Consider the following 144,179-nt stretch of genomic DNA (forward strand, 5'->3'; position numbering starts at 1 on the left):
ACGCCTTGCAACCGTGTGGCCGATCTCGCGGCTTTTTTTTCTTTATATACCATTCTAATTACTATATGTATAATTAGAAATGTCCCTTTTTGCCTTTGTACACCGCGGATGGGGAAAAATAACGCGTGGTCTCGCTTTGTACTTTAATAAGTAGTAGACAATAGAATCATTGGTGTTTCGTTTTAGAGAACTCTAGAAATAACCGTCCGACTGCTCGAGCGTCCTCTGGCGACGCGGACGCTTCGATGCACCGGACGCGTGCTGGTCCAGAGCATCGGTCGCAATTATCAACCCCTTGACGCTCGTTTTTCCTTCTGGAAAATTCCCGCGGAATTCCCCTCCGAAACATTTCAAATCATCGTTTCCTAGCAACCGTTGTTCAACGTCTTAAATTAGGCTACGGCGGTCTCAAGGAAACAGAGAACTGCTTTGACAACCATTAACCGGGGGAAGACTAGTCGATTCAATATTTGTGTTTCAAATTGTATTTTCTGACAGTTTCCTCATCGTTTTAATTATTCGACCGAAGACTCCGTGGAATCTAATTCTATTATAATATTTAGTAATAGTATAGACTGGATTATATTTTAATTCTGTGTACGCGCATTTATCGTCGAGAAACCACCCGGTTAACGGATTCGAATAAATCGAATTCGAGCATTTCGAGCAACAACTACGCGATAATTAGATTGTGGTGTTCAGAGTTGTCTTGAAATTATTGGAATATTTCGCTTTAAAAATACGCTTAACCTTCGATCTACGAGTGACGCGCATCAAGCGCAAGGGGTTGAACCTATACACTATGTAGTATTCGAGAAGGTGAGTTCCGACCCTCTCGAAATTCTATTCCAAGAGGAAACGCGATGTCCTCGATAATCGCGGTTTCGCGGAACGCGTATAATATATTTTATTGTTTTTATTCCTTAATAGAATTCAGTTATATTCAAATAATAAATAAGAAACTAAATTGAACAAAAGAAAATAAGAAATCCTTTCTCGTGTAATGCATTCATCGTGGGATTCTGCACTCATCTAAGAATTCTACTCGGAACGAATTGCATTCGCCTTGGAATATCTGACAACGTGAAACTATCGTGACCATTTGCACGAACACACATTCCTCCCGATATAATATATACCTCTATGCTCGTAGAAAACTTCTCTATTTATTTATGTAAACATCTTGAACACTCATTGTCATTTCGATGGAACTTACTTGCCGTCGTTTCTAGTGAGTTTCCATTAAATACGCTTTTTTTTCTTCTCGATTTAACGAGTGTTTCTTTCTGTCATACCTATGACATAACAACTATGCTCTCTCTCACACACACACATGCACACATACACACATTCTCTCTGTGTTTTCCTGCCACAATCAAATCTAAGAAGTGGAACTTAGAACCTGTCGTAAAATACCGTTTTCATCTACTATACATTAAAAAGAAAAATAAACGCATTTAACCCTTTATAGCTGTACATGGAATTAGACCTCTCTGATAAACTATGTATATAATAATTTTATTCTAACAACATGGGGCTATATTAAATCTGCTCAGAAATAGAAACAGATTCGTCTATAATATAAAAATATTTAGCTGTAAAGGGTTAGAAACATTTGGATAAACATCTCGTTCCTACCGTGACGCTACGAACTATGTTAAATGTTAAAATTATTTTATAGTTCCGTGTTCAAGAATCGTTTATTCGTATTGAGTAACGTCGCGACAAGAGCTGACGGTTTGGCTCCATACTCTGTGGTTCGTTCTGTTACATATACAAATGTATAATTAATTGTCGGGTTGGATGCGTAATCCAAAAATAATACAGAGACATACGGCTGATTGATACATACGGCTAACGAACAAAACAAGAGCCTACCGAGGGGGTAAGTGTGTGTTGAATTCCATTCCAGTGGGTTCTGTTAATGTGAGGTGGACGGCATTGGATTAAACTGATTCGACATGCTGCAGCAATAACACGGTGCCAAAATGTTTGCGTTCCTTGATTGGAAATACATAGAAATTAGTTCAGCACGAAATACAATGGCAATTTAGATTTATATACATTTTGACGCCGATGACACCCTTTCAGAGCCATTGGCAAGTCAAATTTCTTAATTAATATCACGTAACAAAACACTAACACTTTCAACGTTTTCTCTGAACATCAATACAGTATACTACTATTCATAATTATTATATTTGAATATAAAGTAATACGTAAAAATTATCTTTCATATTCAATTTCATACGAAAACGGTAAATATGTTGTAGATTTAAAAATATTCGACGTTTTAAATAAACAATCATACGACAAAATCTCGATAAGCATACCTTAGTTGTCGTTGTAATTTCCGACCAACTAGCCCTTTTCGCCCATGTTTACTGCACTGTTTTTCAGGTTCACACACTAATTGCTAAGGTTGTGAACTGCTACTACTACTGGTATTCTCTCCTTGGCTCATAGAATCCAGCGAAATATCCCCTTTGCTGTCAGTGCTACGACTAAAATTACTATAAATAATTAATATCATGTATTTATGATTAATATCATTAATATCATGTGCAGTCTTCCAACTCGTACGTAATTCGAGTGAAATGATGTACATGTTTAGTAATTTGATACACAAAAGTATTAGAAGTATTACTGTTCAGCTATGGTAGAGGAGAATATGTCAAAAAATGTAATGCGACTTACTCTCTGTGAATAACAGTTGCAGTACTTCGAAAAGATTCGTCCGTTCTTTCTGGAACAGTACGTGCACTGGTTCGATCATTCCAATATGTAGAACTTTTGCTTTTTGATGTGACTTCAGAGGCTTGGGTATCTGCTCGTTTATTTTTTTCAGGCGGAACTTCGTTACTGCTCGATCCTTCAGTTTCATCGATAGGTAGACACGTCTCTACCATTGCTTCCAAGCAATTAACGAATAACTTAGCGCTCTTAGCTGTGCAATTAGACTGAAAAACATATGTTATTTAAGATTAAGAACAATATAAAAAAGATCGAAATTTTATATCTCAATATATCTTACAATAATATTTACTTACATTTGTATATGGACCTGCAAATCTCCACAATCCGCCAAATCCACAGCTTTGTAAATAATGTAACTGCTGCTGACTTGTATCTTCGCAAGCAATCATGTTCTGTATAATTGCTCGTACAGAGTTTAGTATGCCTTGATCATGACTGGTGGATAACACACTGTTGATTTTTGCATCGAGCAGATTATGACTATAAAAAATGCATGACTATCAAAATAATATAAACAATTGTTTATATTCTTTCAATTATATTAATGGGTCTAGTTGCTGGCTAGATGTGCAAATACATTAGTGTTTAATACACGTTGTAAACAAAACTTTTGAAATATAAAAACTTACATCACTGGAAATACCTTTGGGAACACTACAGACGCTTCTGCAAGATATTCATAAAGTATCCGTTGCTCGTTTTCATCGGTCGAATTCTTTACTAAGGTTACCAAAACAGTTAAAACTAAAGTTTGAGTTGAGAAGTCTGTCAGTACTTCTGGATCGAGCAGCACATTGTTTTCATTACTGACACTTACTCTGGCACTTCGATTCTGTATAAATTAAAAAACCTTTAGTATGCAATAAATCATGCGTAGAATAATTACCACTCAAATTAAAGAAAGCAGTAAATATCGATATTTTAAATATATAACAATAAAATATTTGTTTTCTAAACAAAAAAACAAAGATTTTAAATGTTTATAAGAATATAAGAGTATACATAAAATACCTTCGATTCCGCTTCTTCGGTGGATTTTGTTTCCTTAGCAGACGGTACAGAAAAGGATCGCTGCGTTTTGAATAAAATCCGTCCAGTCTTGTTAATGATGCACACATTGTCATTTTCGGACAGATTGATGGAGTATGACACATACATGTGACAAGTTGCATTGTGTTTTACATGATCCAGGCACAGACAAGGTAGAGCATAGAGACCGAAAGAGTGAACAGAGGCACATACAAAAACACAATACAACAAACAATATCAATCAATGTAAAAATGAATTTTGCTTTCTAAAATATCTATTTCATTGGAAGTTAATAATTCAGTGTACAATATGAAAGAGTATCTCAATAAAGTGCAAATACAGAAAATCTGATTGATGTAATCATATCTGAATGACAAAAATAAAACGGAAATAGCTGTTAACATTTTACGAGTTATAACTTATCACATAAATGTTTATTAAAAATAATAGAATAGCATGGGCATAGCCAGGGAGGAGGGGGCACTTGCTTCCACCCCTTGGACGGAAAAAAGTGCTTTTCCCCCATCATACAAGAAAAAAATTGGATTTTGCCCCCCCCCCCTAAAGTTACAAAATTTTTGCGCAATATTTAATATTGCAGTATAATTTGAAACACGACCAACAGCTTCTATTAAAAAATCGCATACATTTTCATATCTTCAACGATTTATGACTTTAAAAATCAAATAAAGTACGTCTGGCTACATACAGCCTTCTTCACTGTGGCAGTCGATGTGTTAATATTTTTGCACCCCCCACCCCACACGACTGATAACCTGGCTCCGCCCATGTAGAATAGAACTTTTTTTATTGTGAAATTCAATATACTGATATTCAAGCAACATAATATGTACCTGATGCGTTGAATACTGTTTTTGTTGCCTAGCCTGAGTGAGTGCAGACTGATCCAGTAAATCCCATGATTTTTGACGACGATTTGTCGGATTGCTAGAGGTTGCACACGATGCATCCTACACAACAACGAACAATTTATAAAAACCACCTATATGACGTTTAGATGTTAAATACTAAAAGTACAATACTCATCCAGAATTTCAAACTATGGCTTTATTAACATTTACCTTTAAATATTTTTAAATTTGTCTCAAATTTGTCAAATGTATTATACTAAGTATTCAGTTGAATGTATTTCACTGGAAAAAATGATAAAACCTACTCACTGTATTATGAGAAAGCAAATTATCAAGACAGTCTGTACTATCGGATTCTGCATTTTTTCCAACCGAGTGTCTAATGTGACATCGACTTCTTACTTCTTCAGATACGGACACTAATGCTGATTGCATACAATTACATCAATTATTACTTTCAATATAGAAGCAACGAGATTTAACAGAAAATAGAGAAGTACATAAATCCTTACCAGCCAAATAAGCTACGCTTTCAGGTGTTACTTCAAATTTGTCCCTTCTGAATGGTTTGGCTACAATACCCAATAACATAGTTAGTACTCTGGCTGTTCTTGTTACAGTAGTTGGTGTAGGATGTCTATATCCTTTCAGAAGATGTCCAACTAACGCGAAATGGAAATTAGATTTAAATGACAGTCCTACAGCTTGATCCAGCTGTTTGAAATGCCATTCTAAAGGTTCACGAGTAGACATCATAACGTGTTCCAGTCTCTAAATAAAAAAGTAGTACAAGAATTAAAAAGTTTTAATAGTAACGAAGTACACTGAATACAATTAGAGCGTAAAGAAATATATAAATATTCACCTTGTCATCGAAATTTCCTTGAGATTCTAAAGTATGTAAATTTTGTTCAAGAAGTGCTAAACCACATGCGTACAAAGATGCTTCATCCAACTGAAGAACTGACGTTGCGACCCAAAATAAATACCGATGTATTGGAGATTCCTATCAAAAGTATTAAAATTATTAATTAAAATTCCGTTTAGCAGTTCCGTATGACTAATGTAATGAAAGTGTAACAAAATCAACTCACCGGTCTAAGTAACGGTTGTAACCGAGTGAGGCACATGATGATTGCTTCAAGCAATGTAATATCATTAAAACTTTCTAACGCCTTCACGAGTATCCTTAGTAACTGTTTCATATCTTGATCGATTATACTTTTACTGATGCATCCGAATACAATCAGAGCTCTTGGCTGAAGGGCTGGATTAAAACAGAACGCGAAATTTCTAGCCAAAGAGGTCCAAGTTTTCAACCAATCGCACTGTGGAATGTCTCGCATACAAGCCTCCATAATTTCAAGGAGAGCATCCGTAATAATTTCTAAACTGGTCAACGAGAGTCTCTCTTTATCGTGCGTACCCGCAACACTACGCTCGTTGCTTATCCATTTCTCGTTCGAATGTCGGTAACTAGATCTGAATGCTGTACCCGCAGCAGACTTCACTTTACTAATACCGAACAGTAAATAAAACTTTGGCAGCGAAAACTCATCCAAGCTCATGCGTAGTATCCTGTAAGTGTCCTCTGAAAACGAGGGTGAGCTACAGGTGCAAAGCGAGTGAATGCTATTGATAACCAGACCATGAGTGGAAGCTCGCATACTCAAACTTCCAGAGCAGACGAGAAACGTTACTGTGTGAAACAAATAGGGCAGATGTTTTCCTACATCCAGACAGTTGTTGAAAGACAACATTAATAAATATCTTGCTAGAATAGCGATATCATCCCATCTCGTGTGTTGCTCTAACAACGGAGTCGGAGATGTACAGGTTTTATCTACAACTCGACAGAGTCTCCCTATTACTTTCGTCGCCACTAACTGAACATTTCCAGAGGCCAGAGCAACAGCTGTATCAGCCATTATTTCTACCGTTGGGGAACCAAGTCCGAAACTAACACTACGCTGAATGAAATTATCCAGAACTGTGTCTATTAAGTCGGGCAATCTTCCAATTGTGCTCCATATTTTGGCTTGTATACTTGGATACATTTCCACTTCCTCGATGGTTAACGTAATTAATTTCTCTAAAATCTTCGTAACTTGTCTCTGACGCTTTCCCCCTCCATCGTTCGGCTTATAAAATCGCACAAGGTTATTCAACCATGGCGTCATATATTCTAAACACAGATGTTTCAATTCAATGCTCGACAACCGGAATCCTTGTATACATTCTTCCAGAAATTCCAGCGTGAGGTGTGGATCCTTGGCAGCTAATGTTTCGCTTAAGTGTTTGATGAATATCGTATTATTCGACGGTATACAAAGTCCAGATGTTTCCAATAATTGTCCTTCTATTTTTAAGTCAAACGTCGCGGTTAGAGCGCATAACTGATTGTATGCTGCTGTTCTTAAATTCGGGTCCGAGCTGCCGAGATTTAATAAAGCCATGTTCAATAACGTTCCAGGTACATGTTTAGGTCGTATCTTCGGGTGAACAGACACAGACTCCGGCTGTGACAGTACCCATCGGTTTCTTATATGAATTATAGCCTGAACGATACTATCACGGTCGTTGTGAATAAAGGACAATGGACAGGTGTCATTTGAAATGGTTAATGTGAATTGATTGTCGTCTAGTAAACAAACTTTTTCAATTTCAGACGCATAATAAACATCATTCAAGAGAACGGAATGCGACAGTACTTTGCATCGTTCCGCCGAAGTAATTTGTATAGCAGTTGGTCCAACTTTTACGGATACCTTGGTTTCCTTATGGGAAAGTTTCAAAGCGCTGCTGAAAACCTTCAAATCTTCGTCGAGAGAGAGTGTGGTGCCAGGAAGTTTTTGTTGGTCAATGTCGATCACATCATTCAAACGACCCGGTCCATCGAGAAAGATGACTTTTTTGTTGTTCTTCAATGGTGCCAAGATCCTGTCGTGATGCTTTATGTATTCCCTTACCCAACTGTTGCAATTGTAAATATATGCGGCGTGAATCTTTTCGTACGTGACCTCGGGCAACACGCACAGCCATTTTTGTAGGAATTCTGTTCTGAACCGATTGTCCGAACATGTGTGGGTAAAGTCGACAACCAATTCGAACGGAGCGTGACAAAATGGTTTTAGGGTGAGAATAACGTGATATATCAGCAAATCGCCGTCCGTGTCGCCAATTCTACAGAGGTGAAGAATTAAAATTAAAAACTTAAGCCTAGTGTTAAGAAATGTTAAAAGTTGAAATACGCACTTATAACGTCTTGCAATATAATAAAACACAGGATATCCTTGTTTGCTAGTCCCAGCTTGGTAAAAGATATTTAAATTCTTGATGCTCTTAAATTCTTCTTTCTCATGCATATTGTGCTTCACCATAATTTCCTCGAAATTAGTCGAAGACATATCGATGCTTGACCACCGAGCGTAAGACGAGGAAAACAATAAACTGTTTAAACGGAATCAATGTGTTTTACACATTCGTGTATACTCAACGATAATTTGTAATAATTTCAAGTGCCTTTTAACGTGATCACTTACTGCGAATCTATTGGTTTGTGTTCAGGAGGGCCGAGGTACGCCAGCAACGTAGCCATTTTATCGAAAGGTCTTCTGCCCACCGCTTTATCGTCGCGACTGCTGCTAAGATAGTCGCCGATTCTTTCTTGATGATTCCAAAGCAATCTGTGCAACGCTAAAACATTCGCGTCCGATACAAACGACATCGGATGACTAGCTTGATCTACCGTTTCACAATCCGACGCTATCTGTATGAAAAATCTTCTATTGAAGTATTTTAGACATTAGCATGAGACCTCTTTTAACTTGAGGAGGTACAGGTTGATTCACGATACCCATCTCTTGAGGCGACACGATTGCTGGATTTATGAAACGCAAAAATATTACAGTTCCGACAGCTCCAATATTATTTTGGGGGCATTGCGGGAATCTCTTGCTCAGTACTTGATACAGACAATGGCACATCGACCGCAACTGTGGTGGAAACCTACGAATATTATTACCGATATTATACTGATTTGATAACTACTATTGTTTGATTAACATATTTTACTGTGTATAAAAAATGACGAATATAATTTTGTTTTAACAACATACCGATCAGCTGAAGATACTATAGCATCGAACACTTTCTGCGTTAATGCTATAAGATTCCGTCCATTTTGTTCTATATCTTCGTTAGTGTCTATTCTGGCACTATCAACTTCAAAGCCAGTTGTCGGATCATCTAATAATGGTGTGATTAAAGGCTCTAATAAATTTTGCAAGTAACTCGCGCCATAAATTTTAAAACAGAACGCCATAATTTTGCTCCCAAGACTGTTTCCTCGAAATAACGTTTGCATACAATCGGAAACTTCGACCTCGCGATAAAACATATTCCATAAAAGTGGCGATAGTAAGTGTTTCGCGTCGAACAGTGTCACAAAGACTCGAGCCAGTTCATCCATTTGATTCGTTGTTACAACATTAGCTAAAGCCATTGCAATTGGCAATTCTCCTTTGTCACTAATCATCGTAACAAGTTGAACCAACTGTTCGAATCTATCGGCTAATACTGTTTCTGCTAACGTATCGAATTCTGTTCCTTGCTGCAGAATTTTAGTGAGAACCTCCATAAATGCTGCTCTTGTTTGCAAGTCAGGATTATAGCCCAAACCTATAATTATTTAAATGTAAAAACGAAGGACGAAAAATCGAAGGATTTAAAAGTTTAAGTAACGAATGAATTCTTTAAATTACATACGTGAAATCACAATTTCACTTACTTAACGAATGCATCAGACCACTATCAATGTTTGCGCTAAGGAGGTTGCTCATTGCCTGTATGGTAGCGTTCCGTAAAGTAGACAATTTGCCGCTGGTTAAACGTGGTTGCTGAGATACAAGCTCCTTTTCTTCCGCAGCAGCCTCATTGCAGTCGTTTAACAAGTTCATGAACAGAGTAAAATACTTTAAAAATAATTGAGATTTTGCTTCCATTAAATCACCACGATCAGATTCTTCCGGTTGTAGAGGAAGACCACGTAGTAACGCTCCAACCGCTTCCATACACGCTTGATCTAAATCCCTGGAAAGTAAAAAAGAAAAACATATAAGAACTATCGAAACACATTGTACAACTGGATAAAAACTATGATCTATAATATCTAACAATTCAAACCTAATTTAGAAAAATCATTTACCGTGTATAAACAGTTAAGTCACCACTAGTTGACGGAGTAATCTGATGAGTAGCTCCCATTACCCAATCAGTTAAATATTCCACAAGTTTATTTCTAAATTTCATTTCTTGCCGAAATGCTAAATCATCTCGTCTTTTCATCATCGCTTCGACAAGTTGGCATAACTTTGTCTTAATATGTACAGAATGTATAGTAGTCATGTCCAAATGTCTCACGTATCTGACGATTGCCAACATCATTCCCTCTATACTGGTCATACCGAGATATTCAGACGGCTGTTCTGTCTTCGAATCCAATATATTTTTCATGATAAATATTATGTGTTCAATAAACTGAGTATTAACATCCATTACCACAACTTGTCCTTCCTGATTAAAGAATTTCTCGACGATGCTTTTAATCTGATCAAAAAGTATTGGATAGAGCGCAGGACTCATTTCATGGCCAACCAATTCTTTAACGTGTTTCTGAATTTGATTTCCGAACTTTTCATTGTTACATATTAGCAAACGCAATAAATGGAAAACAAACTGCGTACAATATTGTACTTCTTGGCTTGGATTTGATAAACAATGCTCCTGTTTTGTAGAATTTTTCTTTGATTCGGGATTAGGAGGCATGCCTAATAATGGTCTGTTCGTAGAGCGTTTTTGTAAACATACTCCTCCTAAAGCACAGAGAAATCCCGTCATGTTCGCCCACTCATTGATTTGTTCCTCTAACTCGTGTTCTGAATTTTGATGCGATGCTCTACGCTTTCCTGTGCTTCGATGAAACTCCATTTGACCGTCTTCTATTTTAGACTTCGGATAATTCACCAACTGCCGAGATGTTACTTCCCAATTTCTAAACGTTTCTTCCCAAGCCTAAATGTACAGAAACGTATTTTAAATATACGGTTTTTCTTTACTGATAAATATTACATAATTAAGATAATAATAAAAACATAAAATATATATTATTAGGTATACACACCGGTTGTACGCCATTTACACAGTGCTTTATCTTCCTCAGTAAGGCCATAATTCTTTTTTGTAAAGCAGCACGCTCTAAAAAATTATTCAGTTTATTATTTTTCATTGTTTATAAAAATAATGTAATAAATCTAATAAAACGAATGCAGTGATAATTCTACAATATATGCATTTTTTTAGCGACACTTACCATGATTATAATCGTGATAACATATCTTACTTTCCCCGCTGGCTGTTATGGTAACAAAGTCTTTAATACTCTACCACAGCCGCATAAGGATTATACTAATCAAAATACGAAGTGAATTCAAAAATTCATAAATGAATGTTTGAATTCAAGTGCAAATATTTACACTAGAAACCCGGTCCGAAATTCATTTAGAAAAGAAATATCGAATCTTCGTCTGTTCATATTATATTTCAAAACATTCATAAATGTATAATCTTTGAAATATAGTTTATAAATGTAGTCAAAAATTGTAAGAGTTTAGAAAATGTTATCAGGTAAAATTAATATTTAATCCCTATCAATTTAATTTGCGTTTTTCGAGCGGAATTCCTATTTTTTACTTTAAAAAGTAAAATTAAATAAAAAATCGATATATTAAGAATATAAACTTACCAGTAATTAACACAGTAGAAGCTTGTGCCAATTCAAGATATAAATGATAGTTATGGAGTAAACAAGTTACGGCTACATCATCACTGCCGCAACGTATTTCGGCTTCTTCACATAGCAATGCGAAACAAGACATCGATACCAAAACTGCTTCCATATTTATACTCCACAAGTACATGAAAAATACAACCTGAAAATTCGGATGTAATAAATATACTGCGATGGAAAATAAATTTAAATGTATTCAAATCAAAACAAACCTCCATCTTAATATGTGCCTGCTTACAAATAGCAATCTGGCTACCCACATTTGCGTAATCCTTATGTTGTGCTAGAAAAGCGTTTCTACAGATCAATATTTCTCTAAGCCATTTCAGTATACAGGTATAATTAACAATTTGATGCTGTATCAATTTTTGAGAAATCGAGAAGAGAACTTGTGAACTAACATCCCAAAATGTATTGATTGGAGCTTCTGGATTCCATGCTTTTATTTTATCTGGATGATGTAATACTAATAATGCTTCCATTGCTTCATATGCTATATCTGGCATTGTTGGTTGATGAACTAAGGAAACTAAACCATTAATCAATTCTAATGTAGAGCTCTGTATTTCATGACCAGCTTTTCCTTGATTCTGAAAGAAGAATAAAATGTATATCATACTTCATTTCATGAGTTGCGCCTGAAACGTTTATATACAACACACTTACATGCAGCAATAGCATAGGGTCAGCATGAATCAGTTTCACCATCCATAAGAGTAAATTTCTATAACTGGATATTTCTTCTCCGCGATCCCTATACTTGCTCTGTTCTTTTCCTTTGAGCGTTAAACTTTGAATCATTCGCAATGGTGTGTGTGATATGTAGTTCTGTGTGACTTTATTTAAAACATCGGTGAACATATTCCTAAGTTCTGTACTACGCGAATACAGAAGATCTATTTGAGGCCACCACGACAGTCTTGGTTGAGTTATAATTCTGAAACGAGTGATACATTAAAGTAGCAAATAGAAATTTCATTATATTACAATAAGTTTTTTTTCTTACTTGTATAATGAGCTAACTAAGACAAATTGGTATGTCGATGGAAAATTCAGGTTCAAGCAGACTTTAAGTACTTCGTTGTTGTGAGGTTTAATGCGAAAACAGCTAACAAAACAGTCTATCATTAGGTCGATGTCTTGGGCAACGTAGCTTTGACCACGAGAGAAAAGCTTTCCTGGATTAAAAAGTAGCGCCATCAAATCATTCATTATGTGTTTAACAAGTGTAAAGATGACGTTGTTTGAATCATGGGTATTTATGTACGTTGATGCTTTACAAAGTTTAATACAGGTCACTGCTGCAGCTTCTACTAGCTGTCTGCTAGAGCTGCCATGCATTCCTAGGCCTCGTTTCACACTATCAATGAATTGCTTTTTCTTTGAATGTTTTGGTGAACATGGAACACAAGAATCAGCATTAACTATTTCCTCCAAAACTTTTGGTGAAAGTATCAGAAGCATAATTTGTAAAGGCCAAACAGCTGCAGCTCTTCCTTTTTTATTGTCTACGAATGTATCAAGAATGTCAAATAATTCTTCGCATGCTTTTCCAAGATTCTCATTAGGCTTTTTTTGAAGATCAGCAAATTCATGTGGATAAGTGTCCATCCAATTCCAAATTGCTTTCTCCAAAGAATTCATAAGAACTATGTGCGCTGATTTCTTGAGCTGCTTAAACTTTTGTATAGTCTCTACAATAATAACAAATATAATATGAACAAATTGGTTTTATGTACTATTCTTGTTGAAACCCATAACTATAGGACTTAAAACATAAAATATCCACACTAAATATTCCATAAAAATTACAGACTTACCATTCAAAAGTTTTGTTAGTCTAGAAACATCCACATTAATATGCTGAATTAATTCGATATCACTATAGTCAGCATTTTCATCACCACATTTTGCTAGTTCCTGAAGTCTGTATGATATTCTGTTAAACACAGCAATGAAAAAGTTTAAGCTCAAGGCAAACAATACTTTGCTTGCCAAATTTTTTAAATGAGTATTTTGGGGACTATCATTTGGTACATCTGCAAATAGTATTAAATTACTTACATTTTTAATATTATAATAGTAAAGGACTACATTATTTATATTTCAAGTACCAATACCTATAAATTGGCATATTTCTCTAAGCAGAAACTTTACATTCATAGCCTCGTCAAATTTAGCTGTGTCTTTTGGTTGATTTGCAAGACACTTTTCCAAAGTGTCCAGAACAATGATGATGGATTCATAGCAATGCCGATCTTGGTCTGTACTATGAAATATACGTTGACCCCCAACACAGGGTACCATTTCAGTAACATTTTGGAGTATCTTAGTGAGACTGGATATTACAAGAGAGAAACGGTTGCGAGAAATTTCTATCAAGCACTTTTTGTTTCTTTCTTCGTTCAAACGGGTGTCTGTAGTTTGAGGGCCACTGTGACACGGCAACTAAGTATAAGAGAAAATTATTAAATCAACGTTGATTACGAATTTTTAAATACATATGCAAATATGGTGTATAATATATACTGTATGTAATTAAACTTGATTATATCATTAATTAAATCAATATTTGAAATATTTCCTGCAATAGCTTGATTTAATTATATGGGATACTTTACATAGAAGTATTAACATTTATTTTTACACCCTTTTTTTATTTTAATAACATTTGTATAAATTAATATATGTTAATTTTTTATAGTTTACAAAAACTACATATATTCTTCAAATATACAAGCATAAAAAAAGATACAGAATAAGAAAGTAGATATATAAAGAAAGAAGTTTGGTAATAAAATGTATCAAACATAAATATTAAACAAACAATTGTTTTTTTAAAAACATGTTTTTATTTTCAAATTTTCGAGTATTTACATTTACACCGTTTTAATTTATACCTTTATCGATATAAAAGAAATAGGTATGAACTTTGTATTTAGAAAAGTTACATTTCATTTTCAATTGTTGTGTACTAAAGTTAACAATTTCTTAAAAAATTAATAGTATTTACAATAAAACTTTAGCAACTCTAGTCGTGTCCAATATTTATGGAATACATCTATGCACGTTGTATTTGTATGTATGTATGTATATTAACCGATCGAAGGGAGGCATCGTCGCAATGGCATATATTATATTATTATATTATATGTCTATGACACAAAATTCGAAAGTGACGTGTGTGTTCATGCAATTGTATGTGACAGCATTTAAACACACTAAAGTGTATCATAGATTCGAATTCCTCGATAAGTTGTGCATGAAACGAATGCAATCTTCATTCACCTATTTATGAAACGGCAGAAACAGCGTGTGTGAATATAGAAAGGTTACGGAAAAAGGAATAAAACGAGAGGGTATTCCAATAATTCATTCTTTAATTTCTTATTGGAAAACTTCTCATTGTTGTGTAATGAAAAGTTCGTAAAAATTTTACATTAGTAAAAATATTTAAATTATTCAATTTGTACTGTTACTGTAAAAAGTTCAACAATTAGTATAGAATATAGCTTCGTTAAAAATTGATTAAGTTGGAATTAACTATACACAATGGCATTGAGTAAATTTAATTATTACGAATTACGAAAGAATTTAATTGTAAATTCCGAGGCTTGTATTTTCATTCTAATCGATTCATTTCAGAATTCCTAAATATTCTATAAGTACAAAATGTTTTGTTTTGTTGCATGTTACGTTAATAGTACAGTCATATACATTATTTAATATAAAGATAAATTTCGCAAAAAATTGTTTAAATAATACTTGGATTTTTGGAACACCTTGTATACACCTTAACTGAATAGCTGGCAGGGTGGAGAGGAAGGGCAGAAGGGGCGAAGGTCAAACCGTGGTCTGCAAGCCGTGTAGAGGGAGGAGACGGCGAGAAAGCATCTTCCCATGAATGAACGAATCAATCAACGAACAAACGAATGACGGTACATACATTCATGAAGCTAGCGATACCACCTATTAATGACTGCACTAGCAAACAGGAAGATAATACATTGTCAACGTTTTAATAGCATTCTGACATGAAATTCATGACAAAAAGAAAAAACGACCGCGACTCAATTATTATGTTCCTGAATTCTACACGTATTGTTACCAATAATTCAAACTCATAACAATGCTTTCACTGTTTCCTATGCATATTTTTCTTCATTGACGGGTGTTGGAAAACAAATACAACCTCAACAAAAACATAAAAGCATTCAATAAAAATACTGGAACTAATGTAACATAAGAGTTTCAGTGCTAAATTCTGTCAAACAACTGTTGTCACGGTTTGATCAAAGTATTCGATCTCTGCAAAATGAACCCCGGTGTATATCATGCAAAACACACACGATTAAATTAAAGCCGGAAATTGTCACATAACTGAACATTAAAAAAAAGTTGAGTGTTGTCAGTCACAAATTCAACCTGTACACAAGTATCCTGTCACGTTTTCTTTAAACTACTCACTGTTCACCAATGTTCACTTATTAATATGACTATGTTCAACACTTGTCCCATACGCCCTGTGCACGAGCAATGTCAGTTGCATGAAACTGGATTTTTACAAAAATTTATCTAATCGGTCAAAATGACCGTTGTCGCCGGCCTTTCCGAGTAGTGTAGGGAGAGTAGTCCTAGTCTCTGAAGTACCATTTTTTTCAATGCAATACGCAATAAACGCGAACGAAAGCGAAATGGAGAAACGTAGTAAAAGGGGAAGCATGGTGGGAAGGATAAGTAGATGAAACAATGTGGAAAGAGAGAAAAGAAAATGAATCAAGAGAGCGTAGAGTGATAGAGGAAGAGAAATAGAGGAAGAGAGCGAGAAAGAGCGAGAGAAAGCACCGGAAGAGGGTAGGAAAGAAAGAGAGGGGACGGCCACGAAGAGGGAAGGCGGATAGAACGGGAAAAGAAAGCTAAACAGATTTGTAGATCGAGTCACAGTTGAGGTGTACCTGTTCCTCGAAACATGTGATCAGCAAATTCGCCCATTCTTCCGGCTTTTGCGTGCCCATCGCCGTCCGAGGTTCAGTGACGAGCCGTCATCACGTACGACGATTCACCAATTCGCTACGAGCATTCGACATCGGTACGTCGCCATTTACGAACGTCGACTGCCAGCCGAGAGAGCGCCGCAACGGCTCGCTCTTTCTCTCCCGTTGGGGAGGGGCGCCGTGACAGAGCCCTCAAGAATTACAGCGGGGTCTGGGACGAAGATCCTCGCAGATGGAACCGATACTGACCGAAGCTACCCGATATTCACCTTTGACTAACCAATCACGTCACGGTGTTTAGGGATGCGTGAAAAAATTCAAATGTCGTCGTGAGCTGTAAAAGGAATGGACTGTTTTCGTTGTTAAATGCAATCAAGAAAATTTCATGAAGAAAAAGTGCCAACTACTTGTCAAACATTTTGCAGTTTAAATGCAAGGTAAAAGGCAATTGTGTATGATAATTAATCGACAGATAGTGATACAAATTCCTATTTTCAAGAGTTCGTTTTACAAAAACCACAACCTATGAAAAATTTCTCCTCACATTTTTAGCGTATTATTTAAATTATGTTCTTTTGTTAAAGTAATTAATTACACATGAATTTAATCCTATTTACGAAACACTCCAATGCAGAGAATTCTAATTGTAAATATGTGGATAATTGAATCATTTTTTTCTCTACATACCTGTTATTGAATGCATAAGGATGTTTATTTACATATTACTGTTTTAAAGAAGTAATAGAAAAGCATAATATGTAGTAAATCACAGAATTTATTGCATATTAAAATACAGAGGTTGATCATATTAAATAAACTAACTTCTGTATACAGTAAAGTGTATAATTAATAATATCAGTTTTTTTAAAACTACCTTTACGCTATTTCTATACAATAATATTATTACATAAAACATTACTGTTTCTTAAACATTCCTTCATCAATATACAAATATATTTAATAGTTTGATGCATCAATACATACTTGTTTAGCTGAAATAATATAAAAGTATGCTTTGTTTAAGTTAGTGCTGGTTATCATATCAAATGTAGATTCATAAGTCAGGTACAGATCTCATTTAGATGTACATATTTTCTAAATTCTTTTAGCTTTGTTACAAATATAGAACATTACGAGAATATTAAAAAAGACCAACTAATTTCACTTTCTAAATACATTTTGGAATCAGTGTTTTTAAAAATGATTTAAAAGTATTAAAAAACAAACTCATAAGTATTAATATTCTAGTATGTACACATTAAAATTAACAACAGTCATTTCTCTAATTAAAAGACACTTAATGTATAACTGCTTTTGTCCTTTCATATAGAAAACATAGAATTTTAACAATTAACCCTAACCCTGTGTTTGTATATCTTTTCGTATAATTATACAAATAGTTTTGACAAGTACCATAAGAAAAATGAATTTTCCTTTGCTACATTTTATACATAATAGTTCAAATTATTAAAAGCAATTGTTTCTCAGTTTTTCATTGATTTATTATGGGGACAAGAATGTATAAACGAAGTTTTTAAATAAAAATCGTATCTTGAATTGCAGTTTTCTTTATTTCCATTAAAGCAATTTTAAATGGAAACATTTATACAATTGTACTACAATATTTTGATCAGTTCTAGCAGGTTGTATAGTAAATTTATGGCAATATTTAAAAACTAAGAGAAGTTTCTCCTTGATACTGTCAAAAATGACATAAAATCATTTTCAATTAGCGAAACAATATGTCGTCGGAAAACATAGATACTATGCTGTGTTTACAGATTACTGTAAACTATTATAATCACAATATTTGAATGTACATACATGTTTATAATTAAGATAATATAATATAAGACGGTTTTACAGTCACAATCCTCTTACGATTGTTAATTTAAAATAAAATTATAATAAATAATTTACATATTTTTAAAATAATATTTTAGAAATACACAATTTAAAAATAAGTTAAAAACTAATATTTTTTCAGCACCAAGCTAAAAGTTAGCGTTGTTGGCAATCCTTTGAAATACGTCCTTTATATATAAGTTTATCACATGCTTTATATATAAATTATTTGTTCAATTCCTATTAACAAAGACAGAATAAATATTAATCAACAGTGCACACCTGACAATTTCTAAATTGAATTGATAAACATAAATAGTATTCTTATTTGATTAAATTTGTATAAATACAGAGGAAGGCACTTATTAGTCGACCGACTACTATTACGTCGAATGATTTTTAAGCATCAGATCTTCTTCCAAGACAGATATTACGGAGTTTAAAACATCAGTATCTCGCTGTCTGTGTTTCTCAATGCAACGAAGACTTTTTGGATCTAAATCCGAAATTCCAATGTCACAAAGAAAACTGAGTCCATTTGAAAGTTTTATTACACCTTCATTCGAAGCAGGCGCTACATCCCTGTATAGAAACAATTCATTAATATATACAGAACAGTTAATAGTTAATTACGAAACAATTATATCGTTACATCAATAGTTAAAAATTGTTAATGTTGTTTAATTGCTAAACGGTTACAAAAATGTCTATTCCAATACATACAAGAAATTGACTATTATTATAAAATATACGTTTCGCTCATGAAATTCTGATGTATTTAGATCGTATTTTAAACTTTCTTGCCATCACTACTACATAATAATAGTGTAAGATGTATAGATAATCCATTCAAATGTGAACTTCAGTTATTCATCGAACTTATTGAAATAAAATTTTAGTAAATGTACATCTACAGTCAGTAGTTTCAGAAATTTTTTGCATGATTTCTTATTAAATTGGATACAAGTTTTATTACATTACTGAAACATGAACCATCATAACTTTCATTCAAAGTCATATTTAATGAATTTCTTCTTAATATGTATGTCTTTAATGAAACAAAAATATGCAAGAAGCGAAGCTTCATTTATCTACTAAACGAAGGGTACATTAGATATTTTATAGTACGCGTACAATTGTTAGTGACTGTTCTTAGATATTTATATAAAATATTGCTCATTCGCAAGCTGTTGTGTATATAAACGTCATATTTTCTTACAGACTAACAAACTGAGAAACAATGCATACTCTGAAGCTATTTATTTTCAGACGTATATTTAAAAAAATCCTGTGTTTTTTTCAATAAGCTTCATTTATTCTGAATATTGTAACCTATAAATTAGTTTACCTAATAACCTTTTTTATCGATTTTTAGGGCAATATATATCCTTTTGTCACTCACGTATTTAGTTCACGAAATGCTATGAGTATTGAACAATCCCTGGCACACGAAAACAGAAGATAATTCTGTAAGCATAATATATCTTCAGAGCTTATACAACAATTCGCTTCTGCTTCAGTGCAATATCCGTTGCCTTCGTTCTGTGGTACATCAGATTTACCATACAATAGATCATTATCTCCTAAGTACGTAGGAAGTAAATTTGATTTTCCGGGAACAAGTACACTTTTAATACGGTCGTTGTTGGTAGTTCCTTGAAATTCCGAATTAACATTTCTATGTTCAGTATAACTGTGTCTGTTCGTGGTTCTATTCGGAGTGTGGGTGCCTGTAATACAGGTTCTCCAAGGAGTATCCTTTAACGTTTTCGCACTTTCTGTGATACTTTTCTGTAAAAAGAAAACAGACACAACATAAGAATTAGGATTAGGTAGAGATTCACTTAAAGTATAACAATTTGTCATTCATAATATGTCTATGAAAAAATAATTTTAACGATCTCCAAATATATAATTATTATAATACAAATTTCTATTATTATAACAATCTAATTTATAGAGATTATAATTTAGAAAAATTGAAATAATTAATTTATAGATACAGGATTATAGCAATTTATGAAAAGTGAACAATTTAATAATCTATCCAGGGTTTTATTAATTTTTCAATAAAACAGAAACCTGATTAAATTTCATTGAAGTTTTTATAGTACAATTTTGACTTTTACACAGTTGTGTATGAAACAAATACGTAAAATTCAAAGTCTAATAACGTGATTTATTTACACATATAATAAATAACTCTTTACGGGTAAAAATTTACTCACTGTAGATTTATAGGAGAATTTTCGATGACCCCAAAACGTCTGTGCTTTAATCAAGTTGTTATATACTATATCGTCTTTTAATAACAACCGAAACGTTGAATATATGTTATAAACGTACTCTGTAGTAATAAAGGGCAGCTTTTGCACATGAAGGATCCGCTCTAACACAGAATTATTTGGTAAAGTTTCCCCCTGTAAATTGCATGCCTGGAAAATTATTGGAGAAAGTTTTAACATATGCCTGAAACATTTCAACAACCATTTTTCAACACAATACACAGAGAAATATTCATTGGCTCACAATTAATATTAGTTTCATAATCGTTTAAAATACAAACGACCATAAAGATTTATTTCAGTTCATCAAAAATTGTCGTTCTCAAACATTTCCGCATTTACCACTAAAATTAATCTTCGTAATTTTCATAAAATCCGTAAAAACGCGGATACAATCATTTTTCTTTATTAGCCGATAGGCAACGTATTCAAAAGTATTTTAATTTATTTATAATGTAGTGACACGATTTATTATTAATATTTACCTCACCAGAGAAGTACAGAAGTTTTTTTGCTTTTGCAACAACGTCTGGGTTAATGTACGATATTGGCTCAAAGTCGCGTCGAGCAGGTTCGCTTATTTCGTATGCAGCAGACGGCTTGAATCCTTCTTGAGAAAACGGACACAAAAGAGCGCCGTAGATTAAATCATAAAATTCGTCGGTGTATTCTTCGCTGGTACTCGACGGAGAATTACGAAACCATTCCGCCAAAACACGTTCGAGATCGCTCGAAGACGATTCCTGATTGTAAACAATTACACCGTTCCTGAAAATTTTCAGATTGTTTTGCGGGGATGCCAGGAGTCCTTTTAACGCCGATTTCATTCGTTCCTCCACCCCCGAAAAGAGATCGAACGGACAGTAACTACTTCGGGATGTAATCACCTTCTTCTTCAGCTGAAATTACGGAAAATTATAAATTGTTTATATTAAAATTAATATAATAAAACAATACGGGCGCATATAATAGTTATGCAAAATTTGTTTCGACGCGTATAATTTGTTTTTACTAAAATATACAGCTTAATACGATTACACAAACTCTGGAAGTGTCTTTGATGCTAATTCCAAGATGGCGGCAAGCGCGGCGGTCAATACCATCGGCTTTACGAGTCAAAAACCGCGTAATACTGTTGCATCTCAAACCACAAAATGTTAAACAATTATTTCTTAATTGTTTATTCGTATTATTACCTTGTAATATTGCATCAAACAGTACGAACACTTTTGAAGTTTTCGATCGTCGTCCCTTGAATATCCTTGTTTTGGTTTAATCTCAACGGAAAAGATTTCCTTGCCTCGGAATAACCGCGGATCGTGTTTCGTTCGAAGGAAAGTGTAATCCGGAAATTTCGTGGCGTAGGTCTCTGTAATGTTCTTGTCGCGTCGTTTCTCTGAAAACAGAAACAGTTGGATAGATAGAACATCGAACAAGAATTATTTCTCCATAATACAATGCAGATACAATACAGATCAAAATTTTGATATAAAAATTCACCATTATTCCTTTACATTGAAATCAAATTAGTAATGAAAAATTAATCATTAAATCTTTGACCAGCCAAAATTTGGTGTACTTTCTAACAGGATCAATGTAGTAATCGTTCGTTTTTTTATGGAATTATTCCCGAATTAGAAATTAGCTACTTTGCCCATTAATCCTCAACACAGACAGCAGTCAACTGAACTAAAACTTTATGTTCACGTATTTTTCAAACAAAGTTAATCTACTGGGACTGATATTGACAATTAATAGCCTGACAAACTATTAACAATCAACATCCGGGAAACGATATACATAAACATTCGTGTAAATCTTCAGAACATTGTGTAAACACTGTAAACAAACCATACTGTTTCAATTTATGCACATCCAACCAGTCACCCGTTTATTATTTAAGAACCCACCATTATTTAAAGCGGGGATGACTGCATCACCAGTTAAAGTCAACAGTAAGCATACGTTATCGCAAACTGACGGAGAGCAGATTAAAGTGACATTTACTTCTTGAACGACTTGATATTCCAAGTGTTATAATTTATAAGTTTGACAGTGTCAGTCACTAGAAGCCTTCGCGGTAGTTGACAGAATTAGTAGGCAGCTTTCATTGCGTTTACAGCATATGCAAAGTGTATTTGTCCGACCTTATAAAAAAAGATGACTCATCCGACTATCGCCGATATGAAAAACTAGCTCCTCGTTTATTTTCCCTCATGAGTAGACTTTAATCAACCCCTTGCACTCAACCGACACTTCGTAATAATGCGTTCGGTATGATATTATACAAGAACCCCTTGAAAAGGGTAACGATTAGACTGTGCATTTCACGCATTTATACAAGGGGTGTTTCCAAAGTTCTGGGAATTGCATCCGACTGAATAGAGGCAGGGATAATACATTTCCCTGGCCAAAACATTAAGGCCATCCATAATTTTTCAAATGTTTCGCGGTAATCGTAGAATTAAAAGGGCAGAACGTATTTTAATAATAATTTGTATTAACTACTAAAATTGAAAGTAAGAAAAAATTACTAAATAGGATGTATATGTTTTTAAGGCGTGCATCTGATGGTGATACAAAAAATCCTGTGAAAGTCCTTTTTATGGTTTTTTCAAAGTTATCGTATTTTTTACACACTAACATGTATTTTTTATAACGCGATGTGGTAATCGGCGTCAAGATGAGTTCAACGACCTGTACATCATGACCTTGAAGCGACCTTGAAGGCGAAGAAATCAGCTGTGAAGAATGCAGAAGTAAATAAACGTAATAAAAAGCAAAAATCATTTTATCACCATCAGATGCACACCTTAAAGCCATGTACATCCTATTTAATAATAACTGATCGTCTAAAATTCAATATGGTGAAAAGTTTCAGAGAGTTTATTCGGGTTTTCCTTTTATTTCTACTTAACAAAGCAAATCAATTTTTCTTCACGTTCAGTTTCGTAAAATTAATCTACAAAGTTGTATATTTGCATAAACATCCGCAGTCTAGCGATGATACACGGAAAAGTGAAGAAAAGTTGTGCGATATATTTCTTCGTGGTATACATAATAAATCCCCAATCGATTCAATCAATCATTCAATGGTAGTGTATGAAAAAAAGAGGTGGATCCTCACCCTATGGGTTAATTAGGTGTTAAAACTTTAACGTACACATCGTCGTGTGCGTCTACCTGGGCTGATGTTTACGCATTCTTCGTTCTCGTGCTTGAAAATAAACGTTCGCGGCGGTGGTTCTTGGTCGCGAAAATACCCTGGCTGCCGTGACGCGATCGTTCCCTAAAAATAGGCGGGTCTGGAATACAGCCCTGGAGAACGCATGGAGATGGATAGTGTATGAAAAAGGGACACGCGAGCGCAACAAGTGTAGTCGGCGTCTCCTTTGAACCGTTTTAAATCCTTTTTCTCTGTTGTCACTCACTTGAAAAAGAAGTTTATTTATTTATTTATTTTTTGGTCAAATTTAGTGCAAAATGTAAGGTATGACGGGTACGAACTAAATCCAGAATATTAGCTGCCAATACTTTAGAGTTGTCGCGAAAACTTACTTTACCTATGATAACGTATACGAGGTGTGATAATAAAGTTTCGAGAATAATTCATTCAAAAATTTAATTTTGATAACAGGATCATAACTCTTCTTGCAAAGAGGTTTATAACTCTGAATGGTCAGTGAATGCGAAACAAAGTGTTGCTTGAGCAAAACAGGCGGTGAAAATATCACAGGGTGCATGCTTGGTTGATTCGAGGGTTTTCAGGAAAAATGCTGATTATCCTTCCTTCCAACTTTCTTTCTTGTGTATGATGTAAAGACAATTTTATTTATTAATACATAGTCACCTCTTCAAATTCGTTACCAATCAAATTTTCTGTTAACCCATCTTCTAATAATCGAATTTTCCGGTAATTAATGTTCTGATAATCGAATTTTCTGTTAATCAATGTTCTGACAATCGAATTTTCTGTTAATCCATCTTCTAATAATCGATTATTCCGGTAATTAATGTTCTGATAATTGAACTTTTCGTTAATCAATGTTCTGACAATCGATGTTTCACTGTGTAACACATTGTGCAGGTACATCAGCTCATGTTTTTTTATTCTTCTTAACAGTGTACATTAAACCAACAAAAATCTAATCAATGTTTTAATACTCCATAATTAGTATACCATACAGTATAGAAAAGATTTCGCTCTGCGAATGTTCCCTCAGAATTAACCAGGGTTACCTCTAACTTGGAAGCTCTAAGCATCTCAGACCTATACATACTTCCTATCGTTTGTCTTCCATATAATAACGACTTCCGTTAATTGTTTCGTGATCCACACAAATTCAAATGCAACAGAATTATGAATATCAATTGTACGCCTGTGAACGGGCAAGAATTAACAATATCTTATACATAGTTTTGAATATTATATGCTTCATTTCTTACAATATTAATTAAGTAATAGAAACCATAAAAGAATACTAAAAATTAATGGAAACGTGAAAACCACGAATAATTTATGGTTTTAATTGTTATTCTAATACAATCTGAAGAAAGCTGAACCATTGTGCATGTAATACTAACTATTCTGCAAATTAAAAAACATATACCTTCGAATAATTCTACTACCACTTTGTAGATACTACTCGTATTTTGTCAGTAGATTTCAATGAAGACTGTATCTATCGTAGAAGGGTCGTCGACTGTAATTATTGTGAGTGGTATATGTCTTTGAAAGAAAACAATTTTTAAAATTTAACGATGAATAGCATCATCATTTTATGGAAAAATGCTGTTTTAATTTCAGTTCGGGAAATTTTGGAACAGACCGTGCACGAGGTGCAGAATTGAATTAACGTTGATTCCCACGAAAGTGTCTTTATGATTTCGGTAATTGTGAAGCAAGAATTCTGAAATTCACCATTTTGATGGATTTGGTAGTTCTAGTGGTCGTATAATTCTAGGTCTAATGTATAATATACAGTTTCTAATAAAGTCCAGCAAATGTATTTTTGCGATTTCTGTAATCGTAAAGTAACAATTCTGGAATCAGCCATTTTAACGGATTCGGTAGCTGTATTGTTACAATTCTGCGCCATAAACTTCTGGAATCTATCGTTCATATTTTATCAGTAAATTTTTACTATTTGTTTTTCTCAGTTTAAAGTTAACAAGAATTTTCAACATTACAGATCAAAAGTACATATATAACTGTAAAACAAAAGTAGGAAACTGAATGTACACCAGTCAAAGCCTGATATACTTCATATTACCAAAACAATATTTGTACAGTATGCCCATAATTGGCTTAGCAAGCAGGAAAGTGGTGATTCTGCGTAAAAATACAGTGATTCCTCGATGAATGCGACACGAACAATGGCGTTATTTCCACCACTGGGAAGAGGGGTTCCCTTCTGGAACCAATCAAAACAGAGTAAACAGAAGCTAGGCAGAGTGAAAAAAAAACAAATTTATGAGGGACTGAAAACCTTTCCGCCTTTCCACAAATGCTCTGAAGCGAACCCGAGGTCGTTGCACTCATCCAGACATTACTGTACTTTCGAAATTATTCAGTATATAATTTTGACCGACTACATAGTTTCCCTTTTTTTCAACATACAGTCTATACCTAATTAATTTTAAAAAAATGTTTAATAACCTTTTGTAAAAATCGATTTTCTCGAAAACGAAGCTTTCTATAAAAAAATGTTATTTTTCATTTTCGAATTGGATTACTCATGGAAAATCTTACCCTTCTCGATAGTACTACATTTCGCGGGACACCCTGTATATACAATCGTGCGATCGAAATAACAGAATATAAGCATTATTGCGAGCTTGGTTCGAATCAAAAAGGTAAATGATATTCTACGCAAACAACCACGACACGTCGAGTGGATTATACTCTAGCCTTTGACTCCATGTACCGCTCGGAGAATTGCGACAGCACGAGTTTCTGTAATTTCCAACACACGGGTTACGAAGAAACAATACAAATTACAAACGCCGGACCCGTGATCCTAGTTAAAAGGTCACGAGTCATGAGAAACGAGACTGGTCACGAAACTGCTTCCTCCCCTTCGAATATAAATCTTACGGAATGCACGACATTAACAGTTACAATCTTAAACTGGCCGTGAAATTCATCTATTAAACGTTAATTAATCCGAACAGAGAAGAACGTGTACGAACATCCATTAGTAATTCTTAATTGCATCGTTCCAGAACGCCCTGCTGTATTAAATTGTATTTTGAAAAAAAAGAAAAATAAAATAAACGATGTAAGGGTAAATGTCTCAATTACTGCCAGCGTTCCTAATACTGCCACTCTATTTATTTTACTTAATAAGAGCGTAACTTATAAAGAATTGTGTACGAAAAATTTTATTATTAAATTGGGATTCTGATTTACATGAAAGCAAAGAAATACATGTATTTGTATGTATCTGTTATTGGAAAATTGATTTTCCAAAATGCAAGTGTAATTTCAACGTTAAAAATGCGGATTACATACGTAAGTACGAAGTGATAGTGAAATCATACTAAAGGAACAGCCGTAATTTTACTGATCAACCTATATCCATTGTACAAAATTAATTGTTGAAGTATATAAAAATTACTTGAACTTATAACGTGACAGTTACAGTCGCAGATTTTAATTAATTATTAATTAATTCTTCATACTGAATGCATGAAATTATTGTTTTTAATGAAAGAGATGTTAAATAATATGTTCCAATCTGAGGCGATTTTTAGGTTAAACAACACGTCAAATGATTAAATGAAGTTACGCTACCATCTTAAGGTGGTAGTACATAATTGGGGCATCTACTCTATTCGATCAAAATGTATTCTGAATGACATATTTCGAAAGTGTCTTCACGCAGAATCGTCACTTTCGCGCTTGTTAAGCCGCAGTTATGGGACACGCTGTAATAATATTCTTTATGTATGGACTGCTATAAATATTCTTTTGGTAATATCAAGTATATCAGGCATTGAACTGTGTACATTCAGTTTCCTACTTCTGGTTTACAGTTACTTTTCATTTGTAATATTAAAAGTTCTTCTTAACTTGAACCTGAGAAAAACAATTGTAAAAATATACTGACGAAATATTAACGTTAAGTTTCAGGAGTTTATCACCGTTGATGATTCGTAAATATGAGTTGTTACTGCCGACTTATCTGATTGTTTTCGTTGATTGTTATTTATTTTAACATTGTTAAATTATATTTTATATAATCTATATATTTTATAAAATTGTAGATGTAAAAGCATTGCCATGTGTCACTAAACACATAACAATATATTTTGTAATAAAGAAGGTATTGTTATAAGTGTATTTTCAATTACATTCTCGATCGAAATTCAAATCAGTGGTAATTTCGAAGTGTTCATAATAATTTGATCACCCACTATAACTTAACGTGGCTTCCGCGTTTGGTATAGTATCTAGCTGGGGTTCCATACGGCCCTGTATACTTTTCATCAATTTTATCAATGTAATTTGAATTAATAATATTTTAAACTACTTCCAAACACTTCAATGGAACAAAAATTCACAAATGAGTGGAAAAACAAACATTTTTTCCTTATTGTAAAAAACATACACTTTCTTTTTTAATTTTTACGAAAAAAATTCAAAAATTTGTCGAACTAACCAAAGGAAAACAAGGGACGTTGCCGTTCATAGCAGACCTGCGTAGAAGATTACTACCAAATGTATTGAAACCTACACAAGTTGGCACACTTTGATCTTACTTTTCAGTTTTATTTGATCTTTCACATATCTTTATTTCCGTGCCACCATAATCTCCGTAAAAAAATCTATAACCACCTAATTTTTGATAAAAATATAATTTTTGCAGCCAAATAAGAAATGATTAATCTTTCACTATCAACTACAGTTCCATAAGGCTCGTGTTCAAAAGAAATGTTTATAACGTTCCTGTTTTCAATTATTTTATCGTTGACTTTGCGATTTTTTGGTATCAATCGAAAGTTTGAAGCTTTTACGTTAAAGTTGAAGCTTTACGTTACATTGAAAAGTTGAAGCTTTACGTTACATTAACCTTTATCTTTGTTAGTAACTTTTTCTTATGTATTCAGTTTCTGTTATTTACATATTTGAAGTTGGCGCTAGTGTAGAAGCAAGCAGCTCGGTTTTTGCATCAACACGTTAGATGGCAATTGCTTTTACGTATGTTCCGTCAAATTTCCAACTAAATTTATAGTTATTAAAACTTTGCGGAAGCGCCACTTTAACTGGAAACCTCGGATCTTGAAACTCGCATGATGTACCACGAGAAACCTGCCTCGACGAGGCTGCACGTCGCGGCTGACAGGAAGAAATTAGAACGATATGAGAAACCGTTCACGGCGAATGGAAACCGTTCGTGTTACGAAGAAAACACGTTATACAGGAAGCCCGAATAGGCTCCCCTTAATGAGGGCCCGGTAGACTTCATCTGGACTTCGTTTGTCAATAGTTCGCCCGTTCTGGCCGCGGAAAAGGGTTTCAAAGCAACCAATTACCGGGACGTAGAGCGCATTGTAACGACAGGCGATCGTTGCAACGACCTCGCGACAAATCATTCCCGTAAAACCTTTTTCGATCCGGCCTGATTTCCATGTCCTTATGGTCGATGGTTTCTTGCAAGGTTAAAACGTCGGCTATACAGTCAGTCAGTCGAGAGAATATTTTGGACGAATATTACAAGGACATGAGAAAGTGTAAACAATAGGTGTGCGTATTGATATAATGGACAATGGACTGTAATTTAAATATTTCTGTAAAATGAAATCACTGGGTTCATTCTTTTTAATTGTATATGGAGGCCTCAGAAGCCAATTAGTGTAATTCACAAAGTTAACAGAGATAATTGTTTAGAAAATGGACTGTAAAAAGTAATATATGCTATTAACAAATAAAAAGTTATTCATATGTATAGAATACATACATATGAAACTGATTGTGTATAAAAGAAACAATGAATGTGTATTTACACGGCATAAATCATTTTTAATGAAAGAGTGACTTACACTGATTGACTTCTGAACTGTCCATATATTGGTACATTTCTATAACACATGTGTGAAGAACGGTGCAACTGTGTAAACCGTACAAATTTGTTGGGCCTATGTAACTGTATTAACCCTTTCTGTAGTTGTAGTTTGTAGTAAAGAATGTATATATTTATTACCTACAGAATGATAACACACGTATATAAAAGTAATTAAATAAATAAATGAAATAAGCAACTGAAGGAATAACATAATAAACATAAAATAAAGACTGTGATGGATTAACATAACATACATAAAGATATTGAAAATTATTAATTAAATTCTTAATACAAAGAATAGTGGCGAAAGCATTTCATTAAAAAGAAAATGGGGATGTTTGGATCGACTCAAATGTCCCGCACACTTCTGACCCATACTTCCCGTATCCGAACGTTCATAGTAATGCGCCTGTGATACCCGAACCACGTGTTTTAGATTACAGTTTGTAATCTATAATTGTTGCTGAGACATAAGGTCGTCCATTAAAATGTTTACCAGCACGAGATATCTTATATGAATTTATAGCAGCTATTTATTTTGATTACCACTTTGCATTACACTTACCATGAAAATGCACTTATAATTGCACAAGACTAAATTCGCACTGTAACAAACTTCTAGCTTAGGTTAAGAATACTCATACCACTGCAACAACGAACAATTGACACGCGAATGAGGTATGCGTAACAAGGATGGAAATATACTAACTGACCCAGACGTAACGCAAACCAAAACCTACCCACTCTCTTCTAAAGATCGCATCCACGACCCCACAAAGAAATTCCGTATTGAAAGGGTCAGCACAAAAGTCGATGCAAGGAGAAAGTTGCCCCTTATTTTACCGATGATATATACCAGAGCACCTCTGGCCAGGCAATTAATTCCACGTTGGTAAGAGGATAGAGTCCGTGTGGAAAAAGGGTATTTAAGTAACGGGTTACCCTTACCTTAGGGTCATACCACGCGAAATCGCACAAATTTGGATATGTTGCAGTCTTTAGCGATAATATGTATAAAAGCGTCTCGAAGGATTTTTGCAAATTTTAAAAATTGTTGATTTTACAGCTGTTTGAAATTTACGGTCAACTTTTTTTCAACAAATCATAACTATTGAACTAACAAACTGATCAAAATGTGCTTGGTGGGATATTGGGTTTGTGGTTAACACTGGGTGGTTTTGTGGTGGGATGTTGTGGATCATTATGCACACTAAAACCCCGGTAGCACATGACATCTTGAAGACGCCCATTTTACAGCTGTTTTAAGTCTAAGACGTCTTTACGCCGTCTTCAAGGCGTCATTGGGCATCATGTACTATCTGGAAAGTTGGCTTATCATTGGCTTAAATAAAATTTAGCTACGTGATCAATTATAATTTTTATTCAGATATCTTTGAAAGTGTACTTAAGGATCATTTTGTAATGTATGTGTATAAAATACATATCATAATAATCATTTTATACCTACTGATAGTAAATACGACGAACATTAAAAAGCATTTCAGTTATTATATTTTATTTAAATAAAAATAACTTTGACGCGTTGTTTTTCTTTCATACTGACGGGGCATTGTTGTAACTAAAACAAAAAACAATAATATAGCATATGCGTAAAATAATTCCTGGGATCATTTTATCCTACTAGAGAGGGATCATATGACCCCAAACACCCAATTCACATTCAGTGCTTGAATATAACATCAACTCGTTACATGCGGTAACGAAACATTAATTAACTTATTATTGAATTGTGGTTAAATCCGCACAAGCAGCAGCTGTCACATTAAATCGTTTATGACAAAAGTTACACAACATTGAAAAAGACCTTATCTTAGCTAAATTGCAGTAATTTTAAATTTTTCTTGTGGACAAGACACAGAACACTGATATTAACATGGCACTTCGAGCAACAACTAGTGACGTGCGGGGAGAACTATTGTAGAACGACATTACGATATAGCACAACTAATAACCACAGGATAGCCAGGAATCATTTTATCCCGAGGGATCGTTTTAGACACCTTTCCCCTAGATATTGTCGGCAAAATGTAGTGTCAGTGAAATTTGGTGTCAATGATTGTCGGTGAGGTACGGGTGACCCTTCAGCAACTCCCATCTCGCGCGAACGAGTGTGTGTGATTCAATAGGTCGTGCACATCACAGAGCTTTCCTCGAAGGAAAGCTAGCTCGACGGATGTTGCCTTCGGGTCGTGGCCTTTTCGTAGGAGTGACTGATCGTGCGCGGCTGCTGTGTGTCTGTCTTCCTCATCTCCGTGGAACGTGTGAACCTCTCTCCGCGAAGGCACACCGGGGGACAAGTGGTATACGAGGCTCTGGTTTTAACGTCTTCTACACGAGAGTGTCTGTTGCCGCGAGGATGTCGTCATCATTTCAAGAGCCGCGCGCGCGTAGCTGCAGTCACGGGGTGTGGGGGTCGACAATGAATGGCCGCCATCCGCGATATATGTATACCCTCATTGTTACGTCCTGGTCTTTTTTTTTTTAACGGGGGGAAAACCTTGAAGAAGGTGCACCGTCTCTACTGGGTGTGAAGACGGCCAATGCGGGGTTCCACTCGATAAAAACTTCCCAGTGACCCTCTCGGGCGTGAGGGCTGCGTCCGAAGGTAACCCCGAAAATAGAAAAACGTAACGTGGGGTGAAGTGTGACCACCACTAGTAGGTACTTTCGTACTAGACTTTGTACTTTTTTAAAATTCTTACAAGGGAAGGCACGGAAGTGTCCCTCTCCGATTTTGATGAAACTTCGTATGCTTGTTAAGCGGTTAAAAATAAGGGATACGTATTTTTTTTTGTCGACTGAGACGCGACTTTAAGGGGTAAAACCATCCCTCGAAGTTTCGATCCGAAATTTTTTTGTTATAAACAAAATATATTTTGGACAATTTGTTAGCACCATATTATTCTACATAAAAAACTGCACACCTCGTCCATTACAAGTTTTCATGTATCTCCTCTGGTTTTCGAGATAGTACTTTCGGGTCGAAACTTTGAGGGCTGGTTTTACCCCTTAAAGTCGCGTTTCAGCCGATAAAAAAAAATACGTATCCCTTATTTTTGACTGCCTAACTTGTTAGTGTTCTAGGACACGAGTATATGTATAGAATAACATAAGAGTTAGACATATGAATTTAATATTTTTCTCTCTACCCCCTCTCCGAAATATCACATTCAGTGAAATAAACGTGATTTATCTTTTTCCTCCCTAATCCTATGCTCACGGAATCCGAGTGGCATTAGTCTATGACAATACGATATTATGTATACGTGCTTAATTTGGCGAATACAGTGAACGCGGATATGCAATCATATCCGCGAGCAGTGACATCGATCTGTTGTGTTTCTTAGCTAGGCTAGGGTCTTCTTGTACGCCGCGTTTATTATTAGTAATATAATTCAGAAATAATGTGCATTGAAAGTATATTTGTAAACGTATATTAATTTAACGCGAAATAACCATCTTTGATATTTTGGAGCTGTAAGTTCATCGTTTAAACAATTGATATTTTTTTATTATTCGAGAAGGTGGTACTATATTACTGAGTAAAGCAAAGAATGCCGTAAGTTGACGGTAATTGGTAGAATAATTTCAATGTAATGGTTTCGATATTGTCATTCGGATACAGTCGTCTGGTATCGTTTATGAAAATGAGTAGTAAGATTTTGTAAAGTAATACTTGTAATTATACTAGTTATTACTTTAGTATCACTAGTTATTACTTTGATATCGCTAGTTATTACGTTGGTATCTACTAATTACTATCAAGTTACTGGATTCTTTGTTTAACTCAGTAACATAGTACCATGTTCTCGAATGATAACAAAATATCGATTGTTTAAACGATGAACTTTTAGCCCCAAAATATCAAAGATGACTATTTCGTGTTAAATTAATATACGTTTATAAATATACTTTCAATGCACATTATTTCTGAATTATATTACTAATAATAAACGCGGCGTACAAGAAGACCCTAGCCTAGCTAAGAAACAACAAATCGATGTCACTACTCGCGGATATGATTGCATATCCGTATTCACTGTGCTCGCCAAATTAAACACGTATATATATTCTTTGCTAGATAAACACTTCAACAACAAAATCTTTTATTTAAATCACCCTGTATATCGTTTTTTATAGGACAACTTTTGCAAAACCATTAATAATCAATTCTCAGTTTCACATCGACGCGTCTCGCGTCGCGTACCAGGAGAAATTCTCTTTTATTATAAATGCAATTGTGCCTCCAGGCATTTACACGTCTGGGATCGCAGGAGTCGGTATTTTTGTTTTTTTTTTTCTTTTCGTGACGGAGAATACGGTTCACGTTATCTGATCGACAGGCCGACGTTTCCCGCTGGAAAGTCATCCAAGCGGCGCGGGACTTATCTGGCAAGGAATCGTGGTATCATTTTGTTAGGTCAGTCCAGGCACCAGAAAGATCCAGTTCAGAAGACTCGTCGGCGGCGTGGTCACGCTCCGTGACCAACCTCGCCGAAGCCCCCGACGACCCACACGGAATAAATGCAGCGCAATGGTACCATTATTGTGATTGGTGATGCACCGAGGAGGACCGTGTAACCTCTCTCTTTCTCGTTGTGAATTCATCACCGTGACTGGAGAAGAATAAATCGCGATGAGGGGATAATAACGAATGCGTTGGGGTTCGTCCTGCCATGCTGTCGTTAAGAAATTGGACCGAATGAAGGCGTACCAAAAATCATATATGATCATTTAACTGATAAGACAGAAAAAATTATTCTGTTGGACGATATAACTTCTTTATATTAGAGGCTTTCACGGCTCGGCATCATACAGTTCTCACTGTTGAGGCTTTCGGGTGTAAGCTGTGTCCTTGTGGAATTGTTTTCCCAACGTTTTTAAATTGTTCAACTGAACAATTAAAATTTCTTCTGATTGGTAAGCAATGAACCGGAATATGAGCAAGCTCCAGTATATTAAAGAAGCACCACAAGGCAAACACTAGTACCAGTGTGTCTTTCGACCCCCTGATGAAGCTAGCTGCAATGCTTGCGAAACGTTGGAAAAACAATTCCACAAAAACACGGCTTACACCCGAAAGCCTCAACAGTGAAAACTATATAACTTCTTTATACTTTTATATTTAGAATCTCGATGGAGTTTCAATATGACTGTCACCAATTTTTGTCATTTTTTGTAGACAATTAAATACCTACGAGAAAAGCATTTTGGTAAATCTTTTATGGCCTGCGGGACATTTTGCCTGACCTTCGGCGCGGTCAAACCAAACTTGGCCACGTGTTTTTAATTATCTTTAGGCCATGCGTTTCTTCCTGAAGGGACCTTATCCTCCACCACGAATGTTGGAAAATCCGAGAGATATCCCTACTCCTTCAGGGTTCAACCAATAAGAATTCGTTATTTAGGAAACGTTTTTGACAAAGCATATCGTCAACGAGGGTGAAGTGCGACGTCAGAGGAGCGCCCGGACTTTGTAAATATCAGACTTTAACCAGAACCCACCCGGTGAACATCACACATACACGCACACAAACACACAATATTGTAAATACAGTTCACCAAGAAACAATCAAAGTGTGCTTTATTTTTCATTTCATTTCTAAGGATCGTATAACGGTTCGGCGATTAAATGCGAGCATTGCGCGACCCTCCAGCGCTAAAGGGGTAAAAGAAACCACTCGACAGCGCATGATATCTAAAAAATTACATAACACGGTTGCCACAATTGGAAAAATGGTTAGAAATAAATCGAGAAAAGCCAAGAAGACACGCTAACCGATTTCAACCGGTAAACCGATCGTTATCCCATCAAAAATTATTCGTTCTGTATAGTAAACCCTTCTCCGTCTGGCATTCACCACTGTAAATCAGGTTTCACGGAATATTCGAATTTCCTCGGGCGGGGCCAAAGTCGACGGAACTATGGCTGGGTGAGATTTCAGCGGCGCAGGACGAACCTCAGGGTATTGGTGGGTCTTCGCGCGTGCAAACCTTGCATTTTTCTTTCGTATGGGGGTGGGGGGAGAGGGAGGGGTGAAGAGAAAAGGTGCAGTCAGCAGGTGGACGCGCAGGAAAAAAGGGGCGAGCTACTTGAGAACGGTCAACGAAAGTCGGGAGAGGACTTATGGGGCCTCGAAACGCTTTACCGAACACCTGTCACGGGCAACAATGAGCCCATCGGCGGACATCTGCATTTGTGCGTGCTACCTTCAATAGCTTAATACGCGTTTCTTGCTGTACATATACGATTCAAGGCGGAGAAAATAAAAAATTTAATGTACACTATTCGGTTTCTATACAGGGTGAACCACGAATCGTAATCAGTAGGTATCATTAGATGTGTTCCAATGTACAGAACGAAATGTTTACAAACAGTAGGCAAGAGCTCAACATCGGAACGCGTACAATGGCGGAGCATACGATACTCTGTAATATTACAGTTCGAATATTTCTTTAATCTTTTCTCGACCCAGATGAAAAAGAAAGTAACACATGTTATGTTATGATACTTACCGAATTCGTCTTGAAATCCTCTAACAGATAGGCGTAAAGAAATTATAGGTGTATTTGCAAAAAATTGAAGGTGACCTTGAAAAATCATGAAAAACAGAGTTGACAACAAATTTGCTATAATCACGTGAAAGCGCTCTTGAAACCATGCTATACCTGGTAAAAACATTTTCGATTGGACTGCTAATAACAGAGTAATCCCTACCGATCATGATTCGTGGTTCACCCTGTATAGCGAGGCAATGAGAATTAGCGATGGATTGGAACCTAATTTTTAAATTCTCTATTGGAAATGGGTCCTTGAATAAAAAGTTTTATTCATTATGACTCTTTACTTTACTTACTTTGGCTCAGATAGGACGTCTGGTTACTGCGTGAAACTCTTAAGATGGCTTCCGCAAATTTTTAATAATTATAGATTTAGTTGAAAATTTAGCAGAACGTTCTTAGAAGCTTCAACTTTCAATTGTTATCGAAAAATCGCAAGGTCAACGATCAAATTATTGACAAAGAAACGTTATACAAATTTTGTTTAACACGAGCCTTATGGAACTGTAGTTGATACTGAGAAGTTAATTATTTCTTATTTAGCTATAAGAAATGACATTTTCATACAAAATTAAGTGGTTATAGATTCTTTTACGGAGATTATGATGGCACCGAAAAAAGGATACGTTAACGATCAAATGAAAGTAAAAATTAAAATCAGAGTATGCAAAGTTAGGTTTCAATGCGTTTGGTAGTATCTTCTACGCAGGTTTGTTATGAACGGCAACGTTGCTTGTTTTTCTTTGGGTTATTCAACGAACTTTCCAATTTTTTCTTAAAAATTAAAAAAAAACTTAAATTAGTATTTCATGTTTTTATATCTTATATTGTCTGAAATATGTCATGATAGGTCGTTGAATTCGTCTTTTTGCCGGTTACGACGCAGTATTAAAAAAAAACATTCATTGATCTTAAAAAAACTTAAGTTTAATTTAATATCTCGAAAGATATAAGATTCTCCATGCCACTTCTTCTGCTAACTATTTATTTACCCTACGTATTACACCCTTTCTGGTTCGTTAAAACTCCTTTTGGTCTTCAACATCCGCGGTCTAGTTATTGAAAACGATTAAGATGTTTGAATATTAACTAAAAAATATAAGGTAGACCGGGGTTAATAGTAACAGGGCTTATAATTTCTTAAATAAAACAGACAGCACTATGATAACAAATAATCAATAAATTATGATACTTATTAATTATGACAATTAATTGATGTCATTAAGAAATGTTGTGTTGTGCTAATTATAAAAAGACAATTTATGTTGAGTGCCTATTGATTAAGAAATAATGTTGTGTTGAGCCAATTAAATAGAAAACTATATGTATATAATCTTATGTTGATTCTTTATAATCATTAGTTTTAATTATTTTTCGTCTTTCATTGTGCACAATTTTGCTTAATCTCTTCGTGGTACGACTTTACCCCAGCATTATTATTTTTTGCCCCAAGGTGAGGCAAAAACTAACAATCTGTCTCAGTCAATATCCACGGTCATAATATTTTTAACAATTAATCTAAAAACATTGCATCGTTACAGAACGAATCTTGAATCATCAACCTATCCGTATAAATTAAGAAAACTAAACTAAAATATAGACCTTTTTATTTCATGAAAAGCAAAAATTGTTACATACCTACTTTCTACCCCGGGCTGCCCTACGGAAGAACGAATGTTTCGGATAACGGGAGCAGTGAAGTCGATATCGACAAGGTTTGGGAATGTTCCACGCGAGAAATTTCCGACGGAAATCGTTTTACCTGGCCGGAGTGTTTGAATGGCTTCCGAAAGTCTGGCAATGTCTTTCGCGTCGCACCGTAGAATCTCGGGGATCTGCGTGTACGGGCCTAAAAAGCAGGAAGCCACGCTCCTCACGAATTCCACTTCTCGTTCGGCTCGTTGTCTGCCGCCATCCGGTGGAACATCGTCCGGCAACGACTTCCGGAATCGAATTACCTTGCGCTCCTGAAACACGAGCAGGGGGACAATGACTGTAACGAAATGGAACGAAAGAGACGATTACACGAAAAGAATATTCATAAAATATCCCTTATGCAGCTGTTTAAGCTGAACGAAATAACGGACATTCTTTCGCCTTGTCTGTTTTAAGATGGCGGACAATGTCGGAGGATGAATATTATTGAAAATGGTAGAGCATTTCGTTAAAAGTCAATACTGCATTTTACTACTGAGGAAATGTTTAGCTTTTTCTTTTACTATTTAGGCGTGACAGTGAAAAACCCACTGTTTTTATTTCCGTCTAAATAACAAGTCGATATATGTAGGGTAAACCAACCTGTAATTGACTACATACCAGTGAATGACCATTAGGCAAGAAATGTAATTATAAATTTAAAAATTATTAAATGTTTATAAGTAGAGCGTTGTTGTACTTTTAATATCTCATATCTTTGGTTTAGTGTGTTAAGCAAACATTAATAAGTATAATTCTTATTAAAAATATTTCAAAAATGAAGCAGTCAATTACTGGGCTTTTACACGTTTTACATAAATAATTTTATTAAAATCACGACAAGAATAAGTAATTATTTTTATAAAAATTTCAAGAAAAATATATGTAATTGCAATTTCAACACCTGTTTTGTTGTTATGAATAAACACATTCAAGTATTAATCCCAAACGTCCACAAATGCAACAATTCGGTCATTCACTGCTTGGTTTACCAGTTTGATTTTTTTGAGATTCGTTTTGTTGAAATTGATTTCGTTGAGAATTATCATTGAGCTTGGTTAAAACAGTGGATTACTTGTTGGAACGTCTAATGTTAATACTTTTTATATTTTGGAGTTCTAAACGAACCTGGGTCACCTGAACACCGTTTATGCGAACAGTATACTGTCTAAGTATACATTTAAGGGTTACATACTTTTGAGTTGTTAAATAAGAGGGAAAATTAAAAAATTTTGTTGTACATGCAGAATTATTGTTTATTAAAACTTTAACAAATATATCTTATTATATGTTATTTTCTTAGCAATTTCTAAAAAATTGAGCTATATATCTATCAATAGAACAAAATGGCTGTCATTTAAAAGCGTTTTACTCGAAATGCAGTTTTCAAAATTAGTACCAGATATATTTAAAAGACTATTGAACCAATTTGGATCAAACTTTGTGGTAATATTCTTAAGAGTAAAATCTAGTACTAGACAAAGCGAATGTTTGATTCGTACATGTTTTATTTTTTTTTTAGTAACAAAAGAGGTTGAAAATTTATGTCAGAAACTATAAGTTTACGCTCACACAGACGTCATTTGGTAAAATATTGTTGTTTTCGAAATCGGCTTCGATAAGTACTGCTTTCTACAAAAAACTTGTTTCAGATAAGAGCCCACAGAGACATACCTACCTATCTGCTACCGCAGATGATGTTTCGAAAAAACGGATTATGATTAAATAGCAGCCATTTTCTTCTGTTGATAGATACAACATAGCTCAATTTTTCAGAAATTACTACGGAGATAACATATAATCAGATGTATATTTTGAATTTTTAATAAACAATAATTCTGCAAATAGAAGCATTTTTTTAATATCCCTCTTATTTAACAGCTCAAAGGTATGTAACCCCTTAAGTGACACTGTGCATAGTACAAATTAAAATGTTTCTTATATATATTTTCCATCGAAGGATACTTACAAAGATAAAAAACGACTAAGGAAGAAGACTAAATTTCGATGCACGGAAATATGCCTAGTCACACTGAAGCATTGCTTTCGAAACTGTTCTTAGATGACAGGGAATCCTTTTAGAATTAATTGGCAAGGATAACACGATATGACACCTTGTCAAACATTTGCTGTACGAACAGAATGATCGTGAAGACAAATAAGCAAATTTCTAAGCGACATTTCAGAATTATTTAACCGTGTAACTGCAGAAACGTAGATAATGAAATGCCTTTTAAACCAGGGCTGCTTGTGTGTGTGTGTGTGTCGCTAGTTTCACCGTTGAATCGTTCGCTCAAAGGATCATTGAGCACGTTGACACGTCCATAGTGCAACCGGCCGTGTATTTTGCATACCAACGCCACATAGTTAATTATCTATTATCAGGGACAAATCAATAGGCAACGTCGACCCGCTGTGACATTCAAGAAAATATGCGGGTCAATAGTACAAAAAAAAAAATGTTCAGGTTCGAGATAGCAAGCACAATCGTACACAGTATGTATATGTATATAGTCAATGTGAGTACGCCTTGTTGGTTCACCTTGTCAGTTTCTGATTTCTATTAAAAGCAACGCGGTAATTGCTGCAAACACTTAACGCAGACTTTATTCAAATTTATTTTTAGCAACGTGTGGCACCCTTGGACATTAAACGCAACAATTGTACCGTCATCCGTTGAAATAACTTTTTGTTTACCGAAGGATTCTATACCTCGAACGCCTTTAACGTGAGTTGTACGGCGATATTAATAAATGTTATTAGATGATAGATATATTGGATGTAACGATATATGTAGTCTATTGTTTTAATTGAAAATTTGTATTCGTTCCGAAATTATATAAATCTGTATGCTACCTTAACAATATCCGTTGTATCACTCGTTTGTTCACTGCTGTTTTAATTGAACAGAAAATCGGTAATATATTCTGAATTCGGACTGTATTCTTATCGTATTGGAACCATAATGGATTATTTGTTGGGACAACTATTAGGTAATACACTGCGTGGCATAACTATAAAACCACCCTAAAAAGTTCAGTTCTTCAAGTATGCCATGTCTGAAATCGTGTGGAGAAATGTTTCTTCAGGAAAGGTTAGATTATATGTCCTAGAAAAAAAATGGTTCATTTTTATTTTAACCACAATACATAAGGATTAGTTAATCGATGTAAATAATAAATACTAGTGATACGTAATATAGAGGAAGGTTCACTCTGGTTTTCGAGATAGTACTTCCGGGTCGAAACTTTGAGGGGTGGTTTCACCCCCTAAATTTGAAAACGGGCCGCTATAAAAAAATACGTATCTCTTATTTTTCGGTCCTCTAAAACATATCCGAAAACCAAAGCAATCGGAGGCGGACACCTAAAATACACTCCTTGTTAGTCAAAATATACAGTTAGTTGTCAAAGAACCATGTGCTTTTAAGATTTGAACTAAAGTCTGGAACCTTTTGGCCAACCCACTATTTATAAATCAACCTAAAATCTCAGGAGTGTAAATTGGGGTACATGGCTAACACAACATCGCATTTTAGTGTCTTGTTTTTTTATTTGCGGAGCTACCAAATGCACTAAATTTTTGTACCTATTTTTATTCATTCTATAGAAAGAATTACATACAGAATCATTTATGTTCTATTCTATGCAAGGATGTAACCAATATCTTTTCCGACTTTTACGTCGTCGAATATAATTACAAGATAAGGCGATATGGTCCTCTTTGTCGCCCGACATCTTTGCGAATGAGGAAAATGAAGCTTTCTATACGCTTCCAATACGCTTAAGTGGACAGAAACTCAAGCGTATGACGAGACGCCTTAGTGGATAGTAGGCCTAAGGTCACGTCATTTAAGCAATCTACGGATAGCAGATTGAAGACTTCTGCGCGCAATGGAAATTGTGGTTCGCCACGATATGAAATGTCGTCGTGTACCGAGAACTAATTTTGATCCGTCGACGGAAACTGACGTCGATATTCTTTCGTTTCAAGCCGAGCCACCGGTTGGTTTCACCCGTTTCCTTCGAGTCGTTCACCTTTGCGGCCGCGAGACGAAACTTTACACTCCACTGAACGCCTAGACAATCGCGTCCTCTGTGTTCTAAATGCATAAAATCACCCACGGCCTCGTTAATACCACCAGAGAGGAAATGAGAGTGCTCACACCCGGGAATTCGTTGTCCCCGAGTATGTGTGCTGCACCAAGCGACGAAATCCGGCATAATAGTAGGCACGATAGAGAAAATATTTAGTTCAATGGTAGCACATATCAGAACCACAAATGTACTACATCAATAGGAAGTGGTTTTCCGTGGCATACGAAGTTTTTGCGCGTTAAGAGGAAAATTACATATAGAACGCTGAAAATAAGCTGATGTTTGGGAATTTATTATAGAAAAAACAAATAAATAATTATGAAATTTTCAGTACTATGTACATATATATTGTTTAAAGTTACAAAAAAATCATTTTTTTAAAGTCATCCGCCGAGGGATTGTAGTACCAATAGTATTAGATAATTAAGATTTAAGTCATTTATAAGATTTATTGTGAAAGGTGAATAAATGCAGAACTTGTGATTCCATCTACCTGCCTTGGGCCTCCACTCGCAGCAACCTCCTCGTGGTGAGGTCCGGGCAATCGGTATTATCATCGGTAAAGTATTGCAAACCGAGGATAATATGGAGCTCATGGCTGCGAACTTTAAATCTATCCCATAAAACCATGTTCTATGTTACATCGAACTTGGATTATTCTGAGAAACGGTGAGATTGAAAGTTTGGTAAGAATGTCTAGTACTTCGAATGTTTTAATAAAGTGTTTGAGATAAATATACATGAAACTATCGAAGATTACTTTAGATTCCTTCCCTTATTCTGTAAATCTTTGGATTAGAATAAGAGATTGCTGGAATAAAAAACATTTTGACAGAATATTGGTATAATTGGAAGTTTGGAAATTTTCTAAGTTTCATTTGTTCAAGTTGATTGAAATTCTTAAATATTCTACATGCAAAAACTAACATAATCGTAGTAACAAAAATATTATAGTCGTAGGGTACATTGGAATGTAAGTTTCCGAAAATTGTCCAATCAAAGGCACAGAACAATGGCTCTGGCATTGTTTATAACCGTGGGACTGCTGCGAAATGAAATTTTGAGGAAATCGTCCTTGTGCATCTGTTTTTCCGTTCTATGAAAATCCATGGCTGTTGAGCTATTCGCAGTTATACCTCAAAAAACTGTCGTACGGAAATGGAATATGGTGTTAAATATTTAATTTCGTTAAAATAGAAATTGTAGTGTGGCAAGAAAGCGGGCTACTCTCGCCCACCGATCCACCAATCACTGGATAGCACTAAAAACGAAACACTGAGTTGTAACGTCTTGTTAACAGCGGATAAAAACTTCGTGGACATTAAGGTTACCGAGATTGGTGAATTAAATCCACTCAAATGCTTCTCGACATTCAAGTTCCTGCCGGGTTCGGAGGACTCGATTATCGTCGCGCTTAAGACAGAGGAGTATCTGAGACAAACTTCCATGTACATCGTGGCCTTCACTATTGAAGGTGTTATAATAATGCCGGAGGTTAGGCTGGTGGATAAGAAATTCGAGAGGTTAGAATTTATATAACATTCTATTTAGGTATATCGTTACCGAATTGAAATGAAAATGTAAATAAATGTACAGATTTTCCCCTAAGATAGCAAAATCAACCGATCGCGACCAGTAACTATCGCCTTATCCCGTAATATCGAATTAATTTACAATAATACTCTAAAACGAATAACTATTAAACGAAAGTAACGATACAGAGCATACGAAGGCACTAATAATTCGTTTAATTGATTAGATATCAAAAGTAAAGATCACGTACCTACCAGCTACCTACTCTTCGACGGCAGCGAGCTCACTTCACGCCTTATCGCTCCAACTTCTTCGATGCGAATGACCCTTGGGCCGTTTTCGATTAGTCGCGATCGGTTGATTCTACTATCTTAGGGGAATATTGATTGGTGGGTCGGTGGGCAAGGGTAGCTCGCTTTCTCGCCACACTACAATTTCTATTTTAACGAAATTAAATATTTAGTACCATATTCCATTTCCGTACGACCTTTTTTTGACGTGTACCTACGATTAGCTCAACGGGCATGGACCCTCATAAAACGGAAAAACGGACGCACAAGAACGATTTCCCAGAAATTTCACATTGCAACAGTCCCATGGTTCTAAACAATGTCAGAGCCATGTGTTTTGTGCCTCTGTTTGGTCAATTTTCGGAAACTTACATTCCAATGTACCCTACGACTAATGAATGAATTTAACTGCCAACATATCCCAGACTATCTCCGAAAATTTCTTATTTCAATTCGTTTCGGATGGAAAGTATTTATGTACAATGCCTAATGGAATTTTTACTGCCCCTATCTCAAAGCTTTGAAACGTACGATGTTTTTCTGAACACCATCTGTGATAAATACGTCCCATCAATTTGACAATTACGCTCTTAGGCCGTCCTTGACTGGTCGCGATTGGTTGATTCTGCTATATTAGGTGGATCGCGATTGGTGGATCGGTCGGCGAGGGTAGCTCCCCTTCTTGCCCCACTCCAATTTCTATTTTAACGAAATTAAATATTTAGCACCATATTCCATTTCCGTATGATCTTTTTTTTTACGTATACCTGCGATTAGCTCAACGGCTACTGCTCACAGCCATTAGCTCGATATTATTTTCGGTTTGCAAGACTTTATCGATGGTAATACAGATTGCCTGGGCCTCACCATGAAGAGGTTGCTGCGAGTGGAGGCCCAAAGCAAGTACATACACACAAATCTTATTACATACATTGCTTAGTGCACAACTACAGTGGGTAAAAAAAGTATTAGATCATCCTTTGAAACGGAACAATTTTTGCAATATTCGACCAATTGGATTTGAGTGGCTTTGTGAAGTTAAAAAGATTAGGTTACTAAATTATGTGTAAAATAAATTTTGAATAAGTTCCAGTTAGTGGGAATCGCGAGGAAAATAGGATAGGTCGTTCCTATAGAACTTTGTTATATGATACTGTATTGAAAATTTAATAAATACATTTCGAAGATTTATGTTAGTTATAATACATGCTGAAACTTTGATTGAAATCGGTTAATAGAGAAACGAGCAACAGGCACCGAAAGGTGTAAAAATCTTTAGATTTACTACGGTTGTAGGTAAAAAGTCGCGAAAAACTGCGACTTTCAATATTTTTAACCGTTTGGATCTCGTTGCAACGTTAACCGATTTCGAGGAAATTTTCAGCATTCATCTAACTAACATAAATCTAAGAAATGTATCTTGTAAATTTTCATTACAGTATCACATAAAAAAGTTGCAAAATGCGACCTTTACTATTTTCTTTGCGATTCCGACCAATTGTAACTTTTTCAATATTTTGTTAACACATCATTTAGTACACTAATTTTTCTAACTTCACAAAGAAACTCAAGCCTTTGGTCGCATTTTGAAAAAATTGTTCTGTTTTAAAAGGTGTGCGAATACATACTTTTTAAACTCACTCTAAGTGTTTTGTATTCCCGTGTAATATCGAAATAAGCAAGCATTTATTTAGGGTAAATATTGAATACAAACGGAATATTCTAAAAATATTCATGAGGTTCTTCTCAAATCCCATTTTTTACAAAATTTACTGTGTACAACAACCTAACGCAACTTGTTGAAAGTCCATGTTCCTGAAAAACCATGTTAATAATAAAGTTATAAGCTGCAATAGTCCCTATTTGGGGATCAAGCATATTTAACTCCACCCCTTCTTCTGTGTTGATATTTCTTAAGCTAAGAATTGTATAAAAATTTCGGAAAAAAGTTGGCAGTTTACGGATTAATGTTCACCTTTGGAAAGACTGGCGCGTTCTCCACGCCACTGTAAACGTAGATTCGATATAAATATTGTGCAAATCGCTTGGAAAACTTTGCCTGGCAACAGTTGGCCAACCGGCGAAGCTTCTGAAATCATCGTCGATAAATTTATATTTCTATATTTGGCAATCGTCGAATATTCAGAAGGTAAGTGATCTGATTTCGCCAATTCTTGATTAAGTAGTTTTTGCGGGTCAACTGGCGGCCACTGCACATACGTGACGAATTAAATGAAATTCGGAACATTAGATTTCGCGGTGTCCATGTGAATTTCTCAGGTGGTTGTGTCGCCTCTCATAAACGGCCAATCGATATATCGGCTGTTCTCGTCTCCCGGCTGACGTGGCTGCAAGTTTCTCGTGCGTCACCCACGTCGGACCTAAGTACTCTGTGTGCACGTACAGGTGAAAAAAGGGAATTGCAGGTTGTGTAAAGATTCCAAAAATAATACAGAAGAAAATTATTTTCTATGTGTATTTTTAAACTCAGATGAAGTTAATTAATTTTCAGTGTTATAGAAAAACTTAGAAATACGGCCGTATTTTCAGCCTTTAATGGTGGAATTTTGTTTTGGAAATGTGTATCTGCGTGTGTAATTAAAATCAAGCGATAACGAATATACACTCGTTAAACGCAGAGGAAATGCATTTACTGCAAATTTGAATTAAATTATAACAGAAGAAGGTCTGATTCCTTTATTCTAATAAAAGAAATATATTTTTCAATTTTTACTCAAATCTCAAATTTGATAGCGTAAGATATTTTATTTTTTCACATGCTGAGTATACCCGTCATTGCCGAAAAAGTGGTCATTTCCTCATGACGAGTATACTCGTTAAACACAGTTAAAGAGTTAATTGAAACTTTTCGAATAATTTGAATTGTAAATAGTCTGTACTTATGTGTGAACTTTCTTTTATTATAGTATAGTATTCCAGTATAAAACCGATATGTATATAATTGTTTTTCTCTCCAAAACAGGACAGTGAGTTACCATCATCCCGAGCTGTCGAAATGATAGTTATTTTATGATAAGTAAAATACGGATGTTTATGCGCTGTTAAATTGTTTACTAAATCATGTTTTCTACACGTTCAATGCGAACTTTCAAAGTATAGTTCACCGATCATATTTAGAAAACTTGATCCCGCTTGAACTCCTTTTTAGAAAAAAATTGTTTAAAAAAGTTGAAGTTGAAATGAATGTGACTGCCGAAAGAAAGTATCGATGTCTACTTAGTATCCCATCAAAAGTATCGATACCTACTTGTATTGAAGGAAACGAATACAAAGTTCTTGTTTCTTAATATAATATATTTTAACCAGATTTGAGCAGAATTTTATTCGAATAATACATAGTGAAAAGCTGCGATATCTAAAGGCGTCATCCTGAGCTGTAAACAGTTAATGAGATTAAATAATTGTTTGTCAAATATCGACTCATTCAAGAAGAAGTATTATTTTGTTATAGAAATTGGAATATCCGCGTTTAAACGATAAAAAATGATGATCTACTTTTTATCTTTAACTTTAACTTAATATTGTACTTTTTTATCTTTTGTTCGTTATTCGAAACTCTTTATTTAAATAATAAATTTGCCCATCTCTGATTTCAATGAAGATATATTTATTATAATGAACACTTATTAACAAAGACATATTTTATTAACGAACATTTATTAACAAAGAAATATAGCTGGGCGACAACCACCTTCACATTCATTAGCTTTCATATCGATGACTCACTCCATTCGATACGAGTACTTTTTTTTCGATACCGAGTATATATCGTAATCAAAAGTATCGATACTAAAAATACTCGGTATCGAAACGAAAGTACATATCGATTATTTATTTGTATTTCTTGGATCGATTCATCCCTACATGTAGCCCATCTCGAACTAAGACCGTAAGTGGTTCTGTATTCAACACACAGTTCCCTAATTCCTTCATTTCACATAGTAACGTCACACATTTGGCCAGTTGAATCAGAAACTTTAAGGCAATTTTCGCGAAAAGCGGATCGCCTCGTACGAAATAATATCTACGGTCTCTAGTATCCACGGTGAGCAAAATTTGAGTCGAAATCGGTGACCCAAACGCAGCAGTAGCAAGTTCCCCTCATTAAAACTTCCCCCACGACACCTTCCGCGGTTTTGAAAGGCAAAGTTCATCTATCATTCATTGGGATCCCCACTTAACCAGCTTACTTCCCCTACCATCGAACTGTTTCATCCCTTCCACCAGTACTCGAGGTCAACGGCCATCGTTTCGCCGTCCTTTTCCTTCCCCCCTCACCTAGACACGCTGTATCGCTATCTCTCTCACTCTCACTGCCTCTCTCTCTCGTGGTTCTCGGTCACGTGTGCGCGGTACCACGTGCGCACTGCACGCAAAAGAAACGTAACCTCACTCAGTCGCTCGCCGACCGTCGTCGTTCCGGTTTTCCTTCCTTTTTTTTTTGCGACCACCGTGTAACCAAGTAAGCTTATAATACAATTGATTTCATGAAAATCCTTTGCTTCCTTGAACGGAAAACTATCGTACAGGAAAAACGATTATTGGTGGCATAGCATCGACAATAACCAAGTGATTTCGAATAGACCGCGGATTTTTATGGAAATTCATCGTTTTATTAGGTCGTCGTATACAGGGTGGTTCACCAGGTATTACCACTTCGATTTACGTGACTGTTATTATTCGTAGCGAAAAATGTTAAAAGTTCGTATGACCTCTACGCGTTCCCCTATAAAGAAGCTATTAATTTGGACCAAGTCATTCTTGCTACTTGACTGCGTCAGCAAGGGATTTCAAGACGTCGCATTAATTACTAATTTATGCAAAATGTTATTTAATTTCTTTTTTTACTATACTTCCGATGTCTTTCTTTGAAAATACATTGTTTATAAATGCTAGATATTTTTGGAAGCTTAACAATAAAAACCACTAAATATTACATTTTTTGGTTTAAAAATCGATATTATATTATATAATACCGATAATAATTAATTTATAAGGTTATATTTTGTACAAAACAATATACTGAAAATTTTAATAATGTTTTATAGTATGGTACCGGTCAGTTCTAAACGATATATGTATAAAAGACGCATTAATACGTGTCTCACATACAATGTGTTAACATTAAAATGTGCAGCTCCTAAAACCATTCAACTTTACGTGAACCATTTTTTCGTTACAAATAATAACAGTCACGTAAATCGAAGTGGTAATATTTGGTGAACCACCCAGTATATATGAAACTTCGAATTTTCTGATTGGTGTAGGTATTTGGTTACGCTATCATGGATGAGAATAATGTTAACTGTGGTTGGTACTTGTAGGTTAAGTTTGAATTTGTGCTAAACCTTTTTGACCGAATACTTCGAAAAAGGGGAGGTATACAATTCGAATATGTTGTTTTTTTTACGTATGTTCAGCGATTACTCTGCAACGGATGGACCAATCGAGATGAAACCGTCTACATCCTGTAGAGATTGCTCCCTTGCTGGTCCCGTTTGCAAAAAATTTTCGATTGTTTTTATTTATTATAAACTATTGTTTGTAAGAAATTGTGAATTCAAAATTGAATAATAAACATTCTTTAAGAAAATATTGTTAAACAAAATATTATCTAAACAGTCTACTGAGTTAAAATCTGTAATCAAATATTTTTTTTTACTTTTAAAAGACAATTCAGGTCTGAAAAAGTTAAAATTTTTTTATTTCACTATATTTTGCATGATAGTAAGTGCAATAAATGCGTTAACATTGAGTAGTCTGCTCATGAAATAATAAATCGAGAATGTAGAATCAAATATTTTCACAGAAGGCTTTGGTTTGGAGAAAATTGCCCTTGAAAAATATCTGGAACGTATGCATTCGTGCTTGCACCAAGTAGAACCGGCGAGTACTGGACAGACACTGGCCAATTTGTTCTGAGTGTCTGCCTATTACCGATAATTTCTATTTACGAAGATGATTCTAATTAGACTGAGCATTTTATGCAATTATAGCACATACATGTAGAATGATTTAATAATAATGTAGTATTATATACACTAAAATGGTTTAAAATTCAGTATAATTAAAGGTTTGAAGAGATTTTCATTTCAATCAGAATCTGACGGAACCCTTAATTAGAAGTATACAGGGTGTTCCGGAAGTCGTGGCCGATTCGGCCAGGTAGTGATTCTAAAAGAAGAAATATGTCTTAAAAAAAGAATACGTTTCTTTCGTTTGTGCTTCCGCTCTCGAGAAAATCGAAATTGAAAATTAATTTGAAACGCCTGTATTCGTCACGGTAGTAAGTAGAAACGGATTACAATGGACAGACACGCTAGCCAAGTTCTATTTAAGCCTTTCAGAGTCGAAAGTGACTAACTCCAGTTTCTCAAATTTTTCAAGTGTTTCAAATAAATTCGTAATTATTGATTTGTCAAATTAATCACTTTGGCAAATGAACGGCTCATTTAATTATACGCGTATCCAGCAGATTTTCAAATTCGATTATCTCGAAAACAAAGCTTCAAATGAAAAAATGTTATTCTTTTTTTGCGACTTATTTTTGCAAACACTCTTCTAGTTTCTATAAATTGGCCCATAAGGATCAATATTTACATGAATGTCCATAGTCTAATTAATAATTACTATCTTTAATATATTTTTGCACAGTAACCTGATATGAAACTAATAGTAAGAAAATCGCAAGGTCGACGTAGGTAGGGGAGACAGTACCATGATCAATACTTCCCACAAATTGAAACAGCGAAGCACTCGAGTCCTTTTCGTAAACATGCGAAACTGTTAAGCTCTGTGATTTTACAACCGTATCCTACACATTAAAATATGTCATTCCACATTTTCGAATTATTTTCTCATACAGAACCACTCGTTTTGAGTCGTACCACCAGTTACGAGACACACTGCGGAATGATCGAACTTGATTGCTGACGGACCCCATTCACTACTACTCACTAATGCTCAGTGGACTACTGACTAATGAAAGTCGACATTGCGTGTCGTGATCGTCTATGACTGTTCGATAACTATCCTCAACGAATGCATCCATTCGATTCCCTCCTAAAAAGCGCCTCAAATATATTTAAATGTTCCGATGAAACAGATTACAAATAAGGTTATTACGCAAATGCAACGAGTAAATTGCAAATTCCGTCATAGCTTGTTGCTTTTCACGTTTCTACAGAGTCCAATATTGAGGGACTGCACGTAGATTCAGCGATGGACATATCCAATTCCCTCACAAAAAGCACGCCAAATATTCGAATATTCTAACGAAACAGATTGAAAATAATATGATAAAATGAAGAGTAACAAGTAAATTACAAATTCCGTCACAGCTTGTTGCTTTTCACGTATCTACAGAGCCATTGGGCAGTTCATTAATATTGATTAAGTAATTGCACGTAGATTCAGCGATGGACAAACATCGTCAAAAAATCGATCCATATCTAATTCCCTCACAAAAAACACGCCAAATATTCAAATGTTCTAACGAAACAGATTAAGAATAAAATGATCAAGTAACTATAACAAGTAAATTACAAATTCCGTCACAGCTTGTTGCTTTCCACGTTTCTGTGTACAGTCTAGCCGCTAGACTGCACGAACAGCGTTCTAAGTAGGACGTTCCTTCACAATCGCGGCTGGATCGCGATCCACGACCGATTAGATAGAGGTGCCGATACACGTTCCATATAATTATCTCCACTTTGACGAACCGTGCGGAAAATAAAGCTCCACGGGACAGATACGGTATAGGCGTAATTACGGGAGAGGTGGGCGAGGACGGCTGATTTACGATTCGCCGCTAGTGCGAAGGCGGATGTTTATGCGATAGATGGACGACGCTCGCGAATTGTAAAAGAATGTCGGCGGGAAGTGTATTCGAAACGTTCGATGGACTCCTCGAGATAACTGATCTTTCCAGAAATCAGAGAGAGGGAGGGAGGTGAAGCAATCATTTATACAATCTTTATTCGGAAATTTTTGTCGTAACTGAGAATCACTGGAACCGATTTGGCAATGACCTCAACACTAGCACTACCAGAGTTGATAATATATTGAATGAAATAGTATAATAAATTAATATGTATAATATATAAACTGTAGATTTTATTCATTTATAATCTATGGGGTTCTATGAAGTACAATAAAAAGCAAAACTTTTATTAGATCCAACTAGTTTTCTATGTTATTCTTAACCTAATAAGATACCTATAAGAAGAAACAAATTCCGTCATTTGCTCTTGGTTTTATGAATTATTTCGGAAAATGTCATTTTACATAAAAATCCGCAGTCTAATAATATATTATTTAATTTAAAATAGTCGTTCTTAAGCGGTTTATTCTTAAATTTTTAACAACCACGAATGTACTGAACCGATTTGGGACTGGTATCAACACTAAAACTACCAGCATTGATAATATACAAAATTAAATAGTATAATATACTAATATGTATGATATAAAGGGTGTCATTGTTCATTTGTGACTTCGTTTTCGGGGAAATCGGATTTGAAAATTAATCTAAAACGCATGTATTCGTCATCGTAATAAGTAGAAACGGAATGCCACGAACAGACGCGTTAGCCAAATTCTATTCAATCATTGCACGCGTATCCAGCAAGCAAAATAAGTCGATTTGCTCAAAAACAAAGTCTCAAATGAAAAAATTTTATTGTGTGTTTTCGACTTATTTTCATACGTAGAATCACTCCCTATCCGGTTGTACCACCAGTTACATGACACTGTACATGACTGTATAACATAATAGAATGGAAAGTAAAAAAGCACTCTCACGATTTAGAGTAATTATAAGAGAAGAAATGTGAAATCTATTATTTTTGCGATTTAGCTATATTTTTAGCTAAGTTTTCAATCTTTAGCTTGAGTGTTCTTTGCAACAAGTAAGAATTGATCTTAAGAAATACTTTCGTTCGCAATAATAATTTCAGATATGAAAGATTATTTTTATACCTTCTTTTTAAAATTACGATGCCCTTCTTTATCTAAAATAACTTGAGAAATGGCGTTTTTTATGGGATGACTTCGTAAATGCGTCACTAAATCAGAATGATGAATTACTAAAATTTATATAATGCCTACTAACGCCCCTTAGTTAATGTAATAGACGCAATAAAAATTCCTTAACAGTAATATTCACAACCTTAATAGTACACATAATATCCAATACAAAGACTTCAAAAAAAAGTGCAGGATCCCAGACCATATTAAATATTTTTTATCTTCTATGATTTTATCATAATGACGAACTAATTTAGTACATACTTTGTATCTTCCATCATTTTCCCACAAGGACAAACTAATTTAGTGTTGCAGTCAAAAAGTAAGAATTACGTAATTAGTGTAACAGACTCAATAAAAATTGCTTAACAATAATATTCACAACCTTAATAGTTCACATAATATCCAATACAACGACTTAAAAAAAAAAGTGTAGGATCCCAGACCATATTAAATACTGCGTATCTTCCATCATTTTACCATAATGACGAACTAATTTAATGCCACAGTCGACAAAGTAAGAACGATTACGATCGCGATAATGTAATGAAAAAATTCGACCTCACGTCCGAATCCAAGAACCGCGACTGATACGACCGCGTGACTAAACATCGGAAGTAACCAATAAATCTTTCTTTTCATCGGGCTTTTTTTATTAATTCAGCTGATGATACACGTATCCGCATCCGTGTTACCAACTGTGCCATGCGTGTATGCGTCTGTGTGTGTGTATGTAAAACGCATGTTACACACGATGCTCGGATGTTTTTTTCGCGCACGGTTTCCGCAGATGTTCTATTCATTCGGGATGGATCTCGATACGGCGAGATAACGACGGAATACAAAAGCGAGCATAATTGCGACACGGGCATCAGACTTATCCTCTTATCGGTCCGTTGTTAACGATATACGCAGTTGGTTTGTAAGTGATTACAAGGGGGAAATGGAACCCGGCTAGGTACTCGATGGAAACGAATAAACAGCGTTCCGCAAACATGGCGGCCACCTCAGCGATCAAGGAAGCTTTATGTACGTTCCCGGCGTACGCGCGGCGTGAAATTAACACGTTTGACTGCCACGGTCGTGAAACAACAAGAGGAAACATTCTGTTTCTGAACAAGATTTATAATCGTCCAAATGCAATTAGTGGCAGAGTAATAATCAAACAGCCAGTATATACGATTCCACAGATAATTTACCGATTTACTTGTACAGGTGTAGTTTATCAGGATATTGAGCGACACAGTGAAAACGTGAACGGTCGACATGGTAAAGTTAAGTTTAAGGACTAAAATCATTCAACCTAAAGTTATACTTTAATTTTTATATTAACTATAACATATTTACAGTGACGTACATGTTTCGTCCCAAAATTTTTCCGAAATGTAATATTTACACTAGAACGGATGGTTGTTGGATTAAATTGATCCAAGATTTGATACGCATTACGTGTTTAAACTTCTAAAACGTTGGAGTGCATATAGATAACGATAGATTATAATAGTCAATAGACGAAAGAAACTTCTTAAAAATAACCTGATAACCAGTTGTGTACAAGTTTCAAGAAAATTGCCAGCAAATAATGACAAAAGTTGTCTGTTTCCGCATTTGGTTTGGGTTTTGCAGGCAACGCCACCTGACAAAATGGTAAAGCAAATTGGCAGCAAGTCTTCTGTCAAGTTGGGGGCAAAAACGGAACAGAATCTGCGCGAACCAATTTGTTGCATATGTTGCTGCCAATTTGCTGCCAATATGCGCGCAAGTTGTTTATAGCAAATCTTGAATCAAACTTGTAGCCATAACTTTATTACAGGCATTGGACAAATTTTTTATAGGTTAGGCTGACTGGGTAATAGGTACGAGAAGAAACAATGTGGGTTAAAATGACTCATTGTCGGTACTTTTACCTAGATTCAAGTCCTTCTAGCATTAAAACAGCAATGTTTCGTAAGATAAGTGACGATCATGAATCAGGGATAATAGCTTCCTCCTGAACGAATGTACTGCACAGAACTATGAATATGTACTCTGGAAACATCTTTGAGATTTCTTTTTCAAGATGGCGGAATAGCAACGACCAAAACTTCAGGATTCCTCTCAATGTGCGTAATGTTTGACATCAAATGATACAGGTACAATTTGTTTATCCCCTGTATTCACCAAATTTATCTACCTCTGACAATTTATTCGTACTTAAATTGTACCAGAGAAGAAGCTAAAAACACTCGAATATCATGTCAGACATTCGAAGGACCTCGACGCGTCGCTGACTCCGCCATCTTGGAAAAGGAGCATGGGAACGGATGCTTATTGTGAGCAAATTCACAGGCACAGAAAACGGTTATTCAAAGCAGTGTAAATAAAATGTACAAAACACGATCGTAAACTTTCGTACTTCCGTACAAATATAATGAGTGTAATACGACAAAATTACATCACCCGCGTAAGTTCTCTCATTACACACGCGCACACAAGGAGCATAAAACTCAGCATTTTACGAGGTATGTTATAACAAGATACGACCAACGACAAAATTTTATTTCCATTTCCTGACCTTTGTTCTGTATCCCCTTTTCCCCCTCCCATTAACATACGTGATTTTGCAAGTCGTAAACAATGGTGTTTCGAAACGCTGTTTAACGAAACGGGAGAGCGTGAGAGAATGGTAAAAATGTCGGGAATATTTGAAATGTAAAAGAAAGAAATGTGTCCCTGCCGTTAAAAAACATACAATAGGAGGCCTTCTGTATAGGTGAACGGGATCTTTTACCGCGCGTCGTTATTCCGTTTGTCTCGATTGCGAAATGATTAGTACAGTCGACCGCGCGAACAGAAACTCAGTTGTGTTCCAACGAATGGTACGATTCCTTCGTGGTTTTACCATGTTTACCGTCGACTCCTCTTCGCGAACGCTCGTTTCACACGGCCCCCGCGTCATCGACGGGAATACACAATCGGTATAACCTTCTCTTCACGGTGATCGGTCGACAACTGGGCAACTCGTTACACCTTGAGTCAGATTGCTAATTTCTTTTCTTAGGAAGCATTAAACTTCTCCGCTTTATGGATATCGAGTCAGACCTCGCGGTGATGGTTTCGAACCAAATTCAATAAATGAGCCGTTCTTTTTTTTTTTTTCTAAAAATAATACAAATGGAATGTGAAAAAAGACGAGTTAAAGCTAGTTTTAGCTACAGAAGTTTTCGTATTATTTAGAATAATAATGTCGATATACGGTACAACATTTTTTATGAATTAGTCGTAAGAAGTGACGGTTAATGGAATTGTCTAATCTTTTTTTTTACACTGGTATAAAATCTATTTACGGTCAATAAAAACACTGTTTTATTTACAGAATATTTATGAAACTAAACACGCGATAAAATGAAACATGTTTGGAGACTTAAAAGCACGAAACAAGCTTATTGGCGTTTATCCCCTCTATCACCCACTGCGCCATATACGTCACGCCTAGAAAATCGTATTTCCAGGAGTTTTGTCGTAAAAATACAGATGAAATGCACGTATTGGGCACATTTTATGAGTTAACTAATCCCGAGAAATAATTTTTTCCTCGAAAGAAGCGTTTGGGCGCTAAAGGTTAAAAGTAATTTTTTTTAAATTAAAAAAAAAACAGGTTGGTTTAATATTGATATTTTCGATTTCAAAATAACAAGATACAACATATATATCAGTGTTATAATTTTGAAATAAAGATTTAAGTGTTTGGGTGTTAAAGTGTTAACAATATTTTTAAATACGGTAAAATGCAGAACAAAGAGATGTGGACTTACGGCACTTTTAAACAAAAATGGCTCAAATATGAATATTATCCCTTTCCTATAAGTCGTAATAAACTTCTATTCTTCTGGTATGAATATTTAATCTTTAAGGTAGATGTACACTGACAATCTTCATATGGAGATCATCTTTCTCGCAGTAAATAAATAAGACCACTAAAGTAAAACTGACGAAGCTAGTTCCAAAGAAAATCGTAAATCAAGGGACTACGGTATTACATATTGGCCTGTTGTACATGAAATGTTACTCCTCTTCAACACGAGCAATTCGATAGCGTTTCTTTAGTTATAAAGATAATCTTCTATTTATATATCGTATATACATTCATCAGGAATATGTCTAAGTGATAAGATGTGGTTCGTCATACCTAATACAGAAGTTACGAGACAGTGTATGGTATAATTTCGTTTGATCGTTCAGCCGTCATCTCTGATGCGTAGCGCCTTTGCACTTCAACAAGATCGATCACCAATGTATTAATGGAGAATCTTTACGTGATAATTTTACACGTTAAGAGGTACACACCATCCTTTTTAATGAAGTGTATTTATACGTGAGCGATTGGTGTGAGATCCGTGAAACTAGTCGTTCACATATTGACGTCAGTTTGTAACTTAATGTATTACTACGTGCCACTATGACTAATACACGATATCCTGTTTTTCCTGAAATCGATCGAAGCACAAACATTATAGATCGAGTGAATTAAAAATTTCTCCATGTACCTACAGTGGGTAAGAAAAAGTATTCGTACACACTTTAAAACATAACAACTCTTTCAAAATTGGACCAAGTGACTTGAGTTTCATTATGAAGTTAGAAGGATTAATTTACTAAATGATCTGTTAAAAAGATTTTGAAAAATTTGCGACTTTTCAGAATGTCGAAGAAAATAGTAAATGTCGCTTTTTACACCGTTTTTGTCTGAGACTGTTATGAAAAATTTAATAAATATATTTCGAAGATTTATGTCAGTTAAATCGGTTAATACAGAAACGAGTAACAGGCATCGAAATATGTAAGAATCTTTAGATATACCAGAGTTATAGGTCAAAAGTCGCGAAAAACTGCGATTGTCAACATTTTTAACTGTTTGTATCTCATAACAGTGTTAACCGAATTCGATGAAATTATCAGCATGCATATAGCTAACATAAATCTAAGAAATGTATTTGTTAAATTTTCATTGTAATCTCAGATAAAAAAGTTGCAAAAAGCGACCTTTACTATTTTCTTCGCGATTCCGACTAATTGCAACTTTTTCAACATTTTGTTAACACATTATTTAGTATACTAATCCTTCTAAATTCACAAAGAAACTCAAGTCACTTGGTCCAATTTTGAAGTTGTTCTGTTTTAAAGGGTGTACGAATACTTTTTTTACCCACCGTATATACTTATTGATTGGCGCATTTTTTATACTTGCCAAAGTCGAATACAACTGTGTAAACTTATTGATCCTGTATTGACAATATCAATTGGATATCGACCTATCGTCAATACTACTGATTGTAGTGACGTAAACTGTAACTTTACTTTTGTTTCGCTACTAGCTCGGTCCTCGGCAACACACATCTGAGAACGTATGTTTTCACCTCGTATGAATAATTTTTTCAATTTCTGAAGGATGCTCTGTCAAGATTAAAAGTTCCAAATACACTTCGAGGATCTTAGTCTTCCACGATTTTCGATCTAGAAATTTCTAAATTTCTCAACAGTTGCAGCTCTATAAGTAAATAAAAATAATAAAATCAATTTTTTAAATACTATTCAAGATGTTTGAAAGGAAACCAAAAAGTTACTCCAACATCAAAATTTCAACGTTTAAGTTTTTATGAGAATGACCGAGTGTTAATGGATAAGAATTTTACGATTTGTCTAAGTATGTGGTTCGATAAATTTTATACAAAATTTCTTCTAAAATCTGCTCGTCGTGATCGCGATCTCTACTTCTCGGCATAGTTAATGGTATACGTGGTAACATATTCTCGTGAACATACCCTTAACGATCTTTATTCTTGAGCCGTAATTACGAGTTTATCGAACCTGAAATTGTACGCAAATTGGAGCCAGTGCATGTGCAAGCAGCATAGACACGACGCAGGTAACTGCACGTTAGCGTGCGCTATGACAGTACGTCGTTAAAAAAACCGAAAGAAAGTCTGTTATTCCAGTGCACCACTTCTTCGATTAGGATGGTCTCGTTTTCTCTATATACTCGGTGGCCCACTCAAACTTGATGGATTTAAGTAGGGGAGAGTGGGTAGGTTTGGGTCAGTTTCTAATTAATTTATAGTAGAGATTAAAAAGACAGAGAAAAAACGCACATTTAAATCTGAAGAATTATAATCAGTAAGGTCTTACTATCGATGTTCCATCATGATTTGATTTTACTACTCCAAAGGAACCTTCAAAAATACAATAGTTCAAAACTAATTATATGGACCATGTCTCCCTTGTGGAGGGTGGTTTTGGTCTGATGGTGGGAATAAATGGGTTCTTGAATTTTTGTATTGTTTTTGCAGTAAATATAGACAAGTTTAATATATGTATATATTTATGACCTACAAAGTGATAATGCATGTACATGTATAAAAGTAATGAAATGGATAAATTAAATAAAGACTCTGAAGGAATAACATAGCGTACATAAAATAAAGACTGTGATGGAATAACATAACATACACGAGGATATTGAAAATTGTTAATTAAATTATTGATGTAAAAAATAGTAGCGAAAACATTTCATTAAAAAGAAAATGAGGATGTTTGGATCGACCCAAATTTCCTGCACACTTCTGCGGAGAGAAAAGATCAACGCATCGCTGAAAGACAATTGCAACAAAGACAGAATCAATAAACCTTCCATTATGTTCTTAACAACAGCCAAACTACTGATTAAACTAGTGTAAAACTATCGGTAGTTGCTAATAACCAGAGCAGTTGATGCGTCTTAAATTTTAATTAAAAAAAACTCAAAAACTTGGAATATATTACACCAGTTTTTTGGAATAAGACTTTCTTTAAAATGTTTGTTACTTTGTTCCTACGCCTAGGGACGAGTGTAACACCATATCTAATTTGAAGAAAAACCAATTGATAGAAAAGATACCTTTAAATGACAGTTTTATTTATTTTATAGATAGACATAAACATAAATATCAACATGATGCAATACGAAAAAATTCAAAGAATTTTACGGAATTGAAACAGGAAGATATTTTAATTTAAAGAGATTGTACAAACTTACTTTTTGGTATATTATTTTAATAGAATAGTAGTGTTAGCAAGAACTAAGGTAAGGGGAGAGGGGGTGTATAAAGATAGAAGGAGACGTACAGTTCTCACTGTTGAGGCTTTCGGGTGTAAGCCGTGTTTTTGTGGAATTGTTTTTCCAACGTTTCGCAAGCATTGTAGCTAGCTTCATCAGGGGGTCGAAGACACACTGATACTGGTGTGTATTGTGGTGCTTCTCTAATATACTGGAGCTTGGTCATGTTCCGGTTCATTGCTTACCAATCAAAAGACAAATTTAATTGGTCAGCTGACAATTGTTGGGAAAACAATTCCAGAACTGTATGATGTCGGGCTGTGAAAGCCTCAAATTTCTAATTAGAAGGAAACGATTGTTGGTCGACTGGCATTTGTTTTATAACAGTTGTTACATTTGTCCCGTGTTACCACGCCTTTTCCTGGCGGGGGATTAAAAAGTGCCCCCGCACCTGGGCGTCCAAACCCAGGTACGACCGTAGATCGTTTACTATATGCAGATTGTTTTATTAGCAAGAATAATAACCAAAACTTTGTTGATGATCATGAAAATTTCAGACAAAAAGATTTCCATCAAATTAATCTTACACGTAATTTTTTGTAACACGACTCGTATACAAAACCGAACTATCTTTATGGACAGCCCAAAATAATATAATATTTAGCCATACTTGTTGGATTATATTCGTGTAGGTTTGGGTTAGGTTAACCAATACTATGAGTAAATGGTCGTTATTTATCAACCATAACATCATTATTACATACATTATACGTTACTTTTGTATTTATGGAGCGAAATATTCATTTTAAATAAAACCATTTATTTTTTACGGATCTATGTTTCATTTCATGAAAATAAAAATGATATACTATACCTTTTGCATGATAAATGTTAAAGAAAAACTATGTGTGTGTATGTATACATATACACATTAATAATATATAAGTATACAATAGTATATAAAAGTAAATACTGTATATCAATTCTTAATGAAATAATATTAAATTAATAAGAGCAGCGATATTGTTTCTGCACCTGGGTAGCCAACAACCGAGGAACGGTTTTGTGTGTTACGTTTGTCCCGAGTCTCCCCTATTTACGCGGGGGCAGAAAATTATGAGAGCGATAAATATTCATCGCTCATTATTTAATTATCGTTTAGCTACTTTATAATTTTGCGAGATGTTGATTTAATGGTCGGAACGGTCGGATAGGTTCGTGATACAACTGGCCGTGTACACATACATATGGAACAAGAAACGAGGCAGATCGTGGCGTTCTGCGAGGTGGTACCACACGGTTACCTTAGACACGGGCCTGGCCACTCTTATTGTGCCACGGTGGCAATTCATACGGACGTAATGGCGCGCTGTGATTCATAGACTCGGCTTCACACGAGCACAGTTTTCTCACAGCGAGAAATTATAAAACAGAATCTACCGACTCATGAGGAGTGGCTTATTAGAAGTCATATACAGGGTGTTCGTTTTAACCATATAACGCCCAGATTTTTAAATCGTTATTTTACAATTATAAGACTGATATCCAAGGTGATCCATGCAATTTTTGGAGGTCATAATTCCGTTATTAATGCATTTATGAAAAAATGCCAAAGGAGAAAGATGAATGGCTCGAAGAGCACTACATCTGTAGGCCCTTAGATATTTTTTAAGTGCAACAGTGTATATGCAATGCACAGTTGCATCATTTATTTAAGTGGAAATGCATAAATGCATTAATAACAGAATTATGGCCTGAAACAATTGCGTGGACCACCCTCATGCAGAACGAATCAATAAGACCTACTATGTAAAGTAATTTGTTAGATTTGGTTGTATCAGAAAACGCTTTAATCAATCATGTAATATTTTAGGGGACGCATTGGATGGATACTATTTAGTTTTTTTCTCTTATTTTTTTGAGATAACAAGGTGACCTTGAGTTTTTTCAAGGGCAATGCATCTTTGTTTTTAATACTACGTTCTTGTCGATGGAAGGACGAATTCAGCGACCTACAGCATGATGATGTATAAAAAAAACATGCACTGACCTTGAAAAACTTCAAAGTCTTGTTGATATCTAAAAAAAAAAGTAAGATACACAAAAATCAATTTGTATCCATCCGATGCATCCATCATAATGCCACACAACTGATTAACACGTTTTTTGATACAACTAACAGGTAACGATTTATTGTAGACAGTAGTTCCTATTAACTCACCCTCTATCTTGAATCTTGTTATTTCGAAGTCCAAAATATCGATATCAAACTAACCTATTTAAATAAATTTTTCATTGTTTACTCTTTAATACCCACTTTCGGGGAAAAAAATTATTTCTCGCGATTAAAACGATTTTTTAGATGTGACGTATACATCACATTGGGTGTTACAGGGGTAAATGGATTTGATGGAATGTATCTCGTAAGGAACTGAAGTAACTGAAAAAATGTTCCAACAATAATTATTTGATACGTTCGGGCACACAATGTGGTATGAATCATTTTCTTTTTTCTGAATAAGATAGTGGGGGTGAAATTTGAATGTCAAGTTAATTTCTTTAAATGAAGTGCTATATTTTTGTAATTTATAATACGATAGCGTTCGATGACACACAAGTTCAACCATGTGACACATAAGATCACTGAGTGTAGTAGGAGGTCGTAAATTAGCGACGCGTTAAGTAGTCAGATGAATGGGAATCGTGAGTCTGGTGTGACTCTGTAGCACGGTCACGTAGGGTTTGATAGCCACACGATCTACGATTGAATTATAAAATTGATCATTATTTAATCAGTTTCCAGGAGGTCTTAGTTGTATACGGATAATTACTCTTCGTGTGTCATCGTGTTGATCCTTTCTCTTCGAATCTTACTAACTTACGATTTCCTGCTAGATTCAATGACCTTATATAACACATGTCGAAGAAATCTCGTTATTGTTTTGTAAATCAAAGAATTTAGAATTCCATTGAAAAGAAATTAATTTAACCTTCAAATCTCCCCCACCAATGTATCTGCAAACAAAATAATTTGTACCTCCTTATACCCACTACCCCCACATCCCGTCATATAAAATAATTTTTGTAAGAACATTTTGATACTTTCAATCCCTTACGAGATATTCAACCGAGTCATTGCCATCCACCTAATAAAATCTTTAGTCAAGAAATCGGATTTTGTACCAAATTTCGGGCAATGTAAATTAATCTATAAACGTACGTAAACTGTCATTTCTTATATCGGACTCCATTAAAATTTATGTTCGGAGACAAGTAAAGATCGAGGGCAGAGAAGATTATCCTCGCGTTTATCAACATTTTCCGAGTTGGTACTATTCCACTGAACGACAACAACGATACAGAACACTGCTTCTGTCAACGAATAAATAATGAGAGAAAAAGAATTCTTATCCGACTGGACTGTCTACCGTCAATTAATATCGTTACGTATTCCTTTCCCGACGTCACATTTCCTTCGGTAGAATTATCCGCTGGAAAATATTCCTTTGTGATCTCGTCGAAGCTAAGCGGAGCGGATCAGGATAAAGCTCTGGACTCTTTCTGATTAATTTTTCGTCATTCTTTCATATCGTGATCACGCTTTTCCACTTTCGTGTATTTTTCTTTGTCTTTCTACGTCTTCTGAAACGGTTCCAAAGTTACAGGTTTTTGCATCTTTGATTTGCTCACAAAAATAAAGTTACACAATTTACAATAATTATTTACATATTCATTTAACACTAAAACTAAGAATAGAAAGATATATTAACACTAGAACTACCAAGCAAGTCAAAATGACTTGTCAATACACTCTTACAACGACGATTAAAATGTTGTGGCAATACATTTTCCCAGATCTTTTGCACCTTTTATTACGATATGAAAGTAAAGAAATTAGTCAATTTTTAAATTTCTAAATTTTCAAAAATTTGCCAATTCATCGATCGATCGAAAGAGATATGCGTTTATCGTCGGTAGTTCTAGTGTTAAACATAATTCTTAAGAATAAAAAAAAATAAAAAAAGAAATTGGAGATTGATTAAAAGCAAGAGTATATTATGTACAGATGCCTATAGTTAAAATCTATAAGCTTCAATTTGCTGTTTTTTTCTGCAAAAATATTTTTCGCATGTTACAGGATTATTAGTTACAATTGAATGTTAAAATTAAACAGCTTAATTCTAATACAATTTTACTTAATACTTTAACGTAATCAGGAGAGTATTTAATTTTTTGTATTTAGTTGCGTTGCGTGTTGCATTTCGACACAAGTATTTATTTTTTATAACATAAGATTTTACTAACTGACGAATGTTTTTTTTTAGATATTTCAATAATTTTTGGACGGGGGAGGGGGCTAGTCCAGGCCTACCTAGTTAGGACCTGTATACCATTATCTTCCAAAACCCCGTTAAAATCGAAGTCGTACAATCTTCGTCCTTCCATTGTAAGGAAATTCAAGCGACCCAGGATTCGCGTATAACAGATTGAAACACATCCATTACAAAAGGTAACTTCACCTTTCGTCACGCTTTAACGAGTGTATACACGCATTAATAACTGTCCGTAGCAGAGGCAGCATGTTTCTGATTGGTTATTCACGGAACGATCGTCAGACGTTAACGAGAATATAGACACTCGCGCCGTGAGCGCGCGGGTCGCTAATTCGGCGGCAATTAAATCACGTATTTACCGTATTCGCAAACTGTGTGTGACGTGATGTTGCCCCCCCCCCTCATATTCCCCTTCCACAACTCGAAACAAGTAGATGCTCGCGAGAAATTCGCGGTTGCCCCGCCGCGAACCAAGTATAGTTGCCTCACTCCGCTAATGAGGCGATTCGCGTCAAACGTGTTTTCGACCGGCACGGCGTGTCCATCGATTTCAACGCGAGGCCCTCCTCTGTGTGGCTATGACATCAGCAGAGAACATTGATTTCCGTGCGGAATGAAATGACCCATTTGACGGAGCCAGCGCGACGCGTTCGCGTAAACGTGATGTACACGGTCTGTCTAGAAACAATAACCGAACTGTTTAAAAAAAGGAAAAGCCAGTAAGGTCAATGTCCCTGTTTTTAATCATGTAAGAGTTCTATCGCAGAAATTGATTTGTATTATTTGTTTATGCAACAAACGACAAAAAAATATATATTAGATATAGAATTTAAACCTCTATTTATAATTAAATTTGAATAAAAGTATTTTTGAAAAGTATTGAAAAGTATTTTCAGAAGAATATTATTCGGTTTTCTTTGAGTCGAAGTAAAATACCACGTTGCTCGTATTAATATTCAACTTTTATAGTAAAAATACAGTTGCGATAAGTATAGAATTTATTTTGTTTCTGGAAAACTATCGACAACAATGTAATCCTGGAGTCTGCAGACGTGAAGACAATCGTAGGGCAAGAGGTAAACTCAATAATAGTTAATTTAATATGAAGTATAAAATGTCCCTATTTCTGCTCAGTGAAAATGGATTCGCTCAAATCACATTTCTTTACGACGGACAAATTTATTAAATTTATTTCTATTAAAATTCTGCCATGTATTGGACAGCGGACTGTAGCATTTTGTATAGAAACACTGAACTAATTTAAATAATTTTTTGTACAACTAATTTATTATTTAATTTTTTACATTAAATAAAAAATATATGTACTGAACAGAAGTCACGATGTCATTAGAAATAGGGACATTGACCTTAGCAGCACCGTCTACAGGAAACTGGTGTTGTCCAGCAATATATCCTTGACTGATATTGTGTCAAAGTTTAATGGCATTTGGATCGTTAGAAGCCGAGCTATAGCAACCAACGCGATAATAGGGGAGACCAGGGACAAACGTAATACTGAACGAATGTAACAACTGTTATAAAACAAATGTCAAGCGACCAACACTCTTTTCCTCTAATGTTTATAGTCAAATTCCATCTGTCACATAACTCAGTTTTCGCCAACACGCATCAGTAAGCGGGTTTTCTAATACGACTATCATATTGAAATAATATACAGTGGACTCTAAATATATTGCCATGGTCAGGGCTGTAGGGGAGTAAACTGGCAATGTGTTCAGAGCCCCCTCCATGCTGAGTTCTATCGTCACACCTCGACCTCAGCGCCTGCGCAAAAACAGGATCGTGTTGGTGCGTTGGCGTACACAACGTGGTGGGAGAGCAAATTTGTGTGCTCGAAAGTACGTGTGAAAGGGATGTGTCTCGTGTGGCAATATGTTTAGTGGCAATATAATTAGAGTCCACTGTACCAAAACTGAGTTTGCATTATTTCTTTCAATTGTGTATCTTTTTGTTTCAGTTCCATAAAATTCTATGAAAGTCTTTGTGTTATATTAAATAATTAATGTATGCATATGGTTTGCATATGGTAACGTGTTTATGAGAGATAGCGCTAGTAGTTTTGTCTTGATTTATATGCAATACCAATACAGGAATTCAAATATGAGCTTTCTAGACGTAGTTTAGGGACCCAACCAGCTCGTCTATTGATGAACTTGAGAACATAGGTATCTCATCATCAGTGGAGATAATGGAACACTCCGGAATTTGTCCAACTTCAACGACCAGTACTTTTGCATACACCTAATAAATATTTCGTTTCAAATCATGTACGCGATACTATCACGGACCCACACCCATTTTAGTAACTTTGTCCCTAATCATTTGGATTTATGTAAACGCACACGCAGTCTAGCGATAACATATTACATCACACGGATTATCCCGTTAATCGGCTGGTTCTTCGATCGTAAACACCTACGTGGACGTAATTAATGTTGGATAAGAACGATACGACGCAGTTTGTCCCAGAATAAACGCGTACACAATGTATGTAACTCGAATAGACGTAAATATTATAATACCAGGTGAATGCAAACTAAATACACACGTATGTATAGTAACGAATTAGTTTGTTTTCGTCGGTTAACATGTTAATCAAACAAATAAAAAAGAATCTTGATTATCCTTGACATTTACACTAAGGCTTGGAAAGACTTTAGCGTCTGTAAATGAACGAGTTGATAAAAAATGGGACATCGAACAATCGATGATATCATTTTTTTATATCGTTAATTTATACAGACTGAATTATACACACATCACATTAGACAATTGGTATACGAACACTACGTAACGACGGAGTTGGGCATTATTTAAAGTATGCTCTAATTAAATAAGACATTATTTCTTATTTAGAAATTCAAATGAAGATAAGAAATATTTATCGCTTACTTGAACGAATCTACATAAATTATTCAAATAATAAAGTTACGTTTTTTTTTTGCAAACGTAGGTATAATTATCATTTCTTTAGTAGGTATTCATTACTTATCAGTTATGAAACAAAATACTCTGTATTTTTTGTCCATTTGGACCAAAACTAAAAATTCTTTATTTGCTTTTTGTTTATTCAAAGTAAAAAATAATCTTTCAATTTGCAAATAAATTATGTCATTTATCTGGGAAATCATTGAAATAAATTGCGTTCAAGAAAACAATTTAATTCTCATTTACACCTCAAATTTTATTTTATTTACTACTTATTATTATACTGTGGATGTTTATGCGTTTATAGCAAATTTAAAGACTGCAAAATATCCGAAAATGAAAACTTCGAAAAACAAGTTTTTATCACTCTACTTTAAAAAAATTAACTTTAAACTATTATTCTAGTCGTATTATTTCTAATTTAATAAACCTCTTACCAAATGAAATTAGTTTCTCTTTGGTTCTGGTTTCTACGAAACGAACTAGGGTAAACACACCAATGAATGAACACTTAAGAGATTTTCAAATCAATTCAATCAAACTTCGCCTGATATAATTTCGATGAAAAATTATTTCAAATGATTAGAAAATAAAATAACATGTTATTTGAAATAATATTTCAAATAATATTATTTCAGACGTGATCACAGGCATGGAAACAATTGTAAAATAAAATAACATATTATTAGTCGTATGTTATAGTTAAAAAATATTATTTCAAATAATATCATTTGAAAAGTGTCCAGGTGCATCTACTCTACTAAAAATGAGAATTTGCACAATCACCGGCAATCTACTTCTTAGAATTTTATATCTAAATAAAACTACCCAACGACAGCGTGACGAAGATGCAGTAACGAAGAAGGTACAGATAAATTCTTATAGACCACAAGTGGAGAATGAAGTTTATCGACTTACTTGCGAGAGCGCAATAACGACGTTAGCGTTCCCTTCGCCTCTGTAAACAACAGAGTCCTCGACAGAGAACGTCCTGGGAGGAAAGGGAAGCTCCGAGCTCGCCGGATAAACGTCGCCCGAACTTCCGGTGGAAGTGGTCATCGATTCCGAAGAAAACATAGTGGCCGCCGCAGGGTTTCCTTCGCTGATTCTCATTTTGTATTATTCCTGTTCCTGCGAAAACAGATACGGTCTCTAGTAAACAACACTCGCAGGAGTTGTGATTAACCTGTTCAGGGATGAATTTATTATGATCAGAAAAATAGATTTTTTTTCTATTCTTCAGCTGTATGTATTTAAAATATATTTGTGGATATTAACGTTGATCAATTGGTGAGATATCTTCTTTTTTGTTGGGAAATTCCCTAGTGAATATTTATTCACAATAATGTTCATTATATCTTTTGGAATCGTGCTTGAAGGAAAAAGAAACTAAATGTGCACATATGTGCCAGTATCCCTCAAGAGGTTAATTATTGCACACCCTTATTGTTTATAGATAATCAATGGACTGCGGATGTTAATGTATTTATGCTTGCAAAGCACGACAAAATGAAGCTTCCAGTCAGATTTAGAAGAATATATAGAGTCATTGGAAAAAAGGGACATAATTCAAAAAAATTTGATTTTTTTTCTATTTGCATAATAATAATGCAAATGTGGTGTGTTTTTGTACGTGGAAAAGTGTCATAAAGCTAAAAAAAGATTAAACAAGGTAGACGAGATTATTGATGTGATGTTTTGAATATCAGTGATATTTGACTTAAAAGGTTAAATTTTTGGCTGCAGTTCTGAAATGATTCACTTTTTGATTTTGGTGAAACTTGGTTAAATGGTCTCAAATACTCCCAAATAGGGGATTTGAGCATAAAAACCTTGTAAAAGAATTTTTAGTGCATTTGAAAATTAATATACATACATAAATATATCTATATATATGGAATACTATAAAACTTTATTATATATGTATGTGTATTGATATATTTACATACGTACATTAATTTTCAAATGCGTCACAAAATCTTCTACATATGTTGATTTAGGAGTATTTGAGACAATTTTACCAAGTTCCAACAAAATCGAAACATGAACCTTTTCGGAATACATCTAAACTTTTAACGTTGGCTACCAATCGTAGCGCGTAACCAACGTTACCGTGGGAACTTGGCCGGCAGACTCGTGCTCGTATTGGTCGGGGTTTTTCGTTAATATCTCGTTAACAAAGCCTTAAATAACATTTTTGCTAAGGAAAAACTTGTTTTAGATCACCTCACAAGTTTCCCTTTTCTGGGTGCTCCAACATTTTTATTACACCCTGTATATGTATGTCTATGACACCAACTTACGTTTCTTTCGACTTATGGAATCAATGTATCGTACGTAAGTCCGGGGCTCCACTGTAACTACAAGGAATATACGGCAATAAAATCAATGTCCCTATTTCTAACACGTCCAAATTTCTGTTCAATATGTATATTTTTTATTTAATCTAAAAAGTGAAAAACTAAATTAGTTACCCAAAAAAATTATTTAAATCAGTTCAGTATTTCCGTACAAAATGCTACAACCAGCTGTTCAACAGATGACAGCATTCTAATAGAAATAAATTTAATAAGTGTGTCCGTCGTGAAGAAACATAACTTGAGCGTGTCCGTTGCGATTGTGAGTTACACGTGGACGCTGTGTTCTTACTAAAAAAAACTTACGGAATCTTTAGTATTGTTCGCCAAAGTTTGGTTTTAGCACTTCCATTTTCGCTTAGCAGAAATAGGGACACGTTCGTGAGCACAAATGCGAGCATTTTTATTTTCGCCGAGCAGAAATGTTTTTATAAATATTTTTGTTTAAATTTAATTATAAAGGGAGGTTTAAATTTTATATCTAATAAGTGTTTTTGTCGATTGTCGCATAAATAAATAATAAAAATCAATTTCTGCGATAGCAGAACTTTCACGTGATTAGAAATAGGGACATTCACCTTACTTACAGATGGGTCAAAATGATCCTGCATTCGCTGTACGAGGATCAATACGCGTTACATGCTATCGAATTTTTGCGTTATTTCTATTGAACACACCCTGTATACGGGTCGAAGATGCGTTAAGTGTGCGCACACGTCCTACAAAAACACAATAAACCGGCCCAGTAAGGGGACCAACCCGCATAAGGGGCTGCACTGGTGGACACTCCTCTATATGGCAAATGAGAGGAAATGTTTTTTCACCCTAGAGCAAAGCAGCTCGGCGCAATCTAATTGGCCGAGAAACATACAGTAAATTATTCATTGATGCGACTAAGTTCGTATAAATAGTAGGTATAGTATACACACTGTGTTGCACGGTTTGGAATATTGTAACCCATTCAATCGTATCTTTTGTATTTAACCCACTGATAATTGCGTCCTCGATATGCTCGTTGACTGTCCCCAGATGCCAGAGATTTTAGCACTAGAACAGTAACATGGTGTCACCGCCTATATTTAATTCTATCTTACAGGAATAATCAAGTGTGAAGATGTGTGCAATTTACTATACTTCTCGGGTAGTGATTAAAACGTAGTGGATATTTAGATTTGTGTCACATAAAACAACACGTTGCGTTACAGAACACACGTGTTAAATGCAAGTGTGCAGTTACTGAACACAGATTAGCAATTTATATTGATTGCACTGAATATATGTAATTTGTTAATACGAAAGTTCAAATTTATCATCTGATATTTTAAGTATACATTATCAAATTTGTGTCATGTAATTGAAAGTGTAAGTTCACGTTTCTTTTTTTGAAGTTACAAGTAAAAATAATCTACTTAAATTCATTTGTTAGGTATTATATATGTCATATTAAATGAATACGTATTATAGAACCTCATAAATTTATGTTTTTATTAAAAACTTTGTTTATAACTCGTTATTTAGTTAGGATCACATACGAGAAATGCCAAACCCGTCAAAGTGACGAATTTTAGATTCCTTGTTTTACAGTTACTAAAATTTGATAAAGGTACTTTTCTCGGTATTCGAGTAGACCTTTAATTTATTATACACTCTATATTATACTATATTAAGTTGTGTTGTATTATACGCTATACATACTAAAATATTACAAAATTTAATTTACTGTATACATAATGTTGGTAGTTCTAGTGTTAAGCTTCTCATATAGGTATTAGACGAGTTTCGATAAAACAAGTTATAATTAGGTTATTTATTTTTAATTGAAGTTACGCCAATGATTTGTTTCCAGATTAAAGATTTTATAAAGTCCAAAGCAAAGTAAAATAAGAAAATGTTTACTGTCTTGCGTTTTACACATGCTTATTTCGAGATAAATGCACAAAATCCACATCTATTGATAATGAAGCTCGGTGCATTTTCTATTGTTCGAAGAATTTTTTATTCGAATCTGCCTAAAATCTCGATAATTTTCTTTAGGTTCACGGAAAGATACTTACGAGGTTTAGTTTGTCATTCCATTTCATCGAAATTCAAATTTCTATTTTGTGTTGGTCAAGTTATACCAAAAGACTTTTATAAATAGCGCTATCAGGGGCAAGTAAATCCAGAAAACGTTATCACCAGGATTGATTTATCTACATTATAATGGATTTCTTCCGCAATAAGAGACTCTTAAGCTACAAAGTCGGATAAAAAACCATTCGCATTATTTTCTTCACAAACCAACGATCATTTTGCCGTACGCAGTGAGTGATTAAGATTGAGTGAAATTAAGTGAAAGTTGCTTAAAGGCCACGCCGCCGTCTTCCAGGTCGAAATTTTCGAAACACTAATGTCTACCGCACGTTGTTGCCCGCTAGTAAGTTTGGCGGGCGCTGAGTTGCCCATCACTGGTCTACCGGTTTTTAATCCGTGGTCGAGAGTCGTGTACGCGTTCACGCTCGAAATTGCGAAACAACTGGCGCGCGTGCTCGCGTGGAAACACCCGATCAAGCAGCTGATTCTCGATCAATAAGAACTCAATTATGCTGTTTCGCATCAAATCTTTCGGGATCGAGCTTCAGTTGACCTCTGATTGAGCGCGACGTCAGTGACGGAGGAAATATATGCTCCGATAACACGTAATCTTTGGCTTTAGCACCGTTTTGTCGATGAAAATTTTCGAAAAATCAAAATAGAATTGATTTGTTTTACGGCCAAAATACCAAATATACTAACGAAATACATAAAAATATTGTGAAATGAGAGCTTTTGAGTCAGGATCAATAGAGTTTTATCTGATTGTAAATTTAAGTATAATTAAATGAGATAAATTTTTTGGTTTTTGTAAAGTAGTCGATAAAATGTGCAATTATCAAGGTTCTACTGTATTGACACTTTGATGAATATAATTTTAGTCGTGACTGGTCTGGGCTAGGTTTAATGAACCTCGATACTTGTACATATTTTGAGCTCCATTTTCGTGCAATTATCGAGGTTCTACTGTATTGACATTTTGAATGTAATTTTATTCGTGATTGATCGATTGACCTTATTGATTATATGAACCTCGATATTTACTTTTATGCATTTTCAGCTTCATTTCGGTGCAACTATCGAGGTTCTACTGCACTAACACTTTGAATGTAACTTAATCGATTAGTTATCTTATCAATTGCACGAACCTTGACATTTGCATGCATTTTCAGCTCCACTTTCGGACAATTATCAAGGTTCTACTGTATTGACATTTTCAATGTAATTTTAGCCATGATCGGTCGATTAGTTACCTTATTAATTGTATGAACCTCGACACTTGCTTCATTTTCAGCTCCACCTTCGGACAACTACCGAGGTTTTACTGTATTGACATTTTCAATGTAATTTTAGCCATGATCAGTCGATTAGTTACCTTATTAATTGTATGAACCTCGACACTTACTTCATTTTCAGCTCCACCTTCGGACAACTATCGAGGTTTTACTGTTTTGAGATTTCGCCTAATGATTTGTGAACCATTTAAAAGAGAAGTTTCCGCGTTCTCGACACATTTGATTAATATTTGTCTTCCATGAACCATCGATCATTGTTCAACTATCGAACAACCGTCTGATGCCAACGTACCCATTAAACTTTTTCCTCGAGTGTACGCTGTTTGGAAAAACATCGTGGGTGAGCGTCTGCGTGGCGTTACGCCTTTAAACCAAGCGACTGTGCAAGTAAAACGGTGACGTGGATACTTGCGGCGAATAATGGCACGTCGAGTGCGGAAAAGCAGAATTCGAGACCGTAGACGAGAAATACGTGGCCGAACGACGTCCGAGTTGTGTAGCGTCGAACCACTCAAACCGTAATCGAGGATCATTTTTTAACATTCACATTTATAGCATTTGCTGATAATTCATATAAAACTTGAATTTCCCAGTGTCGTGTGTCTCAAAGTTGGGGACATTGAGTCATAAACTTCGTAAAATCAAGGACTAAACTTGGGAAAATCGAGTCCTGAAACCTGGGAAAATCGACTCCCAAACTTGGGAAAATCGAGTCCTAAAACCTCAGACAATCGAATCTCAAATTTGGGAAAATCGAATCCTAAAACCTCAGACAATCGAATCTCAAACTTGGGAAAATCGAGTCCTAAAACCTTCGCAAATTGAACCTCAAACTTGGAAAAATCGACTCCCAAACTCAGGAAAATCGACTTCCAAACTTGGGAAAAGCGAGTCCCAACTTGGAAAGACCGATCTACTCAGTGAATTGAGTAGTACTGAGTTAATACTCTGAGTACATACAGGGCCTTCTGTGTGAGAAAAAAGTAAGCTTCGATAATTAAAAAGGATGAACCGAATGTTCTTCCATCGAAAGAAAACTTTCAAAGTCTTGGAAGAAGAGACTAACGTAGTATTTAATACATGTAGCCTAAGTGTTCCAGTATTAAAGATCGAGCCACGTGTTCTACGCAGCTCGAGTCTCATCGCCCCGGTGACAGAAACACAGGCACGGAAAAAATTTTTTTACGGAAAAAAGTGACTTTTGGCCCACCCTACAAGAAAAAAAAATTATATCTTGCCCCCGCCCCCCACCCTTCCTAGAGTTACAAAATTTTTGCAAATATTTAATATTGCAGTATAGTTTGAAACACGACCAACAGCCTCTATTAACAAAACGCATACATTTTCAACGATTTATCACTCTAAAAACAAAATAAAGTGTGTCTGGCTACGTACGGCTTTATTCACTGTGGCAGGCGATGTGTTAATATTTCTGCCCCCCCGACTGATAACCTGGCTACGCCCATGGTTGCTACAATTAACCGTGAACAAATATCCATATTTCCCAACCATTATGGAAACAACAGAGTATCTAGAGTATTATTTATTTTCCGCCTGCTATAGGAATATCTTTCCAAGTCGCGAGTTAAACGAAACTACAATAATGCAATATGAACCAGATTTTCTTGTCTTCTGCAAATGTTCCCATAACCGCGAAAATATTGAATTTCTCATAATCCTCATGATTTGTGTAGTAATATCTGTTGATAAAAAGAATGCAATTATATGGGGAATTCGTTAATTGTATAGTCGTAGATTTACGTAAAAATTATAAATACTTCCCAACAAATGTGTATAACTCATTACTCTAAAAGAATCAATAGTTCTGTTAAAAGGTAGTGAAAAGTTTATTTTTTTAGAAAATGAACTTTGAAAATCATGCGAATAGAAGCTACAAACTTACGAAAATCCTTGGTTTTTGTTCCAGTAAATTGTATTTGTCTTTGTTACCAATTTTTTATTTCGCTGAGATTTCACGGATTCGAGCGAAAGTATAAATCCACTTTTAGCAACCGTATTAATTAACGTTTCTATGAAACCATTAAGGGAAGGTTCCTATTTAACAAACATAAAATTAATGTTATTTCTACTTAGGAAACATTTCGTTAACTATTTGCGCGTGATGGCTTGGAATTTCTGCATTGTTTACGCAGTATCTTCCGCAGGTGCCATAGAAATAATGATCTTTTATGCAGACGTCGACGCTTAGCGACGCGACGTATGAGTTTTCAATGGCATTGGTATTTAACAATTGCCCATAAATGATTCAGACGGTGCAACCTCCTGCTTTCTATAGTGTTCGATAAGCTGCTAGGGTGCTCCATTGTTATTGGTGCAATTCGGCCGATTATCATGCCTCGAAAAAGAATACAAAGAATCGACCGACGACGTCCACGAAAACAAAGAAAACATTTGCAATAGCAGAGGTCGTAAATTGAAGCGTAAATAGCTTGATAAAAATAAATCGATGCTAATTGGTGATATTACTGTCGAATACATCATTCCTGACTCATCTACGACTTTAACTGCTCACGTCAAAATATGGATGACAAGAATGATGAATTTAATAGTACATATGTATAACAGTTATGTTTATGTTATGTTACGTTTAACAGAAAGAATATTTACTGTAAGTATGTCATTTAGAATGATAACGCGAGAAATGTAAAAATTAATAAGTAGACTGTTTTAGTACTAGAATGACTATACATATGTATATATTTTCACCTGAATAAAACTCTTAGCAAGGAAACTGAATTGATGTTTTATTTCAATGTTTGAGAATTAATTCATACACAGTGGAAATTTGCATGAACGTCCGTAGTCCGTTGATAATTAAATTTCGTACTTGTATTATATACTGATAAGCAATACTCACAGATTGACAATTACATAACTGATTTTTCACTTCGTAAAATGACACAATATAATCTCCGATGATTCGAATTAATTGATAAATATGAATTGTTCGATAAATAAAATGGAACACTTTACGTACAAATATGCATATTTATTCTACCATGTATCTCGATACATGTACTTACAATTTTTCGGACAAATAGGGTATTATCATCGCCATCTCTGTTGTTTGTTGGCATTACCAATTCGATGATAAGGGTTATTATTAGGCTGCGAATGTTTATGCACGTACACATCCAATCGATTAAAGAGAACCAGAATCGAACAGATATTTATTTCTCCCATCAAATACCTACCATTCAAAATATAAAATAAAAATGTGTACCAAAACGTTACTGAAATTCCTACTTTATTCTGTCTTTAATGCTCAATGCAAGCTGGAAATACTTAAAATCCACATTCCTACTTATTATGAGAATTGCCAGAGATCACAAATTGAAGCTTATACCTCGAAACTCGATTAGATCACAAACATTAAAATAACAACGTTAAGACTTTGTTAATCTCCAACTGTTAAAGAAAAATACAAAGAAATATTTCACTGGAACTATCAAAGTTTAACATAAGTGTACAAAATCAAATTACATAATAGATGTGTACTGTGACATAAAATATCGACGAAAAGAGCTTCAGGATTTCAAGAATTCTAAACCAGAAGTAGCAAATCCGGCATTTTGACAGGTGTTTCAGTCTCACCGTTAAATATTAGATTATTGATCTTTAAAAATAATCATTTTTTTTTTCAACGCGCTTCATTTCATTTATCTCTCTGCGACCCCCGTTATTTTTACTGCTTTGGTCACCCCTTGGGTCTTTTATGTCCAGACTTATTTTTTTATCTTATAGGCTTCCAAAAAATCTAAAACAATTTAGGGACGCTCCCTGGGGTCTCTATTACATGATCCAATAATTTTTAAAGTTGAATGTCCAAAAGTTTTTTTTAATAACAATCCCTTCATTTCGGAAATAGTTGAGCTTTTAATTTCACTTGTGCCATAAAAGACCCAAGCTGGTCACGGAAGGTTAAGAATCATTAAACACGGGGATCAAGAATGACTTGCTGGTAAGAATCTGTCGATCCAAATGGATTTTTTTTTCGATTAAAAATTTTCTGTTCGAGATAAATCGTAGCCATTCAAACACTACAGTTCAAGTCCGATAGTTATTAGTTATTATGCAATAATCTAATGAATTAGGAACGAAACAGTGATGCCCTAAACGATTTTCACCTGCACTGTCGCGCGTCAAGAACAGTCCAATCGGTCTCGACAGGATGCGGCGGCCATCTTGCAGACGATTATACTCGATTTTTTTCAGAGAATCGCGCGAACGCCATTTACAGAGCGTTTCTAATGCCAGGCAGGACGCGACGAGTCACAAAAATGAAGTCACATACACACACCGGTAATAAAATGGTCCGTGAACCATAGACGTAGCCGCGACTTTCGAAACATGTAATGAAGAACACGGTGGTCTCGTGTGCGAACTCGTAACGCAAGCAACGAATCCACATGCAGGAGCACGAAAAAAGATACACCTACGGACTTCTATATTATACAGGGTGTTCGCGATAATTTGTACCACCGTTTTTTTCGTAAATAGTAAACATTAGAAAAAAAAAAACCGAAGAGGAGGAAGTTGTAGTATATTTTACTAGTAATATGACAGCGTAACTAAAGTTTTTGTATTTTTAATATTTTTCTAGAAACAAAGGTGACCTTAATTGTTTTTAATGGAATGCCACATATTTTTTTACATCATATGAAAGCGGGCATTAAGGCGAGTTCAACCATGTTGTATACTATGGTCTTCAAGGTCATACAAGGACAGAAATAAAAGAAAGAAATTTAACATTTTGTAATATTGTATTTACTAGTATATGTAATAATAAGATTACATCTCGTGTTCAATGTGACTTCCATTAGCAAGAATGCATTTCTGAGAATTTATTTCTGTCCTTGTAGGACTTTGAAGACCATAGTATACTACATGGTTGAGCTCGTCTTAATGCCAGGTTTCATATGATGTAAAAAAATATGTAGCATTCTATTTAAAAAAATTAAGGTCACCTTTATTTCTAGAAAAATATTACAAATACAAAATCTTTAGATACGCTGTCATATTACTAGTAAAATATACTACAACTTCCTCCTCTCTGGTTTTTTTCTAATATTTATCGTTTACGAAAAAAACGATGGTACAAATTATCGCGAACACCCTGTACATTATGTAGACTGCTAACTACCCAAATTTCACTCATATAAAATCTTCTCAATAAGTGTATTTGTACTCAAATATTTCATTCTGCACATGCGCAGAAGCAATATGATAGATATAGTGAATACATTCTTCATAATACAGTCATTCTAACATATAATTCTAATTTTTCTTGCGCAACCACCACAAACTTCTGTGTACGCTAGAACTGTTATTTTGTTGAAAACATTAACAGAAAATGTTTTCATAATCTTGAATAAATCTATCGTGAAAATAAAAATTTTGTATTCATTTTAATTGTACAATAAAGTATTCTCAAAGTTTCAAAAAGATTGGTTTCATACTGTTTTTACAATAAATTCACAAAAGTTCGTTCATATTTAGCCGTATACACCAAGCCTTAATACACTCTCGCTCTGGAGTCCAGATATGTATACAAGGTGTAACAAAAATGTTGGATGACCCGAAAATAGGAGACTCGTGAGGTGATTTGAAACAAGTTTTTCCTTAGCAAAAATGTCATCCGAGGCTTCGTTAACGAGATATTAACGAAAAACCCCGACCAATCAGAGCGCGAGTCTTCCAGCCAGGCGGTAGCGTTGGCTACCAATCGCAGCGCATAGCCAACGTTACCGCGGGAACTTGGTTGGCAGACTCGCGCTCTGATTGGTCGGGGTTTTTCGTTAATATCTCGTTAACGAAGCCTCGGATAACATTTTTGCTAAGGAAAAACTTGTTTCAAATCACCTCACGACTCTCCCATTCCCGGGTCTTCCAACATTATTGTTACACCCTGTATTAATATCAACGATGTCGCCGCATGTATTATTTCTAAAATAAACAAGATAAATGAATTTCCCGGTATACAGAACGTGAATACACACTGACGTAAGTCCCTTAATGCTCCGATAATTGGCGTTTGCTTGCGATTAAATCGTTCCTCCCGTGACGCTCCGCCCCGAAAAAGCAACGCAAGTTTCCCTGGGAGCTGGATGGTTCGAGAAAAAGGTTGACGACTATTCAATGAATTGTTACCCGCGACGTAATAGCGCGAGAGATTACGGTGGGGGAGGGACGGGACGCATTAACGTAATATCGTATAACGCGAATGTGAAAAACCGTGCACGTGCAAAGCTACCAGTTCGATTCAGTGTGTACACGTGCAAAGCTACCGGACGGTTGTGTGCGCACGTGCACGCTCCGCTCGTGTTGCTTCTCTGCCTTCGCATTGATGGGCGTTCGTGCCCGCTCGCACGCTTACGGAGATTCTTCTCTTCTCGTTCCATCGTCCACGGGCTTCGGCGTACGCGTATAACGAGATAACTGGCCGCCTAAAGAGATTATCGTCCGAGCAGCGCTAGCCGAGTTTTTCAGCTCGCTGCGACCACGCACGGCTCGAATGTCGGTGGGACTATCGTCGGAAAATCGTCTTTAAAATGCACCCGTCAGCTCTAAAGCCCCTTTTTAAATTAAGTGGAAAAAAAAAGTGTGACAAAAACGAGTGAAATGTTCGTTGGTTTGGGGGTTACGAAGGTTCGTGGGATGGTAGACAGTTCCGTGGGTAGGCTCGGAGAGATGTTAAAGGAGTGATGATGATGGGAAGCCTAAAACGGTTCTTGGGAACAGTAAAAAGCACTTTAACCTTTGGAAGATGGGCAGGCTTTTTCGTGACTTTTTATATTTCCGAGTTGGAAGTTTTATGTACTTGTTTATAGTATTTGTAGGATTCAAAATAAATGACACCTTTGGAGCCTGAAAATAGGCTTCCCGTCCTCTGAAGGTTAAAATACTTTGTGAAAAATTAAGGTTAAAGTATATACTTGTTGAAAAGAAGTTCCGTTTTGCAAAACCCTGAAACAGGGTAGGTCCCTTAACTCTTTCACTGACACTTTTTAAAAATCTATTTGCACCACTGTTAGCACATTCTATAGACTTAGTGTCGTCTTAAAAATTTAGAAATAGAATTTCTTAACTTCTTACTGGGATACATTATGTCCCATTGGTAGTGAAATAGTTAGGTGATTATCAAATAAATAACGTGGTGCTGTAATCGACAGCTCAGTTGTATTGGAATAAATGCTTTCTAGAGTGTAGATTCTGCTTTCAATTGTTCGAATGGGAGAAAAATTTCCCATTTTAGGACATTCAAAATGTAATGCTGTGGCACTGATTCGATTACAAACCATGAGACCGTAATGCATACATACGAAAGCAACGAGGCCTAATCTATCGCGAAATCTGTTAAGTCGAGGCGCACTCGAGTGCACGAGTACTCAATGAACCCTAGACATCAATATATTCGGAAATGAAGTCTCACATGAAAAATTGTTGATCTACGTGTATCAACTACTTTCAGGTTGTACCGCCAGTTCAGAAACACTCTGCCCAATTCGAACCATTTTTGTTACTTTACATTAGCCCAATTCATCGAGCTTCGATACAGTAAATTCTCGATGAGTGGTCGAAGACTCCTCGGTACTGACAAGCAGAGGTTCCCAAGTGTAACCGCTGATTTTTTAATGAGATTTAGCACAGTGATAAAGCTTTGAATTTGAAGACAATGATATTTGTTTCAGCCGCATATGACCATTAGTTTATGAAATATTTAATGTTCAGTGCCGAGGAGCCTTCGAACACTCATCGAGGATTTATTGTATCGCCTAAATAATATTTGTTTAAGACCATCGACAACATTTCGTAATGTCTTATTACTAGACTGCTGATGTTTGGGTATTTAGAGCATTCCCTAGCCCAGGAAACACAGTAAAATAAAGATTTCGATAGAATTTAGTAAGAGAAGTTAATACTCGTAGAAAAGAGTGATTAGGTTTCTAAAAATGACCGTCATATATGAAACTAACATGTAGTATGTGTACGTACAAGCACAAAACTGGTTTAGGCTCCAAAAGCTAACAAAACTACGCTTCTTTACAAAGTTCTTTAACCGTGTTAGGAGCGAAATCGTGTTTGCTGGAGTATTTACCGTATTATTCAGGGGTTTCCCCAATTGTATAAGCACATTACAACGAAACCGTGTTATAGGAATGTCATATTATAAAAACTATTCTTATCAGTTTTCAAGTATATTCAAAAATCTACGATACATTGAATTATCTTTTGGTTTCTCCAGTGATATGCTCGCCAAGTATGAATTTCCTAATTTTTACATTTCAGAAAAAATTTCAAGAACCTGACTTCTTGTCACCTAAAAAAATTGAATTTTGCTCCCACACCCCTCCCTTCCCAGAGTTATAAAATGTTTGCATAATATTTAATATTGCACTATAATTTGAAACACGACCAACTATTATCCTCTATTAACAAGACGCACACATTTTCAACGATTTATCACTTTAAAAACAAAATAAACTGTCTGGCTACGTACAGCCTTTTTCACTGTGTCAGTCGACGTGTTAACACTAGAACTACCAAGCAAGTAAAAATGACTTCCCAATAGACTCTTACAACGATGATTAAAATGTTATAACAATACACTTTCTCAAATCGTTTGTACCTTTATCACGATACGACATTAAAGAAATTAGTTAATTTATAAATTTCTAAATTTTCCAAAATTTGCCATATTTATCGATCGATGGAAAAAGATATGCAACTATCGTTGGTAGTTCTAGTGTTAATATCCCCTTCCCCGACTGATAACTTGTGTACACCCATGGGTACGGGGGCTCCTAACGCCCCCGAAGCATGGGACAGAAAATTGCATTGCATGTTAGGTCTATTCTTATGTCTCGTCTGTGGTACAGGTTCGCGTTGCTCGAACGTGTACGTACGGTTAAAAGCACTTTACGCTCATCGGTCGTTTTCGGTGTCTATAAAGAGCGGCGACGTTGCCGTTGGCCGAGGGCCGGTCTTATCCATTTTCGAGTAAGGTTAACGACCGTTGCGCGGTGGGGTTTGCGAAACTCGTCGCGAGGCGTCTGCTGGAGGCGAAGCGCGAACGAGCGTATCGCGGGGGACCGTCATGAGCAATCCCCCGCGTAATTGGAAACTGAGCCGTTCCCACCTAAGTCTGCGCGGCCGCGTAAGAGGACGCTCGCGTGAGTGTGCCAGCTCGAAAAAGCTCGGAAGTTTCCGTGAGTCGCGGTTGCATAAGGGCTACTGTCCACTAAGGCGTCTCGTCATAGACGCTTCATAGACATTCGATGCTCGTAGTACGCTTCCACGTAGCGACCAATGTAAAACAATGGACGTGTGTCCACATACGCTTCATTTTCGTCGTCGTCAACGATGTCTGCCGCTAGGCGTATAGAAGGATGCAAAATTTTCATTTGTGTTTGAGTGTGAAACACACTGGCCGTGAAATTCGCATAGATTGTTGAGAAGTTACCAATTAGATATTTAACAAATGTTTGTATATGGCTAACACAACATCGCATTTTAGTGTTTTGTTTTTGGATTAGTGGAGCTACCAAACGCACTAAATTCTTGCACGTATTTTTATTCATTCTATAGAAAGAATGAAATACGTGATCGTTTTCCGCTAATTCTAGCGCAGCAATAAATAGTCTACAATTTATGTTCTTTTCTATCTAAGGATGTAACCAATATCTTTTCCAACTTTTACGCCGTCGAATATAATTACCAGACTCCGGATGTTTATGCAAATGCATATTTTTATAGAAAACAGATAGAGCAATAGGATCTGAGCAGAAATATATTTTACGATTAGAGAATTCTGAAAATATATTTTTTATTTTGTATTTTTTGCATAATGCATATGTTTTTATGTTTTATGTTCAAAAACATGCAATAATTTATTGCATATGTTATTTGCCCTGTATACATATATATTTCGTGCTCTTGAAAAAAAAAGTTTCTCGACAAATCAATTTAGTTTAACAGGAAACTATCGCACTATAACTGTAGATTACAATTAAATGTCGACAACGTAAACATATGCATCGTGGTAATTATAGACAAACATCAAAACATACTTGTATAGGCTTCAGTTGTTCGTTGAGCATTAGATATGGCAGTACATATTTCTATCTATTAGAATGTTTTTAATAACGCCGAAAACTCGGAGTAGTATAATAGCACTAATGGAAAATTGGATCGAAGGCGATTGCAATTTTGTCATTGATGAGAGTAATGAAAAAAGTGCGCACGCAGCGACGAAAACGCGACGCTGAAGCATATGTGGACACACGTCCATTGTTTTACATTGGTCGCTGCATAGAAACGTCCTGCAACCGTCAAATATCTATGAAGCGTCTATGACGAGACGCTTAGTGGAGAGTAGGCCTAAAGAGACACAACCGCGTGTCGTGTTTGGGATTACGCCACGGCTTGTTTCGCGAACGATATAGGGTAAACCAACCAATAATTGACTGCATACAAGTGAATGACCATTAGACAAGAAATGTAACTTATAAATTTAAAATAATTAAATATTTATAAATGGAGTGTAGTCGCACGTACAATTCTTACTGGAAATATTTCAAAAATGTAACTGTCATTTATTGGGCTTTTATATGTTCTGCACTTTATAAATAATTTTTTGAAAATTACGACAAGAATATGTAATTATTTTTATAGAAATGTATAGAGAAATAAATGTAATTGCAATTTCAACAATTGTTTTGTTGTTATAGATAAATACATTCGAGTATTAATTTCAAATGTCTATAAATTCAATAATTCCGTCATTCACTGGGTGGTTTACCGTAGTTGCAACGCTGCCCTGCAATGGCGGCAAATTGGACCTGGATTGGGATAGGTCCTTGAATAGACAATCTAAACATGTTTGGACACTTCCAACTTCAAGATGTTCAAACTCTTCAAAAATTTCAAACAGTTCGAACAGTATGAACAGCGTCCAAACAGTTCAAAGTTTGAAATGGCCAAACACGGTTTGAACATCTTGTGTTTGAAAACGTCCAAACATGTCTGTACTTTTTTTGTTAATCAAATCCAATTTGCGGTTAGCACATGGTCAGTTTGAATTGTTTCAAATGTGTTGAAATGATCGAACACTGTTTGAACTGTCTGAACATTTTGTTGGGAGTTTGAACATGTGTTTGAACGTGTGTTCGAACAATTTGATTATCCATTACTAAGACCTGAGATTCTTTAACCCTCGAATGATGTACTTTGGTAACTCGAGACTTAGAATTTAAACCTACACTAAAACATAGAATGAATAACATTCGATGAAATGTTAATTCCGAATTACGGTGTGGATCAGAAATGACTCGACTACGCTTTCCACATGTCCGTCTTCAGAGAGTTAATCAAGTTTAACTTACCGAAAAATGTATCGACGATTCTTAATACATCGTGAACGCATAACGTCGGTCAAATTCGATGACTGGGAGACCAATATCAGAGTATTGTAGTAACTATCGATAGAACATTTCTTGTTCGTTGTCCGTTTAGCTATGAGTGAAATTTTTAGTTGGAAAAAACATACAAGAAGCTTTTTATTTGTTGTTCATAGTAATAGATCAATGCATACGAAAGTTCAGATTCGTTGCTGGTATTTTGGCTCTGTTCAACTCCGAATGAATTTTATTAATTAAAAATTATATACGACGGAACATCGTAGATTACGAATAGAGAACGAAAATTCTCGGAATAAGATGTTCAGAGGATAAGGGGTACAGGTTTTTGAAATTTGTTTTCGGAAACAGAGAAATTAATGGTATAGGTATTTGAGACTTTTATTGAAGCACAGAAACTAGAAAATTCATACTCAGGGGAAATCGTCACTGGAGAAACAGGAAGAATATGGAAAAAAAACTCGACAACTGATGATAATAGTAGCTCTTTTGAAAACTATAAATGTTTAGCCGATGAGAACAACATGTTACCGACTATAGACGCTCGTAAGACATTATAATCGCTTTCTCTGCAACCACCCGTCGAACGTAGGGACACTGAAAACCTGCTCTTACAACGCTATAGAAAATATGACGCAACCAGCAATTTATTAAGCGTGTATTGGTGCACGTAACAAGTAACAAGGGACGGTACGTGAGAAATAGCAGAGAAAATGACTTTATCGATAAAAATGTTCTTCGCGCGGTTTAATCTTTTTATACGGCGATAACTACATTTCATTATCCCTCCGTTAAACATGGACGGTAATAGTAGTAAGAAATACCTGTTAAAATACTGGTTTATTTAGAACAGTGTATAATACTCGAATATATGCCTACAACAAATTATCGAGACTGTTCATTATATATTTAATAAACGATATTTGGAGCCTGAAACTGGAAGATAAGCAGAAAACAATTGAAACATTTTTCCCCCTTCCTTCAAGGCTCAAGAAGAAACGTGGAATTTTTGTTTTACTTTTTATTTTTTGAAAATATGCAATATTGACAAAGATATCAACGAGAAATTACAGCTAGGAGATATGGGTCATCGACTTGGGGATGTTATTTCTACAAATAATCCAATCAAATATTAACAAACGTTGATAGAGTAATAATCGATGCATTCGAGTGTTTTTCCGACCACTCTATAATGTATATGGTTGGAATAAATATTGCCCAGGTACCTACTGAATATTGATCAGATTACGGTTTAATTTTACCTATACAATCCTGATACTTCACTCTGAACCTTTTGACTACAGGCCACTCGATAGCAAAGCCCTTGCTCTTAAAGCACCTTTCTTCATTTCATTACTTTACCATCTAAATCTTTATAAAATCGTAACTATTTGTGGGAAAAAATGTATATTTTTTTACTATTTTTTGGTACGTACGTATTTAATATATGAATTGTACAAAAGGACATGTTATATTCTCGTGGAACGTAATATTACGAAGGGGGACCTTAACAAATTCAAGTTCTAGGTTAGCATGCGATACTAGATAAAAATAGAATGTATCTTTCCATATTCACCTATATTTTATATTATTTATCATCTCTGTTTTATGTCTTTTTAATACTTAATCAGGAAGGTAGTACATCCCACTGAAGAGAATGATGGAAACCTATGTAATATGATCTATGATAAACGTTGAGACGTACGTAACTCCAAATAATTTTAGTCATAACTTTAATCGTGCATGCAAATACTTTTTCTAATGCAAATAACGTTACATCTGTGGTTGTCAAGAAAAATGCCGCATGTCACATATTTTCACTTTCGAGATATTATCGTTTAAAGTTCTGAACACCAATTCTTCTTAGGTATTACATAGTAATTGTTTCTTGTTTTCTTTTTACGCTATAAATATACATTTCCTTCAGTTTGCATACCATTCTTCTGTGCATTGCGTTATTTTTTGTAAAACACAAATTACATATATGTATGTATCACGCGTAGTGTTTTACTTTTGATAAAACATAAATATGGAATATCATCTTGTTTGTTTTTTTTTATACAAAATAAGTTATAAACTACACAGATTAATAGGAATGCAAACTAAAAAGCGATCACAAAAGAAAGAAAAAAGGGAATATCGTATTCTCCAAATTTTGTGGACTTACGTTGTGTTGCCTAATGCGTATGAATTGAACTTGTTGACTTCGTTTAAATTGCATTATTTTTGTTAAACACATAAAATGTGTTTTCATGCATAATTTTCTGATAAAAGCACACATCGTATATTCTACAGCTCAATTAATGCATAACCCAAACTTTTTAAAATTTAAACATGTGGCGTTGTTCTTTACAGCGACAGACATGTTACTGAACCCATTTGCATCATTGGCGTATACAGGGTGTCCCGAATAGATGGGACAATACGAAACATGCATATTCCCCATGCAAATACAAATCGAAAAATCCTTTACTGTTTTATAATCTGAAGCTCCCTTTCCGAGATATTAGCAGTTAAATGAAATCACACGTACGCGTTGACACAGTCAAGAAGCGCACGACCCAAGTCACTGGCCTTTGCTTCTTGACTGTGTCTGTGCGCACGTATGGCCCATCGCTCAGCTGATTGGGGAGTTCGTTCAACTGTTAATATCTCGGAAATGAAGCTTCAGATTATAAAACGGTAAAGGACTTTTCGATATGTATTAGTATGAGGAATAGAACTGTGACTTCATAAGATACTGAACTTCTACTTCTACTTCATGAGATATCCGAATATACAGGGTGTAACAAAAATGTTGCTCGACCGGGGAATGGAACACTCGGGGGGGGGGGGGGGAAAGCTCCGTTACCGAGATATTAACCCTCCATGCACACAGTGATAGAGTCAGGAGCGAGGACACGCGACCTCGAAAGCGACACGCACACAGTGACGAAGCTGTTCGTGTAAATCGCATAGCGACCGATGTTTGTTTAGTATTGTTTGTAAGTATTGACTTACGTCTTTTAGAAGAATTGTCAACACGATTGACTGGTGAAAACATTGATAATCGGGTAAAAGACATTGAAACGTTTGGAACAGAAAAAGATTAAAAAAAATCCAGTCAGAAGCGTAGCAGATGTTCCTTTGCGTTGGTAATAATAATAAATATGCCAATACTTGCTATTTGTGTGCTAAACATGTATGTACTGCTCATAGCGAAAAAACAAGTACGATTATATGTAATTCGTGTAAAACAACACCCAATAGCGAATAAATATAATTTGTTTTATAATTCACGAGATTTTTATTCTAGTTAGTATAATAAGAACCACGAAAATCCAAATGTAATGTGGAACCAGCTAATCATTACATTGTATATATGGTGACGGTTGCTCGAACTCGAGCTCGAGCCATACTGGCACTGTGTTAGTACATTGTCGGTAGAGATGGCGTGAACTGCTACTTGTGAATCACTCGTGATTCGATCACGTTCGTTCCCAATCACGGTGATTTTTCACAGTGATTCGTGATTTCTCGTGATCGTTTCGGATTAGTTTATTTCGGTCATTGTCAATATCGATCGAAATACGATCGAATCGAGATTCTCAACTGGCTCATTATTCGGATATCTCATGGTTACCTGGGTACCCGGATAAAAGTAATAGCTCTAATGAGGAATATGCATGTTGCGGATTGTCCCATCTTTTTGGGTCACCCTGTATATACGCGCATCATACTGTACAAAACAATTAGTCTAGATTGCTCGAATCAATGAAATATTACGATTTGTACACTTTCTTAGATATTTGTGATTTAATACAAAAATAAATTTCGTGTTAAGGGCCTGTTTTTTTTTTTTGTTCAAATGATACAAATGGGTTAATATAAATATCGAAATGTACTTTCGTGAGCCACTGTAACTTCAAGGTTCTGAACTCTTCAGAAGCAGCGACCGGTAGGGGCGGTCGCGGCGCGAATGGAGTCAATGGTAAGTACACTCGAGAGGAAGTGACAATGTGCCGAAGGGAGAATAACGGCGCCGTGGAAAAAGACGCGGAAAAGAGGGCCTCCAGTCTAGCAATTCGACGATAAGAGAAGCAGAAGGAGCAACCGAACACCACGCGAAAGGAAGGACCTCTTTCCTTTTGCGGCGCCAATCGATAACTTTAATCACGGGGGGCTGAAGAGGGTTTCGTTTCGAAAGCAGACGACGGTAAATCCATTTGTATCGAGTAGCGATGGCTGACGGCGATGGGAAAACCATTTGCGTTTAGTGTACCGACGGTAAATCCATTTCTATCGAGTCGCCTCTCGATGAGCCCTCGTTTAATTTCAACAGGAAAATGAGACACGTGGAGAGTGTAACTGAGAACATTGAAGTGAAAGTACGGAGAAGTTAAGAAACCCATGGAAACATCAGAAATACGGTCGATTCCCTCTCTTATTCAGGGTCCTACTATTCACGTTTACTGCTACACACAGATGAGCAAACTCATTATCTAGATGAAAAGTTTCGAGTAACGAGTAAAAGATAAAGAAAAGTTCTTCACCAATTTCAATTAAGTCAACGGGGAAATTCCAATGTTTACAATAAAATAACACTTCTTCAATGAGTGATATTTAAGACACTGGACAAACAATTACCTACTTAAATTTTGTTAATTGTTTAAAGGTCATGATGACGCTTTTAGATACTGCTCCTATTCAATGTATTATTCAGATAAAATTGTACCCAACTCTGCTGTCAAATTATCCGCTTTCAGCTGACACATAGGGTAAATTCTGGAGAGACGCCACCCTTTTTGGTTGACAGACAACAACTTTTTTGTACTAATTAATACGATCTTAATTTTATTATAATAATACACTCGTTAAATACGAAATACATATAAACAATTCTATATTTTTCTCATGGAGAATAACCCTTCCAAATCTTGCAGGAGGCAAATCTCACATGTATTAATGAATCTTTGTTTTATTTCTTTCTCCCAAAGCGTTACATTGTAAGGCGAATATTGTACAAAACTATTGAAACCATTTTTGACACGAGCAGCATTTCGTCGCCCGAGTTCTTAACTGTTCTAACTTAATTTTCCAAATAATTTAGTTACTCAATCTACGTGCGTCTCATTGGCCCACGGAATCAAATTCACCATAATATAAAGAAAATTCAACCGAGAAAACAACGAATGCTCTTTTAAGTCCTAACTCCGAAACTCTGAGTTTTTTTTTCTTAATAGTTATATCACCAAATACTAACAAATATTAAAATTTTATATTGATAATAAGATAAACTTTTGTTAAATATTATAATAAATAGATATTCAGTAGATGATACATTATACAGTGTGTTTGATTATTTGACTACTTTCCTGTTTCTACAATATTAAACTTGGTAAAATTTAAACTCAGTTTTCTCAGTTTAGAAACTAGTGGATATAGGACACTTAAGAACTAGAGCGACGATTTCATCCAGTTAATTGTCTTGTTGGTAGTAAAATAATTTTCTCAACACTCTGCGCAGTATTACATTTATAACTTAATATTATAATTCGATCATTATAAGTCAGCCAGGGCACCTATCATTTTACGTAGCGTCTCTCTTGAATTTACCCTAAACATCGCAATAAGCTGTGTGTCTCATGAATAACGGTCATATTGGCTAGTCACAAAAGATCTAATTAGATATTAGAAAGGAAAATCAAGAAGGTGTATTAGGAATAATACAATATTATGATGACAATATAATGATTCATTGTAAACAATGTACACACAAAATTGTTTGGGACAGATTGGTACAATAAGCTGTTGCTTTTTTGGCACTTTTTCTTGCCTTTGACCACCCCAGAGAACGTTTTCTATTGTATATGTAACTACATTACGAATACATGAACAATAATGAAAAGTACCAGAAATAGTAGTATCTAGTAGTAAATTTACTAAATATTCTACTTAACTGTAACGAGGATTCCATGTTGTCAATTAATAAAATACTTAAATCGAAAAATTAATTTTTTTAAATAAAGGCAAATTCCCTAATAAAAAGTTCCATCCTTTTACTTTGCGTCTTTAAATATAAAAACGGAATAAACGAGAACCATATAAACCCTCGGAGTAGTAACGTTTTTAATGTTCGTAGGGACAGTGATTCTTGGGTCCATTTTAAACCCTATGCTTCTTTTTAAACATACATACTTTCGAACGCGATCATTAAACAACACCTGCCTTTTTATATAACTAAATATGAACAACACCTAGTTTAAATTATATTTACAAATCGATGAGTTAGATACAGCTTTTAAACACTCAAATGGACCCGATTACTGTACTCCAAGGTTTAAGTTAGTATTTAAATTAATTAGTTCACTGGTTTTTTTCAAAAATCACCTAAAAGCAAAAAGATACCATTTCCTTCTCTACTACTTAGAAAGTATACAATCTAATTAACAAACATAACGTAACAGACAACACAAACTTTTTTTTTATTAACTCTCGTAAATATTCGTTCTAAGTGTCGAATGAAACAAACCGTTCGTTATTACGAGTAGTAACCGAACTTAATATAATGAATCTTAGATGTTCGGTTGATTAATGTTCATGAGTACTCATTGAACTTGCTCCTATCACTAGTAAAGGCTATCATCCGCGAAGCTTCAACGTTTTGCAGACGGCGCCACCGATAACAAAGATGTGTACGTACTCTAGCCTTGCGCTTAGACTCCGATCACACAAGCGTTGAAAATATAATTTCTGAAATGATTTTCATGTCCACGTTATCTGTGCCAGACATCGTAAAACTATTGTTTGAATCATTCTCTTTATTTCAATCACACTACATGTTTCTCGCTCTCGTCTCCGACGCACCCAAAAAGAGCGCAAAACAGAGAGAAAGAGAGATAACAGACGGCAATTTCTAAAACATCTACTGTTGGTTTTATAATATTAATGAATATATACATATATACAAAAAGATCTATTATATTTTGTTCAATGCTTGAGAAGATTCAACTTCATTCCTAACGATACATTGTTTCATTACGAGCGGGACCGATCGTCCCTGAAAAACGTGATGTCGTTTTTTTTCTGATTGCGTCGCGTTGCTCGCCACTTCTGGAAGTTTCCTCCAGAATAAAAGACGCGCCTTCCGAGTGCTTTTGAATAAATTGTGTAATTATAACGAATATAGTGTTCACCAGTTTATTTAATAGCCTTATAATCCAATATCTACCTCCCTCGATTACTGTCGCAACGCAGATCTGACAAGGGAAGTTCGGTAACCCGAAAATTCCGATTTTTTTTTAAACTTTGCAGGTTTGTAGGGGACCTCAAGAGAAGTATAGCGCAATTTTTGTGTTTGGCCCAATTTCAGTTCTTCAGGGTGAAAACATCCCTTGAAGGTAGATAGGTGTTTCCATATTTCTTTGTATATCTTTAAAATTATCGTAGATATAAAAAAATGGTTATAATAAACATTGAATGGTTTTTTATGATCTATAAAACGATGCAATTAAATTGATAATTAATAAAAGTGGGAAGGGGTGTTTTTATTTAAACAAAGAATTTTTATCAACGGAAGATAATGGCTGCAATTTAATTACAACCTGTTTCATCAAAACATCATCTGCGGTACCAGATATATTTAAAAGATTTATAAACCAATTTAGATAAAAATTTGTGGTAATATTCTTAAAATTAAAATTACTTGACAAAGCGAATTTTTGATTCGTGCATTTTTCTTTTTTTAATAACAAAAGAAGTTGAAAATTTATGTCGAAACCTACATATAAGTTTAAGTTGAAACAGCCGTCATTTTGTAAAATACTGATAGTTTCAAAATCGATTTCGACAGGTGCTACTTCCTTTGGTCTACTTTAATATAAATTTAAGAAAACTTGTTTCAGATAAAAGTCCACAGCTAAATGACAGCTGTTTTCTTCTGTTCACAAATATATAGCTCAACTTTTCAGAAATTACTAAGAAAATAACATATAATAAAATGTATATGGTGAATTTTTAATAAACAATAATTCCGCACATACAAAAACACTTTTTCATTTTTCCTCTTATTTAACAGCTCAAAGGTATGCAACCCCTTAAGGATAAATCCATCTGACGATTATTCAGATGTAATACAATCACACAAGCTACGTCTGTTAAAGTGTGAATCGTTCAACTCCGCGTGACACGTTGGGTAACGGTGACAAACATTATAACGAGATCGTTGCATAGAGTCACAGACGATGTAGTATTATGTGATCCAGTATACCGAGCCACCTACACGTCTCCTACACGTTAACGTCAGTTATTGTCGATGGTATAACAAACTGTTGCAAATCATTGCAACTTTTCTCAGTTATGAATGTTAAGACTGATTGTTCGTTAAAAAAAAAAAAAGAAAAAAAAAATACAACGTTCGTTGTTCCAACGGCCCGTGTGATCGGAGCCTTAATCGTTCTCGAACGGTTACGTTTTTGTTACACACTAACGATAACTCGCGCTCGTTGAAAAATAAAAGTCGAGCATACGCAACCAGGGGGGATTATCTCGATTTATCGCGGGTGTCGGCGTTCAACTGACAACTTGGAAACTACGAAAGTTCAAAGAAGAAAAAGTGCGTGGTCTCGCACGATAAGGAACGGGCGTCACGTATGTACACTTAAGTTTTGCTGTTTACAGCGTGACCTACTGTGGGGTGTCCAGCTTTGTGTTATTCGAGTGAATCGTATGATCGTCAGCTGATCGTGTAATATATTTTTGTGTCGAGCATAATAAAAGCAATAATAGAGCAATATAAAAGTGAACGTTAAAAGTACCTTATTCTAACCTTTTAAATAATTAATCCGAATAAAGTGTTACACTTGGATAGATGTGCTGTTTGGAGACCAAAGTGACTAACTAGACTTTTTGGGATTTTTCAAATTTTAGTATCGAAGCACTTGATTGATACTTAACTTTGTATATTTAAAATAAATTGCTTTGATAATTTTTGTGGAGTTAATCACATTGTTAAATGAACGGCTCATGTGATAATTTGTGGAACGATTATATCACATATTGCCTGCGATCTACTGCGATTATATTTATTATATATTATTTGTTGGGATACTTTCCTGTTAGTTAAACATAATTCGAAATTTCTAGGTGCGTTGTAAATAAGAAACGACCAAAAATAGAAGATTTGTAAAATTTGTTAGAAAAATTATTACACATTTCAATGTTTCAATAAAAACAATACATTTTCTTAGATGTTTCCATCATGTTGAATTTGTAAAAATACCCTCGTTCTGATTGAAAATGAATGCTGATCTGTAAGTGAGTTATAAATATGAAACGAAGTGTATATTTATCGATTCGAAAATTATTTTATTCTATGACTAGAATTCTTATGCCTGTTCAGTGAAAATTAGGTGACTGATTTCTCATCGTTTACTTAAACAATAGATTTACCCATCAATGATAAAAAAATTATGTTTCTTAACTCTTTAGGGTTAGGTGGGTTAAAAACTGTCCCACTTTTTGCTTAGCTTTTATGCATGGTGGGATATATTTTAACCCACCTCGAAAAGTTGAAGTTACTCACAGTCATACAGTTTAATATTTTATGTTTATATAATTTTTTATATTAAAAAAAATTCTGTGCAACTAGGGTTCTTATTTTCTTTAAAATCGTGTGCCTCAAAGAGTTAAGGTTTTTCACCTATAACGCACCATTCAGAAATTCAATTATCATTTTAATTTTACATCTAATTATACCCCAACCGTTGTTTTACATCAGTTATTACTGCTCTAAATCCTTTTAAAGGTAGATGTATTACGAAAATCCTGTTTAATATACACGATGTCGGTAATAGTAAGTCTATTACGAACACGCGGCGGTGTACACACGGTTAAAAATAAACAGAGACGATTTAACAGGTGTCGACATTGATGATAACAATACGCAGTGTTACAATTCAAAATAACCATATATCTAAAAGAAACGAGAAAATAAAAACAATATGTACAGTGACTCATAAATTTCTTCACAGAATATTATCACAGTTATTTCACCAAATTACGCACCCTCCAACTTCGCATTTTATATTAAAATTAAGTAACATTTATCACTGCGGATGTTTACGCAAATATAGATTTGGGACAAATGTTTACAGATATACTATTTGGGGATTAATTTACAGGAACCGGAGTCGAACCAAGATCTGTTTATTTTATTTACTATTCTACCAGGTTCCAATGAAAATAAAAATTTCTTCAAAATTTACCAAACTTTTAAGTATAGTGAATACTAGAGAATCGTGTGTGCTATAAATGCATAAAATCCGCGATATTTATCACAGAAAGATGATAAAACTCAGAGAGACTAAATAAAAAATATTCACACTCAATAGCTATTGTTCGAAAGTATCTGAACAAATGTCTGAATCACTATTATTTCAAATTCAAAGAATCGTGAATAATGAGCAAAATGGATCACTGAAATGAGACGACTTGAAATCTCCACGCAATGTATTAAGAAAACAGTAGATTACTCATCGAGTATTTGAATGCCTAACAATCAATAAAAACCATTGTGTAAAATTCTAAAATTAAACGAATAATTTCTCGAGCTAAAATTCAAGAGTCCAACTCACCACGTTTCTCGATACAAGCAATTACGACGTAGAAACTTTTGTAGCCCGATATATATTTAAATCCTAGACACTGAAGCCAATAAGAGGATTAACGCACATTCGCACACGGAACACATTTACACGTTGAATAAACACACCATGTCAACAAAAAACACACACACAGCTGCCATGAATTTTCATACGTCTCTGAACTAGTTTCAAAGATTTTTCATGCAAGGAACTCGCAAGTTTCTTTCACTTCTACAATTTTCGAGACAGTTATGCGACTCAATTGCATAAATGTCCTCACTTTCGATCACTGGTAGAAATAACTTTATATTATTCTCGCGTCATAACCACGTGTATCAGACTTTCCACTCTGCTCAGGAAACAAAATCGTTGAGCGCGTATTAAGATGGCTCCCGAAAATGTTTAACAATAATAAATTTAGTTGAAAATTTAACAGAACATTCTTAAAAGCTTCAACTTTCGTTTGCTACCAAAAAATCGCAAGGACAGCGATAAAATTATTGAAAAAGAATGTAATAATTATGGAACTGTAGAAGTTAATCACTTCTTATTTAGTTCCAAAAAATGACATTTTCATAAAAAAATTAGGTGGTTATAGATTTTTTACGGAGATTATGATCGCACACTTAGGTTTCAATGCGTTTGGTGGTATCTTTTACGCGTGTCTGCTTTGAGCGTCAACGTCGTTTGTTTTCCTTTGGTTTCTTGGTCGAACTGATGATACTTGCAAGATGTAAAATGAATACTTACTAATACTAGTATAAAGTGTACTGTCTTAGTTACAATTTCATATTCATACTTTCCCATATTCGTTTAAATATAACAATGAAAACATATTTTTCTAGTGCAACCTACAAGTTGCCTAATATTGGACCATCGCTAGTTGCCTAAATTGGACTGGTCTATTCTAGGATACAATCTATATCATGATAGTGAATGGTTCAAAGTATACTAAAAAGGTTTTTTTCTGTTAAATTTTTCTTTTTATTCAGATTCAAAATGGCGACAACACGAAAATATGGAAAATGTGAAACCCACTAAAAAAACGTACTAATATACCACGTGCACCGTACGATATTTTTTTTCTTACTGTTTCTACTTTTTTCAATGTCCTGAACAGTCTTTTTTAAATTGTAGATTTAATTTTATTGGTTTTTAGGAGCCGTTCAATGTAGGAAACCGGTGGTCCTAGTTAGTCATTAGTTTAACTTTTTTAAGATATTACTTTTATCACACATTTTCGAATACGACCAATACACCATACAATCTACCTATAATGCTTGTCTTTTTCCCGTTTATTTTTGCATCCTGCGATGTTCTATGCTTGTGTAAGAGAGAAAAATAAAAAAGTTGTCCAAAATAGGCAACTCTCCCCTATGTTGTGGAGGTGTGGTGTCTGATGGTTAAGCACCGTTAGAAAATACTATTTTCTTAGATAGGCATCCGCTTAACAATATTACACCCCGCAAGAAGAAAACGTCGACTTAACTAGGCTCAGCAAGGGAATCTTAACGATCGCGTGGCTTCCCTTCTCTCACTCTGTCGAGCCGCCGCGAGTCGGTTCCAAATGAAACGTATCGCCGTAAAAGGAACGAAAAACGATGCGGAAACTTTCTTGCGGGTGGCAGACCGGTCGCGGTCTAAGGAAAGACGAATGGGTATACCGTGAGGACGAAGAGGGGAAAAAACGATGGTGACGAGCACAAACCGATGTAGGAAGCGTTTTAACACCGAAGCAATGATACCAGGCGACGTAATCATGGTAATCCCTGAAGGATTACGGCGAATGTGATTCTATGCCATTAAAATTTGCGTGTGTGCGTCTCGTTACGTCAACTTTCATGGGGAAAGAACACGAAACTATACGGAGTGTACCGATAAAAGAAGGTGCCATTAAGGAGTCATGTCTAGTCAGCAAGAAAAAATAGGCGCTCTTTGGGAATTGTTTTTTTTTTCTTTAAACTAATAGACTATTTTTTACAACTAATACTTTATTTACAGATGCATATATTGTTCAACTTATTCTAGATTTTTGTGCATCAAAATATTACAATAGGAATGAGTAATAGCCATTCTTCCAGAAGCTGTTTTTCTAAAGGCACTTTGTAGTGAACACAATTTTTCGGAGCTGGACTATGTGAAATTAAAAATTTAAAATGATTACGGTAATATATGATTTTATTTAATATGTGAACGGAGGGTTTTTTTGCAATGAAAACTCTTTTCTTAATTCATGAAAAACGAAAAGTTTGAGCATCGAAAGCTCCTATGTTTGTGTTAAACAGTTGCCATTTTGTTCACAATCAATTTTTTGAAACACCCTTCGTTCACCCACTAAATAAGATTATGTATTAATTTATCCGAGAAATCATGCTCACTGCAAAACCCCTTTAAAAAAACAGCTTCTGGGAGAGTGGGTGTTACTCATTAATTTTTTAATATTTTGGTACCAAAAAACTACAATAAGTTGCACAATATATGTATTTTTGAATAAAGTATTAGTTGTAAAACATAGTCTACTAGTTTTTTAAACAAAAATTCTCAAAGATCGCCTGTTTTTGGCTCACTAACTAGGCATTACCATGATAGCGGACACTTTTTAGGATCAGATGGACTACAATCCTTGCGTTCAGATAGAACATTGGTCATTTGGTTTTTAGATGTGTTTTGGAACGAATTTTCTGCAACATTACAAACACAGAAACAGTCCTTTGCTGTATAACGATCGTGATTATGAATCATTATTAAATCCCCACAGTACGACACTTTTGAAATAATATTATTTGAACTATTATTTGAACTAACATATTATTGTATTTTCTAATCATTCAAAATAAATCTTAGAAATAATTGTGAAATTGTTTTTCGAAATTATACCAGGTGACTAGGTTTGACAGTAACAACCCTCTTTCATCTTACACACCAGTGGAACGATTATTTTCTTTCGCGACAATATTAGATGGACTCAAGCAAAAATCTCTCACAGATGATCTTTTTCAGGAACGAGTTCTGCTTGAAGCAAATTACTAAAAGATTTCATTAAAATAAAATTTTTTTGTCGCATAGTGTTTCAAGTATTACACATTTCCTTTGCCAAATTTGAAATACAAAAATCAAATAATAATTCATTATTTGAAATTACTATTATTTCAAATGAATCGATAATATTTTTATTTTCAAATAACAGTATTGAAAATGAAGTTCCGAAGACAATTATTTCACATAGTTATTTCTTATTTTTATTTGAAATAAAATTTGCCCAGGTGACTGTATTATTATACTCTATTTTTATTTTTATTTAATTGTTACGTATACATACTAGACTTATACCCGTATAACTAATTAAATAAATAAAGAAATAAAATATTCTGGTATTCCTATAAAATTCTAATGTACACATTTGTACGTTTCAGTTACTTTTTGTGTGCTGGAATGGTTGGCTAGAGGTTCTTGAAATTCTTGGTCAAAATTGACCCAGACACACCGTTGTGCTAGCGTTAACCCCTTGCCTTGCGATTTTCTTTGACTACTGCGCAGTCTCCAGAGTTACTTAATAATTTCCCAGGAACCTAAGGGATTCTACATTACATTGCAATTGTGCATTTACTCTAAATATTAAATATTAATACCAATAAAATAGTACATCACTTCGATTTGACACTTTGACTGTCACGTCACCCTATTTAAGTTTAGAACTAAAAACAATAGAATATTCTAGTCAAAATACTGAATAAAATAAATTTTACTTAGGACCTACGAGATTCGAGAAAATTGAGGGAACACAGTTACTGTAACCAATAGAATTTCCGAAATTACAATTTTAGTAAAAGATATTACTTTGATTTTATTAGAAGTTTTTTTATAAGCGTTGGGTCTGGCAGTCAACGTGTTAAAGAAGACTAATAATATTACAGTTTACTGAATTCATTTGGAAATCATCACTACTAGTCTGATTCAATATTATATCAGGCAAGGGGTTCATTCGCCTAGAAGGAACATTAAATTATTAAATAGTAACATTCTACGAAATCCAACTGAAAACGAGATGTTTCAAGGGAATGGAATTATAGATCTCAATGCATTTGTTTTGTATCTGAACGTAATAAAAATCCATTGTCTTCAGAGATACGCAATATTTCACGGTATGAGACAGAGTTTAAAAATGAGTCCCTTAATTACGAAAGTTGTCCACAGACGTCGGACAATCTTTGATCGAAGACACGTAAATACGGTTGACTTGGCTGTGAAAGGGAGAGAGATTTTTCCACGTGTACACTCCTGCTCACAAGTATTAGGGCACTTACTGAATTGAAAGTTCACGTATAAAGAAATTTTTTAATGATCCAATATACTGAATAAATAGGTATTACCCAGAGACCATTAAAGTTGTACAAGCTATATTTGCAACATGAAGCAACAAGTGTGAAATATGTACCTTCTAAGAAATATTATATTTTCTCCGTATAATGAGTCAGTTCATTTGCCAAAGTGAATAACTTCAAAAAATTTAATGTAAATGTAAAACTTGAGAATACAATTAAGGTAATTTTACAGTCTAGCGAATTTTCTGAATTTTAGCTATAATTATCTCGGAAACTATAAGTAAGTGCATAATTCCGAATAATTTCCCACGCTTTTTTAATAAAAAATAACAAATTAACATTACTTTTCCGACCTCCCCCACTTGATTATTCATTTTAGTGATAAAATGAAGCTATTTTAAAAAAGGTCGCAGTGAAATAACTAAAATTGAGAAAAGCCGGTAAACTGCACAACTATCAAAATTAAAATTTAAATATAAATTTGAGAAAATGCCAAAAATGGAGTTGGTCATGTATACAAAACATGTCCTGATATTTATGAGCGTGAATGTACATCAGAGCTCCTCGCGATTGGGAATCGAGGGACAATGAGAGGACGCAGAATGCGTCACACGCTAATAATAATGGTTTCAAGTGAAAATATAATTTATGTTTTTCTTTTATACATTGATGGCATTAATGGCAGTGTTGCCAATAGATTATGGGAATTTTCCTGATGAAAATGAGTCCAAACACGACGCATCCGTTTGGATTATTTTTTATTATATATAATTGCGGATTATTTGTCAGAATCGTACATTACGTATTATTCACAATTATTCAAATTGCGTCGCGTTTAGATGAATTTTTATCAGAAAAATCTTATTAATCTGACGATAAATCTTTCAGAAAGGTACAGACAGATATAAGAACAAAAATAATAACAATATAGATATACGTATAGAACAATGTCCCAGATGTAAGTTGAAATATTGTAAGTGATGTAATTTGAGTGGTGATTAAAAATGATAAAGTGGTGGTTGCATTTATGAAACATTGTAACATTTTAATCTGTTATGCAATGATATGATAATTGCAACTAAAATTTAAATATCGATAATAAATACGACTTGATATCATAATTTCGGCGTATTCATAAATATTCACCAAAATGATGCATAATGCGATAAAAGACGTATTTTTACCACCGGAAAAATGCAACAATTCACTCGTGTAATTAATCGCCGACTGAAAAGTGATCGATTTTACACTGGCTGTCGTCATATTTACCGAGATTTCATCAGACGCTCTGAGGCGTACCTTAGTATTCAAATCGTTTGACATCATGTAAACGTATCCGAACTGGAAGAACGTGTTGTCCCCGAAAGACACTCGCAAACAAAAAAAAAAACATTTTAACGACGTACATTTCTTTATAGTGACCACAATTGCTAAATTCTGGAATCTTGTAATTACTATTTAAGTGTGTCTGTATTAATATTTAGTAACTGTACATTATCGATACCAGAAGTTATTAACGATTCGACTTAATAGAATCCTAACGAGTCATCAAAGACGAAATGAGCACGAAATTTTTCCAATGTTTCTGCAAGCACCTTGTAGGAATCATTAATCAGAATGACGTGTACATTATCAGATAATGTTTCTCCTAGAGGTAAAAAGAAAACGAAACAAAAACTAAGATACATTATGCATCCGAAGAAACTCTCGAAAATGTCAATGAAATAACACGGAAAGGCGCAGACGGGTCCCTTTCAGCGAGAGGTCATTAAACATATTTAATAGAATCAGTTTTTACCATAGAATGACATTTGAGGATCATTCATTCGACAGTCAAGCGGAGTGAAAGTCTTTTTAGGAAAGTAGCATTACGACTGTATTAGCTTTCTTACCTGCGTTCTCGTCGCTTGGATCATTTTATACTCGAAATCAACAGACACGACAGACTCCGACTTCGAAATCCTAAAACAGAACGAAAGAACATATTTTTTTAATGAAGAACTACCTATCGAACAAATACTAGAACCATTTGGAAGATTGAGTAAGGAATTTACTTAACCGATTACGTGATTTAAAAAAAAAAAAAGAGCCTATTACTTTCGGCTGGTAATGTAAATTACGTAACCTCGTACTTTTCAATAAGCTTTTCGATGAATTGGATACAGTGACGCAACACCGAATTGTAAGTTACGCAACCGATCGGGTTCAACGACGTTAGGTATAAAACAGGATAAATGGATAATTTATTTGATCAAATAACCTTTGTTCGATGCTTTGGCCAATTTGATCAGATACAGAATTTAGAATTTTTAATTGTGTTTACACGTGTAATTTGCACTTATTGAACGACTTTGCACTTGTACTGATTGATTGATTGTAATGGACAACATTTTGTGCAATACTTAGATACATTAAAAATCATTTAAAAGATACCTCGGTAATTATTATTTTTTGGGCCCGTATACCCTAATAGTTTCTTTTATTCAGCGTTCCACACTGTTTTCGACTGTAAACCCAAATTTCACACATTACGATATAAAAACTAAAAATGACCTTCATATCTCGATACAAAAGCAAAACAGGAAAAAACTGATTTATTACATTTTGTGCCCCTCTTGATACCGTGCAATTTTTATTTCAAACATTTTTTCATATAACAAACAGTTTACAAATAAATTAGGTAGCAGCGTCAGGTGAATAATAGCGTTTTATACCTGAGTCGAAACATTGTGGTAAACTCCAAAAGTCATATCGTTTGAGTAATTGTAATCGGTGTACAGGGTGATTCATAAATACATGCCAATATTTCAGGAGGTAAATCCACACACTAATTTAAATAAAAAACGTCATATGAACATATGTTCTATACAGGGTGGTCCACGCAATTGTTTCAGGTTATAATTCCGTTATTAATGCATTTATGAAAAAATGCCAAAGAAGAAAGATAAATGGCTCGAAGAGCACTATATCTATAGGCCTTTAGATTTTTTTTAAGTGCAACAGTGCATGTGCAATTAATAATTGCATCATTTCTTTAAATGGAAATGCATATTGTTTGTTGCACACATTGATTCCCTTGTCCATTCTACGTAAATAATTATTAGGGTGCCATGGCAAAAAAATGATTAGTTCTCGAGATATTTAAAAAAAATGTCTTTATTGAAGAAGATGTTCAAACGCTTCTCCACTACATTGTAAACAATTTCTGATAAAGTTTTTTTATTGTCTTCATAACTTTGTTTTAATAATCTACGTTTTGTTTTTTTTTATTACGTTTACTTAACGTATTCTTACGTATTCTTTAATCATCCATAACTCGAAAACTAAGGTATATCGGACATATGTTTGGCGTGTAGATTTACCCCCTTAAGTATTGACATGTATTTACAAATCACCTTGTATACTGTACGTAACTAAATAGTTCCCTGTCCTGAGATATACATTTTCAACCGACACATCGAAGAACAATATCGGTAGCGCGATTTCTCCTGCCGTCCTTCCGAGACGTTAAGGCCTAGTAGTTGCTTACGACACGGACGGAGATCCGAACGTTTCAAGAACTTTCGCAACCGTGCATACAACCAAGCCACGTAAATCTAAACGTATCAGTACGATTCTCCGACTGTTTCTACAACGGCCAACAACAAAAAAACACCGGAAACGTGTCGGTTGGCCCCACCAGCAGCATCTCGGATCGGTCAATGTGGGTCGCGACGGGTTACGTGTATATTCTGTGCCGCAGAGTTTGGCGTTATTCGAATAAAAATTCGAATAAATTTTACGATTAAAATTTTATTCGAATAATCATTGAATAAAAGTTGCGAATAAAACGAATTTATTCGAGAATAATGAATAAATTTTTACTCGAATAAAAGTTTATTCAAATAAGAATTTATTCGAAGGAACCAGCGAATAAAGTTTACGTCATCGGCGACACGCACCAGCGGCGCATCAATCGTCAATCGCTATCTCGAGAAGAGTTCCCCTTACCACATCGTACCCTTCTTGTTCCATTCTATAGATGGGAAGCGGTATGGCTTACTCCAGACTTTTATTCGCTGCGGAATTATTCAGAATAACGATTAACAACTTATTCGTGAATAACGAATGACGATTAAGGGGACTTTCTTATTCAAAATTGAAAAAAAAAGACACTTTTTTAATATTTTTTTATAAAAAAACTATTATATTTAGAAACATAATTCCTTTTGTACGCTTTTATATATATTATTAAGAACATAAAGAAATTTATTTCTAGCACTTTTAGTTCACCACGACCGCTGTAGAGGGCGTCTTCCAAAAAGCCACGTTTTAATCGGTGCGACACTTTGCAGACGTCCTGTAAAAAATTAAGTAAAAATTCAAACGGGATTCTATTCGTGAGACTTAAAACTAGACAATAAACCTCTAAAAGTTCATAAAACTACCCCTCCTTTTTTATACAGGGGTGAATTGCCCACAAAAAAGAGTGATTTTTCGAATTTTTCGGAAAAATATGTATAAAACGATAAAAAATACAAAAAATAAAATATTTTAGAGGTTTATTGTCTAGTTTTAAGTCTCACGAATAGAATCCCGTTTGAATTTTTACTTAATTTTTTACAGGACGTCTGCAAAGTGTCGCACCGATTAAAACGTGGCTTTTTGGAAGACGCCCTCTACAGCGGTCGTGGTGAACTAAAAGTGCTAGAAAAAATTTCTTTATGTTCTTAATAATATATATAATAGCGTCCAAAAGGAATTATGTTTCTAAATATAATAGTTTTTTTATAAAGAAATATTAAAAAAGTGTCTTTTTTTTCAATTTTGAATGAGAAAGTCCCCCTAATACGTGACTAAGGCCTACTGTCCACTAAGGCGTCTCGTCATAGACACGTCAGCGTAGCGTACAACATGACAATTACGCTCAGCTTGAGTTTCTGTCCACTTGAGCGTATTGGAAGCGTATGGAAAGCGTACAAAAAGCTTGATTTTCCTCATTCGCAAAGATGTCAGGCGACAAGCAGGACCTTATCGCCTTATGTAATTATATTCGACAGCGTAAAAGTCGGAAAAGATATCGGTCACATCCTTACATAGAAAAGAACATAAATGATCGTGTATATCATTCTTTCTATAGAATGAATAAAAATACGTGCAAAAATTTAGTGCACTTGGTAGCTCCGCTAATCAAAAAACAAGACACTAAAATGCGATGTTGAGTTAGCCATGTACAAACAAGGGTATTTTTTCTATTTTTTTTATATTTCATGGGTAAATTTTTTACAATCTGTATGAATTTGACGGCCGATATATTTCACACTCAAAGACAAATGAAAATTTTGCGTACTTCTATACGCTCAGCGGCAGACCGCTGACGACGCGCTTCATGCTGAACGCATGCATCGACGAAGACGCGACATTGAAGGGTATGTGGACACATATCCATTGTTTTATATTGGTCGTTACATGGATGCGTCCAATAAGGCATCAAATGTCTATAAACCGTCTATGACGAGATGGTTATAGACTTAGGCCTTAGACAGTAGGCGTAACGAATAATTTTTCGTCGAATATGTAGGAGCGTTGGAAAAATGAGAGCCCAAGCGGGATTGGAACTCACGACCCCCAGTCTCTACACGCTGCTCCACGGAACCCTATTTTCCAATGATGTTATTTGCTCCATTGTTCGGTATCTAGGTCCCAATCCCACAAATAAAATGATTATTCGTTATTCGGGAATAAATCTTGGGACTTTATTCGTTATTCGTTACTCGAAATAAAATTTGCCCAACTCTGATAGATTCTGCGGCTGCAGCCCGCGTTGAACAAAGCCAGCGAAACGACGGAAACCGTCGTGTAATTATGTGCGTGCAACGATCGTCCACAGCGACTGCAGGAAAACAGTTATTTAATAATCCTTACGCGACGCAACGATGCCCCGTATTTCTCGATTTTCTCGATCGTGACAGGCCTTGTATCGCCTCGTGGTAAAAACAAAACAGAAAAAAAACAACACGCGTGGATCAGCGACGTGTCTAGCAACGAGTAGAAGTGCAGACTGCGCGTTCGGCGAGATAGCGATTTTTGTTGTGATCTTAAAAGACGCGTGGCGATGAACTTTTGAACACGTTGCAAATTGTAAATTGCAATAGTGGAAACGCTCCAATGGATGAGAAAACGAATTTTTGGGAATTTTTTGCGAAGAAAGTATTAATAATAATAATAATTTATTAATGAGATAAATACCCTGTAGTAGAGAGTTATAACAACGAGAGAAAGACGTAGATAAAAATGGAAGTAAATGATATAGTTATATTAATTATTGACGATGCGAAGAAACGAATTCTTTAATGCTGGCGAACAGTGATTGAACATGTTAATAGAGTTACAGAATTCGTTAGCCAACCCCAACATACGGTCGAAACAACCAAGTTGGCCATACTGAGTACAGTGAATTTTGATATAAAATAGGCAGTGATAACGAGAGCTTTGAGATAGTACATAAACATTTAGCAGTTCTACAATCTCCGAGCAATTCACGTGGCCAAGGAGAATCCCATTTACGAAAAGAATGTCCAGCAGTTTACGTCTGTTTGCCAAAATTGTTAAATTAAACTGAGATAAGATGTCATCGTAGATGTGGCCAGTCATAGGGAGAGCATTACCAGCACGATAGGCTTTAAACGCAAAAATTTATGCTGGACACTCTCTAAAGAAGCGATTTCATTAAACCAATCTCTTCGAAACATTGTGAATTCTTTATTGTACAATTGAACTGAATATAAAAATATTTATTTTCACGAGAATTGCATAAATACTATTGTATCAAGGAAAGAATATTCAACCAACTGTCCCGGCATGTATATATTCTTTAACATTTTCTTCACAGCATCAACCTATTTTGCAATTAAAAAACGCAAAATTGAAGAAATGACAGTTTTTTTAAAGAAAGGTAACTTTTTTCAAGTAAAAAATGCTGAAAAATATGATTTAATGAAACAATAAAATTATAAATGTAGGTTCATGCTGTGAAGATGTTAATGAATATTGTTAAATATTTTCGGAGTTACATTCCTCGGTACTGAATACGGTTTTTTGCTCACTGGCTAAATCCATAAGTCCTACAATACTTATGGATATCTCGACAAAATAAACGTCTTTTTATTCAGTTTATTTGTACAATAAGGTATTCTCAAAGTTTCACAAAAATTGGTTTAATAATTCTTCACAAGAAATTCCCAAAAATTAATTCATTTTTAGCCCAGAAAATTGACACACTCAATATCGTTTTTGCTAACCTCGGCTCCCCACACGATGTATGTACATTCTATGGCTTAAAAAAATGAAGCGAAATAAATCGAACAACTTTTTCTTTCATTTATAAACATAGTTATCAGATGAAAAACCTGTTTCTCTGAATTCTAAAAGATTTCTCATTCAGTCTAGGACACCTTCTCCAAAGACACAGTGAATCATGCAAGGTACAAATCTAATAGAGGAGACCGGGGTTGAAAATAACACGGGTAGATTGTAACAGGGCTTATATGTTTGCAAAGAGAAAAGATAGGGCTATAACACCAACGCAGAATGAATGCTGGCTCATGACAATTTTGAATCGTACCCCTCACTTCACGGATATTGTATATGAGGTAATTTATATGACTTAATTACCTCAATGTAGAATTTGGATAGTAGACGAAACGATGACTTAATCAACTAGTGTTACAGCTTACCCCAGCGTTGTTACTTTCAACCCCAAGCTGGGGGCAAATAGTAACAACCTGGCTTGCTCAACATTCACGGTCATAATATTTTTAACAATAGATTTAAACACACTTCATTGCTATAGAATTAATCTTGAATCTCCAACCTATCGTATAAATTAACGTTAAATCTCTAGCCAAAGTATAGACTCTTTCATTTCATGAAAACTAAAAACTGTTACTTTCAACCCTGGTCTCCCCTACTGTTGTGATAAATTTATTTTCAATTCTAAAATGAAATGCACATTTTGGTAAATAATATCGTCGAGCAGGGGTAGTACCCTTTTGCGAATAAACTTGTGAGTCACTGTATTAAAATACATGTTGAATAAATCAGGCTATAGAGAAGCTGCTACAATTACAAAATAAAATTAAAAGACAATCACTTTGTGTTCTGTTCCTACTCAAAAAGCGACAGGAACGTCCGTCCCCGTCCAATAAATCATACATATAAGATCCCCAACGATGAAATAAACAACAGAGAATCGTGTGTTTTCATCAGCAGGATGACTCACTCGCCACCCCCCCTCCCAACCCCCCAAAGTCCGCCACGCCGGTCTTGATTGTTCATCGCTGCCAGGTAGACCGCGGCTGGCTCACCTGTCTCCCTCTGTTCAGCAACGGTATCCCGTTCACCGTCTTCGTCGCCCGCGATTCCGGCAACGAAGCCAGCGAGCCGTGAGATAATTGGATCTCCCCTTCCCCCACCCTCTAGGTTTCGAAAGACGTACATCCGCTGGCGTTGAATCGCGAATCACATCGTACATACAGTGGGTAAAAAAAAGTATTCGTACACCCTTTAAAACAGAACTCTTTTAAAATTAGACCAAGTGACTTGAGTTTCTTTGTGAAGTTAGAAAGATTAGTTTACCAAATGATGTGTTAACACTAAACCTACCGACATTTCATGTATACCTAATCCTACCATGAGCGGTCAAATGACCGCTTCAAAAAAACATATGTATCTTAATATAGAAAGAGATTTTAGCAAATTTTTTTCGGAAAGCAAACAATAAAGAAAGTTGTGAATATTGAAAAATGGGTTGTATGTATATTATAGGAAAAGTCAATAAGCTACATGGTGATACAGTAACGTTGTATACGAGAAATTCTAAACGAAATTTCAAAAACGGTCATTTGACCGCGCATGGTAGGTTTAGTGTTAAACAAAATTTGGAAAATTTGCGACTTTTCAGAATGTTAAAGAAAATAGTAAATATCGTTTTTTTACAACTTTTTTGTCTGAGACTGTAATGAAAATTTAATAAACACATTTCGAAGATTTATGTCAGTTATATACATGCTGCAACTTTTATTGAAATCGGTTAATATAGAAACGAATAACAAGCATCGAAAGATGTAAGAATCTTTAGATATACTATAGTTGTAGGTCAAAAGTCGCGAGAAACTGCGATTTTCAACATTTTTAACCGTTTGTATCTTATAATAACGTTAACCGATTTCCATGGAATTTTCAGCGTGCATATAACTAACATAAATCTAAGGAATGTGTTAAATTTTCATTGCAATCTCAGATAAAAAAGTTGCAAAAAGCGACCTTTACTATTTTCTTCGCGATTCCGACCAATTGCAACTTTTTCAACATTTTTTTTTAGTACACTAATCCTTCTAAATTCACAAAGAAACTCAAGTCACATGGTCCAATTTTTGAAAGAGTTGTTCTGTTGTGTACTTTTTTTTTTCAACAATCATTGTCCCCTCGAAATATAGATTAGCAGGCCAGCCGGTCCGAGAACGGGGGTATTCGCGACAGATCCTCGGCGGGGCACAGAAAAGAGACCCCGCGTGTGTTCCCCGTCGAGACAAGCCTAGTTTCCACTGGCGAAGCAGCGCAACGACCGTGTCCTACTATCACGTATGCCGGTAATTTCCATTCGCGAGTACCTGTATGACGCGGCCGGCGCACAGAGCGGTTAGAAACCACGCAAACGTGGCAGAAACACGAAAGATTGAAATTCGAAAATTGATGTTTCTTCTGATTATAGGTGAAATATTGGAGAATTCTGTTATGTGAACTCGTTTTTGTCTACCTATTAGTTCCGATAGTCGAGGATCTGCTGTTGTAGTACGAAATTACTAGACGTGTGGGAGCTAATTAATCGTACCGTTATCAATTTCACTTGCAAAGTTATAATAGTTTCAAGTATATGTACAGTGAGTGTAAAAAGTATTCGTACACCCTTTAAAACGGAACAACTCTTTTAAAATTGGTCCAAATGGCTTGAGTTTTTTTGTGAAGTTAGAGACATTAATTTACTAAATGATGTGACAAAAAAAAAATTTCGAAAAGTTGCAATTGGTCCGAATCGCGAAGAAAATATTAAAGGTTATGTTTTACAACTTTTTAATTTGAGGCTATAATGAAAATTTAATAAATACATATCGAAGATTTATGTTAGTTTTGTATATACTGAAACTTTCATTGAAATCGGTTAATACAGAAACGAGCGACAGACATCAAAAAGTGTGAGAATTGTTAGATTTACTACAGTTGTAGATCGAAAGTCGGGAAAAACTACGATTTTCAACATTTTTAATCGTTTGTATCTCATAGCAACGTTAACAGATTTTGATGAAATTTTCAACATGTATATAACTAACATAAATCTTCGATATGTATTTATTAAATTTTCATTATAGCCTCAGATTAAAAAATTGTAAAACACGACCTTTAATATTTTCTTCGCAATTCGGACAAATTGCAACTTTTTCAAATTTGGTTTCACATCATAAAGTAAATTAATGTCTCTAACTTTACAAAAAAACTCAAGTCATTTGGACCAATTTTAAAAGAGTTGTTCCGTTTTACAGGGTGTACGAATACTTTTTACACCCACTGTATAAGAATTATACAGGGTGTTTAAAAGAAGTGTCTAAAACTTTTGGGGGCTTGTACACTGCGTGGCATAACTATTGAACAACTCGAAGACTTTCAATCCTTCTGTATTGTGGGTAAAATAAAAACGAACCACCTTTTTTCTCTAGGGAATATAATCTATCCATTTCTGGAAAAACATTATTTCTCAACACGATTTCAGACGTGGCATACTTGGTTCGTTTTTATTTTAACCACAATACATAATAATTGAACATTATAGGATGGTTTTATAGTCATGCCACGCAGTATAGGTATTATACAACACCTGTATTGAGTCAGAGTATTAGGTATACAGGGTGTCCCAAAAAAAGTCCTTGAAAGAGGTGATTTCTAGGGTGATTTGAAACAAATTTTTCCTTAGCGAAAACGTTCTCATAGTAAAAAAAACTCTCTCATAGTTTAAAAAAAAAAACTCTCATAGTAAATAAGATCAATCACTTTGGCCTATCAAATTTCATTCTACAATGATTCGTATAAGTATTGATTTCGAAACTTTTATTAGCTTATTGTAAAATAGTAAGTTGCTAATAAATTACTAACAAATTAACAATAATAAATTACTACTACCAAGTTAGTAATACCAAGTTACTACTATGTACCACGTTATGTACTTCCACGTACCAAGTTACTACTACCAAGTTAGTAATACTCAGTTACTAATAATAAATTACTATCTCTTTTATCACGAATTCTGGTTTGACTTTCCATCGTTCGTGTCCGTAAGCACCGACGTTGAGAATTTGTTTCCTCCCCTCTCGATGAAAAAGTTTCTAGTCAACGTGAAACCGGTTGGAGTCTCTTGCAACCGAGAAAAAGTTACTCAAAATCATTGCGAAATACCAAAGTCATAAGGTTCTTTCCGCTTATGCGCGACAGCATAACGTCTCGTTCACCTTCAATGATCTCCCAAAACCGTTGCAAACGGGGATAATACGAAAACGCGTGAATTAATCGTACCCCACGAGCTACTTATTATTTTTAATTGACAAGAATTAACGACAACACGTTCAAAATCCACTAAAACATGACGTAAACTCTAAAGTTATTAAGGTTACCTACTAGTTCGTGTTTTAAATATAATTAAAAGACAATTTCCATTGGGAAGAGGTGGTGGGAAGTAAACTAAAAATCTAAAGACGTGCACAAATTCGATTTTATTTAACCACTAATGTGTTACTTCAAAATTTACTTTAAAGTTAAATTCAAAGTCAAATCACACGAGTCCAAGGGATAAAAATTGAAATAAATACGAATAAACTAGTTAAGGTATTGAGGGTGTTAAAAGAAAAAGGTCTAAGAATCTTCAAGTGCTTATACTCACAGAGTAGAGAATAAAAAAAAATCTTATCAGCATGGGTTCTAAAATCAATCCTTTCGATGGAAAATACAAAAGTTTGTTTTCACATTTGTTACAGATGTGTACCATATGTCTTCCTACCATTTCAATACAAAACGCATTCGCAGATCATAAATCGACGTATGTACAATTTTCAAATATTGCTTCTGTATCCCGTATTGACTGTTGTCATACAACCTTGAATTAATTCTACTTCCAAACGAATATTTTTTGTTTACATTACAATATACCACGAAGAAACGCACTTACGACATCAAAAGCGCTTGTACTAGTATGTAGTTAATTTCAAAAGTTAATTTTGCACCGAAGATTTTTTACTCCGCTCGGTGTGTAGGTACTACATTACGTGGCATAAGTATAAAACCATCTTAAAATTTTCAATTCTTTTGTATTGAGGTTAAAATAAAAGCGAACCAAGTATGCCATATATGAAATCGTGTTGAGAAATAATATTTCTCCAGAAAAGGATAGATTATATTGCCTAGAAAAAAATGGTTGGTTTTTATTTTAACCACATCATATGAGGATTGAAAATTTTAGAGTGGTTTTATAGTTATGCCACGATATTATATAATATTATGATTCGAATGTATAATTGTAAAAGGGAATCTACGTTCTTATTGGAAGATAATCAATCCAGCTATAGTTTATAAAAAGTTGAGTTCAAAGGAATTTTTCGCGTTAATTAAAATGAATAAAATTTAGTCATATTTATGGTGAGACATATGAATTAATTGGGTATCGGTAAATATACTCTAGTCCACAGGTGAAAATAATATTTCCAGAATTTACGATTTTCCAGAACTTTTCACAAACTTCTACGACTGTACAGTATCTTGATTACTATGAACGTTTCAATTCTCTGTCCTTTCCGTTCTCAATACATCAATTTTGTTATATTATACTTCGACTCGATTTCAGTATTTTCCTCGACTAGTCATTCAAAAGAAAATAGTATATCTATTTCATAATTAGAATCCAGAAGTTCACTGACCGGAAAACGTAACCACCATTTCCTTATCTGTTCATTCGTTACTTCAAACTCCTACATTTAGATAACGAATCTGCCAATCTGTGATTTAAGATGGTAATTGACTGTCTAAGTGACTCGTTTCCGTTAAGATTTCCCTTCTGAAAACAGTTTCACGATTAATGGAAATCAATTCAAAGCTATGAGCGACTGCAAATGATATTGAGCATTTTCTTATTAATTACAAGTTATAAACCAAAGTTATCGACTACGCTTTATAAAATCGTAAACAATTGTTTAATTGGAATTTGATTATGAAAGTGGCGTTAAGTCGTGTATTTTTCGTTACAAAAATTCTTTCATAATATCGATATATAAATTGATGTAACGTAAAATAAGGTTAAAAAAACTCCATTATTTTTGGTTTTGTGATTTACACACATCGCTTTCATAATTACTGTGACAAATATCCATAGATAGGGGAAACCGGGGCTAGTTGTCACATGTCGTATAATTGCGTTACTAAATGTCGGGAAACACATGACAGGGAATAAAATGTACTTTTTTTTATAACGAAGTGTTTGCTATACGAATTGTCATTTTTCATTATTTATTGTCACTGTTAGATTGCGAAATTTTTGATATGCTAACGTAAACAGCATGCTTTGGGACCAGAATTTTATTCTACAGTTTTGCCAACATTTTAATCCGTTGCAGAATTGTAATTCATTTTTATACTTTATCACAAGTTGGGATTAGTTGTCACAAGTATAGGGGTCATTCCTCGCGAAATTGGACACTTCCTGGAGCACCATTTCGGATTTTGTTCGAATTTGGATATATCGTAGTCTTTAGCGATATATAAACGTATCTCGACGAATTTTTGAAAATTGTAAAAATTGTTGATTTTAAGTTGTTTGAAATTTAGGGTCAACCTTTTTTCAATAAATCATAACTATTGAACTAACAAACTGATCAAAATGAGCTTTGCGGGTACTTACAGTGGAGGCATAAGAGTACCCAATTAAAATTATTCCAGTTAAAAAAAGATATTATTAACCATTTATTCTGCAATTCTTTTAAATAAATGCCCTGTTTTTATACCGGGGAACTATTAAAATTTTTTTTAAAAATGAGGATATAGCCCTATTTGTCCTTTTCATGGACATATCTTCGAAAATATGAATACTTTACAATTGGTCGTATGAAAATTAATTGAAGTGAACGTTGCGTCCAAGCGCACCGGCTCGACCGGTCGAGCCGTGCGGCATAGCTGCTTCAGAGATATAGCGTTAGCCATAAACGAGGCCGACCTTTAAACCATTAGTACTCGATCATCAGGGGCCCATTGTGTCCCACTGCACTCAGGGTTGTATCCCACTTTCAGCTATGGGGTTCCAAGGAATAAAATGAAAAAGACTGGAATATTTCAAAGAAATTAACGGTTTCCGAAGCTTCCATCTGGAATAAAAGGGCCAGAAGGATTTTAAATTTGAAATTAGGACGTTATAAGAACTTGTTTAATTACAATAAAACGGAAAAACCAGTACCAAATTGACGACGTACACCCCTGAACGATGGTCGAGCATGGTTATTACAACTCAAGGGTATCGAATGACAGGATTAGGCTACCAAAACACAAACTTTTGGGTCAGGTTTATGCCTAACGCTATATCTTTGAAGCAGCTATACTAGCAGCAGCTCGACGGCTAAACCTGTCATTCTTATATAAGGGTATACGACCGCTGCAAGGTCTAATACCGTTAATAGTTATTGGAAACTCACTCTTTGTCAATGGCACTCATTGTCAGAATCATTGTTGTCATTGTTCAATGGAAACCACGAAAAGGTGGTGATTAATCTTCCATCAGGAGATGATGGGATGTGATGGGATTAGGTTAAAAAATAAATATTCCATGAGCGTCTTCTTAAATAAATAATCGATTATATAAATACTTAATTCATCATTGCTACAACTATTGATTTTTCACTGTATGAATAAACTTTAGCAATTAAATGAGACTGTATCCGTTGGTATAGATGAATGAAAATTTCGCGTTCGACGAATTGTTTTAGAAAGTTCACGTCTTTCTAGCAAAAATCTTGAATGTTTATTATATTGTTCTACTGAGCTGAATTGAAAATTAATTTTTTCAATTTTAGCAATTACACAAACAATTTCTGTGGTGTCGTTATTTGGTCTTCTCACGGTCTTTGCAAATTAGCACATGCATTTTTGCCATGTGATGTTGCAAAATAATGCCACTCGGCGTTTATTCCAAAAATCAACAACTACCACAAATAAACTTTCCCACCTCGAGGTTGGGACACTTCTTTTGCAATGTTTCTGTAGTAGGCCTAGTATTTTTCAAACATGTACTTACTGTGATTGGGTTTCACAAAGGGATTGTAGCACTTTGTCCGCACCATTTCAAACTCTCGCAGTACGAATGGACACGTGCACACGGTTTGACTGTAATAACAGTACTGACAAACAGAGACTAAGAAACCAAGGAACACCACCCCTGGTAAGGTGAATACGTCTACGAACCAATAACAGAAATGCAGGGTGACTCACAACACAGGTAGTGACAGTAAAATATTTCTAGCAATTAGTATCATCGACGAGGGTAAGTTTCCAATAAGTATTAACGGTATTAGACCTTGCAGCGGTCGCATACCCCTATATAAGAATGGCAGGTATAGCCGCCAGGCTGCTGCTGGTACCGCACTTGTAGGTGCGCTTGGACGCAGCGTTCACTTCAATTAATTTTCATACGGTCAATTTTAAAGTATCTATATTTTCGAAGATATGCCCATAAAGAAGACAAATAGGGCTATATCCTCATTTTTTTCAAAATTTTAAATAGTTCCCCGGTATAAGAACAAGGCATTTAGTTAAAATAATTGCAAAATAAATAGTTAAAAAATATCTTTTTTTAACTGAAATCATTTTTTATTTCGTACTCTTATGTATCCACTGTAAGTATCCGTAAAGCTCATTTCGATCAGTTTGTTAGTTCAGTAGTTATAATTTATTGAAAAAAGGTTGACCCTAAATTTAAAAAATTTTTTTAAATCCTTCGAGACTACAACATATTTAAATTTGAACAAAATCCCAAATGGTGCTCCAAAAAGTGTCCGATTTCGCATGGAATGACCCAGTCTACTATTCCTACAGATACTCCTGTGAAGAAAGAACTACAAACAAACACGCCGAAAGGTAAATAAAAAAGTAACACGTAAAAACAGCAGTATAAAAGAAAGTTTTAACTCAGACATAACGAAGTAAGCAGAATTTTTATAGTAACGCACATTCACTTACTTTATATTACATATTACAATATTACTTTTGCAAATAAATTTTTTCACAACAATTCATTCATCTTTCATGTATTTTAATAAAAATCTTACCATTTACGATACCTGTGACAAACAACCCTATAGTGGTGCTGATTGTCACATATTAAATTATCCTAATTACCACGAAGCCAACAGGTATTTACACTGGCAATACAACATTAGTATTTTTTATTAAACCAGAACTATCCACTTTTTCTGTTACCATAAAGAAAATTTTCAAATACTTAATTATTAAATATTAAATTAAGGAGAACAAAATTGTCAGTTAAAAACGTGACAACTATTCCCGGTCACCCCTTCCCAGTGTCACTGACACACGTTACCTATTACTTACATTGAAATACACCTACGTCGATGTGTTATTCAATTTGGAATTTGAAACACGTTCCGTGGCGTATCAGTATTACAGCAAGGCACGCTTGTTCATCGAGGCCAAAACCGATCGGTTTCAGGACAAAAATAGATTCTATGAATTTCGATCAAGTTTCGCGCGACCGGTCACTTGTCAATGGATATCGTGATACGAAGTCAATGAAAGAATCGCGAGTCGCGGCCGGTGGGAAACGTTCCTGGAACAGGGAGCCGCTCTTTACTTTGCTCCTTCTTCGCTCACAGACTCTGGTGGTGAGTTGTTCAAAACCATTTCACGATTTTATGGTTGTCTGACGAATTTATGATTACTTGAATTGAGAGGCTCTGACGGAAAGATGGTGCAATTGCAGTTCTTTCCTTTTTTACAAAAAATGACATAAGTACAGGAAATGATAGATAAAATCCGTATTTATCTAGAGGAAAAATGGTACAAGTGCAGTTTCTTCTTTTTCAAGAAACGAGATAAATACGGGAAACGATAAATACGAACCGTATTTATCTAGTGGAGAAATAGTACAATTGTTGTCTAACGATAGGAAGTAATTGTAATGTGTTTAAACCTTTTTAGACCTGAATTTTCTTTTAAGAATAAAAAAATATTTTATTACACATTTTAATTCAGTAGACTGTGTAGTTAAAATTTTGTTTAAACAAATTTTTTTTTTAAGTTTGTTCGAAACATTTAGAACATGAAAAATCTGTATTTATAGGAAAAAGATAATCTGCAACACACTGTATCTAAGGCTTTGTATGAAATTGTAAGAAACTTCATGTACACAAATGTGACCATCAGGTATGAAAGGGTTAATGTCTAGAAACGTGGATTTTTCTATTAAAATTCAACTTTACTTAGTTATTTCAAATTACAGATTTTGTCACTTTTATCATTTTAACACTGAGCCCCTCCATTAATTTTTTGCACTCAGAACTTCCTAATTCCCTATAAATTTTGTCCCTTCAAAGGAGGCAATCGAGTGCAAAAGGTTAATATATGAAACGTGCAATTATGAATTACATTCGCCGGTTATGGCATTATTAAATTTACTAATATTTATTACTTCCTAATTAAGCATTGTAAAAATAAATTATTCGTTGAAAGACATCGTCAGACTTTGATTACTCTCGAATAACGAACTGTTCTTCATTAATGTCTACATGATAAATTTGGGGTTCATTTGAACTCACTATAGACATTTCATATTATTGAAACGAAATATTCCTTTACGAATATTATAATGTAAATTAAAGAAAACTAAGGTCTATAGCTGCATATATTAAATACAGTACTGGACAAAACTATAATAACTTGAGCGCAGTAATTCTTCCAATATTAATTTCTTTAACATTTCTCCAAACTAATGAACAAAGAGCATGAATTTCCTTAAATATCAATAATTTTTATAAAATCCATTCATCTTTCGTTAATTAATACAGAAAGTGCTAAAGTAATGTATCTTCAAAGAATTATTACAATCAAATTATCAATAATTTTGTCTGATATTGTACGAATTTTAAAACAATTATTTAAAATTTACGTTTCTCCGTTAGAAGTCATGTATTTTAGAAACTCCTGTATTACGAATTCTTTTTTCCATACACAGTTATACAACAAAACGATCGGTTATTCCCATCGATATCTGACATTTCATCGAAACTAACATTCACACAACTATCATAACTGTTTGCCAATTACACGTAAAATTTCGTCAAACGTCGAGAGTGGAAGCACTCGATCAATTTCGACACCGAACGACACTCGTAAGACTCGAAAACTTTCAGTCGCTTGACCTTTCTTAGTCGCTTTACCAGCGATCGAAGTCTCCCAAGAAACTGGTCGTTTCTCAAAAAATCCTATTCTCCAGTATGTAAACACAACGCGCGAATGAGGACAAGGCAAATTGGGAGGAGGAAAAAAGGCAATACGTAGGACGTGTATGAAAATGTCAACGACTGAGGAACGACGGTTCTGAGACGCACGACGTTGGCCAAGACGGGGGAGAAAAAAAAAACGGGCGTAGGAACGAAGGGATGCGGTAAATCGGTGCTAATACCGTGAAGAAAATGAAAAATCCAGCGTGTTATCCTTGGGTGGAGACTCGCGTCGCGGTTTCGCCCTCTCCCTGCGTTCGGATTGCATTTATGCGGTCTGCGTGCACAGAAACCCGTATAGACTAACAAGATGTAAGGATTCTTGTACAATACCCACGGTAACAGAAAGAAAATAGAAGAAACTGGGAACTCTGTTCAGACACAAAAAACACAGTAGGACGACACTTATTATTAGACTGCGGATTTTTATGCAAAATAAAATTTTATAGAGTAATTCTTGAAGACAAGAATTAAGTAGGAATTTCTATCTACGCTTAAGTATGTTCGTGAGTTAAGAATAAAATAGTTGCATTTCATGAAAATTTGGTCTTTTATTGTATTTCACAGAGCTGTAGAGTCTATAAATGCATAAAATCCGTAGTCTACTTATTATAAACTGAAAGGTGTTTACTCTAATTTGTTAAGTTTACCAATGAGTAATCCGCTATTACTTTAATAAAATGACAATATAATTTGACTTCGGCGTTGAAATTAAACAGACCTACTTTTTTTTTATTTTTTATTTATTTTTGCACGGAATACTTCAATTTCTTAACTAAAACCGTGAAGATATACTATACATCAATGAAACCACGGATCTTTGTTGACAAAAGGTAGATACTAACTGGTGACAGAGTTTGAAGAACTTTGAAAATGAATGTTGTACCGGTGCAACACTAGGCGGTAAAAGGTTAAGAATAAATTATTTTATAAGTTGAAGTGCTTTTATCCGAAAGAATACAAACGCGAAGATTATGTAAGAATAGCAGAATTGAAGAATATTCGATCTAGTGTCACTTCGTTGCGCAGTACTTGGACGTAACACCATACCCAAAGTTGGGCAGAATTTTCTTCGAATAATACACAGTGAAAAGCAGCATTATCTAAGGATGTCGTTCTGAGCTTTAAACAATCAATGAGATTGAATAATTGTTCGACAAATGTCGATTCATTCATAAAGAAGTATTATTTTATTATAAAAATTGAAATTTCCACGTTTGAACAATTAAATTGACGAAATACTTTTCTTTTATCTTTTATTCGTTATTCGAAACATTCCTCACCACTAGAAGGTATCTGATTATAAAATAAACAGTTAAACTACTGGAAGACTATCCACTGTATGAAAAACTGGTTCAGACCAGAAGTGAATGGTTTTAAAAGGGACATGATCCTGTGTACAGTAAATCCTCGATGAGTGTTCGAAGACTCCTCGGCACTGATGAAAAAAGGTCCCCAGGTGTAACACTGATTTTTTAATAAGGTTTAGAACAGTGATAGAACTTGGAATTCTGACGCCAATGATATTCCTTTCAGCCGCATATGGCCATTATTAGTTTATGAAATATTTAATATTCAGTGCCGAGGAGCCTTCGAACAATCATCGAGGATCTACTGTAACTAGCTTTTCTGTAGATGGCCAGGTAGAGGTCATATGAAAGATCTTTTTGCAATGGCATCGTATAGTTTTAAATGCAGTAATCGATCCATCTTGGAATTCCCCACAAAAAAGTGTTAACCTATTTACGTCGATAAATCATTAGTTTGGAAGATATTTCAATCTCAATACTACAAAGTAATACTAGTAAACCTACACATGGCTGCACCTTTCCTGAACTGACAATCACTTGGAATACACATTGAGATATCTCCTAAACTAATCATTTCTCGACATAAATAGGTTAACACTTTTCCGTAGGGAATGTCAAGACAGATCGATCACCGTACTTGAAACTACACGATTCCGTTTAAAAAAACGTATGTCACCTTCATATGACCTCTGCTTGTCAATCTACAAAAGAACGAATTACACCAGATTATGTCCCTCTTGAATCCATTCATTTCTTTCCTGAACCATTTGTGCATTCTTTTCCAATAGTTTGTATGTTTTGTTTATAACCGAACACCCTGTACACCGACGAGCAAACTCGGCTTCCACTAGGGGAAAAAGCGCCGTAGGGGAAGGGCCTCCTATCACTTGATCTCGGGAGCTACTGAAATTGATGCCAAATTAACATTCGGTTTGACATTTATTTCAGTACTTGAAATAAATTTAGTAAGTAGTAGGAGACTTTTCTTCTACGTCACTTTTTCCCCTAGCGGAAGCCCAGCTTACTCGCGAGTAGTGATGGGCACCATCGACTAAATTAAACTATCGACTAATGCCTATTTAGTCGCAACATACTATCGACTAGTCGATAGTTTTTAGTCGACTGAAATTTTGCTTCATAGATTATGTATAGATTATGTCGTCAACTTTTCAGCACCATTGATGTATTTACCTTTTAGAAATGTATTAGTTCATAGATAGAATTTCAAAAATATAAGTGGTAAACAAGTTTTTTTAAACAATTACTAATATTCGATTTTTTGTAAGCTATTTAATATTGACACTTAAAAAATTAACTGCTGTAAATTTTCTATGTAAATCAATTAGGTTATAAGCAATAATTTGCACAGTTCTTGGTAATGCATAAAAAAATATATCAAAAAATTGCAATTGGTTTGCATCACGAAGAAAATAATCAAGATCCAGTCAATAGAATTAGATAGATATAGATTAGTCGCCTGAAAGTAATCGCTTCAAGCGACTAATATTACTCGCCTGAAAGTAGTCGACGATTGAATAAATTAGTCAACTGAAAATAGTCGTTGGTTACTATCGACTTAGTCGATAGTTATTAGTCGATGATGCCCATCGCTACTCGCGAGGGTACACCTACGAGCAAACTCGGCTTCCGCTAGGGGAAAAAGTGGCGTAACGATAAGGTCCCCCTTCCACTTGATAAATTTACTTCAAATACTGAAAGAAATGTTAAACCGAATGTTAATTTGGCATAAAATTCATTAACCCCGAGACCAAGTGGTGGGAGGTTTTTTCCTTACATAATTTTTTTCCCTAGAGGAAGCCGAGTTTGCTCGCGAGTGTACATCCAACCACAATTTTAATTCCCTAACAGTTTCCCTACTTACCAGCACGAAACACGATCGAAAATACCCGCGAACACCGCAGCACGTAAGCCCCCTCCCAAACGTGGGTCACAAGCTTTCCCGGGTAATGACGTCTAAGTTACTGGAAATTGTAGACACGGGTCGAAGAAAACTATGGACGACAAAGACGGGTGGGTAGAAAGGAGTAGAAGCAATCGTTAGTGGTGTGTTAATGTTGAACAGAATCGCAATTCTACGACGATACGTTGGAGGGGTGGGGAGAGAGAAAGAGAGAGAGAGAGAGAGAGAGAGATAGTAACCGAGCGGGCCAAGCAACGTTAAGGGGCCAGGGCAACAACCGACGCTGACCCCTACGACAACCATCGGTCGCCTCCTCCTTTCCTCCAACCTCCTCCATCGACCGCCACACACCGCCACCTCCTCTCCCACTCCTTCTTCTCCTCGCCCTTTCATCCTTTGTGGCTCCTCTTCCTCCTCGGCACAATAATTCGCCATCATTTCACACGCCAAAGACCTCTGTCTCTCTTTTTCTCTCTCTCGCTCTGCTCCTCGCGATAACGCCTTCTCGCAGCGGTTTGTCCCACATCGGCCGTCGTCCCGGACCGTGAAGCCTCAACACAGCTCGCGCACACGGGGCAACGGTTGTTGAACCGTGCCTTCGTTTCTTTGCCGATGGTATTTAACCCCTACCGCGTCCCTGAATTAATTCCGTAGAAGGGAAACGAAAAACGGCGATGCCCGCCCGCATGGAACACGCTCGCACATTTCCTGTCGCGAATCGATCACATTGTTTTTCGATCTCGACGTTTGTTGCCTGCTACGGTACGGAGAGTGTCATACACTTCGTGAAGTTCTTGGTAAACCTACCGACAAACGAAGAACGACGGGTTTGACACACCTGTTTCACGTGAATATTGCGTCTCGACGAACAGTTTTGGTGACTGATGAATGGAGTTGTCGCTTGGATTTACCGATTTTTCAATGTTAATTGACTAGGTCCTCGTAATGGTGACTGCGGGTGTTTATGTAGATGTACAGGCTGTTCCAAAATAGATGTATGTCCTTCAAAGGGATTATTCCTGAGGTGAAGCAACTTTTTCCTTGACGAAAAAGTTCTCCGAGGCTTTATTAACGAGATATTAACGACAAACTCCGACGAATCAGAGCGCCCGTCTGTCGACTTAGCTTCTGCGGTAGCACGTAGCCAACGTTAACGTTTTTCAGTAAGGAACAAGTTGTTTCAAATAGCCCCAGTAATCACCTCTTTCAAGTATTTACACCTATTTTAGAACAGCCTGTAGATTTTTTGGGTAAGGTTTCGGGGATTAATGCACCAGGTTTTGATGGATGTATGGAGAAAAGTTTGGTGGATAAATGTACCGAGTTGTCTTGGTCATGTGTACATAAAAATAAAATTCTCTTATCGGCGCCCCACGATTTTATTTTTAGCCACATATAACCAAGAATGTTTTGATAGCTATAAAACGTATTTTTTATTCTATAGATTTTTACGCGATAAATATATGGGGAATTAGGAAATTCTGTGTGGAAAAAATTAATTTGTAGGAACTGGAGTCAAACACGGATTTGATTAGTCTATTCACTATTCTACCAGGTTACGAAGAAAATAAAAACTTCTTTAAACTTCATGAAATTCTTGAGTATACTGAATTTTAGAGAATCGTGCAGGATGCCATAAATATATAAAATCTGCAGGCCAGTGATGATAACTAAGGATTATAAGGGGTGAAATAGGAGGGTTGGAACGACCTGTTCGAACGGTGGTGGGCAAAGTTGGCTCTCGGGAGCTAAGCCCTCTCGCCACCAGCGTCCGCTGTTACCATCGAGCAACAGAGACAAGAATTTGAGCCTCTTTGTCTCTACGAAGGCTCACAGTCCGAAAGAAACACTGGAAGGGGGAACAGCCACGTGAGGGGCCCCTACACTGCCCAACACTGGGGTTAGAATATAATTTTATTAGGTTGAGTCACAACTGCACTTTTCTTTGTTTAATCTTGTAATACCAAAGTAGAGTATTGGAGACACCACTATTTTTCTTATTCCTTTGTTTTCTGTAGTTTCGTGAATTTAAGGTAAAAATTAAGGCAAAAGTAAGAAATTACTACACTCTACTCTGTGATACTTATTGAGAAAATGCATAACTAGAATAAAGCAGTAAAAGGGACTATTAAGAATCTTGTATATTTATGTATAAATAACCTAAAAGTGGAAAAGTCTCGTAGACTTACCTCGAACTCTACATCTTGAATATGATCTCCTGGTACAAAAGAGTTAAACATATGCACAAATACTCCACATAATTCTAACTATTATCCACTTTAAATATTCATACTATTATCCCCATTTAATTATTACTTAATAACTATTTAGTGTTCATAAGGAAAGCTACTTATGGCTTAAGCCAGCAGGTATAGGAAAGTAAATAGAGAATTTATTAGGTTGATGGAATACACAATAACTTAGAAATTTGTTCACTGGATGCGAATTGTCTGACCGCATTATGTATAAAATTGCAAATGCGATTTTAAAGTTAAACAGATTTTCGTAGACGGATCATAAAATTCAATGTAACTAGGATCACGTAAAAATTTGTACTCTTAATTTTTACGTTGAAAGTGGATGAACACACGTGTGAGTTATCGATTCTCATTTTCACAACTGTTATTGTATCCGAATAATAAGAGCTGATATTTATACAACTGAATTTCAATGACTTTTAACATGCTGCAAATGCAAAAGCAGAAATTCTACATGTTCTGTAACTACAACAGACACATTTGTTAGACAAATTCAGGCATTTGCTTCTCGTCAAATTAATACAATTAAATTTGTTCGTACGAGAGCTCGTTTTCCAGAAAATCAAATATGAACATTCCTCGAGTATGGTTGCTTTTTAGTGTAAATAGACAATTTAAATGATCATCAGTGATGATGATTCATCACTTATTATATTAATTACAATGAATCCATTAGTGGAATATTATTCTTACTTGTGTTCTCCAATCATATCATCTTCTAGCTACCAAGTTATATCGAATTATTGTGAAAACTAATAATATCGTATCATCGTCAGTATTTGTAAATATTTGATTAGCCATAATTTTAATGCAAACATATCAGACGAAACTTTGGACACGATTTTCCCGAAAACTAACTAAAACTTCATATGAAAAACTTGTATTTTACCTGACTTTCTGCCCACATTAACAACATTATTCTACATTAAAATGACGGCCACTGATGTCCGTCATGTATGACGAATGTCTTAAAACACAGAGTGCTTAAATGTAAAAAAAAAATCGTGATAAAAAATCTCATTAACGAACACTTCGTATATTGGCTGTTCTACTTCCTTCAATCTAGAAGAAAAAATATGTATCGTACTCTTTATTCTTTAATCTGAGAACAACATCGTCCATAATTCTTCCCTAAAATCATGACGCACGGCTCGTATCGTGACACAACCAGCGATAATCCTGAATGGATTTTTGTTACTGATAATAAGAACGGAAAAGCTGATTAGCAAGTCATCGCGAGAAACGCGTTTTTTCGTAATAAAAAATGTCTCATTGCTGTACACTTCCTATACCGATTGCGTTACTTCACGTGATTAAAAAAAACCCTATCTCATTTTTCATTCTAATCTAAGACCAACATCGTCCATAATTGAAGAGTAAAAGAAAAAAATCAAGAAATGTCACAAAACAGCTTTACGAAAATCAATTCTTAATACTTCAATTCACTTCTGTTTCAATGCGCCAAATTTTTACCATTATTTATCTCTGTGGACATTTCTACTTTGTCACCCTTTGGGCTACGGCAGTTTTGCAGTCCCAGTTGCCACCAACAAAATGCGTTATACATCGTAAAATCATTCAAAATGGATATTCCCTGTATTTTCTCTTGCCCTTCACATAAAACCTGAATTTCCCAGCGGCGTAGAGCTCAAATTGGAACAATGAAGTCTCAAACTTGGGAAATCCGATTTCAAACTACGGACAATCGAGTCTCGAACCTAGGGAAATCTAATTTTAGACTTGGCAAAATTCAGTCTTCTAGTTGAAAAAATCGAGTTTTGAATTTAGGAAAACCTAGTTTCCCACTACGGACAGTCGACTATCGAACTTGGAAAATAGTCTCAAGCTTAGGAAAATCTAAATTCAGACTACGGACAACCGAGCCTCGAACGTAGAAAAATCGAGTCCCAACTTTGGAAAATTAAGACTCAAACATGGGAAACTCGAGTTTCCAACTTGGAAAATGCAGTCTCAAACTTGGGAAAATCTAATTTCAAACATGGGAAAATCGAGTTTCCAACTTGGAAAATACAGTCTCAAGCTTGGGAAAACCTAGTTTCACACTACGGACAACCGAATATCGAACTTGGAAAATAGTCTCAAGCTTAGGAAAATCTAATTTCAGACTACGGACAACCGAGTCTCGAACTTAGAAAAATTGAGCCCCAACTTTGGAAAATTAAGACTCAAACATGGGAAAATCGAGACCCAACTTGGAAAATACAGTCTAAAACTTGGGAAAATCTAATTTCCAACTTGGAAAATCGAGTCTCAACCTTGAACCTCCACGAGTTCTTGGAGCTTACACGAAGCCTTCTGTGCAAAAACAAAAATATAATTTAACGATTAAAAGAAAACTTTTAAAGTATCAAAACTTTCTTCTGTTACCCTTCAATTATTCCTCCGAAAAAATCACGACGCACTGTTCGCGCGAGTACCAAGGCATAAGAATTTCCTGAATGGATTTTTGTCACTGATAACGGGAGCGGAGAGACTGGTTACCGAGTCGTCGTCGCCACGAACACGTTTTTTACGCCTAGATACGTCTGAATATCAGAACGCCGTTGGTTCGACGCACCCTCCTTTCCATGCGACGAATCGAGGCTGGTCTTCAACTTGAAAGCTTGGGCTGCAGCTTCCACCCGTTGAACACGAATCGTGTGTCCACGCTCGATATGTTATTTCCTTTCTCTCGGCCCCACGAGCGTACACGGCATCGGTCACGGCGAAACGTGGTCGTGTCCCGCGGAAACCAGTTCGGTCGGGTCGCTCGATTATCGGCGAATCGCCGATATTAGCCGGCCGCGACGACTAATGCCCGTTAATTTTCCAGCGATTCCCGATTCACCTGTCGCCACGCGCGGCCATTGCGATTCCACCGACGAGTTTCTGTTATCGGACCTGCTCGGCCGCGGCGTGTTCAAGTTCGCACGGTCGAACAGGACGAGCAAAAACTTGCCCCGCAACGGCCAACCGATCTCGAGCGTGGGGAATTGGGTGGCTCTTATTTACTCTTGACCAAGGTGTTTTTTTCGCGGCGACCCCCTCAAATAGTCCCAATTAGTAAAAAAAAAAAATAATCTGTGTGCGAAGTTTGAGTTCGATCTAATAAGAGGAAATGAAGTCCTTGGGACCTCAAACACTTAAATAATTACTTAAACGCACTGGGAGTCGACTTTATTAGATTACCTTCGAAGTTACTGATTATATCAAAAAACGTGTCAGACAAAAGTTGTAGATCTGGACAAGGACCATCTTTTATATTATACGACATTTTTTCGCGCGGCAAACGGTTTTCGAAAATAAAATAAGAAAGTATGAGAAAAATTTTTTCTTTAATTTTGAAAATTGTAGTGTGCCTTGATTATTTTTCATCAATAAAGACTGGAAAACATGCGTATTTTGTATTTGGAATGCTAAAGGACTATTTATCTACAGATCACCGTAAATCGGTGATCTGGCGGTCTTACATTCTTCTTGTTAGTCGGACACTTTTGAAAGAAACTTATTGAGAAACGTACAGAGTGTTGATAAAACCAAGGACGACAATTTGTAACTGTATTCGAAGTATGTGTAAACGTACTGTCGCAAAGGCTTGATTTTCAATATTTCTTGTCGAGAGAAATTGTTCGATCCGTGGGATCTCTGTATATGTCGACGTGACTTCGGGTAGCCAGCCTATTATCGGTTTATGAAAATTGAAGAAATATAGGAATAGATGTTTCTGAGGGCGATCTTAAAGTGACTCCTTGCTAGAAATTGTTATAAGCATTAACTGTCTGATTTTCGATTCCTTCTGATTATGTTTTAGTAACTGTAAAATTCCTAACAATTGTTTGTCAGCCCCTCGTTGCCAGCGTAACCGCGACAAAACATGTTTACAAGGGACATGAAGTCGAGGTCAGAAATAAAATTTTTGAACCTTGTTGTTAGTACGTATATTATTGAATAATACTCGGTTACTTTAAATACAGATGCATTTACATCGGACAAGTAGCCAAGGTAACGTTCTCGAAATGAAGTCTTGCATGAAAAAAATGTTATTTCAAAATTGAAATTTTCGGTTTATTTTGTCAACAAGGATCAGCTTCTTGTCAGCTGTACCACAAAGTGCATATTATATGCTTTAGAAATTAACACGTGTATGATCAACTGAGTTAATATTGTATGACCTTGGAAAAAAATGTTATTCATCGGTTTTTACGGGATACATCGCGTCGGCTACTACACTTTCATTCAATGCTATTTGATGCGTGTCAACGGCCTCTTATCTTCAATACCATACACTTATCCGGCTTGTAACTGGTTTCCTTCATGGCCATACACTACTGCAGTATTCTGCATTGATTAAGGACAATTTAAAAGAAAAAAAAAGAAATACACGGAAGATTGTGATATCGTTTCCCAGAATATATAATATAAGTATTGTACGATGACCAAACTGCGAATTTCACGCGTTCATTGGAAATACAAATAAATAGTACAGTAATATGAAACAAGTTTCTTTTTCTACGTAATTCCTGCTTTATGAACTAACTGATAAAAGTGCAAAGTTGGGTAAGTATCCGTGGCCTAACGATCAAGTAATATTACAACTGAAATATATTTTGAAATTACCGAAAGTATCGACACCTTTTGCTCAGGATCAGAATAGTAATAACTTAATTATTTTTTGTTCTTAAAAGAAAATATCTGCACCAACAACGTTCTTATATAATAATTTCTTTCGCATTACGTATGAAAATGAATATCAGAAACAAATTCGAAAATTTCAGAATTGAAGATCTGCAAGTTTTATCGAATCTAAAATTGTGTGTTGCTATTTTATTCATAAAATACTGTCGCAATTAGAAGACAACGAAGAACGTATTCCAAATTGATGAAATTTAATTATTAACGAATTCAGCTCCTACGAAATTCGATGAACGATTGAATATGTAAAATTAAAACATCTAAGTCGACGTGGATTTCGTGTAACTGTGAAGTACGCAGACACCAGGGAACTGAAAATATATCGGTCCTTGAACGTGCTAGACAGCTGAGACTCGAAACGAATCGACCGTGTCACCATGAATTTTCGGAACGTCGAAAAACGCATAAACGGGAACGGCGGATCAGGCGTGAAATCAGATACACGAAAACAGCGACGTTTTTTATATTCATGAAATTTCATAAGCACGAGGCCTTTTTGTTTTTATTATCTCTGTACAAAAACAGTCGAAAAAATTATAGATTTCTTTTGATAAAGATTTAATTTTTTCGAGCTCACGGCGTATGTACAAGCGGGAAATGATAGACATAGTAACCTAAAAACTAAATATAATTATACATTGATGTAATAATAGATATAATAATTATAATTCATAATAATTAATAGTAAACCTACTAGTCTACAGATTCGAGAGTGTACGTAACGTGTTCCTCGTGTCTGTTCCATGTACCTTGTCAAAAGTATATGTTTTTTACGTGTATATATGTGCATCTGGCGTCTCCCACGGCTCTTGTCCGTGTGTGTGTTTTTTCTCTGTACCATTTGTTGTTGACGACAATAGAAAGAACCGAATATTCGCATTATACAGATTTCATCGAATAGATCATCTCGCTCGCAATGAATTTAAACGTGTATATGAGTGTGTGTGTGTCATTGTGTATGTATGTGTGTTGTGTCTTGTGCACTGGCCAACAGGGCCGCCGAATTCGGATCTCGATGACCTTGGGTCGGTGTGTCTTTAACTTCATTGTTTTTTAGTTTTCATACTCTTGTTTCGTGTCTCTAACATGAATTGCGTATTAAAAGTCGCTATCGAACTCTCCCTAATCAGTACAATAATTCGGCATCACAATTAATAATTACAACGATGGAACCCACGGCTCACTTCACCCGAGTTGAGCACCCCTGCCGGGCCTCACGCTCTCTTACTGTCCATCCATCTTATTTTCTCCCCCGTTGTGCTCTTATCCTCAGCCTCTCTCTCTCGCTTTCACTCTATCACGCTTACGGAACGATTCCACGATATATATCTCTCTCACTCTTTCTCTCTCTCGTGCATACTCCTTCCTGGTGTCCCAATGAATAACGCCAAAAAAGGATCCCCACCCGCAGAAAAAGAAAGACACGCGGCATATACTACAATTTCGGGCTCCATGCACAGTGGTAGTCAAGAGGTACGACAACTTTTCGGAAGAAAAAAAATTAACGAAACGGAAGAATCTAACCTATTAAGTGTTTCAGTTCGAGGATACTATTGGATTTGCTTTGACCTAAAGATTATCACAACCAATTGTGAAAAACTGGAGTTATTTGTAGAATTTTACGTATCACGTGCAATTTCAATGTATTTTAAACAAGTTCATCGTATCTCTAGCGTCCACTGTACATTTCGACTCGGTGATATTGACTACTGTCTATTCCCACCATCCTCCCACCCGCGCACGCGCTCTCTCTTCCTCGCCCGTCGACGGAGAAAGCGGAAGGAACGTATATATATGTATACGGAAAATGCGAACGGAAGACGCATGCGATTTGTGTGAATTTTTCGAAACGATTGTTTTGTTTTTAATATTCGCGCGTTCACCTGAAGCGAGGACAACGGAAAACCAGTAGCTTACAGTTTTCGCAGAATTTCTCGAAATAATCCGATATACAGATTTCCGTATTTACACTCGTGAAAAGTATTAAAGCTTTCGAATCTAGAAATCAAATAAATATTATATCCGTTGCGTAGAAGAAGAAACAATAATTTATGTTCTCGCTTATCGGTTCCCACGTAATGGTTTTCTTTTTGTTTCAATCATGACCGAAATACATGCACATATTCGGGTCGTATTTACAAATTTTCGATCGGTAACGCAATTATATTCGAGACGGGTATCACACATTTTATGTTTTTCGTTAAAATGAATCTTTCGTATTCTAAACTCTGAGAAAATCTTTTTTGTACAAGTCTCGTTAAATATACAAATATAATAAAAAAATATCTCCCGTCTGCAATTTGCAACGTTTTCTTTTCAAATCTCCCGTCTGCAATTTGCAACGTTTTCTTTTCACTACAGCTCCCTCCTCTTCCTCGTACTTCCCCCCCCCCGGCCCCTTTCGCCCCACAGGCAAACCACAGTTTAACACAGACTATACGCTTTTTTATTCTCTCACGCAGAACTTTCTCTTGCTCACACACGTCTCTCTTTGCACGAATTCTTTCTCTCTCTCTCTTTCTCTCGCAGTTCGAATCTTGCATCTTTTTTTTATCGTTTATCTTGATTTTGTCTCGTTTTATTTAAAAAAATACTGAATATAACCAAGCTAAAATCACAGACTTGCTGGCGTCATTATTCCAGCGGGTTTGTACAAATTCTTCCTGAAGGACTCTATGTATAGTTACAAGATGTATATATATATATATATGTATATATATATAAGTATGTATATATAATATATGCGTATATATATGTATATATAGTAATTACAATTCGCTCGTGAAATAAACTCTCTCTCGTTCTGATTCTCACAAAATTAGCTTCTTCTCTCTTTCTCTCGCCTGAGTTCTCTCCCTGTGTTCACTCTCTATCTCACTCACACGCTCGTTCGCTACGCGTGTTTTTTCTCTCGTTTATATTTTTTTCATGGATGTGTCGTATTCCGTGTAAATGTGTGTATGTATATATATATACATATATATATATATTTATATATATACACACACATATATATGTGTGTATGTTTACGCGAATCAAACGGTTCTATTGAACAAGTGCGGGCCCATTGTTTATCGCCGGCTCTAATAATCAACCGATGGCTCGAAATTAAAAACAAAAAAAAAAAGAACAAAAGCGAAAAAAAAGGAACATTTATCTGTACAGCTCGTGGCGAGCCGTATTTACACGTGTACAACATCTACAGACTATGAGACGGTGTGCGAGATTTCTACGGCGTCGTCGTCTACGACTCTCACACTTTCACCCAGGGTTTTGCGTTAAGCGACAGATATTGTGTTCTCCTGTAGAGAGAATCGGTATGCAAACACATCGGTTTCTCGCGGATCATCGAAAGGAAAGAGCGAATTCAGATTTTCTCCACCTTTAGTATCTCACTCTCTCGTCTATCTTCGTGCTTTGCGCTCTATAATAATTTTCGCAAGGTAGGGGTATGTTTAGCAATTTTAATCGAACACCCGTTTCTCTATGATGTTTTCACATTGCAGATCATTGAAGCCAAGCGTATTGCATACGGTAATTAAATACTAAGAAAAAGAATAGAAGGAGAAGAGAAAAAAAAAATCACACAACGATCAAACTCTTTTTCACCCGAAACGAAAGTGCTGCCCCGTTCGCCGTTTACGAGAAACGGGGGAACATAGGTGGAAAGAAATCCGGAAACGGATATAGAATTAAACGCGTGGAAACTATAATACTCGATATATATATATATATATATGTATGTAAATGTAATGCACAATCCGCGAAAGGTTGATCGCTAAAAAAAGATAAATCTAAGAGAAATTCGTTTAAAATTGCCACGCATACTCTTCGGATATAAACATATCTATAAACATATACTTTTTTTTTTAATATATCGGTATGATCGGGACGCGTGCACACGCGACCGTACGATCGCGAACACACGCGCCCCTTCCACCCCAATTAGGTCGTTCACACAGAGATTGCTTATATTGTCTCTCTATTCTTAATATAATCACAGACACGGTTTCTATAATTGCTACATACAGAGCCTTCTGATTCGATTACCGAACGCGACAAAATCCCCGGCCAGCTTCATCTCCGTTCTTTCTCACAGCTACGCAACACTTCTCTATCTCCCTTCCCACCCTCCTGCCGTTTCCTATTCCTGGTCACACGACATTTTTTCGCGATTGAATCACCCCGCCCGATCGAAAACCATTCTCTCTCGGTGTTCGAGCACACGCCGTCGCACAACTTGGATTTTCTTTTCGCGGTGTGTAATTACGCAAGCAAGCGTATCGACGAGAACCAGATATGTCGCAAAGAAAGGTGACTTACCGACGATGCAAAATTCAACGGTCGATGCTCGTTTCACGTTCCACTTCTTGTCTTTCACCGAAACCTCGTGTAAACCAGACACGTCAACCGGATGGAAAACTATGACGAAACGATCGGAACAATTATACCTGCGTACCGTGTAGGTAACCTAAACTCGTCTATTTGCACACTTGATAGTATTCGACAATTTTGTCACTGTGAAAAGTTCGATTGTAACTATTACAACGTGGCCTGTAAGCTACTGCAAAGAAAATTATTTTTTCCAAATAAATTTACTATTATTTACACTTTCGCTACGACGGGCGAATACCGTCGGAAAAACCGTGCGCACCGAACTGCCGGGACTGGTGTTAGCGTTCCCCGTTACCAAAGTGTTAAGGTGGACATTTGCTGAAAATTTTAAAGACGCGTTACTGCTGCACATACTTTCCGCGTGGTAATGGAGATGCACGTATAGATTACTCACAAAACTTGTCATTTGTCGTGAATACTTAGTTTTAGTAATACTAAAAAAACAATTTAATATAATTTCTATCAGTTGTCAAATTCGTCTTTATCAATGGAAATAACTTTAATAAAGATAATAAATTGCGTTACGCGACGGTAGAATTTCTCATGCCAGCTGTGTCGTAACGAAAGTGTTCATCACGAGAAATCACACAAATTAGAAAATAAATGATTGTAACTGTAGTATACGAGATCAAGAGTGGAATCGTTTTGACGTTAATCCGGGAAGAGCACTGAATAGATACACTTCACCCCGAAAAAATTTGAAACCGAGTCGAATTCGTTCGGCGGAAAGAAAATAAAACAAAATACGCGAATGTTCGTGTAGGAAGCGAACTATTACGAAAGAACGGCCGTATTCATTTAGGGTTATTGGCGAGGCGAAAAAAAAATTTCTGGATCGATAGAGTCACTTGTCCAACCGTTCACTTTTACGCGCGCGGCGGTCCTACATTCGTAACCGGTCCTCATGCATACCACACCATTCGACTCGATCGTTTTGTCACGTTCGGAACACCAGAAAAGGATAATTATACAGAGCACATGCACGATACACACTACCCCCCTCCCTTTCCCCCGAAGAAAATCACAGTTGTTTTACTTGCATGTTTCTCGTCCTGCTTCTTCCTCTTTCTCACACGCACACCCAGACACGCTTCCCCTTTCTCTCCCACCCATTACACACTCTCGTCCCGTCACGCTCTCTCTCCCGCTCGCTCGCGCTCAGTCTCTTTTTCCGCTCGCGAAACAGATATACTATACAAATTCGGACGACGCGGCGTACACGCGCGCAAGTTTCGTTTCTTTTTTTTCGTTCAACTCCACGCGTATAGACGGTCCCCCTCTACGTACATAATACCTATATATATGTACATATAAACTCGCGGATTTTTTTTTCTCTGTTTAAAGGTTTGTACGTATGCAGTGTGTAACGTGTTGTTTCTTATTGTGTCAACGTTACCAACAAATTGCCGGACCGAGTATAAGGACCCCCCGACGTCCAATAAAGACGATGAACCGGATCCAAAAAGAAAGAAAGAAACAAAATGATATACTCTCGGGGGGCAGAGGGGCCGCTCCTGTGATACTGCTAACGTCGAAGATGCATCGAGAACCCACGGTCGCTGTCGTTGCCGTTAACGGAGTCCCATGAGAAGCCGTCCGTGATTCAATTTCCACAGGTTGTTCCTCCAATATGTTCGACGTGCGTGACGATAGAAGTAAGTTGTATACTGTTCTCATATTTTCTCGAGCTGTTTATATATGTATATATATACGTGTTGTTCGGTGTAGCTGTGTGTGGCTCGATGGTAATTTGCGTTCACAGTGCGAGGTTAGGGAGAAAAATCCTTGGCGACCACAGAAAAGAGGTTTACAATGTCCCTCCCCCCCCCCCGTCTTTCGACTGGAAGCGAGTATTGTTCTTCGGGTTTTCAGTTTAAGCATCTTCGTCCACGATTATCTTCTTCTTCGATCGTCATAGAAGGGAGAGCATATGCAAAGAACATCAGAACACGAGAGGCTGCAGAGTAATCGATTAGAATGGTACATAAGAGACTTCGTGGAAGAAAAGAGATTTCCGATGGGGTAAAAACACGTTGTTGAATTCTTCTCGAGGGAGAGAGGCTCGTTTCGCGTTAATCCTCTCCCGGGAACAGAGGAGAGGGTCAGACTGGTTCGTTGTTCCCCGCTCCCGCGTATCCTCCCGTCAAAAGATCAACGGAAGTAGGCGAGAGGAGGCTGAGATCAATTTGTCGGGCTGAGAGAGTTCCTTGGCGGAGCTCGCCCAATTGTATTTCATCTTTTTTTTTTCTTTATCTCACTTTGCAGGCGGTCTCGCTTCGGGCGTCGCTTCCCTCGAAGCTAGAAAAGAAAAAAGCAGCAATGATCTTCGCGCGAGACACGCCAGGACGCAAGAGAACACCGCGCTGGTCTGGATACACACGGTCGTTACGCGAACGCGCATTTTCGATTTTTTTTGTTGTTTTTATATTCGAACATTCGACGACAATGATGATGAATCTTCCGTCGTTGAGCATCCTTCTTCTTCGTGTGTGTGATCGACGAGAGAATACAGGATGGCTCGTGTACGGTTGGACTAGAGTCGGTCGTGGTTGCAATGAATTTGCGACCCGTCGGTGAACCGTCGGACGACGCGTATGGACGAAATTCCGTTCGGAGAGAACTTGGCCGAAACGATTTATCCGCTTTCCAATACAAATCTTCTTGTTCCTGCTGTTCGTTCGTCCCGTTTGCGAGACCGCGCGAAGGAGCAAGGCGACGGCGGGTGGTTGCTGTTACACTTCCATTCGTATGAAACTCTTCTCGATGGAATAGGGATTGCGCGTTCGTGTACACACGAGTAAAATTATACACACTCGACCAGGGGAGCACGATCACAATATCACGAAACGCATGGTGCTTTTTGATCAGTCCGAGAGCGTGATGCACGTCCGATGGATGCGAAGCGAGACGCCTGGCGTCGTCGCATCGGTGAATTCGTACCAGTAAACGCTTCAACTGGAAACGAACGCGGCGATTTGCTCGCTGAACTGCGAGTGCTCGAGTAACAACGAGTCCTTGCAGCTTTCGAATTGTTGTTGCTGTTGTTGTTGATGATGATGATGATGATGATGCTGGTGGTGCGGGTGTTGATGCGGGTGCTGGTGTTGATGTTGCAACTCATCCGGGTCGGGTTCCGTGCGCTCGTACAACACGCAAATGGATCCGTTCTCACCGATTCTGTACGACACTTCCGATGGGTCGATCCACATAGTAAGCTCACTCGGGAACAGGCTGTGCAAGACCGTGGGCAGTAAACCGACATTCGCGCCCGCCTGCGCAATTACAGGATCCATTTTACCGTTGATACGTAGGCAACGGTAACCGGAACCCCGATTCGGACGATCGGGGAACCAGTGATCCCTGTAACGATGACGAAGAACCTCCGTCAATGATGACTTGAACATCGCGAGCTGACGCTCGGACAGCTGTCCCGTCTGGAGGCGCAGTAGATGCACCAGAAAATCCGCCGCTGACACAATTTCCAGTCTCATGGCTGCCACGCGAAGCGACCCAGGACGACTAATATATGATATAATTTCGTGGATATAGTACCACTCCTCTTCCTCCTCCACCTTCTTCTTCTTCCTCTTCTATTTCCTTTCCCCCGGTGATGTCAAAGGAGACCGGATCCGATCGAAGCGAAACACTCAGTTTCTTCTCCGATTTGGTGGGTCACGGCACGAGAGAGGCCGTTGTAGCTCGCGAGACGCACACAGAAATCTTCACAAAATGGCGTCGCGGCCACGTCGCACGGTCGCGCTTCGTATTCGTTCGTCGACGCTCCAGCGCGAAAAACGAAACACCGGTTGGTTTTCGATTATTCTTTCGCGAATATCGACTACGATTCCGCACGAACGATTCCGGTTCGCTTAACCCGATTAGTCTCGCAATAATCGTGATGTCGTTTAATCGATTTCGAATTCGTAAAGAAACGGTCTTTTGTTAGACCGAAGAGATCGATATTCCCTTGTTACAGTCAAAAATAACGGAGTCGCGTTCGTGAGTTGACCTTTCTTTCCTCTCTCAAGTCGTTCGACGCGCGGTCCAAATCGTTTCTCCGATCCCTGGGATGTCCGTGAGAATCGACAAGACGGCGAGATTTACGATAACTGCAAACAAACACAAAGTCGATATAACCTTATTTCTTCTCTCTCCCACGCTGTTTATATTTTCTCACTCCGTACACACCTTTTACCAAACCGCAGACCAAAACTTTCTCGCGAAGCCTAAACCCGACGCACCTTCCTCTTACTCGCGGAACAACCGCACCCACCAACTGCCAACGACTTTCTAGTGGCATCAACCGTCGACACGAACCAAGTAGCTTTGTCTCTTTGTTCGCGCAGCCCGGAGCGGGGATGTAACTGCTCGCCGGATTGGTCCGCTCCGTTTCCTACCACGAGGGGCCGTCACGTGTTCACAATCTGCGCGTGCTGGTCTGCGCGGACGTCTGCAGCTGCGTCCCGAATACGGATCGTCTGCGCGGATAAGGGTTCTCAACCGGTTTACATATGCGTCGTTAAAAGGAGTGGGCGAATTTGGAGCTCTTACTCCGAAATACTTCCACGAAAATCAAGGATTACGTGTATGGACGTATTAATGTAATTCCAACGAATTCGGAAGATACGTTCGAAACGTATGATTACGTTTCGCCATGCGAATGGTTTTTTTTGTACTCTACACTTCTTGAGGTCGTGTAATGTGAGTGAAAATTCGAAACATGCCGTCAACAAGACGATCAATATGCTATGTAGACCGTAATATATTGTATATCTTTATACGTTCCTTAGGCTTAGACTTTTTCCGTGTATGATTTTAATTACATCAGACAGAAAATTATAACAGAGAAATTCAGATTTGTATTGTTTCTATAAATACTAATTGTGATTTTATAACTACAAGATTATCTCATATGTTTACTAGTTTTTTTTTATTCATTATGCGCTGCATATATGTACATACTATGTATTGCATAAATAGGTACTGAAACTAACACTATTAATTTTTTGTTCTTACTTTATCAGTACAGAAATGATATTCTTCTTATGTAATTATCAATCTTTGGACTGAGAACATAAGAAGAAAAGAATTAGATTCGCAGGTATATTTCAAAACACGATTATTTGATTGATTTCTTTAAAATTTGTACAAAGCCCACCGTATATTTCAAAGATAACAATTTATTTCCTTAACCCCAGATCATGAAACTATCCTGAGACTTAAGTTATTACGAATCAATTGTAAAAATTACAACTGGAAGAATACGCGTGATAATTACGTGTCGATTTCTGAGAATCGTGAATTCAAGATTGTAATTTTTACGAGAGTTTAATGATATATGGTTAGAATTGTTCCAAACAATAAATTATATTCATAATGACTTCATTTATTTTATAAAATCGAACATATTCTTTTTTAATATTCTACTTACTATTAAAATGATGGACTGCGAATTTCTTAGTAACCTTTTTAATGAATGATTTTGTCGAGTGAAATAGTTAATATTTTCAGTCCATTTACTTTCACGCGGCTATTCTAATTCTTTCTCAGGATCCTATCATTAAACATAATTGTCATCAATATCTCATTTAATCGTTCATTCAGCTTGAACACTGCGATCAGTAAAAATGCTGATTTGCACTCCGGTTGTTTCCACACTGAACGGCAAAACTGATTCCGAAGAATCGACAACAATTTATCCAGTTTACAAAAGCGTTTCAGGGGTCTTGCCACTGGGAAGGCCTGAAAAATTGTCATTTTTTGGGAATTTTTTTTCAGTGAAGCAAATGTTCAACATAAATGAAGTGTTGTCTATTTTTTATTAACAATTTCATACTTTTCACATTCAAAATGACTAAAAAATTGTCTAAATTTCGAAATTTCAGATTTAAACCTCCGCTATTTTGTTTATTTTTTATCGGTGAAAATAATTTTGGTTTCGACGATAATGACACTCAACTGATTGAAAATCAATTTGAATTCTTTGATTTTGATGCTTCGTTCTCCCGGAATCACCCAGCCCAGCACCACGTAATTTAAAAAAAACTATATTTATCATTTTTAAAAATTATTAATAAATATATATTAAAAAACTATTAAATGTTTAAAACAAAATCTATTATGCTCTGAATAAATGTATTAATAAATAGACAACACTTCATTTATATTGAACATTTCGTTCACTGAACAAAAAATTCCCCAAAAAATGACAATTTTTCAGGGCTTCAGAGTGGCAAGAGCCCTTAATGGAACAGGTATTACATACTTGTGCGTGTAACGGGATTGTTTTCTTAATGCACCTCGAATCGAGGGAAAAGGAGCCCCAATAAAGGAAACGCAATCCCAGCGCGAGGAACTTTTGCAACGAGCCCGGCAATCGCAGGTCAAGAGTTCGGTCTTCGACCTGCAAGTCTAACCGATGCAAAATATACAATGTAACTTTATGATCACTCATTCCCGCAATTCTTCCCGACGTCGACCACGGTTGTTGTCGTCACTTCCTTGTGAATGTAATGAAAGAAAGACTCGGAGTCCCTTCGGTAATTCCATTGGAAAGGCCATAATACCACACATTTTCCAGCCATAGATTGATTTCTTCGACGTGACCAACGGGGAAAATATACCCTTTCTCGTGGAACGTGAGACCAAAAGGGGGTTGGGGACAAGCATGCATGGTTGTTGACGAACCATCGCGTGTTTAAATATTCAATGAATAAATTGCTAGGATCGAATTGTAGCTAGTAACGATGTGGACATTTTGTGGAAAGAACATGCGTGAATTTTTATCACGTCCGATTGATGAGTGTTACTATTAGACTGCGGATATTTGTGTATTTATGGTATAAATGAGCGTAGAAAATAGGTATATACAGTAATATGAAATATTTAACTGAGAGCAATGAAATTTATTTTAATATATTCTTGACTTAATTAAAAACCTTTTCAATGCATATCGTTGAATTTATTATAGTTATTATTGTTATTTCCATAAGCTACTTTTTCAAAATTGGTGTCATAAGAATAACAATGTCTGCAGCACAAGGATTTGGAAGTGATGAATACATGTGAAAAGTGTATTGTAATCTGTTTAATAAATTTATAATTAACTTGCAAATTATGCAATGAAATTATTAGTTAATGTAAGTTAAACGTTTTATTGTAAACGATATTATCTAGTTACAATTTATGTTATTATTAAGGCAATAAAACCTCTAGTAAAGTAATAAATTTCTGTCCTATTCTTATTATTTTGAATTAGTATTTAAAACAATAAATTTGCCTAGATGTTTAAAGTCTTGTTATAATTAACTTTTATCTGAGACTGAGAAAATGTATCTTTCCTTCTTTTGGGAAACATATTGAGTGACCCATTCAAAATCGACTGCCAAATGAATGGAAATGTAGATAATAAAGATAAAAAATATTTAAGATCTAAGAAAAAGTAGGTAACGGCCATTACATTTAATTGACATTGCGGTTTTATTTTATATAATCAACAAGGAAATCAAGTTATGAGAGGAAAATGGAAGAAGGTAGCAATTTCTTAATTAGGTAGCAAGCTGATAATTAGACAAACATTTTCCACGATGCAGTTTCTATGATAAACGTATTTGGAATAAATTGTATGCGTTACAAAAACACAGAAACGTGTAACTTTCACTGAAAATACAAAAAGTAAACAATCGTGCCATTCCTTTTTTTCACAGAACAGATCAATATCGCTATACACGTTTACATTGCACAGGATATGGTATTCAATCCTATCACATCCGTTCTGTCTTTTCTGTTCCGATTGATCCGATTTTCTCTTTTTTTGTTGTTCCGTTCAATGATACGAATTTCAAGCATTGGAAACAATCCACGCAAATCGGAAATAAATTTTTACTACCGACCTTCCAATTTTTGTTCGCTTTCTCGACCTCCTTTCCGTCAATTTCTTTCTTGTCAATATACATAAACATCCAGAGTCTAATAAATAATAAGTCATCGACAAGTGAAATGAAATACAAAGAGTAAGCTAACTCATTTTTTCCCAGTTAAAAGGTTTACACAAAGAAAAATAACATTCGAAAATCGTGTAATACAGTGAGAGGAAATAATACACTGGTAATTCTAATTATCATTTGATAATATTGTTTTCAGTAAACTATTAACTTACAAATCATTTACTTCCAGTTATTCCAGAATTAATTCAGTTTTCTGTGAATGGCATAGTCTGACACACAAAATTATAAACTTTGTGGTTACACTAAAAACAGTGTCATCAATCGATAGTACTTGTCACCCCAGTGTATGAATACTTTCTTTTACCACTGTATATCCCGTTCACTGCATCTTTTTTGTATCTACAAGAAAAATGTTTTTTTTTTTTTTTTTTTTCATAAAATCAGGAACCAATAGTCATTTTAAAACTATTTAAATAATTTTTCAAATATTTTCTTTTCATATATAATCAATATGTTTGTTCGCGATAAATAACGAACTAATAGTCACAGTAACACCGTTTTTGTAATGCATGAATGTCATTTAACCGTTTCAGACCTGGTGACCAAGTTTGTGTACATGAAGTTTCTTACAATTTCACACAAAGCCTTAGGTACAATGTGTTGCAGATCCATATTTTTCTTATAAATTTGACTTTTTCCATGTTCTGAATGTTTTTAGTAGGCCTGGTGAATTCAGAATTGAATAACAAACGTTTCTTGAAAAATTAAAAAAAAAATATTTTTCAAACAAAATATCTAAGCAATCTACTGAGTTAAAATGTGTAACCAATATTCTTTTTTACTCTTAAAAGAAAATGCAAATCTGAAAGGGTTAAAGAACTTTGATACTGCCGATCGTTAAGAAATGTTCCAGATATTGTCACTAAAGTGCCAAGATAGGCGTCTACCATAGTGGATAAATGCAGTTAGCGGGATATTATCGAGGCGCGTTTTAGAATCACTGGTTAAACCATTGTTCAATCGAGCAAACGACATCGAATCGTCACGAGCGATTTCTTTCCTGTCGGCAAAATTCGCAAAGTTCATTTGTCCCGTGTGTTTTTCCTTTCATCGTGGCGGTCCGTAGAGTCGCTGTTTCGCGCGTATCGATTTTCTCACAATTTCCCTTCGTTTATATCATTCTGCCCGCTGTTGGATTATTCCCCTTCCCGGTCCCCTTTTTCCAGCTGAGCCTCGATAAAAGGATACGGTATAGACCGTCCATGTATACCTGATGGTCGAGGGTGACCTGCGATCCATGATCCCCCGACGAGCATTACTGACCCCCCTCCCAACCCCTCTTTTCGACCCAACCCCCACACTCGTAGCAAAAGCATGGCTACCCCCTAAACCCAGTCAGACCTAATAATATAAAACTAATGCAGGCGGTCTAGAAAATGCACAAAATGTATACCCGGCGTGACGAGTCACGCACAGCGCCTGGCCGCCGTCGCCTCTTCGCTTGAAAGCGGACGCGACTGTCGAGGCCCGATTTTCGAGGATCGTGTTCTGCCCTACTATCAAAAAAGTTGCCTGCCTGCCAGCCTGCCTGCCTGCTGTGCAACCCTTTCGACCCTTCCCCGAGTCCCCCTCTCGCCTTTCACTGATTCTATTGATGCGCTTCTATTATACGATTTAGATCAGTGGCTCTCCCTCTCTCTCTCTCTGAGAGAGTAGAATATTCCGTAATTTCATGTTCGTGATGTGACGTTTCGACGGCAGCAAAGTACAAATGAATAACCAATTTTGTCGATTTTCACTTTTTTTATGTAAATGGTCGCAAATATTATTTGGATTCTATTTATAGGTGAAAAAGGAAAAATTCGATAGAATTGCAATTGTGAGAGACAGAGAGAGTGGAATATTCCGTAATACGATGTTTGTGATTTGAAGCGTTTCGACGACAGCAAAGTACAAATGAATAACTGCAATTTTCTCGATTTTCACTTTTTTTATGTAAATGGTAACCAAATATTATTTGGATTCTATTTATAGATGGAAAAATAAAAAAGTAAAAAGCATTTGTCTGTTGGTGGGACTTATCAGAATTTTTGTGTTTACAGCCAGTTGAGACGATACGGTTTTCCGACCGATCGGCTAATTTTGTCGAATCGGTAATAGCTGAAAGCAGCAGAATTTTCGGTTAAGATACGGAATCGTATGAACACTGTTTTATTATCGATTCGGTAAAAAAACTGTACTGTCCGAACTAGCACTTGGGGTATAGTAGGTGGTAAGTATAGTAAATAATTAAATAAAACATTTTGTAGTTCTCAGGTGTAGTCTACAGATAAGTACGTGTAGTAGTTTCTCAGATATATACATAGTAATAACTGGGACCTAAATCAGACTATTTTGCGGTTAGGTTCTAGTAGTTGGTAAGTATAGTATATGTATATGTTCATAAATAAGTACGTACGTACGATGGTTCACCGGAAGTATAGCAGTAGCCCAGACTATTTTGTATTTAAGGTATAGTAGTTGATAAATATACAGTATATAAGTAAATATTGCGTATAAATAAGTAAGTATAGTACTTTGTAATATAGTAGGTAGATAACTGTTTCCAATGTGGATGGTACAGAAATTACCGAATTATTAGACTCGAGCTACAAACGCAGGAGAAACAGGAGTTTCTTTTTCAATAAATCACGTTTTATGTATAACAATTACACGTTGATTTAGTGCTCGATGGCTCGTTTCTCCGTTTTCATTGCATCTCATTTACATGCCTTGGTTCAATCTTACAATAAAACATGATACTTTGCGCAGATTTGGTAATTTATAGCGCGTGAGGGAAAACTGAAAGTTTTATGAAGAGACTGCAGATTTTACAGATTTATAACCTATAGGGTTTTGTGAAACGCAATAAAAGAGATAACACTTTCATCGGATGTAACCAGTTTTCTGTTTTATTCTGAACCTGATACTTAAGAGAAACAAGAAATTCCTTTTCTTTTTGCTCTTGTCTTTGTGAATTAATTTATATGTCATTTTGTATATGTATTCGCAGTCTATATATGAAACTTCGATTAACTTACTAAAAAAAAGTATGAAAATAAATACATAAATTCTCAAGATAACAGTGGATAACTCCTCGCGGTAGAAAAACTGTTTTTTAACAAACTGTACAACGATGAAATTTCGAATGTTCTAAAATTCAATAGTTTTATTAAATTCTCGAATTTATTTAGTAACGAAGAAGACAGAGAATCGGTAGCAGGTAACTGGGAACCACTGGTTTGGGTTCAATCGAAGGTGGTCGTTCAGGAAGCTAAAAGGAAATCGCGCGAAGCTTCGGCTGCAGCTGTTATTTCAACTAAGTCTTGCAAATTACTTTTCGCTCGATACTACCTGAGATCTTCAGATATTGCGCTCTTTCCGGTAAAAAAGTTAAAATCTCTGAAATATATGCAAGGAACGTTCCTAATAAAACATCTTATAGGAGCGAAAGAATTTTAGTAATGGAATAATGAGTTCTATCACAGAAGCTTTGAAGATGAATTTTCATAGCAAATTGTTATCCAGTGTTCATTTTTTCGTAGTATTTCTTTTGTTAAAAATACATTCTTTCAGCAATATTCCGTTCAACGAAATCGGAAATCCTTATTTTTAGAAACTCGCTAGACATGACATTC

The 144,179-nt window shown here is 35.6% G+C and overlaps 3 protein-coding genes across 3 annotated transcripts; all 3 read right to left on the bottom strand.

Annotated features, from left to right (window-relative positions):
- Positions 1-1,494: 1,494 nt before the first annotated feature.
- On the bottom strand, positions 1,495-16,613 carry LOC107192986 (neurofibromin). Its single transcript, XM_015582353.1, is given in 26 exon segments — positions 1,495-2,000; positions 2,334-2,513; positions 2,698-2,960; positions 3,051-3,237; positions 3,387-3,589; positions 3,769-3,828; positions 4,642-4,758; positions 4,969-5,084; positions 5,172-5,430; positions 5,525-5,665; positions 5,754-7,842; positions 7,915-8,109; positions 8,202-8,446; positions 8,448-8,667; positions 8,778-9,339; positions 9,449-9,750; positions 9,866-10,731; positions 10,841-10,914; positions 11,030-11,071; positions 11,462-11,648; positions 11,719-12,096; positions 12,173-12,443; positions 12,513-13,200; positions 13,327-13,545; positions 13,627-13,954; positions 16,462-16,613. Coding segments are annotated over 25 exon segments (8,169 nt in total). The 5' UTR covers positions 16,522-16,613; the 3' UTR covers positions 1,495-2,000; positions 2,334-2,416.
- A 2,115-nt stretch (positions 16,614-18,728) lies between these two features.
- Positions 18,729-68,411, bottom strand: LOC107192982 (inositol-pentakisphosphate 2-kinase). The gene is made up of 7 exons (XM_015582350.1): positions 68,217-68,411; positions 38,043-38,247; positions 21,827-22,026; positions 21,116-21,529; positions 20,574-20,780; positions 19,748-20,136; positions 18,729-18,927 (listed from the first exon to the last, which is right to left on the bottom strand). Exons 1-7 carry the CDS (start codon positions 68,409-68,411, stop codon positions 18,729-18,731), a joined length of 1,809 nt encoding a protein of 602 aa, XP_015437836.1.
- A 67,026-nt stretch (positions 68,412-135,437) lies between these two features.
- LOC107192992 (protein BTG2-like) lies at positions 135,438-136,839 on the bottom strand. The gene is made up of 2 exons (XM_015582361.1): positions 136,745-136,839; positions 135,438-136,665 (listed from the first exon to the last, which is right to left on the bottom strand). Exon 2 carries the CDS (start codon positions 136,045-136,047, stop codon positions 135,508-135,510), a length of 540 nt encoding a protein of 179 aa, XP_015437847.1. The 5' UTR covers positions 136,048-136,665; positions 136,745-136,839; the 3' UTR covers positions 135,438-135,507.
- Between the last annotated feature and the right edge of the window lie 7,340 nt (positions 136,840-144,179).

The sequence above is a fragment of the Dufourea novaeangliae genome, unplaced genomic scaffold, assembly GCF_001272555.1.
Source record: "Dufourea novaeangliae isolate 0120121106 unplaced genomic scaffold, ASM127255v1 scaffold488, whole genome shotgun sequence".
Lineage (NCBI taxonomy): Eukaryota > Metazoa > Arthropoda > Insecta > Hymenoptera > Halictidae > Dufourea > Dufourea novaeangliae.

Coding starts and splice junctions, on each gene's coding strand:
- LOC107192992 (XM_015582361.1), bottom strand. CDS start 136,047: ATGAGACTGGAAATTGTGTCAGCGGCGGATTTTCTGGTGCATCTACTG.
- LOC107192982 (XM_015582350.1), bottom strand. CDS start 68,411: ATGAGAATCAGCGAAGGAAACCCTGCGGCGGCCACTATGTTTTCTTCG. Junction 21,530..21,826: donor GTTTGATGCAATATTACAAG/GTAATAATACGA, acceptor CCGTAATTTCAG/CTGAAGAAGAAGGTGATTAC. Junction 18,928..19,747: donor GCATTTCGTGAACTAAATAC/GTGAGTGACAAA, acceptor GTTTCTATACAG/GGATGTAGCGCCTGCTTCGA.